At 49.9% G+C, this 135643-nt stretch overlaps 4 protein-coding genes across 5 annotated transcripts; 1 reads left to right on the forward strand and 3 right to left on the reverse strand.

Annotated features, from left to right (window-relative positions):
* Positions 1–5359: 5359 nt before the first annotated feature.
* SMIM35 (small integral membrane protein 35) lies at positions 5360–31665 on the reverse strand (the record flags this gene model as incomplete). The annotated part of the gene is made up of 4 exons (XM_084249836.1): positions 5360–5459; positions 6180–6213; positions 7250–7366; positions 31581–31665. The coding sequence occupies 4 exons, from the start codon at positions 31663–31665 to the stop codon at positions 5360–5362; spliced, it is 336 nt and encodes a 111-aa protein (XP_084105962.1).
* Positions 31666–32037: 372 nt separating this feature from the next.
* On the forward strand, positions 32038–80570 carry TMPRSS4 (transmembrane serine protease 4; the record flags this gene model as incomplete). The annotated part of the gene is made up of 12 exons (XM_084249838.1): positions 32038–32046; positions 63303–63336; positions 65093–65206; positions 69120–69272; positions 70607–70736; positions 73187–73288; positions 74247–74287; positions 76473–76632; positions 77705–77871; positions 78654–78752; positions 78938–79080; positions 80340–80570. 12 exons carry the CDS (start codon positions 32038–32040, stop codon positions 80568–80570), a joined length of 1383 nt encoding a protein of 460 aa, XP_084105964.1.
* An 11550-nt stretch (positions 80571–92120) lies between these two features.
* SCN4B (sodium voltage-gated channel beta subunit 4) lies at positions 92121–107309 on the reverse strand (the record flags this gene model as incomplete). Of its 2 annotated transcripts, XM_084249258.1 has the most annotated exons (5): positions 92121–92214; positions 95301–95430; positions 97800–98028; positions 98893–99065; positions 107249–107309. In XM_084249258.1, 5 exons carry the CDS (start codon positions 107307–107309, stop codon positions 92121–92123), a joined length of 687 nt encoding a protein of 228 aa, XP_084105384.1. The 2 variants fall into 2 exon arrangements, with proteins under 2 accessions (XP_084105384.1, XP_084105385.1); XM_084249259.1 differs by lacking the exons at positions 97800–98028; positions 98893–99065.
* A 13014-nt stretch (positions 107310–120323) lies between these two features.
* SCN2B (sodium voltage-gated channel beta subunit 2) lies at positions 120324–129179 on the reverse strand (the record flags this gene model as incomplete). Its single annotated transcript, XM_084248838.1, has 4 exons — positions 128982–129179; positions 121902–122068; positions 121396–121606; positions 120324–120523 (listed from the first exon to the last, which is right to left on the reverse strand). The coding sequence occupies exons 1-4, from the start codon at positions 129049–129051 to the stop codon at positions 120324–120326; spliced, it is 648 nt and encodes a 215-aa protein (XP_084104964.1). The 5' UTR covers positions 129052–129179.
* Positions 129180–135643: the final 6464 nt, after the last annotated feature.

Raw genomic sequence — 135643 nt, forward strand, 5'->3', positions numbered from 1 at the left:
CTTCACAGCTGGAAGGAACCTCACAGACTTCAAGTCCAATGGCAACCTTATTATACAAACCAGACACCTGGGCTCACCAGCTACGAGGAGGAACTGGGACTAGAATGGAAGATGAGTCTTCTTATATTCTCTCACCCGTTTCCATCCCACTGGCCCTTTGCTTGTATATAAGAAACCTCATCCTAGGTTTTGGGGATGGGATGAGAACTACCATGCCTCTGCAGGTAAAAGTCCAGGAGACAGGAAGTCCACCATGACTTGGCCTCTGGCCCCTGTTGTTTTGCTGGCCTGTTGCTACTCTGGGCAGGCAGAACATTTTCACTTCTGGTCCCCCAGTGTGAGAATTTAGCAGGCCACTGACTTCCTGTTTTGTACTGCTCAAATATCTTTGCTTCTAAATGCTTTTTGATCACTAAGCAGTTTTTTTTTTTTTTAATATAATAATGATTCTCCCATCTGTTCCCACTTTGAGGTTCTCAGACCTCTGGGTCTGAGAGGGGCTTCATGGACACTGACCTCTCCATGGCCACTGGTCACAGCATAGGTCAATACAACTGAAAGAATGCCTACAGGAGAATAGAGCCCCCTCCACTCCTGCCTAGCCTCTTCCTGGTTTTGACCACCTTTGAGGTTATCACTTGAATAAAAAAAGTCACTGTCTTCACAACTGTATCTGATGATAAGCAAGTGTTGAACATGCTGAGGATGAGAAGAGAAAACCAAAAGCTTTGGTTTTCAGAGAACCAAGGATTGGACCAGGGATGAAACAAGGTTCAAGATTCCTTGAAGAGACTAAGGAATCCATCAACTCGATTTCCTGAGAAGTTCCTGGCTTTGACCAGAGCCATACAGAACTCAGACAAGGTAGAAGACTCAGAAAAATTTTAAGAATCTGCCACTTGAGGGTCCTTGACAGAAACATGCCTATTTTGTCTGCAAGTAACACCATTCAAGCAGGGCGGAGTTAGCTTAATCTCAAAAGAGATTGGAGCCCCCCGCCATGCCGGGCACATTTTAGAGGCTGCATTCATAAATGAATACAAGGAAATAATCAATAATTAAGTTATGGGAGGCAGAGAATATTTCCAATTAAAAGTCAGGAGACAAGATCTGTAGGTTTTCAAGAAAGTTTCCTGAGAAGTAAAATCTGTGTTGCATGAAAAAATGGACAGAATTTGATGATTTGACAATCAAAGGGGGTATAAAAATTAAGAGGAAGAAGGAGAAATGGGCCATTGAGAAACTCAGAGCAAAGGATGGGGTCTGAGGAGCCCAGGCTTCTTAGAAGTCTTTCTTACTGTCCAAGGATCCCAGAAAAAGAGATTAGAGACCAGAGGGAGAAACCTGCTTCCTTAGGGGGTCTAGGAGCTCAGGGAGATTGCTAGTGTGGACAGAGGCTAGGAGTGGATGCCAAAGAATGACAACGAAAATACATTCTTACCCAGCCTTAAGCAAACCATTTCACCAGACCCTGAGCCTTTGTCCCCTTACCTGTGAGTCTAGAGTGAGAAGGTGCCTGTGGGCTCCCTACTCTACACTAATATATGCTCAGCAAATGTTAGTTTTGCCTTCCTGATATAGAAGGGTTTGGTTGGGAATGATCCAGTCTTGGGTTCAGGGTAGCCAAATCCAAGGTCAAAGAAAGGTTGAGTAACACTCAGAATCCTAGACCATCAGGGTCTGAAGGAACTGCAGTGTTCACTTTTCAATTGCCCCCTTCCTAAGTTAGAAAGCTATAAGTACACTTTTATTTACAAGGTTTGTTTATTGGATGCCTACTATGTTTCAGGTTCTATACTAAACACTGAGAATACAGAGTTTGTGTGTTTTTTTTTAACAGATAAGTCCTTTTTTCTCCTATAGATAAGAACACCAAGGAACCCCAGAGAAATAGTTTAACCTCTTGATTTACAGATGTTGAAATTTAAGCCAAGAGTGGTGAAGTGAGTAGCCGTGGCCACAGAGCATGGCAGGGCAGGGTTAGCCAGCCTCTATTCATAGCCCTGAGCCTTGAGGTCAGGCTGCATCTGTGGGTACTGACTATTCAGTGGCTGTGCATTCTTGAGCAAAGCATGCCACCTCTCTGAATCTCAGTCTCCACATATGTAAAATGGGGCCAATAATAATCCCCATGTCACAGGTTTCCACAAGGTTCAGGATGCTGTGCTGTGCAGGAGATGCCTTGTATTCTGTGCCAGCAGGTTCTGCTCCTTCTCCAGTCACTTGAGCATCTTTCTCTAAGACAAAGCTGGCTTCTGTGGCCACACTGGGTGTTTCTACTCTGCTCAGCAGGCATTTAGCTAGCACTTCCTCTGTGCTTCACTTTTAGCAGTGGCTAAGAACTTATGGGACAGAATCCTACCTGTAAAAGTCTCAGCCTGGTTGGGGAATAGCAGTAATGGAGAGAACAAAACCATCAACAACTGGGATCAAGATGGTTAGCGTCCAGTCTGGAGTCCCATGGTAAGCCACAGGAAAGATGGACCTTGAGCCATTCATAAAGACTAAATGTGGCTAGAAGGGGCAGGGAGAAGGCTTTCCAGCTAGGAAAGAGGACAGCCCTGGCAAAGGCAGCAAAAAACAAAAGGTGGCCAGCTCCCAAAACTGCTGGACCTCCTGCTGCCTCCTGGCTTTGGGGGCCAGTGGCATACAGGATGGGTAAGTGAAAGAGAGGGAAGTCCTGGAGGGGCGCTGGAATAGCCATGGGTCTGGGTGCCTTGGGCACCCAGCTCAGCCAGCCCTGGAGCCAGATTTCTAGGCATTTGCTCCCTAATCTTTTCTGAGCAGGCTGGATTCTGCCACTTGAGGACCCTGGACAGAAACAGAGACCAAGGGTGGGGCCTGCAACCAAGGGTGAAGAAATTCACGTCATATTAGCCAGTGGGACTGCGGAAGTCAGTAAAGGGGGAGGAGGGGAGAGGAGCAGGGAGCACACCAGGGAGCTCTAAAAGAGGAAGTAGCCCAGTCTCAGTTCCTCTCCCAAGGATGGGAAATACCCTCCATTCTCCCTGCCTCAGCAGCTGTCCCTGTGTCCTTACCTGAAGCTACCAAACCTGGGGCCAGGACTACTTGGGCCCTTGGCCCCATCCTCTTTTAAGTTTTCCCAAAGCCACTGAGTGCTGAGCACTTCCAGAGGCCCCTCACCCCCTGGTCCCACCCCACTGACTGACGGGTTGCAGAACCAGAGCTGTGCTAAGCAAGATATACGGTTTTATTGAGTCTGGACACCCCAAGTTTAAGGAATGGGGCCCAGCCCTCAGAACTGAAATCCATAAAGGGATGCCAAAGGCAGCTCATCTCCCTGCTACAGCTTCCTCAAGAGGCCTTCAATGAAGCAAAGGATCCAGAGCTATTGGGGGCTCGCCCCCCCCCCATCTACTCAAGGCCAAAAGAATTGGGATCCAGACAAGGACCTCTAAATCCAGAAATTCAGTTTATTCATTTGAAAACTGGCCACACTGGGAGACTGGCCTCCAGATCCTCGCAGGAATCGAGGGAGTTAAGAGCTGGTAAGCCCCTCTCTTCCTTCCCTCCACTACAACCTGCTAGAACACCAGGTAAGGACACCAGGCCTCAGGGAAGAGTCAGTAGGAAGACAAATAATATGACTTCTCTCCTCCTCTGTCGCTGTTCTGGGCTCCTGCTGGCCTTGGTGCTGGGACATGGGCGGAGAGACCAGTGGCTGGTAGTTCTAACTGGCCCTCTCAGGTTCTGCTTTACCCAGGAACCCAGTCTCTCTGGATTGAACAACTCTACATTAAGTGCCCACTAAGTTGACATCCCAGGGCAGGTTCCACCTCAGGTCCACTAGGGCACAAACCAGAGGAAGATGTGATGACTCACAGGACAATTTGCTGTGCTGTCCACCAAGCTAGGCTGGATTCTTGATTTCCCTTGTGTGTTGTCTGTTTTTTTCAGCCTATCTGGGTTTCTCTCCCTATTCACACCATTTCTGGTCCACCTTCCCCATCACAGGCCAGGTCTTGCACTGAAAATGCAGAACACGGGGAGATAGAGCCCCCCGCCCCCCTGTTCCCACAAGCCCACTGCATCATAGGAGCTTAGGAAAAGAGAGTACTTTTCTCAGCACTGCCCTCAAAATTGTTTAGGAGCTAGTAAGGCTGGATAGAGCCAGGTGTGGATAAGAGTGTGGGTTAGGGAGCAGGATGGGTTCGAAGTGCTAGAACTAAGTACAAAGGAAGGCTGGACAGCGGAAAGGCCCACACTCAGTTTTTAGCACTTAGGGGAAGTCACTTTCCGATAGGAAGGTCAGAAAACAGTATCTGGAATCACCTCCATTCTACGTGACTTTGCCAATTTAAGAAATGACTGGTTTCCCGGGCCCTGGTGTCGGCGTTGCAAGGGGAAGGGACCAGAGACACCAAGTGAGGAGCTCCCTCTGAAGTGTCCAGTTCCTGCCCATACAGGTCTGAAACTGGGCGGGACCTTGCCCTCCAGGATGCCTAGAACACTTCCCACAGGCCCTGGGGCCTCCTGAGAATGACAACATTTTGTATTTCTGTGAGAAAGTCATAGCTGCCCCTGGCGATTCTCGTGCCACAGATAGGTGTTATACCCAGAAAAGATTCCTCATTGTCACAAACAGGCCAGGCAAGGTCTTGAAAACCCAGGGAGGGAAAGGCATTGCCAGGAACCTGGAAAGAGGCCAGTGCTGAGCCAGGAGCCTCCTCCTGCAGAAAAAGAGAAGGGAATGTGAGAAAGATGTGAGACTTGGGAAGGACTCCTCTGAACCATTGCATCTGGCAAGGCCAGTCCTAAGCAAGGGGAGGGCTTCAGAGAGAAGACACAAGGAGAAGCTGAGGGTGTTTAGAGGGGAGGAGATGAGAGAAACTGGGGGAGGAAATAACTTAGGTGAGAGAAACAATGATGTAGAGAAGCAACGGGCTTGCCACAGTGTGACAAAAGGACTGGCCGGCCACAAATGCTCTTGGGTTCAAAAAGCTGAAAGATGGAAGCTCTGGAACGATGCTTCTTGGAGAGAGTATTCATCTGGAACCTCCATCTCAGAGCAAATATGAGAGAGAAAGCTCTATTTTAGAAGCTTCCTTCTGATTAGAAATAGAAACTTCCCAGGAAAGAAAAGCAGGACATGGATTGGGCAGACAAATAGGAAAGAAGTGACTCAGCATTGGCAGCAGGTGGGAACAGCATGAGCCAGGCCTTCATTCTTGAGATCATCTCCTATGGAGCCCACTCTCCAGAGGCAGAGGATAGGCCTAATCATCTCTTTGGGTTCCAGGCAGTCCTTGGACATGTGGGCCACCTCAAGATCTTACTGGGACAGCAAACCTACTCAGGAACTCCCCAATATTTCCGCTACTCACCTCTCCGAGGCTCATCAGACTAGTCTGTCGGAGAATCTCATATAGCTGCCATCCGGACTGCTAATCTGGCCACTGATGGTGAAAGGTGGACCTGTCTCCACCTCCTTCAGGTTCCTGAGAAAGATGATCCCATCAAGCTACTGGCACTGAAACCTGGCCTGTCCCTGGCAGCCCAACTCCCTAGAACAGAGCTTGGGAAGAATTGCTGGTAGGGAGAATCTCTAGGACACCAACTCACTGACTTATTTCCAGTCCTGCCCCTAACAGAGAATACCCAAGAGGATATGCTGCTTCCTGAATCCCTGCTTGTCTTCATGTGCTCTTCCCTTTGACACTATGTCATGCTTGAGATTTTATCTATGTAAGCAGGCCTGTACCCATCATAGACAGTGAGAAGCTTAAAGACAGAAACTATGCTTAGTTATTTTGGTACCCTTAGGAACTAATACCACAAAACCTGCTACAATAGATCCTTACTAAGTAAATGATGAGAGAATAAATGAATGGGTGGGTGGATGGATGGATAGATAGATAGATAGAGGATGGGTGGATGGAGAATGGGTGGATGGATAGATGGATGGGAGGAAGACAGATGGGTGGATGGATGATAGATGGATGGCCCTAAATGAGGGTGACTGTTAAAAAGGTCACTGTCATCAGGGATTTAAAGTCCCTTCCATATTCAAGTTTTTATTCAAGGAACTTTCTAAATGGACACTGGCTCCTTCCTCTTGTTTGCTCATAGGCATAGAGAAGAGACAGGGAAGGGAAGCAAAAAGTTCTGCCTTCATCTTTAATCCCCATCCCCCCATTACACCCCCCAGATCTACTCACCGGATTTGGTACAAGTTGAAAACAAAACTGGGTCCTAGGGAGATAATCCAAAAACAAGAGTCAGTACCTCCAGAGGGCTGCCTGTTACTCCCTGGGAACATCTGGTATCCCCTCATCCCTATCTGGGAGGTGTGGGATGACTGGGCTAGGGCTCAGGACACTGTGAGAGTCCCAAGCACCTTCAGTGTCTGCTTCCTGCCCCATGCCCATGGGTGCACCCTGTCTTCCCAAATAGAATCCCCAGTTTTGTTGCTTTTTTTTTTTTCAGGGAAGTCCCTACTCTCAGGGATCCTCCATGAAGGGCCCTGATAACTCTAGAGGGAAGTAGGCCTAGCTTGGAGCCCAAAAGAAGCAGACTGGGCTTGAATGCAGACTCCATCACCTCCAACCCTATGTCTTTAGCCTCAGGTCCTCATCTATAAAAAATGGAAACTAAGAATTTCTTTTCCAAGTGGAATTTTAGAGAGAATCGTGGAGGGCAAAAGTGAATTGGCACACAGCTGGTGCTCCACAAACAGCTATGGAAGTTGTTGGAGTTCATTGCAGATCTAGAAAGTGTTCACCTCTCCATGTTCCCACATGCCTTTTTAGCTCTGCTTAGTCCCACAGGAAGTGCAAATGTGGGTCCAAGTTGGGAGTCCCACAGAAAATTCCAGAAGACCCCTGGAAGCATCAGCCAGATAAATAAAGGACCCCAAGACCCAAGGGCAGAGAAAGAGATATACGAGGAGCCAAAATAAGGAATTCCTACAATTTGGCCCATTTAACCCCTTACTATTGACCTTGAGCCCACATAAGCCTCTGGGATAGACTCTAATGGGCACTGAGGGAAAAGGAAACTGGCTGCTTGCTAGGATGGGAGGGCCCCCCACTCCCTCAATAAAGGTTCTACCACCCCACCCTACTACCTCAAGGGTTCAACCACCCACTCAAGTCTCTAACCACTGCAGCCACCACAGGAAATATATTTGCATGGCTCCACACTGAAGAGTTTGTAGCTCTGCCTGGACTTGCCAACTGCTGCAGGAGGGGCTGGCAAAGCAGAGGGACATGGTCTAATGCTCACTCACCGTCCCAGCAGTATCCGCGCTGGTACCACTTGGCCAGGCTGTAGCCCAGGATGGATACAAGCAGCAGTGAGAGCCCCACGCCAAGGATCAGGCCCAAGGTGCTAATGGAGTCCTCACCTGCAGAGAAACAAAGCTTCACTCACTTCCCAGAACCCTCTCATGACCCGCTACACCCTGTTCCAAATTTTCTCCCTCTTAACTATATCAAGGTGACTGTGTCCAAGGAGCTCTGGTCTGAGCTGGCTAATTCAGCTAAGACACACTAACAAGTGAATGCCTGAGACCTGCATTTTAATTAGCCCATTTGGGACTTCTTTGTCCAAAGTAATAGTCCCTTGACCATGGAAAGAGTGTGGAGCCAAGGAGGCCTTTCTGAAGTCATAGGGATTCTACTTGTGGGAAAGGCACTGCTGTGTGAGGCAGAGCCCAGGAGGCCTCTCCCCAGCATGAAGCTGCTGATCAGAAAGGGTCGCCTGGAAGACCCCGGAACAAGGACCTGAGGTCCTGTGTACCTAGGGGCAAGGGATTAACCCCTCATTTCTGTTTGCTACTTATTCTTATCACTTCCTCCCTTTTTGTGGTATGAGCTCTTAGTTATATTTATGCTTTATTTGTAAAGTCAAACTCAAAGAGAGAGAGACTGGACATGGGAAACCATGTTCATAGGAAGAGATCAAAGGTGGGAGCACCGTGGAGACCCCCCACCCTGGGAGGTCAGCCCCATTCCTGTCAGGTGAGGTGCCAGGAATGTGGAGGAAGAATATACATGACTCGGTATCCTGAGATCCCAGGGGGATGGCCAAGAGGTACCTGGTTAAGCACAGCCTTTGGCATAGCAGACTATGTCCAAAGCCTAGATCCAATCGATCTGGGGTTATAGCAGGGGAGGGAATGGAGAAGGGTCAAAACAGGGGAGGGAAGGGCACAAGGGACTACAGTGATGATGACGGCTCATGGGTGCTGTGATGGTGGGAGAACTACGGGACTACACCTGAGGGGAGAAATCAAACACTGCACAAAAATGAACAATTTTAATTATAAAATTTTTTTAAATAAAAAAAAAAAAGCCCAGGTCCATCATTTGCAAAATGACTTGCCCAAGCAAATCTCTTTACCTCAAATTCACGTGCTTTTACAGAAAATAAGACTCACAAATATGTGTAGAATTATTGTGATTGCTGAGATGCCATAGATGACGTGGTTAGGAGAGGACCTGGCATACACTGAGCACTCACAGCTGTTCATTACATCATAACCATCACCATTATTATCATCAGATGGTACAAACATATTTTTTAAATATCTTACAGTTCCTCCACCCATGCCTTGCCTTCCCCCATGTCCTCTCACCCCCTTCCCATTAAAGTAACCAGGTTACTCTCTGCTCAGTGAAGCGAATGTGACAGTCAAATCCAGAGAAAAGGGGTCTCTCCTCTTAGTTTTAGATTTTTGAACATTTTCTGTCATGTTGTCATTATTTGCTATATTTCTTTACTTTTTTAAAAAATTTATTTATTTATGCATACAAGAGCTGGGGTACAGGACAGAGATGTGGGGGGTGAGAGGAGTCACCAGAGACAGAGCGGGGAACAGAACAGGCAGACTGACTGAAATACACTGCTGAGGGGAGCAGTGGGCAAGACAGGAGAGGTCTACTATACCATATGGGCAGCTCCCTGGCTGACCAGGGATCGACCTTGACCTCTTGCGGCAGAGGCTGTGGATTGCTTCATAGTGCGGTGCTTAATCCCTTGCACCACCAGGGAGGCCCTACTTCTTTACTTTTTTTAAATGTTATTTTTATTTTTTTAAAGATTTTTTTCTTTATGCATACAAGAACTCGGGTGTAGGCCAGTGGTACAGTGGTGAGAGGATTCACCAGAGACAGAGTAGGGAGCAGAATAGGCAGATCTACTGAAATTCACTGCTGAGGGGAGCAGCAGAGGCCTGCTGTGCTGTGAGGGTTAGTTCCCTGGCCTGCGGGTTAACTCAGGCCACAGTGGCTGGCAATAGCTTGACAGCACAGAGACTTTAACCCCTGCACCACCAGGCAAGCCCTACTTCTTTAGTTTTTATTGGTTGCTATAGAGGAAAATTCTATCAGATTTGTCAAGGAGGCTGTCAGCTATGTGAATACAAAAAAAGTTTTGCTTGAATTTGTTGTTACTTTTTCAGGCTGCAAAATCATTGCCACCATTATACAATTAAGGAAACTGTAAATTGCAGGCATAGAAGTTAAATAATCACCCAAATCTATAGAGAGATACATGTTAGAGCCACAGCAAGAACCCAGTTCTTTCTAACTCCAAAGCCTATGCCCTTTGCATTATCCTTTAATTGCTTACAATGACTTATGCTATAAGGTTATTAGATATAAGCCAAATACATTTTAAATAACATCTCCCAAACTATGCTATCACTTTTAGATTAGTTTATATGAAACACATCAGTAGTTAGATAACAGTATTAACTGATTACTGAAGCAACCCATAATTCAATACACCCATGCCATCAGTTTGCAAAAGGATTCATACTCCCATTATCTAAAGCAGGGGGGAAAATAAATATATTAAATTAAAAAAAAGCAGGGGCACATATATCCATGTTGTCCAAAAGAAGTTTCAAATCACTAAAAAAAAATTTTGTTGCTTTGGAGATAACACTGGCTTACAAAATTGTATATGATGTAGAGATATAGGGTCACACCCTTCAGACGTATGTTACCACACCACACCCACCACCAAGGCATCCACAGTTCTTCACCAAAGCCCATTGTGGCCCCTTCCTACTTTGCTCTCTCCCTCTGGAAACTTCAATTCTACAGTCAGATTTCTAGGTTTTGTTACTGGTTTCATTTTATCTGAGCCTTAGTTTTGTTTCCCTATCGTCTACATGTAAATGAAACCATACGGTATTTGTCTTTCTCCTTCTGACTTATTTTACTTAGTGTCCTCCTCTCAAGTTTCGTCCGAAGTGTTGCACATGACAAGAGTTGATCTTTGTTTTTACAGCTGAGTAGTATTCCACTGTGTATATAGCCCTCATCTTCCTCATCTACAACTGTCCTGGGACACTTAGGCTGTTCCCATAACGATTATTGTAAGTAGTGCTGCCATGAACACAGCAGTACACAAATCCTTTCAAATTGCTGTTTTTGCATTCTTTGGGTAGCTACCTAAGAGTGGAAGTGCTGGACCATATGGTAGATCTATTTTAAAAATTTTGAGAAACCTTCATACTGTTTTCCATAAGGGCGGGAATAGTCTACATTGCCACAGGGTATGAGAGCTCCTTTTTCTCCACATCCTCTATCCTTCTGATATGGGCCATTCTCACAGGTGTGAGATGGTATCTCATGGTGTTTTTGATTTGCATTCCCCTGATCATAGTGATGATATTTTTTTCACGTGCCTGTTGGCCATCTGTACAGCTTTGGAGAAGTGTCTATTTAGCCACTAAGTTTTGTTAAATAAGATTACTCAAAATGGGAGTCCTGTTTCATGTCACCATAGTTGTCATTTGATCTAGGGGGACCTATTTCCACCCCCACTCTTAACCATTAAGATGAAGATTTTGTGTATGGATCAGTAGCCATATACTCAAGGACTAATGAAGAATCAGTGTAACTGTGACCTTTTTATTAGTCCTGACCCCACAAAAGACCATGGAGCTTTAGGGAAAGGGGTACATTTAAGATTCAAGATTTATATCCCCTTTCGCTCCCTGTTTTACTACCCAGCCCCCAACTCATGCTGAGTGAGTAGGGTCCGCATGTGTCAAAAGGTGGTAATCCTTAATTCTGGCCCTTCTGTCCCACTTCCTCCTTCCTACTGCCCGGCACCAGTGTAGCCATCATGTGCCCCTCATCTTTGTTCAGGAACTCTCACAAAGAGAGTCCCCTGCCCTTGCAGGGTAGAGTATATTAGGTTTCAGAACTTGAATGTGGGTTTAAGGAGGAGGAAAAAAATGCCCCAGGTCTTCAGCCTTAGTCATTGCTCCAGTCAAGCTCACAAGACAGGTATGGTATCACCACCTTTCTTTAACATTTATCTCCTTTCTTGATGTATATATCCCCCAAAGATACTGTGTAGTCTTTGGTAGGATTTCAGTATTCCTGGGCCTGGCCAAAACACCATCTCAAATCCATCAGAACCTGTGAATAAAAACTGTACAGGGCCGCCTCGGTGGCACAGTGGTTGAGCACTGGGCTGCGATGCTGCCCGCAGCCTCTGCAGCACCAGTTCAATCCCCGGCCACCAGCGAGGGTCCCACATGGCGCGCAGACCTCTCCTGCTGCCCGCTGCTCCCCTCAGCAGTGTACTTCGTTGGTCTGCCTGTTCTGTTCCCCGCTCTGGCTCTGGTGAGTTCTCTCACCCTCCTGTGCTTCTGACTGTACACAGTGCTTGTATAAATAAATAAATAAATAAATAAATCTTAAAAAAAAAAAAAAAAAACTGTACAAACTGATTTTCCAAACAAGCCTATCCTTGTCCTCTTGTAAAATACTGACCTAGAAGAGTCAGGTTTTCAGTTTGTAAGGAAGAAAACTGGCATAACATTTACTTACAATGATGAAGATGAAAGAGGAGAAGGCAGAAGAGGAAGAGTCTGAGAACAAATGGAGGTAAGTCAGGTTGGGGAAATTAAGGAAGGGAATTGAGAAGAGAAGAAATAAGCGGATAAGCAGTTTTTGGTGAAAATACTAGTTTCTCTTTTTGAAAACAGAATGGAGATGCAAAAGAATAGAATCAGTTGCAATAAGTCAGCAAAACTGAATGTCCGGACTTGGCCACCTAAAGTGCGACATAATTAAAAAAAAAACAAAACAAAAAAACAACCAAATGCAAGAGACAAAGACCCCAACCTGGAACAAAACATTACTCAAATACTAGATGGCAAGCCCTCAAAATTGCTTCTCCACTAGAACCACTAGCTAAAATCATGCACTACAAAAAAGGTAGGTTACCAGAAATGGAAGATTAAGGAAACAAATTGAGGCCAACATGGTATCACTATGGAAATTGTGCATTCAATAGAAACAGCAAGGAATAGCTATCATTAACAACTAAGTGACTGAAGTAGAGAAAAGGCCTGAGATAAAAGTGGGGTGGGGGGATACCAAGAGACTAAAGCAATCAGTGAAAACACTAACGTTATGGAAGACAAAGATATCTAACCTTAAGTCCAGACAGATATCATTAACTATTTAAATGTTTAGTGCATAATGGAGATATTTATATAATTTCAAAGTTACACTTCACAAAATGCTTATGCATTACAGAAAGAGCAGTTTTAAAGAGGGGAGGCCTGGAGGACACCACCAAAGTCAAGTGACCAAAGTGAGCTTTGTCAGTAAACACTGTAAGGCCATCGTGTGCACAGAGCTGGACTTTCCTGCCAAAGGCACAGGGTCTCATCAGGAAGAGAAGCAGACAAGCCCAATGGGGGGCATTTTATGAGAGCTTACCTATGACCTCAAGTGTAAAAGGTCATGAAAATCAAGAGCAGACTGATGAAATTTCCAAACTGCAGCAAACTAAAGACACCCACTAAAAGCAACCTGTGATTCAGAATTGGATCCTTTTGTTGTAAAAGTCATTACTGAGGCCATGAGCAAAACTTGAATAATCTGAGCATCAGATGGCAACGTATGAGATGTTAATTTCCTGATTTTGATGAGTGCATCGTGGTTCTGGAGGAAATGTTTTTGTAGGAGACACATTCTGGAGTAGGTAGGCTCGATGGGACATCGGCCAGGGACTTACTCTCCAGTCATTCAGGGAAAGACAGTCTTGATGTTTGTCTCTTTTAAAATGTAATTTCTAACTTCTCTGTAAGTTTGTCATGATTTCAAAATAAAATTTGATCATTTTAAAATTGGAACGCTACTGATTTACAAATTTCTCCCAAACAAGGGAAAGTTTAAGTGGATACAATATCTTTTTTGTATACATTTCCAGAGAATATATATACTTGTTACATATTTTTCATGCTAATATTTTATATTTTTATATTTATTATATATAATATATATATATATCATACACACACACACATACATACACACACCCCCACACACATTCAGGGACCAAAATTATATATATAACTTTTCTGGACAGATGCAGAAGAAAGACAATGTAGTAATTTAAGACTGGGTGGCTTTGGGAAGGAACTTTTATTTTTCATTTTATATAATCTTGCATGATTTAAATGTTATTATCAGGTACACATATTAACCCAATACTTTAAAAAATATTTATTTATTTATTTATTTATTTATTTATACAAGAACTGGGGTTCAGACCAGAGGTGCAGGAGGGTGAGAGAGTCCACCAGAGACAGAGCAGGCAGCAGAACAGGCAGAAGGACCAAAGGGGAGGGGAGCAGCTGAAGGGAGCAGTGGGCAAGACAGGAGAGGTCTGTCTTGCCATGTGGGAATCTCCCCAGCTGGGCGGGAATTGAACCGTCACCACAGAGGCTGCAGACAACTTCACAGCGCTGTGCTCAACCCCTGTGCCACTGGGGAAGCTCCCCAATATTTTTTTAAGTTTTTTTTTTTTAAAGATTTGTTTATTTATACAAGAACTGGGGTATAGGTAAGAGGCACGGGAGGGTGAGAGAATTCACCAGAGATAGAATGGGGAGCAGAACACGCAGACAGATCGAAGACACTGCTGAGGGGAGCAGTGGGTGAGACAGGAAAGGTCTGCCGCGCCATGTGGGAATCTCCCCAGCCGGCCAGGAATGGAACCCGCGCTGCAGAGGCTGCGGACAGCTTCACAGCGCAACACTCAACCCGCCGTGCCCCCGGAGAGGCCCCTAACATTTTCTTTAAAATAATTTTTTGGAAAGTGAAATTACGTATCATTTTTTATTTTCTCTATATTTTCATGCATTCAAAAAAAGCAAATAACTAATGACTAATGTTAAATGTTTACAGGCACACACATTAAAATTTTTTCTCTAGCATTAGGGTAAAGGTTCATGGGATTCAGATATCATCAATTAAGTGAAGCTTTGAACAACTCTGGTGGCAAAAAGTCTTCACTTGGTGTTTTACTTAATTTAGGCCTTTTAATTGAAAATTTAAATTCAATCTTAAATAATTAAATAATTAAATCTTAAATAATCTATTTACTTAAATTCAATTCAATTAAATCCAATGAAGGAATGTCCTTGAACACCGATTAATAAGGATTCTAGAACACACACAGGCTTCAGCGTGTGTTTCCTCAATCCCATGTTGCTGAGAAAAAGACATCCCTGGTTTATTCATTTAGCTTTGCGCCTCCACTGTTTCTCTCACCAAAGCCTCACCCTGCAGAATGTGTTTGAACATGTATCTTCCTGTTTGATTCTAAGTCCTTGGGCAAGCATTTTCCAAAATTAAGAATATGGGTGGCAATAAGTAAGTTAAATGGAATTTAGAATGTGCTGAACCCCTGTGCATTTTCTGCCATGTTTCTTTACCTGCTGCCTTGTGAGTGGTCAAGGGACTTTTCCTGTCATCATGGTTGTGCGTTGCCTTCCTGATAATGTCTGTGTGAAATCAAGAAAGTCTCGAGCAGATTCACCTTTACTCTAAGATGACATGGTTAAAACAGATTTTAGATTTCAATGATCTCTTGATAAGAGGTGAAAAGAGAAACCACCCTCTCTCAAGGCTCTTCAAGATGAAAGTTTCAAAAGGCACTTCACGTGAAAGTTTCAGAAGACTGTCAGACAGCAAGAAATCACCTTACAGAATTCTAGACAATAGAGGACAGAGGTTAAGAGTTTGGGTGCTGGTACAAAACAGCCTTGAGTTTGAGTCTTAGTTTTACCATTTACTTAGAATGTGTCCTAGAGCGAAGTGCTTGATCTCTACAAAACTCAGTGTATACCATACAATCCGGCAATTCCACTACTAGGCATCTACCCAAAGGACACAAAAACATCGACTCAAAAGAGCACCTGTACACCTATGTTTATTGCAGCACTCTTTACAATAGGTAAAACCTGGAAACAACCCAAATGCCCAAAACTAGATGACTGGATCAAGAAGGTGTGGAATATATACACAATGGAATATTATTCAGCAATCAAAAAAGATAAACTCATGCCATTTGCACCAACGTGGATGGAGCTAGAAGGAATTATGCTCAGTGAAATAAGCCAGAAGGAAATAGAAACATATTGGATGGTTTCACTTATAAGAGGCATATAGGGGAACCCAATAAGACATCAGTGCAAAAAAGTAATAACAACAGTACAAAACAAAACAAAGCCAAATCAGATCATTATAAACCAGAGACATACTGCAGGGAAGGAGGAGGGAGAGAGATGAGAGGGAGGGAGGGAGGAGCACAGGGGACTGTGGTGATGGTGCACGGGTGCCTTGGGGAAGGAAATTCTGTGGGGACTCAATCTGAGGGGGTGGGGGGAAGCAAATATTGTTTTAAAATTTTAAAAATTATAAATGTTAAAATAAAAAATTTTTTTTAAATTAAAAAAAAACTCAGTGTACTCATGTAAGAAATGGAAATAAAAGCCCTTGCCTGGAATTATTGTAGATTTATTCAAGATGACATACATATACCACAAAAAAGCACTTAAGAAATATTAAGAGTAATTATCAATGATGATAATAATGATGATGATAATTTTTTTTAAAGCACTGGCTTAATCTATATTATCAATTTCACAATTCCAAGCATGGGTTAAAACAAACTCAGGGGCCAAAATGTCAAGAGTGAAGAAAGAGGAAATAGCTACTTCCCACATGCACCAAGTTATTTACCACCAGAATCCTAGTTGGAGCCAACCACTATATCACAACACTAGCCCAAGGGTGGAGCTGTCAGTGAAACTCCCCTGGAATATGTATTAATGAGGCTGCCAGTCAGTAAGAAAAGCAGATGACCATCTCCCACAACATCATAATACAAGGCTAAGTGGTGGGTCTCTTTCTCTTTAAGTGATTCCACATCATCTGATAATGCTTGCAGTTTAGATAAGTTTGTGGTCTCCTTCTAAGCTCACAGGAAGATAAGCATCACCCATTATGCTGATGATAGGGTTTATGAAGAACCTGAAGACACCTCAATTAACACTATGTTCTGGCACCTGCCTGTGCAGAAATGCAACCTTAACCAGGACTGCCTGTGCAGTCCTGGGCCTCTGCTTTCCTCAGGGTATCACAGACCCGGCTTAAGCCCACTCCAAGTTCTCCCTACAATTTAGGCAATCGGGGCAGGTGTAGAGCAGAATGTCCTTAGGATCTTCCAGATCTGTCCATTCAAACTCCACAGATGGATAGCCCAGGAATCTGTGACTTACAGTAAGCTCTCCAGGGTACAGTCAGACTGACACCATTTGAGTCCGAAGGACAGAGGAATGGGTCCGCCAAAGTCTATTACATAAGAGTTAGTATAGGCGTTTCCCAGAGAAAATAGTTCCGGTTATCTCAGACTGAAGAGGAAGCGGAGAGTCATAGTGAATGTACTTCAGGCTTGACACAAAAAAGTTTAGATTTGAAACGTATTATTTTGAGTAAGAGTTTAAGATAAATAAACATTGTGGGTTTCTTAGTAGATGCCAGTAACAAGAATACTGTGTTTTAGTTCTTCCCTGAGCAAGATAAAGTTAATGAGAAAATCAGAAGTGAGCCTCATTCTGATAAGTGAGCCTTAGGAGTTAACTGACAGCTGAGAGTGAACTCTCACTCCTAATGTGGGGTTCTTGAGACAAGACTCACATGGGTGTCTGAGAACAGAGAGGAAGAAACAGAGACAGAACATATAAAGACTGAACCTTGGGTCAAGCTCCTAGAATAGGCATTCCAGGGGCTCCCTGACAGATGACACCGGAAGCTCAACTCCTAGCCCCTGGGTCTTCCTGTACAGTCTTGGTCTCAGTATAGCCAAGATGACACTCAGCTGAGAGAGCTACATAGCCAGCCCCAGACATTTTGGAGGACCTCAGACAAAAAACTCCCACCAAAGAGACCAAGGGTTGGAGAGATGGAGAAGATAACACCTCTGCTTGAAGAGTCTGGACCCCGTGGACAGGAGATGCAAATAAAATATTTCAGCTGCCACCAGTTTGGAGTATAAGCTGTGGCCACTCACCTTAGGGGAGTCATTCACCTGTCATCAGCTAAAGCCAGGGGCTGCTGTGGACTGAGGATCCCTGGGCCCCTCCACCCACTCCCCAGGGCTCTCGCTTAGTACCTAAGTTTTGCTGAGCAGGTGTAGGGGAAGGAAGGGATGCAGAAAGCATTCCTGTTACCAGTGGAGTGTCAAGTGGATTAGGAGGTGACCTTTCTGGCTCAGAGGGAACCTGGTCAAGGGCTCGCTCTCCATCCCTCCATCACTCCATGCCAGCACTCCCGAGTGTGGGCACAACCACTCGTGAAACAGGAGGGATTATGCAGTACCGGGCCACCCACAAATGTTTAACAGTTATGCATTTATTTTAATGTGTTTAAGAAGATTAATTAGTATATCAGAAATGGATTTTTGAACTTTATGGCCTCAGACAAGGTTAGAGGAGGGATTTGTTTCGAGTCAGTCTTAATAACAGATGGGTAGTTTGAGGGTGAGGCTAAGGTCATAAAGGGACTGAAAAAACACAGATCTGGATTAAATATATGAGTAGTAGCCAAACACCAGGCCACCTCCACAGCTTATACTCCAAACTGGTGGTAGCTGAAATATTTTATTTGCATCTCCTGTCCACGGGGTCCAGACTCTTCAAGCAGAGATGTTATCTTCTCCATCTCTCCAACCCTTGGTCTCTTTGGTGGGAGTTTTTTGTCTGAGGTCCTCCAAAATGTCTGGGGCTGGCTACGTAGCCCTCTCGGCTGAGTGTCATCTTGGCTGTACTGAGACCAAGACTGTACAGGAAGACCCAGGGGCTAAGAGTTGAGCTTCCGGTGTCATCTGTCAGGAAAAGCCTGTCTCCAAAGAACTGGAGACACCTTCTTGGAGGAATAGTTCCTAAATGGATAAAATGTGGCAGGCCCTGGGCCAGGACGGGGGAGGAGAAAACCTGCCCTTCATATTTTCCTCCCACCTACCTTCCACCTCTTGCCTGAAGAGCTACAAAAAAGAATAAAAAGCACAACAGTTTTGCCAATCATCATAATACACTACTTTTGTAACAACAACAAAAATTTTAGCAGTCCTGTTGTGCCAAACTGCCCATGGGGCATCACCCAGAAACCAGACTCATGGCAGCCGCAGGAGCCCCTGAGCTGGAATTAGCAGCACCAGGGTTTGATGCCACCATGAGCCAGAGAGGGGTCTGGCTCTGTAAAGGGGTGGCTGAGAGGGCTGGTCCTGAACATGAACCTGAAAGAAAGGAAGGAGCCTGTCTGGGGGGAATTTGAAGGGAAGCTGTAATTCTCATTCTGGCCTTCCCTTTTCAAATTTATATTTGTGGGTGTGTGTTTTCTAATGGCCATATATACTAGAATATATGTACAAACAGAATTTACAAATACATAATATCAAAAAAGTGCACACTCAAAGTTGATTACGGGTAGGAGGCACCGTCAAATAAGTTTGGTGACTGTAAATCTCCATCACATAACTACCTGCCCGGACTTCTGTCAACACTTTCTCCATGAAATAGCTCCACCACTAGCTGTGCCTCTGAGTTCATATCACCTCTGTATTGGGGTCTTTGAGGGTAAGAGGGTTCCCAGGAGTCCAGGAAGAAGGGGTATGGGCAGACTTTGTAAAGTCTATTTAGAGTCCTGGAATGAGCCCCACCCCTAGCACACAGCTGCTGTGCCTCTCGGGCCAGCCTGACCTTCAAGATCATCCCCGAGAGACAGAGAGCCAATGGTTGGTACATACCTCATGGCACTGTTGCAAGATCACATGAGGAACAGGAAAAGGGCTTTGGGAAATTACAAAGCATCTTTCTTTCCCAGGTCATGTCTCGGGCACGGAGTGGCCCCACAGGCCTCCCAAGCTCCAAAGCTTGCAAGGACAGGGTGCCACAAGGCTAACCTGGGGAACCCATGCTGAGGCCCTGCCCAGACAAAGCCAGGCATCCACGGAGGTGGGCAGAAGTCATGCACAGCCCAGGTAAGCTGGAGCTCTCACACCCAGATGTGCTCACCAACAGTAGCTGTCCCTGCCAGCTCCAGGCCCATGCAGCAACTGGGGAAGTTGAAGGCAAGGAGGCTGACTCTTCTTGTTGATTTCTGCCAGCCCTTTGAGCAGGGAGGGGAAGGAGCGGAAACAGCAGACACATGAACACCTCAGGGGTTCTCCAGCCTTGGACCAACCTTTTCTCACAAGCCTCCCCCTCTTGCTTCCTGGACACAAGGACAGGGAGATTCATGTGTTGCAGAAAACAGGATAAACCTGAGCTGCTTTGTGTGGTTGCAAGTTCAGGGGCTTTGGGATTTTCTGGATCTAGCCTTAAAGCATCTAGAAACATCTGAATGCTTAGGTGATTCCCCTCTTCATCATCCCTATTATCGCCTCAGTCACCTGATGTGTACTGAAGACCCCGCAGCATCGTGCATACTTCAGAGGAAAGGGTTGCACTAACCTCGCATCCACTGCCACCATCTCCTTCCCCTAAGTCCCTGCAACAGAACCTCTCCAGGACCAGTTTTGGCTCATCCCATTTTCCTATTCCTGATTCTTGTCGTTTGGGGGAACAGAAGAAAAGATTCTTCTCTGCACCTTCAGTGGGGTGTGAAGAGAGGGAGAAGCAGGCTCATCTTTGCCTGTGTGCAGGGCCATGAGTCAGTGACAGCAAAAGTATCACCTTTCAAGACAGCTGGTAACACAAAGCAGAGTAGCGTTGTCTATGTTGCTCAGGCTGTGCTATGCCTTTAACTGTTCTCTGCTGACCCTGACACAGACTGTGGGCCTCTTATGCACAAGCTTGCCCACCTCCTGGTCTCCCAGCCAGTCTAGGGCCCAGCACACTGGAGGCCTCTGTAGACACAGAAGTGTCATGAGGGCCAGGCCACAGCTGATGCTCAGTGCTGCTTATTTGATTCAAGTTCTGGAATTAGCCATCCACCCCTCTCCCCGTTCTGCCCTGACTGACCTCTCCCAAATGAGTACTGGCTTCCAACCACCCCAAAGATCTTGCAAATCAGTGCTGTGTCTGAAAGATCCATTACATAGGTGACAGCCTGAGCACCAGGTGTGAACTCTCCCAACAGCCCAAGCAGGGGGAAAAGGTGAGAACTTATCTCAACACAGTGCACACGAAGAGATGAAGCCTAAAAGGTCATAGGGTCATAGGCCTCACCCTACCTGTGCAGGCCCTTAACAGCAAAACACACAGCAGTGGGGGAGAATACCAAAGCCAGTCACATCATCTGTGGTTTCACTTCTATGGTGAACCATTTCCCTGTGCAGGTGCTGAAGTAGAGTATTATCAGGTTAAAATATTATTGGGCTGATATCCAAGTAACCAAGTAAGCAAGAGCACTGGAGTACGACAGGGACAGTACTCGATGTGATGCCCCACCTTCCATGGCTCCATGTGCCAGGTGTCCTTAGGAGCAGTTGACAGTTTTCTGCAGAGGGAACCACTGACCTGCCTCACTAGGATGTGGTAAAATTGACAGACAGATGTGAAGGCAGATTCTCCACAACTGTGACCCTTTAAAGTGGCAACAGCAGTTGCTTGTCAATTTCCAAGACTCCCCTTGGAACCAGTAGGGCCACAAGCCTGCACAGGCTCAATACAAAGAAGCATCCCCACCCCCAGCAAAGCAGCTCTGCCCCCCTTCCCTCAGACTCTGGATTCCTCAATCCAGTCTTGTGCCCCTGCTTGGGGCTCAGGGAGAGAGAGGAAGAAGAGAGCAGAAACAGTTTGCTGCCAGCGGGGAGCTGCTGATGGCAGGCCTGAGACCTAAAAGGAAGCAGGGAAGCTAAGAAAAAAATGTCTCCCACGCAAAGGGGGTTTTCCTTGAAGCTAATGTATTCTTATTCTAAGAAGCCTTCAAAACCTTAATCAGCTTCAGGTCCCACAAAACCTGGGTCTCCCCAGGCTCCCAGGTAGGACTTCTCTCCCCTCAAGAGATGAGCTCCTATCTGACTCAATAGCCTCCACCAACCAGCCTCCTCTCACTTGACATGTGTCTAGTTGACTCAGGCAGGCAAGTTCTGCGTCCGGGAACTTGTTCATGACATTCTCCTACCTGGACTACATTTCCCCTAACTTTTTGGCCTGTTGGACTCCTATTCACTTTTCAAGACCCACAAAAAATATAACTAAGTGTTAGAAGTCTTTCCTCCAGTCCCAGGTAAAATCAGTCTTCCCTCTTGGGCGCCCCCACCAGACTCAGCACCTCCCTCTGACACAGCAAAACTACCTGAGATGGAGACTTCCATTTTGAGGGTCCACCCCTGCCCAGGCTGTGCATCCTCCAGGTTCCAGATGGGTTTTTCTGATTCTGTATCTGAGAGCTTGACCAGCTCTGTGGTGGCCCCTCGAGGGTGCTGGGCAAATGCTCCTTGAATAAATGAATCAGTAAATGGCCCTACTGCTAGGGACAATGACAGAGTGATTTTGGAAGGTCAGAGTTCAGTCCTGGTGTCCCACCTGCTGTCACCACCTTCATGCTGTGGCCAAGCTTGAGAAACCATTTCTGCAGCCTGTGCGCCCTCTAGTGGTTCAAATGACCACTGACACCTTTCCCCAGAACTGGAGGCACTGGGGAAGATCCAGTGCCCATCCTGCATGGATTCCTGACCACCCCAGAGCAACGTGTCTGCAGTGTCTTACTCACTTGGAGGCTGAAGTCCTAGGATTTCTGTTATTCCTTAAACTGTACAGGGCTGTGAGAATTCATGTCCCAAAGAGTCTGCCCTAGACTCAATTCCCCTGACAGTGGGAGGTGTCTAGGAGACATCAGAGAAAAAAGGAACCCTGTCTCTGCTTCCTGAGTGCCTGGTCTGTCACTCTGCCCGTGGCATCCAAGCTTGGTCTGGCAGCCTCCAAGTGAGTACCTCAAATCCTAGGGCCTCCAAGACATCAGGGATTTGTGCTAGAGCCAAGACGAGCTAAGGCGACTCAGCCCCCCAGGCAGAGAGTATAGTATAGTCACACCTAACTCTGTGGCTTCCTAGGGAATCCACCAGCCAATCTATTTCAACAGCCTTCTTCATTGTGTGCCATATAGTGCCAGCCCCCACCCCACTCTCCTACCCCCCCCCCGCCCCAGCTTGTCCTGCCACCTGGAATTGGAGACAGCAAATCATAGTGCTTTTCTGACCTGTGCAATATTATAGTCACACTGAATGTGGTGCATTTCAGTGGGGCATACCTTGTGCTGGTGTCTCTTCACCCCCCCAACATTACATATATCTAGTCATTTCTCTGTTAAGCTGCTGAAGGAATCAGAGACCCCTGCTCTATCTGAAAGGGAAAAAAAAAAAAAAAAACAGAAAACCAGTGAATACAGTAAGCAAGTCTGTTTTCCCGTATCAGTGACAAAGGCTGCACTCCCAAAGGAGGGAGCAGGGTAGCAGGACCATCCAGCGCCTTCAGCCCTTCCCCCTTCCTTTGATGTTTAGCCTTGTTGCTCCTCCTCCAGCTGCATGACCTTGTAACTCAAGTTGTAGACTACCCATATAACTATGTGAAACTGAATAAGAGGAAGCTTTTTTGTATACCCAGGGCCCAGATTCTGGAGACCCCTCCAGTCTAGTGCCTGCCGATGTGATAATCAATAAACCTGTACCTGCTTGACCTTAGAGTGCTGATTGGTCCTTTCCAGCCTGGCAGACTTTTCCATAACATTCGGTGCATTGGCCAGGAAGGCCCAACTGCCCTGACCCTTTGTGCCACTGGCTTGGGAGGACTCTGGGAAGTCAACTGCGTGTGGGAGAAATCAAAGAGGGACAGGGCACCTTGCTGAGTCCTTTGGCAGTCTCCAACCTGGGTGCTCCCAGCTGCCTCCCCATCGTGGTCCCCCGAGGTGAGGAAAGGTCAGGATCTGGTGCCAGTGTCGGACAAGGTAAGGTCCCAGGACCCTTTCCCAGTCAGGCCTACCCCCATATGGATAGAAGGAGAGACTGATCACCTCTCAGGAGACCTCAGTGTCTCACAGGTAGGGAATCCCTAATGGGGGGAGGAAATTGTAACCTCTGGTGTGAGTGAGTGTGGATGCTGATCTGGTCCTCCTATCCAGGTGTGTTTTATATGGCCCCACAGCTGGGAAGAACTTACTGTCCCCGAATGGCTACGGGGTTCCAAGTGGGCCGGCCTGCAATACCATGGTGAACGCATATGGTCAAGGGCAACATAAAAATAGATTTCAGTTGCAAGTCACATTCAGCTGATCCACTAGGGCTAAGCATCACCTGACAACTCTCCTGGGGAGTGGGGGGTGGCCAGACCAGCATCTGTGCTAGGATGGGTTGGGGAGGGGGGAGCAAATTGACAGTCTTAGGTACTTCAAAAAGGGATTCTCAGGAGATTATGGCATTAAACTTAGTCCTGAAAAGCTGCATACTCTCTGTGAGCTCGAGTGGCATTTGCTGTCAGCTGGCCTGCAGAGGGCACTTTAGACATCCCAGCTATTCAACGAGTCTGGAAGATAGTTACCCACAAGGCAGGACACTCCAATCAGTTTCCATACATGGACTCCTGGCTAGAAATTGCCCAAACACTTCCTCCATGGGTGTGGTTCAGTCAAGGCAGGCAGGGTCAGGCAAAGATTCTCTTTGCGGCTGTGCATGGCTCAAAAAAGGCCTCCAGGGCCTCCCCTGGTGGCACAGCGGTTGAGCGCTGGGTTGCGAAGCTGCCTGCAGCCTCTGCAGTGCCGGTTCAATCCCCAGCTGCCAGCGAGGGTCCCACATGGCGCGCAGACCTCTCCTGCCGCCCGCTGCTCCCCTCAGCAGTGTACTTCGTCAGTCTGCCTGTTCTGTTCCCCGCTCTGGCTTTGGTGAATCCTCTCACCCTCCCGCACTTCTGACTGTACCCAGTGCTTGTATAAATAGATAAATAAATCTTTAAAAAAAAAAAAAAAAAGGCCTCCAAAGACAGTCCCACAAAGACCCGAATTCACATGAGGAAGCCAGAGGACCCAACATTATTTCCTCCACCGTATAAGCCTCGGCAGGTGAGGGTGAGCCATCTCCAGCAGCCCCGCTTCCTGATATAGAAACAATGCTCCCCTCTGTGTCACTGCTGGCTCCACCACAACTCCCTGACCCTGGGCCCTCAACCTGGCTCTGCAACAACCCTTCAAATGCCTGTCCGGGAAACCCGGGAACCAGCGCGACCAGGGGAGGATGGAACTGTCCGGCCTGGTCATACTACGTTGTACTATCAGCCTTTTCCCACCACTGACCTCCTTAACTGGAAGCATAACACCCTCTAATGAAGAGAAAATATATTATTGAGCAAATAAATATAAAAAAGATTCCAGCAGATTTTCCAGCCCAGGTGCAATGAACATTCCAATGCAGGCCTAATTAACAAGTTTGCTTACCTACAGCTCCTTCCCTTTCAAGATTCATGGCCAGGGCCTCAGCACTCTTATCTACAAGGTCTGGCAGCCAACCAGCTGGTCTCTCTCTCCAAGGCCATCCCCGAATGCCTGCATCTTTCCCCCCTTGCCTTGCTCCCCTTGTCTGGGGACTTTGCCACAAATGGTTGTGTCTGGCAGGGGTGGGGGGCAGTATCTTGAAGAGCATGTCCCGGTTGGCATGGCAAATCGGGGGGCATGGGTACATACAGCTGCGCCAGAGCACCGCCCTGAGTATGACTTCATGACAGAGGAGGGTCAGGAAAACACCTGACAATACCAAGAAGCACTCTTGCAACCCCCACTGCCCTACCCTTTGATAAAACTGCTAACATCCTCGGGGCTGCAGGAGAAAGGGCTGCTCAAAAGTCATTCTGTCAGACCCACCAATGTGAGATAGGCGGACACAGTCAGACACAGATTTCTTTATGTCCCAGAGTGCCCGATTCCTCTTCTTGGCAGAGACATTCTACCAAACTGGGAGCTCAGCTTACTTTTGAGACATCCGGAGAAGCCATCCTCCAACTTGAGACTTGACCGGATTCCCCGCAGGGAGTGTCACGGGGAATCCCTAATGCGACTGTAGTAACCCCAAGAGAAGAAGAGTGGAGATTGTATGACACAGAGATTATAATGCCAGCCTAGTTGATTTTTCAATGAATTTCCTCATGTATGAGCTGAAAACAAACCTCCTAGCCAGGCCCTCAATCGAGTCCCCATCATTGTGGATTTAATTCCCAGGACTGTGCCCCCAAAGGCAGCACCAGTACCTGCTTCCATCAGAAGCTCAGAAGGGTATCCAGGAACATTTAATGCACCTTAGGGAGGCCAGCATCTTGATAGAGTGTCAGTCACAGTGGAATACCCCTCTCTTCCTGTAACAGGGTGGTCCCCAGGAAAGGGGGAGGTTCCAGGTTCTCTGCCCCACCCCAGGGAGGGTGGAGCTGAGCAGGGAGAGAAGAAGCTGCAGAGGAGACTGAGGAAGGAAGGAAGCAGGATGGAGATCCAGGAGGAGACCTGGAGGAGGCACATGGAAAGGAGAGACATGTGAAGAAACTGTGCTTGCCTTTTGGTCATGGACGGGGTGACACAGATGTGGGTGAGACCCGTGGGGAGGTGACAATGGCAGCTTTTATCTTGATTTTGATTTTGCTCTTTTCTTTCCAGGCTTGTCTTGCTGTTTCTGACCCTTTTCTGTGGGTCCCCACTAGAAGATGCTTTAGACTTGTGGCAGGCTTTGGGGCCTTGCTCTGGGCCAATCCCATTTGGATGAAGTTTTACCCACGAGGGGACGGGTCACTTTGGGTGCTTGATTTAGAAACTAGATTCTTTGCCTTTCCCGTATTGTTTCCTAATTGTATTAAAGTTCCTTCCCATTAAAGTCTCATGTTTTGTGTTAATGCGGCAGATGGCAGAACCCTATATAGAATAGGCAGGTTTGCGGGGTTTGGGCTACCCCTCTCCCTGCCCTGTAACACTCCAAGTGGAGAAGCCTGGAGTGGTTACAGACCAGTCCAGGACTTCTGCGCAGTTAATAAAGTGACTGTCTCTCTCCACCTGGTAGTTCTATACCCGTGCACCCTGCTTGGGCAGATCGGCACCCAGGATAGGCCCAGTGGTTCACCTGCCTGGGTTTGAAAGATGTCTTCTTCGGCCTCCACCTGGCTCCCCAGAGCCAGCTGCTGTTCACTCATGAATGAACTGACCCACATACAGAAAGGCAGGTGAAAATGACCTGGACTATGCTCCCCCAAGGTCAGAGTCAGCTAACTTTGCCTTTCAAAGTCTGGAGGACACCCTGGGACAGGCCTGTGTTAGGATTACCAGATATGGACAAAATGTTTGATCTTTTTGCATGTGAAAAGAACAAAGTAGCCCCAGGAGTTTTAACAAAGACTGTGGGACTTGGCAAGCACCTCCCAAGTGCCTGGATCCTGCCTCAGGGCCCTAGCTGTGCCTTACTTCTCATAAAAGAAGCTGATAAATTCAGGTTGAGGCAGAATCTCAGTGTTAAAATCCACACGCGGTAATTTCCTTAATAAACGGGCGGAAACATTGGTTCCTCTCCAACTCCCACCTCCAATATCAAGGCTTACTCTGTGAAAACCCACAGGTGTCTTTTAAACTGCCCACACGACTTCCTCTGTGAAGTGTGGTGACCTCTCCAGGGGTGGGAAGCATTCCAGGAGACTTAAACCAGGTAGGTACTAAGGGCATTGTAGAACAACTTCAAGCTATAGACACCATTCTTAGTGAGCTTAAACAGTACTCCTTGGAAAGGAACTTATTCCTCTCAGGACTCCAGTGCACCCATTTCAGGAGGTGATATGGTCTGGGTAAAAGACTGGAAAAAGGAACCCCTCAAATCCACATAGGTTGGCCCTTCTACTGTAATTTTAACTACCCCACTGCTCTTAAAGTCTCAGGTTTTACCCCTTGGGTGCATCACTCCAAAGTTAAGTGGGCCTGCAGTCCTGAGAAGGATGCCTCAGTTGACAACTGATGGGTAGACAGCAGTCCCTGACCCAGATATTCCCCTCCACCTGATGCTGTGAAAGCATCAACCCAGCAAAGCAGCCCCAGACAGCAGCTCTGCTCCAACCACAATCGGGAAGCTGGTTGGTCAAAGCAATGCAGAAGCCTGAGGACCCTCTACACATGTGACTTCTGGTTTGTGGCTCCAATTGATCTCATGACAGCCCATTCCTTCTAGCCTTAGGCTACCTGACACTGTTTGGGAGTATAATTGTCTTTAAATGCTTTGTAAAATGAAGTTGCTTGTCAGTATCCTCTTAACCCTATTCTTCACCTTCCCTTCTGTATGAAGGGGCTTCTTCTCTGAACCCCAGGTGACTGTGGTCGGAAAGTGGGAGTTCTGGATCCTCCCACAAGAACCCCCTACAAACATCCCTATTGCTGCCTGCCACTCCTTGGGGGCAGGGATATTCTTGGGTCTGCCTTACTATAGATGGGTGCAAACTCCTTGATACACATCAGGAGGGGGCTCAGATATGTTCATATTATGGCAAACATTCAAATTTTCTGACAAGAGACGTATACATATGTGAGGGCCCCACACTAGAAAGACCTGGCATGTGCCAACACGTTTGTTCCCTGGGATGGGGATGTGAGTCCTGGGTCGCCCCGTCCACGTGAAGAAAGGGTAAATATGACTGGTCCCTAAAACCCCACCCAGATATTCCTATTGATGTGGCATTAGCATATCCTATCTGTGCCTGTCCTAATAACCAATATGTCCCCTTGACTATTACAGTCAAAAACCCGAGCTTCTCCATGTGGATAACCAGTTATCATTCTCCAACTGGGAACTTGCCAACTAGTGAACTTGCCAAGGCACCCGATGGTCAGCTTCATGATTAGGTCAGTATTCATACCTGACCTGACAGTAAGTCCAAAAACGACAAAGGAGACTCCTGGTCTTCCACCACTTTGGGCTTCCCCTGATCTTTCCCAACAAACATTTGTATCCCAGCTATAAGTCATGATTAAGGCATCGTACCTGGCTCTCAACCACTCCAATGCAGTGCTTGCTTCAGACTGCAGGATTTGCATGAAGTCAGGTCCTGTCCGTTATACCCGAGTCATATTAGACCCAGAAGTGTTCCCTCCAAAGACTTCACCTAACTCCCCTTCAAATCCCATTCTAGATCCGGTGCCCCTGCTGGGTAATGCCACAACCCCTTTAACACACACCTCTAAGATTTGTGCCTCAAACAGCACTTTTCTAGCCCACGCCCAGGGGTTATATCTGTGTGTTATCCCATACAATCAATCATGCTTCATTGTTAAACTGATGCCCGACCTGTCTGTCCTAATGGGGAGGGATGCACTCTCGGTATGGAAACCCCCTCACTGCACCAAGAGAGTCCCCATGGCCATCCCACTCATATTGGGCCTGCTATCCACCTCCAGAGCGGCCATGGGGGCAGCTGGATTAGGAGTGTCTCAAGTTCATTATACTGAACTAAATACCCAACTCACATCAGATTTTGACACTCTTACCCACTCAGTTCTGACCCTTCAGCACCAGCTTGACTCCCTGACAGCTGTGGTACTCCAAAACCAGCGGTGGTTAGATCACCTCATCGCTGCCCAAGGAGGTATCTGTCTATACTTACAAGAAGAATGTTGTTTTATGCAAAGGAGTCTGGTGTGGTTCAGGAATCTCTTCACCAGTTCCAGGATCGAATTAGTTGCAGGTGGGGAGCCCTACATCTGTCAACCTGGTGGGATTCTTTCTCCTGATGGCTCCCGTGGCTGACCCCATTCAGAGGGCGCTTGGTATTACTATTCCTAGGGCTAGCTTTTGGCCCCTGCTTACTTAATCTGCTTACAAGATTCATACCTGTTCAAATATCAAAAATTAAACTCCAATTACTTCTTACCCCATACCAGCCACTGGTCGATAGTCCTGAGTTAGATGAGGCCCTGTAAAGTCATGCAGCCAGCTTTAAGGGCCATCAAAAGAAAAGGGGGGAATGAAAGGGGAAAAAAAAAAAAGAAAACCAGTAAATACAGTAAGCAAGTCTGTTTTCCCTTATCAGTGACAAGGCTGCATTCCCAGAGGAGGGAGCAGGGTGGCAGGACCATCCACCACCTTCAGCCCTTCCTTTGATGTTTTCCCTTGTTGCTCATCCTCCAGCTGCATGACCTTGTAACTCAAGCTGTAGACTATCCAGGTAACTATGTGAAACTAACTGTGTATAAAAAGAAGCTTTCGTGCATACCCAGGGCCTCAGGTTCTGGAGACCCCTCCAGTCTAGGGCCTGCGGTGTGATAATCAATAAACCTGTGCCTACTTGACCTTAGAGTGCCAACTGGTCCTTTCCAGCCTGGCAGACTGTTTTCCATAATATATCTACTTCATTCACATCCTCCTCTTCATATCATGTTTGCCTACAAAATACCACTTCATAATTGCCTCTTCTAGGAAGTCCTCCATGATTATTTATTCAATAATCACATACTTTTTTTTTTTTTTAATAAACACACCAGGCATGGAAATAAGAGATACAGCCCCAGTTCTCTACTGGGGGAGGCAGAGTTGAGGTATAATGACAGTGATTACTACAGGGCAATAGGGGCTTTAAGGGGCAAGCATGGGGGCTTCAGGGGCACTGGGGTCAGCACAGAACTAGATTTAGGGATCTTGGATGAGTTGACCTTAGTGTTGCATTGTAAAAATGACTAAGTAGTTGTAAAGAATGACCTGCAGAGGAGGTAGTGAAGGAAGAAGACACTCTAAGCTGAAGGACGAAAGGCCAGAGGGACCACATGGCACTGAAGGTTCAGCATGGCCCGCCAGAGGTTTTGAGTGTTGAGGGGTAACTAGCAGCAGGTCATGGGGGTCTTGCTGCTCTATCAAGGAGAGGCATGATTATACTAGCTCCTTAGAAGGATCTCCCCAGTCTCGCTGTGGGCCTGTAGTGTGTGCGGATCCAGGCCAGGATAAGGGAACCCTTTAGGCGGCCATGAGTCACCCTGGAGAGAGACCATGGGGCCTGGTCCAGGGAAGGGGCACCGTGGAGAGGGAGGTGTGACATGAGGAGAATCAGCAGGATTTAGAGATCAAATGGATGCACTGAGTTAGGGAGAGGGGAGAGCCTGGTGGCTCCTAGGATGTGGGTGCAGTCAACAAAGCAGGAGGCCGTGCCACTGGTCAAGATGGGGACATAGGAGAAGGCAGTTCTGTGTTTCTCTATTGGGTTCAAGGTACCATCAGACTCTCAAGAGAGGTATCAACCAGGACAGAGATATAGGTTTGTGGATTAGAAGAGTTCTCTGGATTAGAAAGCTTGGAAGATCTAACAGCACCCAAGTGGAGAAGGGAAAATCCCCAGGAAGAGAATTCAAGCTAGAAAAAGAGAGGGATGGTGCAGCAGACCTCTCCTGCCTCACCCGCTGCTCCCCTCAGCAGTGTATTTCAGTCAATCTGCCTGTTCTGTTCCCCACTCTGTCTCTGGTGAATCCTCTCACCCCCAGCACCTCTTGGCCTGTACCCCAGTTCTTGTATGCATGAAAAAATAAATCTTTAAAAAAAAAAAAGAAAGAAAGAAAAAGAGGGGGAGGCTGAAGAAGCTAACCTCCAGGTGGAGGAGATAGAAAAGATCCAGGCAGAAGGAGGGGGGCAAGCATGGTGGAGAAAGGTTTCAGGAAGGCAGGCAGATCCTGCAGAGCAGTCCAGTGAGAGCAGGACACAGTCCACAGCAGGTCACAGCACCGAGCCAGCAGACGCAGTTCCCTGGAATAAATGGGCAGGGGCCGGGCCGTGTGGGCTGTGCGGTGAAAGCAGGTGGAAGCCGTGGCGCTGAACAGAGCAAAACAGAGGTCACGTGTTGCCGTTAAAGGTGGGCTGGCCACTCTGTCCCCAAGCCGAGCAGGGAAGGGAAGGAAAACAACGTGGCAGTGGAGCTAGAGCAGAATGCAGGGTCAAGAGGGAAGGGAGACGGGAGATGGCCGCACACCAACAGGACCCGCCTTAGAAAGCAGGTGCGAAGATGCCGAAGATGCCAGGGCTGCTAGCTCGTGCTTGCATTCTTAAGGCGGAGGGAATGGAGTGTGGAGCTTTGAGGGGATGAAGAACAAACCTTGCCTTGAAACCGAAGGGAAATGAGGGGCTTGGGCTGATGTGGCTGTGGCTGTGGACGGTGAGGTAAGGAGAAGGGAGAAATTGGAGGTGTTCCAGTCTGAGGGTCTCTACTTTCTCTGTGCTGTAGGGGGTCAGGACATTTGTTGAGAGTATTGGGGGAGCAGCATGATGGGGAAATTGAGGAGAGCCAGAAAACCGATCACTGTGGGGACCGAGCTGACCATGGACAGACAGCGAGATGGCTGGGGAGGAGGCAACGCCGTCGCTGCGGCCATATCGGCGAGGTGGACGGGTGTTTTTCAGCATCCTGGGACAGGAGTGGTGCAGGTGGGTGGTTGGCCTGCTCCAGGGTTGGAGTGGAAAGGCCAGAAGAGACTGAGTGTCGTGATGCCCGAGGACACAAAGCCGGGATAACCGTGCAGGGTAGGGGGAGATGAAGGCTGCTGACGGAACTGGGGGTTAAGGTATCGGCCAAAGACTCATCCACCCAAGTCGCCCAGGAGAGCGCTGTGTTGGGAGGGGAGAGGAAGATCAGGGGCCAAATGCCAGACTCGCCAATGAAAAGGAGAGTATTGGGGTTGGCACTAGGAGGCAGAATCTGGGGGCAAAGACAGGGCTTGAGTCCCAAAGATGGAAGGGTTTGAGTTTTTGTGGACTCGGAGCTGGGGAGGTTGGGCAATGGCAGAGGTGGGCTGAAAAACCACTTCCCTGGCTCCGAGCATGTGGGGTCTGGAAGACTGAGCCGCTTCTGACTGCAGAATGAAAGGAAGCAAGAGTCCTCTGCTAGTCTTTAGGAAAGGAGGTGAAGGGAGAAGGGGTTTTTCTTCCAGAATGGAAGGCCTGGAGAGCAGAAGGGAGGGGAGAGAAGCTGGCACAGTGTGGAGAGAAGGGCGCTGTGGGAGTCTGCCTGCTTTTAGCAGTTAAGCTTGGACGACAGAGATGGAAGGCTTTGGAGGCTGGGGAGAGAACTAGCCAGAACTCTGGTTAACCATTCCAGAACAGACTGAAGTCTGGGGACAAAGGCCGGGGATACCAGCCAGACCGTGCACGCTTTCCGTGGGGCTCTGAGCTGAATATGGGTGAGACATTACAATAGTGTTCCCGTCCCAAGAAATCCCAGCCACACGTAAAGGATCAATCAGGCTTCAGGAGCCCCATGCCTGGAGCTTCAAGAGCAGCCGTCCCAAGTGCCCGGTCTCTTGTGGAGAGCAACTGTAGCCCAGATGGATTGAGTCCGAATCACTCCAAAAACAACCTGACTTACATGGAATCTTGATTCTCTCCACCCTGCTGTTCCTTGCCACCCAACTCCCAGCTCGCCTCACCTCCTTCCCTCCCTGTGGTCTGTGGGGATGCTGTCATTAGGATGATTAGTAACAAGAGCAAAGATGTAATGATCACTTGCCATGGCTAAGCCCATGGTGAAGATCTCACACCTGATTCTAACTGCTCCAAGCACAGAGACCAGAAGCCTTACACCTTCAGGCACGCCCTACATGAGTGTGCAAGAGCTGAAACTGATGGTGCCTTGAAAGTCATGTTGACTGTGAATATGAAGTCACTTCTATTTTCCTTCCCCCAGTCAATCTCCATAATGTCTGCTTCATGGTGCAATTTTTTTGTGGAATTAAACATGAACAGCTTAAAAATAAATAATTACCCTCATCTTTCGTTGATCCAAGCCTTTAATCTGATACCCTGGCCACAGGGGCAGGATAACCACAGGCTGGGGATTAAAGTCTATTGGCCCTATGACCTGGCGGGGAGTTGGCCCTCCCTAATTAGAACAAGTTTTACAATTGTTCTTAAAAATATCTTGGGCACCCAAGCTCTTGGGCCTGCCACCCTTTATCGGGGGCTGCTATGTTGGAGGGCCAGAAGCAGAGGCGTCACTCCCTGGGCTCACTCTGGCTACCAGTCTCTCTCAGGGTGCTGAAGCTCCCAGGTGCTCCATTCCTGGGTCTGCCTCTTCTTCCACTGCAGTTTCTCTCCTGGACCAGGGTCAGGTCAATGCTCACCCCAGGGCTGGGCTTGTGGAGAAGGTACCAGAGGTGGAAATGGAGCCAAGGAGTGCAAGGTGAGCCTGAGCAGCTGGGGCAGCTGTGATCAGGGGCCCCCCAGGCACTCATGGCATGGGGGCAGGGGAAATGATGGCCCTTGGGACAGGGTGCCCAATGGGTGGGTAAGAGCAAGTGCCAGGGTCAGGGTGGGATGAACAGAGAATCCTGGAACAAGGACTTGGGAATCGGGACCGAACAGAAACCCATTTGCAAGAACATGAGAAAACTCAGAATTTGAGGAAGCTCGGAGGTGGGGGAGATGAGAGCAGGGGCCCCTGGCCAGAGTCTGGAGTATGTCCTAGGCTAGACTTCTCTGGGAGCCCAGCTGTGGAGACCTAGGGCAACAGTGGGTGAGAGAAGCCCTCTGACAGAAGAGAGAGGTTCTGCACTTCTCCCCCACCTTCCTACGCCGAAAACATCACTTTGCTTCTGAGGCTGTGCTGGCAACACTCGAAAAGTAGGAGAGAAATCAAAACAGGGCAGATGAGACAAGTTATACGTTGAACAGAAGTGTCACCAGAGCTCCTGGCCTTGTGAGTGAGGCCTCTCCCAGTCCAGGCCTCCGCCTGCGCCTTCCACCAGTCAGGGCTCCCGGGGAGGTGGGTCCCCCCAGCCCCTCCACACTAGTGTTTCTGTGCACAGCAGTCCCGTTCACCTCCAAGCACCTCTGAGCACCTACTGGGTTGGTGTTGGGATCTTCAGGGGTTCAGGGGAAAGGGCGGACTCTGGGAGTCCCTGGCTGTCCTGCAAACACACTCCAACCCTGGGGGGCCATGGAGCTTCCTCACCATCCATGTCACCCCACCCCACAAGAGAATGTGACAAGTGAGGATGTGAGTTAAGCATGTGAAGAGCCCTCTGAAGCCCTGGACACGTTAGGGGGCCCTTGGTGTGGGAAGGAGAGTGATGTTCTCTAGAAGTGTTAGGAACACACAGGGTAGGGAGCCCACAGAGCAGCTGGTCCCAGCCCCACCACTTACTGAGAGGTGACCTCCCTCCAGCGAACAAGGAGGAGCCTCTGAGGCCCTCCATGAAGCCTTTTCATATAGCTCAAATCAAAAAATAAAAGTGTGAAAGAACTTTACCAACTGCAAAGCACCACGTGCCATTGCAAAAGTTGTTTAAATGCAGAAACACATCTGTTGTTGGGGTGCCATTGTCAACACAATAATGGCCTTGGGGTACACTAAGGCCTTACACTCCCTCTATGTGGGTGAACCCCTGGGCGTGTCTGCTTCACCAGGAAAAGCTGATCTCCCCACACTCAGCCACACTTGGGGCCCACGTGGAACCTCGATGCATTGTTAGGAGCCCCCAGGTCAGGGGTATAGGGTAAGGTTCTCAAACTCTGTTGGGTAAACTGGTATAGAACCAGGGTATCACCCAAGGCAGCGGGGCCTGCTAAAGTTCAGGAGCCCCAACTCCCTCTGTGGCAGGGAAACTGGAAGAATTCCTGTAGCAAGCCCAGAACTGCCAGGCCAAGCAGAATTGGATTAACATTTTATCTCCTCACCCAGAGCTGGGATGCCGGAGGGAAGGGTGGAGGCTGCGTAGCTCTGGCAGACAAACTTGCAGACCCACCTGTGTGAGACCAGAGGAGGGGTTGGCAGGGACGCTAGGAGGCAGCCAGGGCCCTGAGCCACCAGCCCAATTCACACGCTCCTGGGCTCTCTCAGACCATGTCCATACTTCTTCCTCTCCCAGCAGGGTGCCTGGAGTTTCTACCCAGAGCGCAAGCAAATCCTTTCACTGCCTCCCAATTAGAAGGGATGCAGGGGGCGACAGGAGTTCCAGCCCCTTTCCACGCTCTGAGTGCGAAGACCCTCCCCCACCTCCCCTTGCTAGTCATTAACTCTTGGCGCTCATCAAAGAAGTGGGAGACATTAAAATAAGATCTATTGGCTTTGGAAGGCATGAGTCAGGTTTTGCTGCAATTCCGTTTTGCTGCAGCCAATGCCATAAGCAATTTGCTTTCCCTGGTAGTAGAGGGCAGGACGGGGCTGGGGAAAGGGGTGCAGGCAGCCTGGAAATCCAGAGGTAGCTGCCTTGCCCCCTAGAGATTGTCCTCAGCTTCCTTTCCCTTCAAAGCTTAGGATCCTGTGTGCCTTTGGGTTTTGCCATGGGCTGCCTGGAACCCCCTCAAGAGAGCTGGAATCTAGGGGGGAGGGTCCCTCTCTTTTATACCTGTAGCAATTCCCTTCTCCCCTCTCTTCCTCTAGCTACCTGCCAGCTCCAGTTTCCTGAATTCTGGTTCAAATCTCACTTCCAAATTTCTCATTAACCAGCCCTGAGAACAGACACAGGCCCTCGCATCAACCCCTCCTGCTTAACTGGCCTCATCCTTTGGATTCCAGACAGACACCCACACTGGCCTCTTTCAGTTTTCCCTCATTGGTTCTAGAGTAAGGGACAAAGAAAGCTCCTCCTTACTACTCCTCCAGTCTCGCGCCCTCCAATTACAGTGCTCCTGGTGGAAGATTTGGGGGACAATGACACCGAGGTGCCAGGGCCAGCAGAGCCTCCCAGGGGAACAACTTCTGCTGAGTCACCAGCTCGAGCATCCGGTTCTAGCTCTGCCTGACCAGAGATGGGGCTCCCTGCAGCAGCAGGGCTGGTGTGGCGGTCCCCACCTCAGGTTATCTTTTCCCCGCATCTGTGTCCCAGGGAAGCCCAACCCGTAACCAGGTCACCAGATAAACACAAGAGCAGGTCAAGGGAAGTGGGTGGGTATGGCGGCAATTTTCACAGGTCCTCTGGGAATGCCCCATAAATACCATTAGGCCTCAGAGATTGCTCTGTAAACAGAAACTGCTGGTACCCCCCACTCCCAACCCTGCCCCCCCTCCCCCGACGGGGGCTAGTTTGGGTCTCAACACCTTGGGATCCCGTTCCAAGCTCACTCTAGATGTGTTTCACCATGTCAGGTCTCTGTTCCCTGGGCCTCTGAGATGGTGTTTCTCTTCCCATTATGACTTGACTTCACAAAACCAACCCTCACTGCTCAGCAGCTTCCTGCATTTGCAGCCCACGGCCTGCCTGCTGGTATGCGAATAACAACCCCACTCACCACACACGGGGAGTGGGGTGGTGACAAAGTGCCTCACTTAAAGTTCAGGAGCCCCAACTACCTCTGTGGCAGGGAAACTTGAAGAATTCCTGCAGCAAGCCCAGAACTGCCAGGCCAAGCAGAACTGGATGCACATTTTATCTCCTCACCCAGAGCTGGGATCCTGGAGGGAAGGGTCAGGCCCTGCCTGACCCCTGCCTGCCGCCCCACCCCACCCCGTCCCCGGCCTCCATCTCTTCCCTGACTCTGATTTGCTGCCTCTTCCTGGACCTCCGTCTGTTTTCCCATCCATCTCCCTTGCTTTGTCTTTTCTCTGAATTGGAAGGTCTCAGCTACCCCACCGCATAACTTTGTTCCATCACAAAGAAAAGCAGGTCCAGAGGAGCACCCAGAGCATCTGCATCAAGTCAGGCTTGCCCTTCAGATCACAGGGCCAGACCACCTGTCAGCCTGGCTCCTCAGCAGATCTGCCTGAGGTCCCTCCCAGCAGAAGCAAAGCAGACAGATGCCCTTGGCCTCTCCTGCGGCCCAGCAGGGTGTCATGGATAGAGACAGCAGTTCACTGGGGCTCCTGCTCCTTTGCTTTTGTGATTAGAAACCAGGCACATGGGTGGGGAGAAAGGAAATCTGGGAGTGGGGCATCAACCCTGCTTCTCCCTGTGCGCCCCCTTGCCTGACCCCTGACCTCCATTTCCTCCCTGTCTCCGAGTTGCAGCCTTTTCCTGGACCTCCATCTATTTCTCCATCCATCTCCCTCACTAGGTCTTTTCTCCACCTTACTTCCACTCTTGGGTTTCTTCCAATTGCTCATTTTCCCTGTTTTTCTGTCTTTCTGTCTTTCCCTGTCTCCTCCCTGTTCACTGTCTCTCCTACTCTGCCTCTCATCTCCAGTTTTCTATCTTTATTTCTAAAACTATTTTATCCCCTTAATTGCTCAACCTTTTTGTCTATCTCTCTCTCTTTTCTTTTCCCTTCCAAAGGAAATTACTAAAATGAGAGCCGATAATCACCAAGTTTCTGTTGACTTCACACCCTACCCCAACCCCTACACACAGACTCCAAGATCCTGCCAGCATGATCCCTGTAAACTGTTAGCTCTCTAGATCAAGACCCAAATGAACTCTCAGTCAAGTACATCCAGAAATAGGGCAGCCCAGAGAGCCCAAGTCAGAAATGACCAGATTAGGTCAGAACAAAATATTTGGTCCTAAAGCATGAACACATGTTCCCCGCAGAGTCCTTCTCAGTGATCCAACACCTGTCCCTGCCTAGGCAAGGAACCATACCCCACCCATAGCACCCACACCCCACCCGCCTCACAGCCCTTCCCTGCCCATCACTTTGCTTATCTTAGCACCAGAAGATGACATCAAGCAGACACCCAGTCTCGTCTTTCCCAATAACTTTGACCTGAGGCATCTTGGGTGAGGAGCCTAGTCACAGAGGAGAAAGAAGACATGGGGGACACTTTGGGTACACCCCAGAGGTAACATATGAGGAGAGATCTGGGTCTGATCCCTGGGACATGGTGCCAGTGGCCTAGCTAGAATCAAAAAGACTGCACAAAAGACATCGCGACTGTCCAACTCCAAGGATTTCATTTCCTTCAATACTACCATCACCATCACTCACCTGGACTTTGCCTAGGGGAGGGGGACCCGCAGCCCCTGAAGGCACAGGACCTCCAGAGGGGGACAGCTCCATCTTGGGTTCTCACTGGCATCTCCAACTCAACCTGTTCAGCTTCAACTCTTCATCCTCCTCCCGCTCCCACCCACCTCGATTGGTCACCTTGATAAATGGTACCTGCACTTGCCCACTCACCCTTGAGAACTGGAAATCACCCCAGAGTCTCCTCCTCCCTGTTTGCCAAGTCTAATTAGTCATCAAATCCAACTCCTTTGTAAAATTTTTCTCTTCTCCTGGCTCCCCTGAATGAGTCACCTACTAGGTGACTAGTCCTGTTAAGGAACAAGTGCCTGGCAAGAGTCACCTGTTTGGGCATCTACCCCAGTCTCGCTCCACACTGTTGCCAGAGTCTTCCAAAATTCCTTAAACAGAAACAAGTCACCCTCCTACTGAAACAACTGCTACTGGCTGCTCCTTATTGCCTAGAGTCGAGGTCTCCAAACCTCTCAGTCCCAGTTGATAACCCCAAAAATGTGGCACCTTCGCTCCCACATACATATTTAATCACGCTGAACTTATGTTTGCATGCACCATCATCATCAGCCAATACCTGAAGACACAAAGACCTTTGAAGAAAGAGTCTTACTAACCTCAGGCAAATTCAAGCTACAGTTCAAATTATTTTGATAATTTTGCATATTTCTGGCCAGTTTTGACAGTGCTGATTAGATTGCCACAACTTTTAACTCAAGAGGGAAGGATGATGCAGAGCCCATTCTAGGGGTGTCAGCAGCAGCCTTGCTCTCCGCTTGTACTTGGCTCCTTTAACCCCACATCCCCAGACCCAGCCTTTTCTGGAAATGCACCATTGTGTGAGGGTCAATTTAGTCTAAATTTGGTAAGATCACCCATAAATCCATTCCACCGAGCTCAAGTAAATATGTCACAATGTGTTAACACTGAAGGAGGCTGCAAGGACCCCCCTGCTGGCTGTCATGGAGTTCCTCAACCTCCTCCCTCAGACCTCCTGTGATGCCCGGGGGTAGTGGCCAAATGCAGACAACCTACAGCAAATATTTGAGAGGCTCAAATTCTTTGTTTTTAGTTTAAAAATGCAGATAAATAGCAGGTTCAGTGTTTTTCTCCAAAGCCAGTGCATAATCCCTGGGTGCATGTCTGGACATAGGCCTGGATCCCATACCTCGTTTTGTGCACAAGCCCTTCCAAGAAGGTGTCTTGTGAGCCTGTCATCCTTGGGGCCTTTTTTTACCTTCCCAGCCCCAGCACAGGCTGCCCCAGAGAAGGAGCTCAATGAATATTTGTGGAATTAATAGCCGGTTCCCTGAACACACACAATCTCCTCTCTATGCTGTGAATATTCTTCTCCCCCTTTGACCTCCCACTTTTCACCTGACCAAGTCCTGCTCATCCTCATTAGCTCAGCTCAAATGCTACCTCCTCCTGCTGTTTGCACCTTCCTTTACTCAGTGCCTTCCCACAGGTCACAGCACAACATCTGGGCCAGGTTGTTAACGGGCTTCAGGGGAGGTACCCTCTTGTCTGTGTGTGCCCCGTCCCCCACACCGCAGGGCTGCAGTAAATGTGTGATGAATGAGAGACTCGCAGGGACAGGGAGGGAGTCAAAGTGCAGGATGGGCCAGAGACTTTCCAGTTCAAGAACTTTGGTCCTGGGTAATGGTGAGAGAATGAGGATCAAGGGAGGTGGTGTCTGCATGGTGAATGTCAAGAAGCAGTGCTGATCACTGATGCCCTTTCAGGCATAGGAGATGAGGTCTGTTCGGAGCCAAAGTGGGAACCCCAGGTGAGGAGGCGAGCTTCCACCCACTGGCGGCACAGTGTCGGCATCCTGGCAACCCCTCGCAGGCCAAATGGCCTGGAGGAGCCAAGCAGCCTCTCCCCAAAGCATCACTCCGCAGCTAAAAGCACTCAGTCAAGCCAGAGGCACCAGCATTATCAATAAATGATCGGCCCTGGAATCCAGCAGGGCCTTGGCAAAGCCCATCTAAAAGCATCCCCTCTTTCAGCGGGTCAGCCCAACAAGCTCATTTGTTAATGGCCAGCCATCAACTCCATCACCCACAGAGAAACCTCAGAGCTGTCCCCAGTTCCTCCCACAGTCAAGCCCCTGGTTTCTTCTGCATCAGCAATTTCGCTAACTCCAGCAGCCCGGTGTCCTGCCGAGCTTGTGCCCTGGGTCAGCCCGCCAAGCACAGATGGTGGCTTCCTGCCAGCCACCTCAGTTCCCTTACCCGTAAAATGGGAAGATGAAGACTGAGTTTGCAAGGTTCTTAGGCCAAAATTAGACATCTTACAAGAAATAGGGAGCATAGGGCACAACACAGAATGTCCATAAAGAAAATACCCCTTTTCTTCATCTTCCCCAACCCTGCAGACCATGCTCTAATTAAGACCCTCCCAGCTTTCACCTGATCTCCCGCAAGTTCTTCTTACCTGGCCTCCCTACCGCTCCTAACACCGTTGCCAGAATTATCTTCCTCCGTGGGAGGAGTTTTTACCTAAGTTTACTTAAGCAACATTTAAACACCACTTGTGTGCCAGGCACTGCCCTGGTGCTGCAGACATGGAGATAAATGAGCGCTCTCCCTGGCAGCCCAGCAGGGGGCGCCATAAGTACCTAAGATGATTTCGGCTAGCAGGTCTCAAAGCTGGGTCTGGAACAGAACCCCTGTTTTTTCCAATTTACCTCTTCATCTCCCTCCCCCACCCCCACCTACCCTCTTTCTGTTCCTCCCAGCCCACCTTCAGCACAACAAGCTGCAGGAAGTCCCAGCATAAAGTGGCTGCCCTGTGACAGTGACAGCAAACAGGCCAAGTTTATGACTCAAATATCTGCAAGCATCTGGCTCAACAGCTCAGGTGGGAGATGTGCTTGGGGAAGAGGGGGGTCACTTCCCTCCTCAGCATTTCCCTCTAGGTGGCAGCCTGAGCAAGTTCAAATCCTCACTCAGCCCCTCTGCCCTTGAAAAACAAGCCCATGGCTTCAGGTCTACCCTGCGCACCCTCAGGCAGCGCTGCTCCAGTCTGTACTTGAAGATCAAGAGCCAAGAGCCAGAATGACCTCTTGTTCCCATCCTGAGATCACCAATCCCAAGCAGATGCATTAGGGGTTCTCTGAGGGCCTGTAAGCCAAAGGTCACTTTCCAAGGTATGATGGCTTCAATGCCTCCTCCCATCCCTCATAGACACCATCGCCCCACACAGACAGGGCACACCTTTGATGTAGCTGAGAGGAGACATAAACTGAAGAAAAGCCAGAGCCAAATAGGATTAGACAGTGAATTTGCTGCAATAAATATAAGGTCAAGGATAGAAACCCTTTTCTATGTAGGTCACAAGCAGCAGGATTTAGCCCTTCTATGTGTACATCCACCAAGGAAGGGAAGGACGTGCAACTCTAGAGGAAACAGAAACACAAAGAAGAGCAAGACAACACTCCTGCCATTGGCTCTGTGTTCATTTCCTAGGCCTCTCATCACAAAGTACCACAAACTAGGTGACTTAACCAGCAGAAATTTATTGTCTCCCAGAAGTCTGAAATCAAGGTGTTGTCAGGCCATCCTGCCTCTGAAGCCTCTAAGGAAGAATCCTTATTTGCATCTTCCAAATTCTAGTAGCCACAGGCACTCCCTGGTTTGTGTCCACATCGCTCCCATTTCTGTCTCCATCTTCACCTGATTGTCCTCCCTCTGGGTCTTCACATGGTCTTCCCTCTGTCTGTCTTTGTCTCTGTGTCTCTTCTCACCCATCACATTGAATATAAGGGCCCATCCTACTCCACCATGACCTGATCTTAACTAATTACATCTATACCCATTTATAACTTATTTCCCAATAAGATCACATTTGGAGGATCCAGAGAGACATGGATTCTGGGGGGACAGTATTCTTCTACCTAGAACCACAATGGATCAACAATCTAACAGGAAGAAATACTGCCAAGTTGCCAAAAAGTAGAATAAAAGGCACATGAAGGAGTTTGGGACTGATCAGTTCCAAACCCCTTGGTAAACTGTGACCTCAGACAAGTCGTTCAACTTCTCTGAGCATTGGTTCTCCAGTAAACTGTACAGGGCTATTTTGAAGGTCAAATGAGAAAGTGCTTTGCTACTATAAAGCCCTGTACAAAGATACACATGATAGTTTTTCACCAATCATCAGTTCCTTCTCTCCCTCAACAATGCCAGATAAGATATATGGACACTCCCTGCCTGTTTTCTGGACCCACTGGTTCTGCTAAAACACCCAACTGTACCTGTGAGATCTGTCTCACTCTAGTTACATGTTGGCTTCCTGGATGAATTGGGAGCTACCCTGATCTTATCAGCAAGCATTTGCCAAGTTATCTCTGCAGAAAGCCAAGGCTGGATCATAGTATGATTCAGAACTTCTAGAAGGCATCCATAAGTAGCCCTTGAGTAGCCAAAGCAGAGGGAATAGGCATATTATTCTGCTAAGCCTCTGAATGGTTCACCTTCTCCTCCTGCTCAGGCCCCTTCTTGTACCCAGCTCTGCTTTTGCACCTCTCCAGGGAGGTTTGTGACTCAGTCCTGGAGAAGTAGGACAGTAGTGTGCAGGAAATGAAAACCTGGGGATACTAGTGTGCAGAATGAGGCAAGCACATGACAAAACAAAACACTGGCAGGACCAACAGAGACTGCAGAAGAGTGCAGCCCATCCCTGAGTAAGTGGGGGGACCTCTCTGGGGCCTTCTCAACTCTCATAAGACCTGGATTTGTGAGACCCTGGTCCCTGATATGGACACTGGACAAAGCCCTCACACAGCCTCACCCTGCATCCTCATGGCCATGCCGTGGACAGGCTGCACAGCTATTTTAACCCCACAGGTAACTGAGGTCAAAAAACAGTAAGGGTCCTGCCTTTACCCACACAATGGGTACAGCTAAAACAAAACATGCACTGTTGATTGCTGCAAAGAATGAATGACGTGGATAGAGGCCTGGCATGTGGTCACTGGAAAATACATTTTGAAGGGAATGATTCATTTAATCTGTGGCTGAAATAAGTATCATTTTCACTTTACTGACAGTGTTTATTCAGCATTTCCTATGTGCAGGGACCACTGAGCACTATGCAAATATTCAGTCACCTAATCCTTCCAACAGCTGTAGAAGGGGGGGTCTTCTGACTGTTGCCCATTTTAAAGATGAGGTAAGTAAGGTACAGAGAGGTTAAATAAAGCCCCTGAAGGAGACACAGGTGGGGGGGCATCACGGTTAAGAAATGAAGCTGTGCTCAGATTATCTTGATCCTGAGAAAAATTAAGGTTCCATCTATGCTAATTAATGGCTAGCCAGATTCTTCTTTTAAAACCCATCAAATACTGTATGTTCACCATCTCACATGTTAAGATAGAAAACAATGTATCTCTACCCTATGGCTCTCTGTTTCTTTAATCCATTGGACTACTCCAGGATACAGTTAAGAGTAATACCCTAGAAACAGATGAAAAGAAAAGCTAAATTCAGACATAACCTGAAATTCATTCTTCACCTAATTTGGGGGGAAAAGTGCTGATTGCTAGATTTTTTTTTTTCCTGAGACTGATTTTATATTATACTGGTAATGTGGAAAATGCCCTGCGGGAACCAGACAAGCCCACAAGATCGCTGGAGGGCTGCAGAGGCCACTGCAGATGCCCTCCACCATCCAGGCAGGGCCCACCATGTAGTGGGAAAAGACTGGGCCTCCTGGGTCACACAGACCTGGATCCCTACCCTGTCTGAGCCTCAGCTTCCTCCTTTGTCAAATGGAGGTATCAGTAACACCCACACGCTAGGGCAGCTGCAAGGGCTGAATGAGGGGCTGTGTTTTCTGGCAGACATAAAAGCCTGGCACACAGAAACACATTTTATATATTAGCTGTTTTTTTACTGGGGGCTTGTTGAAGAAAATCTGTCCTGTCATTCTGTCAGAGTTTACCCTACACTCCCAGCCTCGGTCCTCACACCTGTGAAAGTTCATGCTGAGGGGTGGCAGGGGGTACATGGAGTCAGCCAGGGCAGGCTTCTCAATTCTCTGCCTCTTCAGTGCAGACATCTCAGGCTTAGTTCTACAGCCACAGGGCCTAAACCATGCCTGGAAGAAAGACTGCCGGGTGGTGTAAATCAAGAGGGCCACACTGGCACCCAGCGTGCTGAGCTGAGGTGTCCCTGCTGTTCGCAATTGGACAAGCATCGCATTCCTATGCCTTGTTGCAGAGCCACCAGGCCTGGGTGCTGCAGGCTGCTGTCAGCACAAGTCCCCTGGCTGCACATTTTCCACTTAATTTCCTGGGAAAGAGTCAAACAAAAGCACCTGTCGCTGAAAATTATCTCAAATTACTTGGACTCAGAGGAAAAAACCCTAGACTCTGCTGGCTGGAAGGAACCCCAAGGGTTCGTGTATGTCAAGCTCCAGTCTCTGAATTCAACTTGCTCCAGAAATAACAGCCTCTACCCACTCCTGAGCGTGGGAAGAGATCTAGAACAGCATTTCTCAAACTGTAAGGTGCACACAAGTCACTCGGGGATCTTGTAATGCAGATTCTGATTCAGTAAGTCTGGGGGTGCTGGGATTCTGCATTTCAAACAAGCTCCCAGGTGACACTGATGCTGCCCTCGCACAGAACACCTTAAGCGGGAAGGTTCTAGAGGGTCTGCTGCCCTCAGAATTTCCTGCGTTAGTAAGGTTAGGAGAGCACGTGAGCAAATTGAGCTCTCCAAGGCAAAAGAGTTATTTATTTTCTCCAGGCATTGTGTCTAATCACAGGGCCTGATAACACCATAGGAAATATTTGTTGGATGGATGGACAGATGGATGGTTGCTGATATTGAGATCAAATGTGCAATCAGAAACAACTGGTAATTAATATACTGTCCTATAAATTATATAGCCGGTTAAAACGTCCTGGAGGGGAAAGGAAGGGGAAAGGAAGAAAGACAAGGATGGAGGGAGAGAGAAGAGATATCCTTGAAAAGGAATCTCTGCACCCCACAACGTTTTCTTTTCCCCTCACCAGAACATCTTTTTAATTTAGCTTGATTTATGGACATGTGGCGCCCCTCTAGTGGACTATGAGGCCAGGCCCACATCTTTTTCCTAATCCCCGTGCCTAGCACAAGCACTGGCTCTGGCAGAGCACCACAAATACATCCATTATGAAATAAACAGGGCTAACAGCTCCATTCCTGAAACCTCTTCTTAGGTGCCAGACACTTCACACGGATGATCTCACTTAATCCTCACAACAAATGCATAAGGTCAGTACTAGTAACCCTGCCAAACAGATGAGGAAGAGAAGCTCAGGAGGATTACAGAAAAAGCCCAGCGTCAAACAATTCGAGTTCGGACACACAGCTCCAGGCTGCCATGCTCGGGACCAGGAGACAGCCAAGTTTCACAAGGCCCAAAACTCACACATTTTGAGAGACCCTCTTGAAGGGAGACTATACCCAGAAAAAGTCCACTAGAGATTTATAAAAAACATATGCCATAGGGACACATGTCTGGGAGCCTCCCGGCAGGAGGGTCAGGGAGGGCTCTGCAGCTTGGGTTTCCATAGCTTCATGGCAAAACCACCTCTGATCTCAACACATGCAGGAAACACGGCAAAAAGGCAGAGGGGAGAGGGAAACAGGAAAGACAGGAAGGGATAAAAGGGGAGCAAAAGGAAGGGAAGGAGTGGGGATCTAGAGGGAATCTGAAGAGAAGGGTGGAAAGGACAAAGAGCTCAGAGGCGGGACAGGAAGGCGCAGAGGGGCCTGCTGAGACTACCTCTGGATGAATGGGGGGAAGGGAATAGAGCTGTCTTCTCTCTGCACTTCTGTGCTCCCACATTCTGTAGTGGGGAGAAATAGCAGGGTGAGGCCAGAGGCACAGGGGGTGAGAGAATTCACCAGAGACAGTGGAGAGCAGAAAAGGTGGAGTCACTGAAACACACTGCAAAGAGAAGCCGTGGGAGACACGGGAGAAGTCTGTGGGCAGAGGATTTGAGTCTCCTTTGTCCTCTGTTTTCGAGGGCTTTCTAAAGTGGGGTGCCATTTTGCACCAGTTATCTGCTGGGAAGTCTGGTCTCGGGGCACTGGCCTTTTACACAGTAACATGTCCTGGGCTGTGCTTCTGCACTCCTGAAGCCGGGCTGGTTATTCTGGCCATGGTGGTCAGTTTTATGGCCTTGAGCCCAAGGTAGCCTTATCAATTCCCTTATCTATTCAAGCCTCCCAAACCTACCTGCTGGGCAAGGAGTAGTTTTTTCTTTATTCAATGGTACCCATACACCTTCAACCTTGCAGCCACCTCCCCCAGGCCACATCCTGCTCCTGTGCCTCCTTCCTTCAGGTTCTGAGAACCAGCACTGGAGCAGAGAAGGCTGAGTAAGCCTCACTCCGCATGACACACCGGCAGCATTCTTGCCCAGGCAGCCACCTTTTTCCTGGTTCATTTCCTGAGTGCCCAGCAAAGGGATGCAAACCTAAGCCAGAGGTTCAGTCTGGGCATAGAGGAAGCAAGACCAGCGAAAGCCTGCTAGGTAGCTACTGGCATCTCACTGTCTGACTGCTGGGGTCCTTCTGCAAAAGAGGGTGTCTGCTTGGATCTTTGTAGTCTGCCCCCTGAAGTCACCTGTTCTGAGATCACAGGCACTGACTCTGCCCCAAATTTGCAATTCTCAAGACCACAGCCCCATACTGGGAGACCCTCCAGACAGCCTAATGACAGAAAAGTCCAAGGCAGAGAGATCAGTTACATCTACTTGCTTCTGCTCAGCCAATCCCTAGCTCTTCCACGGGCCTCTCCCCAGACCATGATCTGGGGGCTTTTGGTCACTCCACCTGCTCATGTGCTGGCAGTGGAAAAAGACACAGGTTCAAGTCCAGTTTTGCCCAAAACTCAGGGTGACTGGATGCCAATCACTCCATCTCCACGAGCTATGAGGAAATCTCCTCAGCTCGTGGAATTAAAGAGAGGGCTGGTAGAAACACGTTGTCCATGAAGGGCCGGTCTATACCTCTAACCTGCCCTGGTCTCCAGGAAGCGCCAAGGCTGAGGAATGGACATTAACTTCCTGTGTGCTCTTGGCTGCTTGGCTTTGCCTCTCTGGAACTTGGCTTCTTCACCCACAAAAGGGATGGGAGAAAACAGCTGCCCACATCTCTTCCAGCTCTCTGGTTCTGGGGCTCCCTGCACACCCCATGGCCAGGGGGCAGGTCGGGGCACAGGATGCGGCAGGATGAGACTCCAAAGTGACACTGTGAGGAGGGGAGATGGGGCCCAAGCCATTGCCGAAGTGTGGAAGCCCTGCCCTGGACAGCCTTGCTCCTGCTCCAGGGAAGGGGGCATCTCATCTTCTTAAGGGAAGAAACCTCTCCTCCGTGGGCTCCCCAATTCTGTAGCTACAATCCAGTTCTGGGGAGCAATAAATTCTATCACCCTCCCAAAAAAATTTCCCACAACCCCAGACAGAGGCACACACCCAGTGGGAAGTCATGGAACTGGGGGCCTGGGGGGTAGGGCTCTTGAGCCTTTGTACACACCATCAGCCAACACCCAGTTGGGTGGAAGTCATTCAGGCGGGAAGGCTTTTTCAACATCTAGGTGTGTCACCTGTTCTGAAGCCAAGGGGCCAGTGAATGACTCCAGGTGTTGTTCCAGCCCCTAAGACCGGTGTCGGGTTACCAGACACATAATCATTCCAGTTTGGCAACTTCACCTGTAGGGTTGTTTTAATCTACTCGCCCCACAGTCCCCAAGTCACTCCTGGAATACAGCGGTGAAGACGGCTCCCTAAGGGGAGAGGGATGTTGTCCATCAGGGACGAAGACCTGCCCTAAACCAGGGCCTCCTCCAGCCAGCGCTGCCCAGGATGCGCTAACCTGCTGGCCAGCCAGGCCACTCCAGGTAGACCACCCCCCCCTCTTTGGACGTGGGTTGCCAACCTCAGCTCCAGGCCTCAGAGTCATCGGGAAGATCCCAGAGCCAGCATGGTGAGTGTGGGGTCCTCTGCTCTGAAGATGGGGGGAGGACCGGTCTCCCTATACATGGCCTTCAGGCAAACCGAAGGATCACCAGCTGAGAATTTTGTAACACCTTCTGGGTTAAGAGAGAGGTAACACCCAACACCCCTACACGCCAGCCCTTTAGACGTCTTAGTGGCCACCTGTCTCCTCTCTCCCTCTGCTGCCGAAGCCCTTGAACCAGAACCTCAGAAGCCGAGATGCAGAGGCCCAGGCTGCCTCATTGACTCCCCTTCTTAAATCCCCCTGCTCTCTTGCCCGGTGTCTCCTCAGCTGTTGGCTAGAGGCTGGCACTGTTCTTCCAAGGGCAAGGGGCAGCTGTGATGCACAGTGGCCCTCCGCCACCTCCCTGGGGAAAGAGACTCCTCTTTTTAAAGAAAACAGTGGCGAATTGCCTCCACGCCGCATAGAATGTTTTCAGGGATCTATTTAGTCTCTTCTTAGGCCCCGTCCTATTTCCTCCTCTGCATATGGGGGCTGCTTCACTGTCATGGGGCAGAAATTCAATCCCAATTGTCAAGGAAGACAATGAGGTCAGGGAGAGGAGAGAGAATAGCCAGATCTGAGGTAGAAACCCAGGGAATCTTCTAATCCCTGGTTAAGATGCTGCAGTTGCTAAAGGAAAGGGGAGGGAAAGGAACTGAAGAAAAGGGGAACATTCCATTCAGGAGGGCAAAGTGACCTGCTGGGGCACCAGCCCAAGCATTTCCCACTCCTGCAACAGAAAAGTCTACCACCCCTCTAGCCCCAGTGCGGGCTTGCTGAGGGTCAGAAAAGGGCAGGGAGGGGTCTGCCTGCAGGCTGTGAGCTGCTTCTTGGTGGCCCTGGAGAAGCCGGGGCCTCTCTTGGGGGAGCCTCACAGAGGGTGAAGCAGGGCAGGTTACTGGAGCACTTGTAGAATCAAGTGGACACATGGCCAGCTCTCTAATTAGCAGTTACCACTCTTCCTGAGACTCATTTTCTCCCTCTGTGAGATGGAAATATTATCTATGCCATCCCCTACGCACACACCAGTTAGAGGAATGACTGATGGGATAATAACAGATGGGAACAGACTCTGTAAACCACAAAGCCCTGCAGAAATGTAAGGACTAATGACTAAAGAGGAATCCACGCCAGGCACGACAGGTGGGCTGCCTGACCAACCTGACCTTTCTGCTTCCAGGCAGAGAGCCGGGCCTTGCTGTGTGCTGAGGGAGCGCAGCGGGCACACTGAGAAAGAGGGGCCACACCTGGAGCCCAAGGCCAGGCAGCAGTGTGGCCAGGATCCAGGGTAGAACCAGGGAGCTTCTGGCCCCTGAGCAAGGCATGAAACCACCCGTGCCTAATAACCCTGTCATCTCCCTCTAATGAGGCCAAGACAACCATAGCTCCCAGCCCTGGGGAGAGACACAACTCCTGCCCTGGCCCAGCTCTGCCTTTCCCAGCCCCTCCCGGCCTTCTCCCTCACCCTAGGCCCCTCCCTAGGCAGAGGCAAACCCGTGCATGGTTGCTGCTCCTCAGCACAGTTCTCCCTCAAACCTACGCAACTGGATATGCCCAGTGAGAGCCAAGGGGGCGGGGGGGGGGGGGTGGTGTGAGTTCAACCTCTGTCCCCCAAGGGAATGTGTCCCTTGACGTGTAGGCTACAGCTGAGTCCTAAAGGGAAGCCTGGAACGTGGAATTGATCCCTCTGGCCCAGGAGACAGCAGACACACCAGAGAAGGTGTTGACCCCTGAGGTCTGTCTGAGCCCCTGACTGCTCAGAGGGAAGTGAATCCTCCCTACTGGCTCCTCCTTGCAGTGCCTGATGTGCAAGGGGGTTGCTGGGCTTGGACAGGACTCAGGAACGTGGCAGGTCTCATGCTGGCAGCAGGGGTCTGGGAATACAGGCAGGGTCCACCTCAGGCTGAGGCAGAGTCCAGGAACCCACTCACCCTGGTGGTCCATTTGGAGCTCTTTGACAACAGACCAAGGGCTGGGCAGTGGAAAGACTAGGGAGCAAGGTCGGCAAAGAAGGGCTGGGCCCCATCTGCTCTCAAACACCGTTACTACCTGGATGAGGGCCTCAATGTTCCTGTGACCCTAAAGCAGCTCTCTCCATCCAACCAACTGCATGAGTCCCTGCTATGGGCCAGCCTCCAGAAGCCAGGGAAGAGAGCATCAGGGTACAGGCCTAGGTTGTGCCCTAGAGGTGCTCAAAATCCAGAGGAAGGGCTGTTTAAGCAGGAGCCTCAGCAAGTGTGACAGGTCCAACACCAGGGCTGACTGCAAGATCCCATGGGGACAGAGGAGACAGAAAAGGCTCTCTGAAGTGATTGGGCAGTGACCCAGAAGAGAAAGTCTTTGCACTGGACTTGAAGGCAGGGCAAGCTCTCCCCAAGCAGAGAAGGTGGAAGGGTTTCCCAGGCAGAGAGAACCACATGAGAAAGGCAAGAAAGAGTGGAGAGGGGACAAGAGGGAGGTTGCTATAACTACAGCATCAAGGACAGGGAGCAGAGGGGGACATGGCTAAGAGTGGGCTTTATGGGTGTCAGTGCAGACCCCCCCCTACATCAAGTTCAGGTTCAGGGTCTCTACCATGAGCTAGTGGGGCTGGGCTAGTGGGCCCTGGCAGCTGCCAGGGGCTTTACTTTGGACTGAGTCACCTGCAGAATTGCACACAGGCCTCCCTTCCCCCACCAGGCAGATCGGCAGGTATCCAGCTACGTTGCTTCCTCCCAGCGTGCCTCTCTGTGCCTGCACAAGACTTGCTGGTAAGAGCAAGCCGACATGAGTCCTGCTGTCACGCAGCTTAGCGTCTAGAGCCTAGAGCAGTAGAGGGTGGGGAAGAATAGAAAGTTAGCACATCAATAAGCGCACAAACTCCCATCTTACTAATTCTGAGATGCGATCTGAGATGCTGTAATCCGGGAGCCAGATGAACCATATCCAGAGGCCAGGGGAGGCAGAGGGCTGCATGGGGGTTCACACCTCCCACTGGGCAGCTGAGGATGCCAGGGGAACATGGATGAAGAGAGATGAGGGACCGAAGCAGAGCTCAGAAACTGCACACACTTTCCCAGGACAGCAGGAGACACACGCACTCAGGCCTGTGGATCTTCCTGAGCCTCTCAGGTTTCCCAGTTGCTCCCCTCCCCTCTCCTGCATGCTCAGATAAAAACATCTGCCTCAATCAAGCATCTCAAGCCCCAAGCAATGGCTCCCCAACACCCCACAACCCGATATGTACCTGACCCCCTGCCACATTTTTTTATAAACATGTTGCCACCAGACAGGAGTTCGTTCAAGACAGGGCCTCAGTCTTTTCCATCTTTTAGTGCCAATCTTAGCACAGATCCTGAACTGTGAGTCAGCATCTGATCAATTCGGTGAATGAATAACAAATAGATGACAAAGGATTGACTCCCATATGAGCAGCCTTCGGGTTTATTTGGCACCGAAAACATTAGCCAAATCTGATTGGAAACCATGCCAGTTTCTACCAGAGGTGTTACATGGTGTTTTCATCCCAGATGGGACTAGACAGAGGGAGGGACAGGCCTCAGCCCGCCTGGAAACCCTAGAGATGGATGGGGGGAGAGTCTGAGCAGAGCCCATGGGACAACTCCCCTGGATGACGTGCGTAATTCCACCTCGCCATCTGCAGCCCTGACTAACTATCATGATTACAGTGAGAAATTTGTAAACAAGACTCAAAACCACAACACCCCTCCCTGGCCCTCCCTCCCAGCACCACTTCTGGCATCCTAGCATAATCCATATAATCCATATGCAACCGGGAACTCTCACAGGACAGTAGATGAAAGGGACACTGGCGACAGAAGGCAAGAGATTGCAATGACACCTGTCCAGGTGGGCCCCTGTCCAGGGGTGGCAGCAGTGTCCTCCATCATAAATGTCCTGCACGACGTCATAAATGCCTGCTGCTTTAGGCATTTCCTGCCACCTCGCTTGCGCCCCTATAATGGGCATTCACACATTTAGCATGTGTTGCCTGAGCAGACACTCTGCTAGGCGCTGGCAAGATGCTGGAAGATTCAGAGAAAACACCAAATCAAAGTCCTCTGTTCTCTATAACATGCCATAGATGGAAGAGAGGTGGGTAAACATCCTTCCCCCACCTCAGCACAGCAGGATGTTCATTCACCCATGGACGTCACCAAGAAGGGGGCAACGTAACTGATGTCACCCCCATCTCATCTTCATCCCATTCTCGCCCTGATGCATGGGGACTTCATGCATGATCCCATCTCTGATACCTGGGGAGGAAGGTCCCGCAGGCTGTTGTGGGGACTGATTCTGCTGAGGAGGAATCACTGTGTTCTACAGAAGACAAACACAACTGCAGCGACATCTTGTCTTTCCCAAAATCAGCATTTTGCAGCTTAATAAGCACAGTCACATCCAGAATCTCCTGAATTCCACTAACTCCCGGGCATGGTGGTCCTCATGCTACAGAAGAGGACATCAAGGCTCAAAGCAAATTAAAAGGGCCCCTTAGCTATGAAGAGCCTGGGCTGGGACTTGCAGAGCAAGTGCCCTGCTTTGTCATTTATGCCCTCCTTCTTCTCCAAGATGTGATCTGGATGTGACCATAAGACCTGAACTAGAAATGAAAATTTGAGGGCCTCCCTGGTGGTGCAAAATGTTAAGCACTGCACTATGAAGCAATTTGCAGCCACTGCAGCATGAGTTCGATGGCTGGCCGGCCAGAGAAACACACATGGTGAAGCAGACCTCTACTGTCTCACCCGCTGCTCCCCTCAGCAGTGTGTTTCAGTCGGTCTACATGCTCTGTTCCCCACTCTGTCTCTGGTGAATCCTCTTACCCCCCATCATCTCTGGCCTGTGCCCCAGCTCTTGCATGCATAAATAAATAATTCTTTAAAAAAAAAAAAGAGAAATGAGAATTTGAAACTGAACTGGAATCCACAGAACTGGGGAACACCCCGATTCTCTACCTAGAAGCAGACAGATTTTGTAATAAAGCGCTTTGAATGAAGATAGCATCAGCTGGCACAATCGTGAGGAGGGAGAACAATGTTTCTGCAAGACCACATCCCTCGCTAGAGGTCACTAAGAAGGAAATAAACACAAGGAGAAAAGAAACCAGTGGGCATAATTAACTGAAGACTTTCAAGGAGACTAAGAAAAGTTTCATTCTCCATGCTGCTTAGGAAAGGGGGGAAAAAAACCCCAAGATACCATGAGATCATTAAGGATAGAGAACTGATTATTAAAGAAAAAAATTATGAGTAAATCAGATCTAGGACTAGTCTTATCTATAGGAGGAGGCAACAGAAGTTCCAGGTGAATAGCAAGTTCTTAGAATCACAGGCCCCGAGGAAAGGACCTTAGAGGCTGTCTAGATAAGTGGTTCCCCCAAACTGGTTTAAGCCTTAGAGTCCTGTGACCCATTGAAATCTATTGCAGACCGCCCATGTGAAAACCAGAGCTGCAGCCTCTGAAAGCACTGTGACCCCTCATCCACTGCACACATCCCTGCCAGGCAGCAACCACTGGGGGCTCCAAAGAGTCTCCCAGGGGTGCCAAAGAGCCCTTACCAGGGCTTGCTCTATCCTCTGTGGAGCCTCCCCACCCATCCCCATCACGCTGTTCCTCATACATCCCTGCTGCATCCAACATTCTCCCTTCTGCTGGGTGGAAGCAGGCTCTCTGTAACTTCCTTGTTCTTCCTCAGCATGGTCTCTGCCTCTTCCTTGACATGGTCCTACACACACTAAAGCACCCCTGTAGGGGTCCTGCTACTGCAGGTGGTCTCCACCCTGCATCCTCCACTCTTTTTTCAGAGGGAGGCCACACAGTCACTTGACGTCACATCGGGTCCTCTAACTGCCCTGGTCACTCTCCCCTGGTGCACTCTGTTGAGTCCCCTCCAGAAGTCAGCCCCCTTGACCCTCATTAAACCATCAAAACCGCTACCATTTGTTCAGCTCCTGAACATCACAGACATCCCAGCCCTCTAATAGGACCTTTCCCATTGATAATGGTTTTTGAGTAGCTACTATGTCAGGTACTTGCTAGTTCTATATTAGTATTGTTATCAATTATTAACAGAATGGAATCTGTGTTCTATGAATATAAGGATTTTGCCTCCTTTGTTCACTACTATATATATCCAGCCCCCCAATACTGCCTGACTGAATGGATAAAGTATTAGTATTAGTGTGTTATTACTATACTACATTTACTGCACACTTACCACATAAAAGGCAATTATCACATGCTATGCATATTTTGGTGTCATAAACAGGAAGACTCATTTCCTTTCTCTCTCTCTAATACACACACACACACACACACACACACACACACACCCGCCCGCACATAGGACTGAGGCTCATAGTCACTAAACACCTTGCCTCACTTAGGCCTTGCTCCATTCCACTGTAAAGCTCCCTACCAGACATCAACCCATAAGGAAAAACTTCAGAGTTAGTGAGTGGGCAGGAAAGTGATAAAGGAGCTTTGGGTTATGCAACAGCAAAGTAATTTATGCAGAGGAGACGGGAACACACAGTTGATAGGATCACGCGTTCGGAGTTCACAGGAGAGGCTGGAGTCACCCAGCCCTTTGCTGCTGCAGCAGCCAAACCTGCCCACCAGGGCTGCTTCTTGGCAAGCATCTGGAACAAGTTAGGATGCTCAGTCTCGCCCTTACAGAACTGCCACGCAGATGCCCTTCAAAGACCTCCAGGACAACTGTCACTCAGGGGACTAATGTTCACATACTAAAATCCTCTCTAGTTCCAGCCCACACCAGGCTCCCGGCCTCACTTAATCCTAACCAACAACCCTGGGAAGCAGATTTCATCCTCCTCATTTTCAGATGAGGAAAGACTTCGAAAAACTGTGTCATTGATCCAAGTCCACGCGGCCAGGAATGGGCACAACTGGGGCAGGGCAGAGCTCCTGACTTGGCTGAGCAGGAGTGGGAACAAGGACAACCCCTCGGACCACAGCAGCTGAGACCCCTAAACCACAAAGACCACCAAGGGGAACCATGAGCAAGTCCGTAAAATTATGAGAGGACCGATGCAGTCCTGTGGGCTTGAAAGGGGGCTTCGGAACTTGCAGGGGCACTGACACAACCCTCCCCACTACCTAGCTGTGTCACGGCCAGTGTACTCAGATCGGGTGTTTGCTTGGGCAGCACCTATACTAGAAATGGAACAATACTCAGAGTGGGCTCCAGAGGAGGAAACAGTCCAAGAGATGTTCTGATTTGCCTGCGTTGTTAAGCAGGTAAATGGCAGAGTGGGACTTCCAAACACAAAGTCCCTCTTCCCTCCCTGCCACTTCCCTCCACGTGGAAATTTAAAGGACAATTCTGGACAAGCAAAGAGAGTGCATGACTTTTCAATGGCAGGAGACTTTTGTGGGATCCTTTCCTAAACATCAGCCTGCAGCAAAGATGGCAGCTCCTAAGTTCAGGGAATTTGCTGATGGAAGTGAAGGTCCACCAGCCCTTCTCACCCCAAATCCCTAAAGGCTCCTGCGTAGAGGACTTGATCGCTGATGACCTTCTGGTGTCCCTCGAGCCCTTGTCCTCAGTGTGTGGAAAGGGGAGGCAGCTTCCAGGCCATCAGACCAGGGAAGGGAGAGTAGGCCGAAGGGACCCAACACCCTGGGGCAGAAAGGACACGGAACAAAGCTGAATTGCTGAGAACTCAGAAAGCCCTTGGAGAACAGGCTGCTACCCAAGACAAAGGTTAGGTGGAGGATATTTGAAGAGCTACTGTTGACAGTCATGTCACCTGGAGGAAACTGGTCCTCCTTTAGTTTGACTTAGCGTACCTGGAAGCTACTAATACTTCCCTCCTGTCCTTCACACTCATGCCATGAGACCTGATAGCCTAACAACTATCAGGTTGTTAGGGACAGATAGCCTAACAACTCTGCGCCTCAGTGTCCCCATTTGTGAAAAGGAATAGCTACACCTCCGCCCTCTACCAGGGCCATAGCTCCAGCTAAGCGCTCTGCCAGAACACAAAGGTTGATTCTTAAATGACTGCAACTGAACAGGCTGGCAGCAGGACAATGGCAGGCCACCTGACACCTCCCGTCTGCCCCGGGCCCTGCCCTGGAGCCATTATGTGCTGACAGGGGGGCTGAGGTGTTCAGCTCAAATTGCCAACAGGTCAGCACCTATGTGGCTTAGAACAAGGCAAAATGGTTTCTAATGTAGCAGCCGAGGCTGAGGTTAGACCTAAAGGAAAAGGCACTGCTAACAAGGCGCAGGGAGTGGAAATGTTTCCTGAGGCTCCGTCATGTGAGATCTTGGGGTCCCACCTATGTGTGGGCCAGGCTGGGGGAAATCTATGTAGAGACAGAACAGTTCAGAGGATACTTGAAAACCAGCATGATTTCCATGGCTGAGAACCTGCCACGCACTCAGGGCTGCCGCACCACAGGCAGGCTCGTGTTTGGACACCCAATTCTCCTCCCCTCTCTCCTGACCACCAGCCCTCAGGTCCCCTCGCCTCACCTTACCTGTCATGGCTAAGACACCCAAGAGAGAGGGGACTCGCTCCACTTTGGCAAAAGCATCAAACTGTGCTCTCCCAGCTGCAGCTGCTAGCCATCGGGTTGAGAGTGGGATGCAGATTCAGGGGTCCAAGAGCAGTGCTGCCAGGCTGGAAACAACCCCCTGAGCACTTGAGCACCTGAGTACCGGCAACTGAGCCCCACACGGCACCCCACACAGCAAGGCGACTCAGAGTAGCATCTGGGTCTCCTGACTCACCTGAGAGCTCTCCCCACCCTCTCCTCTGGGTTCCCCGCACCCCTATCCATCTCGCTCATCTCAACAACCTAGCAGCCACCTGCCAGGGCCACAAAGGACCTGTTTATCCCATCACTTAGCAACAGCAGGATCCCTGGCTCTGGGTTTTCCCCAAGAGACCTTAGGAAGTCAGGGCTTTAGTCCCTGTGGGAGCCTGAAGCTGCTACAGACTGGAGTAGAGCCAGAAGCCCCTTCTCGTGTACCCCAGATTGTCCCTCTTCTATACCTAAGCATCTCCACTCTGGTCCTATACTGACTTCTCTCCAAAACAAGGAAATGCAGAGTCAGCAGTGCAGAGGGGAGGAGAGAAATAGGCCCCGGGGGCAGGCTGCCTGGCACAGAGAACAGACAGAGAGGTTGGCCAGACTTTCTGTTCCTTTGGCCTCTATAAGCAGCTGCTTCTTTCTTGGTCTCATTATTAGCCTGGTGGAACACTAATGCCCACTTCATTGTGTGGTTATTAACCCTTTTATCTGCTTCACCATCTCTGAAAGAAAGTTTCCAATTATCCAAAGGGATCTTGAGAGTCAGAGAGGTTGAAGGGCGTGCCCAAGGTACATAGTAAATCAAAGACAAGGCAAGATGAGAACTCACTCCCCAGAGTGGGTCTCATGGCTTCTCTGCAGCACACTTAATCCTCACCCCCATTTAAGAACAAGAGCCACCTGTGTCTGAGTTCTTTCTCTAAGCTGGAATGGAAAAAGGTCCCTGAGATGTTCACTTGTGATTTGGAGCTGAGCTAAGCCCAAGCAGAAGTTTGTATGGGTTCTAAAGCAGCAAGGACTGAGAGCACACAGTAAAGAAAGGAATGAGAAGCCCATGAAAAGGTGCAAATTTAACAGAGGGGCGGGGAGAGGTGCCAACCACAGCAGTAGGGCTTACCCCTATTCTTGGCTGACTAGAACGAGCCAAGAACCAAGCAGAGGTAGGTTTGTCCTCAGACCAGGAAGAGCTGGGGAGAGGTGGAGGAATTTCTGCAGGTTGATGGAACGCCAACTCTATGCAACTACACTCACAGCAGGGGAGCACAGAAGCAAAAGGACCCTGCCCCCGCTGGTGACACTTACCCAAATGGGTCCTAAAACGACACACTAGTCCAAAAGCCTCCCCCAAGAGCTGGTCTGTTACTCCCTTGCTCTGAGGCCAAAGTGGCAACTTCATCCACATGAGCTTTGGTTTTCTCTTCTGTACAAAGAGAACGATGTCTCAGGACTGTTCTGAGGATTAAGTGGGGGAACATTTGTGAACGGTACTGTAAGCTATAGATGACAAGACCAAGCTGCAAAAGTCAACTGTTCGGCCTCCACCTCTGGGACTTGAGTGAACGTCTTTCTGCCACCAGTGACCAGCTGAGCAATCAGGCAATGGACAGGTGTTTTCCATCATCTCACACCACCACCTCCTCGGGCCCTCTGGGCTCTGGCTACTGGCATTCCCACCCTTCCATTGTGCTCCAGAGAGCAGAGGCCCCATTCCCAGATGATTCTTAGGTCAGACACCTGCTGGGCTAGACCCATGAGTCAAGGCTCTGCCCCAGGCTGAATCAACAGAGCACATGGACTGACCTAGCCAGTGGCCCCAACCAAAAGGGAAAGGCCATTGTGTTCACTTGGTCTGGGCTGGGCCTGGGCTGTGGCAGCTGTAGCCTGAGACTGAGTCCAATTTGAGGATAAACAGAAACGCCTCCAGCAAAGCCGGTACAGAGGCTCTTTCAGATGAGGAAAACAGTATGGACATGGGCATGAAATTGATAGAAGGAAGGGGTCCTCATCTGAAATTTGAAGGCGTCTCCTGGGATAGTCCCCACAGGCCCTTCTGCTTTGCACCCTGTATCCATGACAGGGACCTATCACAGTAAATCTTTTTGGTGCCCACATCTGTCAGACCCACTCTCTCCCTTCCCCAGCTCAGGACTGATGCTGGCCTCGGAGGAGGTGCAGCTGCTCCGAGTCCCCATCTCTAACCTTCCCCCTGATAGTCATGGTCAGTGGTGGTCTCCAGTTGCCACACATAGACCTAAAAAGCAGCCACCTCCCTGCCCATTATCCCCGACACATGCGACCTTCACCAGCTCCCCTTCCCAGAAGTTTAGCGCCCCGACATCTCTGATCTCCCTATGTCAGTCATGTTTGCCAGAGAGGCTTCGCCAAAAGTCCAAGAACGGGTCACTAACAGGGGTGGCACAGGCATTGGAGCAGAGCACAGGAAGGACAGCAGTTAGATGCCTCAAAGCCCTCAGATGGTTTTAACAATGAAGAAGCCACCATAAACACGCCACCCAAACAGCAGTGACCCATAACCTACAACTAATCATGAAATTGCCCGGCCCGCACAAGCATCATGCCCCTGCCAGGCAGGGGGCAAGTCTCTTCTGTTTATTTACTCAACAAATCTTGACTGCAGGACTTGGACAGACCAGGTACTATGTGCGGAAGCCTCCCCACCGGAGGAACCATCCTCCCGAACCCTGTGTTCACCCTGCCCTTGCCTCCTGATGGAGAAGATGCTGTGTTCTATGTGATATCACAGGACTGACTTTTTCCTTTAATATTTTTTAATCTCCTTTTTTTTAAAGATTTATTTATTTATACAAGCACTGGGGTACGAGCCAGAGGCACGGGAGGGTGAGAGAATTCACCAGAGACAGAGCGGGGAGCAGAACAGGCAGAAGGACTGAAATACACTCTGAGGGGAGCAGCGGGTGAGACAGGAGAGGTCTGCTGCGCCATGTGGGATTCTCCCTGGCTGGGAATTGAACCAGCACTGCAGAGGCTGCAGACAGCTTCACAGCACTGCGTTCAACCCGCTGCCCCACGAGGGAGGCCCCCTTTAATATTAAATGGCTGGTGCACATTAAATGGTACTTCGTGGCACCAGAGCTCATTTGTCTTGACCACAAAATAATAGATCATAGGGTGAATATACCATGATCAGCATCTTCAAGGCTGGCCCCCAAACTGAGACTTTCCTTAGTTCTTTCATCCAACAAATTATTTTTCAATACACACTACATGCCAGGCATTGCAGGAGACATCAGAAATAGTCACAGTCCCTTTAATTGTAGCTTTCAGTTTTGATTTTGCTTATTTTTTTCCTCATTTGTTTTCCAGAAGGAACACAGCTTTTCTGTATAACCACTACTCAGGGAATAGCCATTGTGACCTAAGGGGTTCTGAAGTCCCTCTAGTTCAGAGGCGGGGAATCCAAAGCCCCAGAAACTGCAGATTGTAAGGCTCTTTTGTTCCCTCTGTGTCTCAGTTTCTAGCACATTCCAGGCCCATCAAAGGTATACAGTCAATATTTGTTGAATTAATAATAAACAAAAGAGACTTGTCCTACCTGCCTCTACTAATGCAGACATGTAGACGCAGGTAGACTCAGTAAAAAAAGAATGAATTGACAGGGGATGGACCACAAATGGCTGTTCTTGAAACCTTCCCACACCCCTCTGGGAGTCTTCCTCAACTGAGCAAATACCCTCTTTCCTCTCACTAAAAACCCAAGAGTATCCATTGTCAAGGTCTATTGCCTTCAACTACACATCGAATCCTCTACCACCACCTCTTTCTCCCTCCTCTTGTCCTCACTTTGCTCAGTCATGACAATCTCCATTAGGTTCCTCCCACACCAAGCTTGCACCTGCCTGCTTGGCGCTTGCCTGTCATTCAAGTCTATGCAGCAGACTCACTCTGACCACCCTGACCCCTACACCTCCCATGTGACCAATCCTTCCAGGCACTGTCTCCAAACACCTGCTTTCCTCTCTGCCAAGCACCCAGCACACTCAGATCTTTTCTGGTTTATCTGTTCATGGCCTGTTCTCCCTCCACATCCCCCACACACCACTGTCCTTGCCTCACCTTTCTTCTTAGTGCATTTCTCCCACCCTGCTGTAATTATTTCTTATTTGTCTTTGAATCCACAGCTCCTAGAGGAGTGCCCAGTGCAACCAAGACATCCAACAAATATTTGTTTAATTTAACACTTAATTATTTAATACTACCCACACTGGTCATGTAACACTGGTAGCAATCCTCTTCGTCCTTGAATTTGACAAGTTGGACAAAGGACTTTGTAAAGTGTTACGTGCCAATTGTTCATAGATTACTGTTAGTATTATTAGTACCTGACTCTGCAGCCAGAGTAACACAGCATAGCCCAATTCACCCTCATCTTTATCCTGGAAATGGTCCCCCATCTAGGCCCTGGTGATGGTGGAAGAAAAACAGCCTGGATTGAATACAGAGAAGAGTCCAGTTTGTCATTCACCAGGTCTTTACAGGTACAAGCCTGATGCAAAGCAACGAGGGCACAAAGTCCTGGGTGCACTGAAAGCACGGGGTGGCAGGGCAGGAGGACGGAAGCACTTTCTACCAGATAGCTCATTTATTCCTCATAGTCACACTTTGAAGTAGGAATTTTTCTCCCCACTTTACAGAGCATAAATCTGAAGCTCAGAGAGGTAAAGTATCTTGCCCAAAGGCTCACAGTTACTGGCAGCAGCATCTGTATCTAACAGCATAGCCTGTCCCTGTTACATCCTCCTGGTGCCAAAGGCCTAGTTTCAGCCAAGGGCAACACCAGGTAGAAAAGTCCAGCAGACTAGAGTTTGGGAGGAAAGGAAGAATCTCCTCCCATTACCAAGTCTGCCATGTTCAACGATGGGAGCAGGGCCACACCCAGGGACCCCCCACATGTACATTTATTCTGAGCACCAATCCAGGGTTCAAAGAAACCCTCTCACTCCCAAATGGAGCAGAAAAATTCCCATTCACATATGTCCAGGGTCCAGCACTCGTCCAGCCACCACTGAAGCAACCATGACCTCAGCACCCCTGTAGGGGAGTGACTGGGTGGAGACCCAGAGCTGGGCAGGCCTGTGCTCACCCAGCCCAGGGATTCCAGGCCCTGTGCCAGACTGAGAAAGGGAAAAAAGGAGAGGGAGATTTCTGGGAGGCACAAGAGTAAGGGAAGGGTTTGGAAAGCATGGACCTCAGTGGCACCCGCCCTGAACCTTGGCCTTGCAGGAGAGGGGGTACATGCACTTTGCATGGAGACAATCATGTACGAGACTCTGTGTGTGACTCTAGGCTATGTGTGTGCAGAGTGTGCACCTGAAGTGGTGTAAGTGGAAGAACAGAGTCTCACGTGTAAATGTGTATGTGACCTAAGATTACACGTGCAGAAATACCATAGTGCTGTGGTGCTTCTTTGCTTCTGTGTGTTTTATTACATATAACATTCAGAGAAGTACTCAAACCTAAGAATACCACTCAATGAATTTTTGTGCATATATACCCCCAGTAACCCATACACAGATCAATATCTAGAAGTTTTCCAACATTCCAGAAGCTTCCATTGCACCTCTTCCAATAACCACCCACCTCCCCCATGGTAATCACTAGTCTGACTTCTATCACCACAGATTAACTTTACCTTTTAAACATCATATAAATTAAACCATAAAGAGTCTACTCTTGGGCCTTGTTTCTTCTGTTCATTATTCTGTCAATGAGATTCATCCATGTTTCTGTTGCATTCAGTACTAATTTATTCTTGTCTCTTGCTAAGTTCTATTTCCATTATATGAATACACCACAATTGATTTATCTACTCTACCAGCAATTATCATTTGGGTGTTTCTAATTATTAGCTATTATGAATGAAGCTACTATGAATAGTCATATAGGTTCTTGCTAGATATAGGCACTCATTTCTCTTGGCTATATTTGCTGGGTGATAGAATCATGAATAGTCAATTGCTTGCTCTAGTAGATTCAACCAAACCACTTTCCAAAGTATCTATACCAATTTACTCCCTCAATATATGAGAGCTCCAGTTACTCAACCTCCTCATCAACACTTAGTATTGTCAGTCTTTCATTTTAACCATTCTGGTGTCTTTGTAGAAATATCTCATTGTGGTTTGAATTTTCATTTACCTGATGAGTAATGATATCGAGCATCTTTAAGCAATTATTGCCCAGTGGGGTACCCCCTTTTGTGAAGAGTCTGTTCAAGTTTTTACAGAACTATAACATCTGTAAAAATGATTGACAAAAGCAGACAATACAGCAGAATCATCCAGAGGAGCTGCAGTACACACAACCCAGCGGCCAGTCCTTTCAACAAATGTTCTAGTTATTACAACTAGTACACTAGCTGTACCAGGTCTTATAGATACAAAACTGAATTTTATGTTTTGAACCAATTATTTGGATGTCACAGAGCTCCCCAATTTAAAGTCACAGGGGAAAAGGAAAAGCAGACAAGTCTCCCTTGGGCTCTTAGTCCCAGGCTGCAAGCATCCCTCACCAACTCATTGACTATTTTTTCTTCAATTACAGGATCCTGACAGTGATCAACCCCTGAATAGCCGTGGTAAGCTGTGGTCCAAATTTTCTTTGTCTGCATCAACCTCTGAGTTTCAATCAGTTACCAAGTAAACACTAAACCCCTTGCATGGCCCTCACCCCAAACACCAAGAGCTAAATGCTGTAGGAGTCATCCATCCATCAATCAACAAACATTTATTGAGCAACTGCATGTTCCAATATAAAAGCAGCAGACATGGTCTTTGGGGGAGAATAACCAACAGACCAGTACCCCCAAGAGCAGTGATTTTCCAATTCAGTCAGCCAGTGACTTATTCTCTCACTCACTCAACAACCCTCAACAACAACACTGAGAGCTGGCCATTGTCAGCCTCTGGGCTGGATGATGGCTGACAGCAGTAAAACAGACAGCCAACATCCTTATCCTCACAGCATCTGACCATGCTGCAGAGGAACAAGCTGGACCAAGGCATTTTCACTAGTAGAATAAAAATGACAGTGTTTGCCTGATTTGCAGGAGATAAATTAATAGCATGTTCCTAAACTACAGGGTTGTTTTTTTTTTTCCTCCTACTCCATTTTCTTAAACCATTGATACTCCTGATAGTCTGCTGAATGAGCAACACAAGGAACAAAGAACAATTAGGTTCTTTATGTTAATAAGGAAACGGCCAATCTCACTTACTTTGACAGCTTATGTGTTTTAGGGTTACAAGTTAATAATGATCACAAATGATGTAATCTTCAGCAAGGAAAATGATGCCTAGTTTATACTTTGATTTAATAGCCTAGTAGACCACAGTGTCCCCAAAGAACACCAGGCTTCCAAGCGCTCCACCACCTGAGTAATCCTGAGCACTGACAAACCAGACAACACAGGTTAAATTTGCTGCCAGTGCCCTGCATGAAGGGAGCTTGGGAGGGAAAGGGCAGGACCAAGCGGTCAGGGAGTACGTCATGAGTTAGGCAAACTTTGACCAGGGTCATGCAGGTGTAAATGATCACAAAACAGAAGAGAGTAATGAAGGGCTCAGTGGTGGAGGAAGAGCAGGAGCAAGGACTCAGGTAAGAATAAATGAGGGTTGTGTGAGGGTGAGGGACTGGGGGTCAGTGAGAACTGAAACCGGAGGCACCCATCGGGCTAGGAATGTGAGGTCTGATTACACCTTCTTTTCCTTCTTGCCTCCATCCTTCTTGCCTCCATCTTCTTCATGTTTCCCAAAATAGAACTCATACAAGATATTCCAGATAAATGAGATTTAACTCATCTTCCGCCTCTTCTTCTTGCTGGTTCATTTGGAAGTAATACAATTCGTACCTCTCTTTATTGTTAGCAAAGACACAAAACCAAGCACATAAATTATTCTTCATCTGTTTTGGGAGGAGATAGTTCAAATACCTTTTGAGAAAAGACATCTCAGAATTTAGTATGATCTTGCTCTTGCTCCTTTCAATGGCCACAACCTTTCCACTCAGATTCCCAGAGGCAGGTCAACCCAGACAGGGTGGAACATTCGAGAAGAGGCCAAGTCAATACAAAGGGAAGGTGCCTGGACTGGAGGCTCCTTTGAGGGGTGTTTGTGAAAGACAATAAGCCGAGGAAGTGAAAGAGGTAGAGTGACCACGAGCTGAGGAAGCTCAGCTCAGGTTATAAACCTCATAACCCACAGGGCTAGCAAAAACTGTCCCCAAAGCATTCCTGCAACTCAGCACAGGGGACCGGCAGGTGGAAAGGCTTTAAGCCCTGGCAGGGAAAGGTGGTTTTCAAGTGCTGACTGTGGGTTCCTCCCTCCACCTCACAGATGTCACCCCCCTGCGCAAAGCACGCACTCCCCTGGAGAACTTCAAAAAGGTGGGCGTCCCCATCATCGCAGCACTGCTGAGCCTGGCGACCATCATCATCGTGGCTGTCCTCAGTAAGTGGCAGCCCCCAATCCTGTCCCCACCCTCACCCCCACAGTAAGTGGCAGCTCCCACCCACCCTCTCACCTCAGAGCACACCCCACCTGTCACCCTCCCACCCCAGCAATGTCAAGAGCAGGTGATCGCATAAACCTTTGAATCCACCCCTGCTTTGAAGGGAACCTTCTTCTGAGAGTGATAGATGCAGATGAACTCAGCCCCCACCCAGCCCAGATAGCTGCTATCCTAGATGATTTGTTCTGCAGGGAGAGCACAGTTGCACATGTCACTAGCCCACGCAGGCAATCTGCACAGGCGGCCACACCCCCTGCCTCCTGCTTCCCAAGCCTGCAGACTGAGCCCAGTGGTCCTGAGAAGCCCTACCATCTAGAAGAGCAGGGAGCATGTCTGCTGCTTGCAAGGAGGGGATAAAGAGAGGCGACATCAGCAAAGAACACCAAAGCAGGAGGCACACCTCCCACCTGTAGCTTTGTCTTCATCGTGACCTGAGTCTCTGTGTGATCCTGGGCACCAAGATTAAACGAATGAGTAGCAATTCCCACTGAGGATTCTCACTGAGCCACATCCTATGGCTAAGTCCTTGCCTTGCCCCCCACCCCTACCCCCCAGTCATAGTAGGTTACTGACCACACCTTCACAGGGGCATAAGAGACCAAACTAGGAATCAGGAACCTGAGATGAGAACCCTGGCATTGCCTCTTACTACAGTGTGACTTTAAGTTCCTCAACATCTCCTAATCTTAGTCTCCTCATCTGTGAACCATTCTTGCTCCCTCAGAGGAATATTTGAGAACCAGTGAAATAACAAGTGTGAAGCACCTCCATAAGGACCAGATTGTGCAAAAGCATGCAGAGGTGGGACCAGGCCATGCATGTGCTAACAGCCCAGGACGGGCCTTTCAGGCCCAGCACTTGTGAGGATGGTGCACCTCCACTGGCAGCAGCCACCACCAGTGAGGACACGCAAGATCATCTGGTCCGCCCTCTCACTCTCCTTTTAAGCACTGAGATTCAGAGAGGAGGAAGGGCAGCTGGGGACAGAGCAGGGACAAGCCCTCAGGCAGGTCCATTTCTATCTTGTGGAGGCAGAAATGCTGATCCATGACACAAACATCACTCAGGTCCCTGAGAGCCCCATGTGAGGTTCAGATAACCCCACATCATTTCTTCCTGATCTTCACTGGCCCAAAGTGGCAGCAGATTTTGCAGCAGATTTATCATCCAAACCCTGTCTTGTTCAGACTAATATTAAAATGAGTTTGCTTCCTCTAAGCATATGCCCAGCCATAGTAGAAAGAGAAGGGGCCAAATCCATCCAGCAATTTGGGGAGCCAAGACAGACACTAGTACTCAATTTAGAATTGAGCGTCCCCTGTCCTATATGGCCTCCATGCCCTGGGTCCCTTGGCTTCTACAACCAGGAGAAAACCGGGGCCTCCAGCCTGGATTTGGTCCCCTCAACCTTTTGGCTTCTGGGATTTAAACTGGTGCCACTGTGTCCTGCGTTAGTCCCAGGAGGCTGGTGTGACCCTGTCATTCCCTAACTCTTGACCATGAACCAAACTCTGCAGATCTAGGAAATACCTGACCTGCTCCTCCTCCCTTGTTTCACTAAAACCAGGAGCACTGGGCCAGCAAGCACATCTTCAGCCTCCTCGGGGAAAGCATGGAGAGGCAGCAAGGGGCTTTGGAGACTGACAGGCCCTGCACAAAATCCTCAATCTATCACTTTAGTGCTGTGTGGCCTTGGGAAAGAAACCCTGGCTCTCTGAACTTCGGTGCCCTTATCTGTAATATGAGCTAATACAGGTACCAAAATCCACCAAAGTTGTAGGATTACAGAGGCCATGCACAGCAAGGCTTCGCTCATGGGCTTATAAGCACCCCTCATTGGGCCTGCCGGGAGCCATGAGGACCATAAAGGGGAGCTATAGGCCAAGGGGGCGCTCATTGGGGCAGGAGAACCTCTTCCTGCCAGAGTTCAGAAAGTGTTAAAACTGCTGCTGTCTGTGGGGTGACGAACGCTAGACTCCGTCAGATCCGGTCAGCCCACGACAGCAGAGGAACAACAGAATTGAAAGCAGCAAGCGGAAAACAAAACAAAACACCCACCTCTTAGCAGTCCTTTCCTCTCCAGAGAAATGACTGTTCTAGGTATTTTCGCAGGAAGTTCTGGGCCGCAAATATTTTCCGTATAAGTAGCCTGCCATAAGGCAATTTTGTCGCAAAAAAGTGTCGTAAAACAATAGCGGGACAGTCATTTAAAGGGACTTCATGAAATACTTTTTCTTGTTCGCTAAAATCTCTCTCTTCATGAAGAGAGGTGTCAGGTTCCGAGAACTGGGACGCGTGTTTGTAACTGAGCTTCTCTCGCCTGTGAAGGCCTCCACGCGGGCCAGGCCGGCGCTGCCCTTCCCGAACCTTGACTGTGATGCGTGTGACCAGTAGCTGGTCTGCATTTGAATGTTTCATCCCACGCCTGGTCCTTTTGTCTCACCTAGTCATTTGAGCCAGAGACTGTGTAAATGTCAGATTCCGTCTACATCATGTTTACTGACGAAGAGCAAAAATTGTTCACCCTTTATTAGAAACTTCCACTCATCAGAGTGGAAGAAATCACGACGTATTCAGTTCTTTCAGGTATGGAGAGCTTGATTCCTCTTTTGCCTCCAGCTTCTAATATGGTGGGATAAATTTGGTGAAGAGGATATAAAAAGCAAGCTGTCATCTCTAAGATAGCTAAAAAATCCATAGTTGATGCTCTTGATGAGTAATGAGATGATTTGCTAGCCTTCTCTTTTACACGTGCTTGGTCAACTTTTGGTTTTGAGGACAGAGGAATGACCATACTCCCAAAGGATTTGCAAACTGATATGTTATTTTCTTTTCTTTAAAAAAAAAAAATTATTTATTTATTTATGCATACAGACCTGGGGTGCAGGCCAGAGGTGCCAGAAGGGTGAGAGGATTCACCAGAGACAGAGTAGGGAGCAGACCAGGCAGATCCACTGAAATACAGGAGAGGTCTGCTGCACCATTTGGGTCACATCCCTGGCCAGGGATGGAACTCATGCTGTGGTGGCTGCAGATAGCTTCATGGTGCTGACTTAACCCCTTAGCTACCAGGGAGGCCCTGATATGTTATTTTCCCTCTAAGTTTTATCACTGAATTTTCCATCAAGTCAATATATGAAGTTGTTATCACCACTGTTTTAAGATTGCCATACTTAGTGGTCCCTTTACAGACCAAGCTCAAAACTAAACTGTCAACCAGTTTTTTTTTTATCTTTTGTGGCAAATTTGCCTTATGGCCAACTAGTTATGTGGCAAAAATGCTCGTGGCAATAACTTAGGACGAATCTACCCAAAACCAATGAAAAAACCTAATTCTAGAACTGTGTTTGATGGTTAAAGACTGTCAGGACTACCATCCACCTACTGGCCTCACAGCCCTGTGAGGTCAGCACATTCACCTCCACACATAAATGAGGAAACCAAGACCTAGAAAGGGGCAGGGGCTGGCTCTCGGTCACACCTTGGGGGCAGCACCAGGGCTCAGGTCTTCAGACTCTAGGCCAGTGTAGTCTACTCTGTTTCTAGAGGCTCTGTGCTAGCACTTGAGTCTAAGAAGCTGGTGGGGGCTGTGTCTAAGTTTCTCCCACAAAAAAAATATCACGCTTGACTCCTCAATCATCTTTAGGTATGAGGCAGGGTATTATTATAGATATTATCTTTATATCTCTTTTGCAGATTAGGAAACTGAGGCTCAGGACCAAGAACTGAGTGGTAGAACTGGGCTAGAATCTGTATCTGTCTGTCTCCAAGCCCAGCGTATTTTTAGGGAAACACAAACTCTCCCTGCTGACCCTCATTCCTCTCTGTCCCCTTCCCGTGCTTACCTCTTAGTCAAGGTGATCCTGGACAAATACTACTTCCTCTGCGGGCAGCCCCTCCACTTCATCCCCAGGAGGCAGGTATGTGATGGACAGCAGGACTGTGCTTCCGGGGAGGATGAGCAGCACTGTGTCAAGAATTTCCCCGATGGACCTCCAGTGACAGGTGCATTCAGGGGCTGTGTGACCTGGGGAGTGGGCACGGCAGGAAGCCAGCACAGGTGCCCATGGTCCATGGTGTAGCATCTGCCAACCGACTTGGTAGAGTCATCCTTACCCTACAGTAAAGTTCTCATCTACTTGACCCCCAGCCCTCATAACAAACAGCCATATTTAATGAATAAAGAGGAGACAGGAAATTATAAGTGAGCCTGCCCGTTCCTGCTGCACCAGAGGGCTGGATTGGATAGCCTTGGGACATTCCCTCCTTTCTATGACATCTGTTACTTCAAAAGGATTAGTAGAAAGATTTCAAGGCCATTAATAAGTTACTAATGAGGTCACTGATGCTTGTATTCATTAGGTAAGTGTTTGGAGTTTTTTTTAAAAGATTTATTTATTTATGCATATAAGAACTGGGGTACATGCCAGAGATGTGGGGGGGGGGGTGAGAGGACTCACCAGAGACAGAGCAGGGAACAGAACAGGCAGATTGACTGAAATACAACTGCTTAGGGGAGCAGCGGGCGAGACAGGAGAGGTCTACTGCGCCATGGGGTAGCTCCCTGGCAGGCCGGGGATCGAACTTGTGCTGCAAAGGCTGCAGATAGCTTCATAGCGCTGTGCTTAACCCCTTGCACCACCAGGGAGGCCCCTAGATATGTGTTTTTGATGTGACTTGCTATGTAACAAAATTGAGTTAGATCCTGCAAAGAAGTGTGAGGATTTGAGGGGGAAACTCATGTTCTTTCTTGGAGTGGGCTAGGACAGTTTGATCCACGTAGACCTTGGGCTCTGAAGAGAAATAATAGCTCAGGAGGTGGGTAATCAGTGCTCCCAAGTAGCTGGGCTGAGTGGCTGTCAGTGTATTTGTTCTCTTTTTTTTTTTTTTACCAGAAGTCAAATGCCCCTGGGCATCTGCCATGCTACTACCCTACTGCCAATAGAACTTCTCACTCAACCTCCTTCTCCCTAGAGAAGCACCTAGGTCCCTTGTTGAGAAGTTTCCTCGGGCTGGGCAAGCTGTGTGGACTGTGGGTAGAGAGACCACATAATCTATCAAAACTGCCACCTATGAATTAAAGGGAAGCTGTGAAAAATTGTGCCAGGGCAACAGAGATTGTCCCCTAGACATTTGCTCACCCTAGCTTCCATCAAAACAAGGCTCCATCAGGCAAAGCCAAATGGAAGAACTTTTCTTGAGGTCGAAAAGACTAGTGTTTAAAGGGTATCGGCCCACTTCTGAGTGGGGGTAGCTTGGGCTCATCATATGACGAATCCTGAGGGAGAGGGGTCTGATGGGTCCCTGCCCTGAGCTGATGCAATTTCCTCCCCTCCCAGTCCGCCTCTCCAAGGACCGATCCACCCTGCAAGTGCTGGACCCAAGCACGAGGACCTGGGCCTCCGCCTGTTTCGACAACTTCACAGAAGCCCTGGCCAAGACAGCCTGTGGGCAGATGGGCTATGACAGGTACCCAGCCCAGGCTCCCCAGGTTGTCATCTCACCCTATGGCCCTACTCCTCTTTCTTTCTTCCTCTCCCTCCCCTCTTCCACCCTTCCTCCTGATCGCCTAAATATACAGACATGGTAGTCAGACACAAATGCTTTTGATTGTCTGCACTTTCATTGACAAATAACATGAAGTTCAATCTCCTGAGCCTCAGTTTCCTCAAGAGTTAATTGGGTAAAATAATGCCAACCTGATGGGATGGTTAAGGAATGGTTAAGCCCCCCTATACACTCAGGCACAGGTTTAACTCCTTCATAACCCTCTCCTTTCCTTTACTCTTCAATCCTCACTCCTTTTTGGTTTTGCAAGAAGCTGTTCCTGTTCCAGAATACAAGTCTTATTATTTAAAGTCCCGTTAGTTAGAATTTAAACATACCTGATTTCACTGGGGCCCCATCAGCAATCCCAGCTGTTTCAGCAAATTTCAAAAGCAGTTCCAAATCTTCAGTGGATAAAAAAGTATATAATTATAACGGGTAATTAGCCTTGCATATTCATAGTCATTTGATTTTGGTAAAATCTAAAAAGGTAGTTATTATTACATCTATTTTTTGAATAGGTTCAGAGAAGGTAACTCAGGTAGTAACTGGGAGAGAGAGGGCTAGAATTTGAATCCAAGACCCCTAATTCCACCTCCATTTCTAATCTGGTTCGTTCTTTCTTTTCCTGAGGCTTCTATTAAGGATCAGGAGGCGACTACTCAGGTTGCCTAACAGGGGAGGCTGGAAAAGAACCCATGTATTCAATTCAGGGTGGAATAACTTCTCCCTGGCAGAACCCAAACTTCTTCAGGATTGTGAGAAACTGGACCCAGAGACAAGGAAGAAATTATAGTACTAGGCAGACATTATCAATCACAGACCTCTCTCCCATCCCTCCTTAGAGCAGCTTCAAGGTCCTTTTTCAATAAATGCTCCAGACAGCCATTACTGATCCATCAGACCTATCAGCCCCCTCTGCTCCCCGGTTATCAGGCTTCTATTGCTCTCTACCCTTCATGATGTGAAATTCCCAGCACCATCTGCAGAGGACAACCTGCTACCCACGTTTTGAAGGAGAGCTGGGAAGGCATGCCCTGCCCCTCTATTCTCAGCCTGCCCCACCCCCACCTCCCAGCAGCCAACCCAGCCCAGCTTCCTCACTGCAGCAAGCCCCTCCCCTCCCCTGCAGTCCAGCCAACTGCAGTGTCAGCTGTACCCAGCACAGCAGGCTGCAGCTTGATTATGAAACCAGGGAGCCTCCTGGGGTTCTTAAGGTAATAGGCTGCTGGAACTTCTGTCCTTCCAGAGCTCACTCAGGCCACCAAACCACCCTGTTCTTGTGTTTTACAAATTCAAATTTGGTCAGAATTATTCATCAGGATGCAATTGGTGAACAGAAGTTAAATTTCGCAGGACGGTCCATTTCCACCATTGTTGCTCATTCAGGGTCTCAAATTTTGCCATTTCCTTCCTCCACATGGATTGGAGGCCCTCTTGTCCCACAGAATCATGGTGGGAGGGAGTCTAGAGGTCATCGTGTCCCCCCATCACTTTATAGAGAAGGAAACTGAAATGGAAGGTGCCCCATCACAGTTATACATCAAGCTAGTGTCAGAGCCAGGACAAGAAATAGCCTCAGTCTTGAGGGCTCTTAACACAAAACCCAGCACTGCCAGAGTCCGGACCCCGGTGCAGCTCCTGGTGCAGCTCCTGGCACACGGCCACCAGGGAACATGAGAACGTGCCAGCCAGTGCCACCGCTAGACCTGAGCCCTGCACTCAGAGCTTGCACTGGCATGACTCGATGGGAAAGGGTGGACACATGGGAGAGGTGAGGCAAATTTGATCAAGAAAAAGAGAGAGGAAGTTTATCAGGGAAGCCTCTGGAGGAGGGAAGACATAACCCAAGATTTGAAAGGAGACAAACAGATTAGCAGAGATGAAGAAGGAGAGGGTCCAAAGTGAGAGAAATGTTTATCTGGACTCATGGGAAGACTGGTCTCATCTTGTCCTGTCTCCACACGGGCCAGGAATGTACCCTCACTTTCAAATTCAGACCAGATGTTGAATTCAGACCAGAACCCAATATCCACATTCCAGTTCCCTCCAAGGTGGAGGGGGAGCTAGCTCAGCCCCTTTGCCTCCTTGTTCACCTCTCCGTAAGCCAGAAGAGACTGCTGAGACATTCAGAATAGGACAGGACTAAGATTAGAGGAAAGAGGATCCTTAACATTTCTTCACAACTCTGGGTTCTGGACCATCTTCCCTGTATAAAAAAGCAAGACTACGTCAGCATTGGTCCAGGGCTGAGTCCTGGGATACCAAGGGAACTTCCCTCTTGTACCCCATCTCCTGGCTGCGGGGACACACCCACCATCCAGCTCCCACCTCCTGCGCAGCTCATAGCTCTCTCCTTCCTGACATGTCAGCAAACCCACCTTCAGAGCCGTGGAGATTGGACCAGCCCAGGATCTGGATGTTGTTGAAATTACAGAGAACAACCTGGAGCTTCAGGTGCAAGGCTCAAGTGGGTAAGTGAGAGCGCCCCTGTGGACTATGAAAGGCCCTTTGGGGATGAACTACCCCCTCCCCCACACAGAGGGGGCCTGAAATGAGGCCCGAGAGGAGTCTAAGCCAAACAACAGGAAGGACCACCAGGGAGCAGATCACTAGATACCAAGAGCTAGAGAATCACATATCCAAAAGGTTTTCTACGTTGACTCTAATTTTTTTTACTATATACAACAGTCGGACAAAGTGTTCTGTCCACACATTGTTGGTCTTTTTGTCAGTTGAATAGTAAAACCAAATATCTTTTCCTACTGCCTTATGTTTCCTATTAAGTCCTATAAGCAAGATTCCAAAGGCCACTTCATCCTCCCCCACCACTCACAGAGGCCAGAGAGAGACCTCTGACCAGCCCCGGCTCTCCAGGGAGGAGGCTGCATGGCCTCTGTCGTGCCTATTCCTGCATGAGAGCTCAGTGTCTACATGAAGACTGTCACACTGCAAAAGAGTGGCTCAGAAAGGATGCTGGCTTCTTAGCATTCAGGGATGATGCTGAGGCTGCTCATTCATCAAAGAGTAAATCTTGAAAAGGACAGGGATAGTAGCAGAATGATTGTTTGCCCAGGATTCCATCGAAATCCCATTCTGCTTCCCTTTGGAAAACCTGCAATGCAGCAGACTCTGTTCCAGGCTCTGCTCTGTTCCATCTGCATCTCTTGCCAAGAGCCTGAGTTGGACTCTGACACAGTCAAGGCCCAGCACATAGTAGGTGCTTAACAGTGGGGGTATCCAATCCAACTGAACTGAATGGAACTAAACTGAGTGATTGTGCAGTTTCTATACAGTCCCCATGATACAGGTTCCAGATTTCCCAGGTATTGGGAGGGGACTTGAATCAACAGGGCCTGAAGATGGCCTGAGTCCCTGCCTCTGAATCGAGGGAGAAGCAGAAACCACAGGGCCCCTGTGTCTCCCTTCCAGACCCTGTCTCTCAGGTTCCCTGGTTTCCCTGCACTGTCTTGGTGAGTACCCCCAATCTCTGAGGGCTTGGGTCCTGGGCCAGCACACCCTGAGCATGGAGGGCAACTTTCACCCTCATTCCTAAGTCTCTTAGACTCCAAATTTTGCTCTGTTTGGGCCCAATCTTACTTCTTTAGGCCTTTGGCTTCTAAGTCAATGCTCCTTCCAGTGGCTGATGTTTATAATTCCCTCCAACCATCCACACACAGCCTCACAACCTAAGCAGAGACCTGGATGAGAGTGTAAGAGAACTGGAGGGGCCTCCACCCCTGGTCAGAGCCCACATAACCCCCTTTGTCACAATCAGCTCAGTTAGCCAAGATGGGATTATCCACATTCCAATTAGCAAATACTCACTGAACACTTAGAATGTGTCTAGCATTGTCAGGTGCAGATTGGATGTAGAAAATACCAGACAAGTAAAAGAATTGGCCATTATTCTCAGGAGCTTATGACTGGGCTGAGAGAGAGAAGGAAGGCAACATGTGGGGAGTGCCACACTGAGTAGTCACAGTTCCCTGCTGCAGAGAGAGCTGCACAGGGGTCAGAACACCTGGGCCCAGCCCCACAGACTTTCAATAGGACCTTGAGTAATTCTCCTGACCTCTCTGAGGTTCTCTTCCCAAGAAACCCTTCAGTCCAACTGCCCAATGAAGCTCTCTGAACACCCTCTAGATCTAATAGGAATAGGTCAGAAGAGAAACCAGTGCTGAGACCCAACCCCTCCTACCAGCCTCACAGGGGAGGAAGCCAGGCAGATCCTGAAGGATGGCCAGACACTAGAAAGACTAAGAGGAAGGAAGTCATCCTCACTGCCTTTGCAGTTTAACAGTATACATTCTTCCCTGTTGGATGGATGTTAAGACTTTTATTCATTATTGTATGACCCCACACACAATAGTGGGGGCAGGGGACAGACCCACAGTGCCTGGTCAGTGAATGAATGAATAGCTGCTTCATCTGATGAGCTGTACTGAAAGTATTGAAGTCACGGATGCTATCTTGAGGAGACTTGAGTCTCACTAAACAGGAAAAGGATGAAGCATGAAAATAAAAGGCTGATCAGCAGGCTATGGAAATTCCAAGAAAGGAAAACCCCCAGGGATTGGGTAGCCTGGAGGTGGTACCCAGGGTAAACAGTGAAGAATGAACTAGAGGATCCAGGAGGGAAGGGACATTTCTGTCTTTCTGTCTTGTCTACCACTCTCTTCCCAGCATCCCTGACACGCAATAGGCACTCAAAACAAATCTGCTTAATAAATCAATGATTCAGATAAACAGGAGAAGAGACAGCATCTGGGTGGAGCAGGCACCGGAAGGTTTCTTAAGCAAAAGCAAAATGACTTTTTAGGGAACTATAAGCAGATCGATTTGGCTAGACAGAAACTTTATTTAAGAACAGCAGGAGACTGACAGAGGAGGAGTTTAAACTCTACCCTACAACAGAAGGGGAGGCTGGGAGATTTTGAGTGAGAGAGGTTATATGTAGAAAGCGGTGTTTGGGATTAGATGGTGTTTGCAAAGCCCCACTGCCTAGCCTAGACCCAGAAAGGGTGGATCCTTTCTCCCCCAGAACCATCACAGTGCTGTTAACTGCGAGAAGGATTGGGGAGGCAGGGAGATAGAACTGAAGATTCCTATAAGAGTTATAGGGTCAGATGTAAAAGTCAGAACAGTGAGTTGTGAGAGAGAGAATAGGATGTCAAATTGGGAGACTCACTCCGGAGAGGGAGAAAGGACTTGGAGAAAGGTAAGTTTTGAATTGGGAAGTGCCAGCTTCTAGAACTTTCTTTCCACTTCCCAGTCCCAAAGCAGCTTGTGGGCGGCTGTTGACTGTTATTCAGCAGGAACAGCTGGGGACACTCCACCTGGGAAGGACTTTGATATTTCTACATCACTGTTTGGTTTAGAGCGTGTGAATTCCCAGCCCAAAGGACACACCCATTTCACAATATCAACTCCCTAACACATCCTAAAACGAAAAGGGGAGGGAGGTTGGGGAAAGCCTGTGGTCTAGGACACTCAGTATCTCCCCATGAGTCATTTGAATGTGGCCTGGTGCTCCCTACCCTTCCAGATCCCGATCATAAGGGCCCTACCTGCAATAGATTTCAGACTCCAAGGAGAGGTGACCCTGTCCCCACAAAAGTTTGACTCCCGCTTTCTCCCTCCTTCCTACTGACTCAGCCTGTGGGGAGAGCCTGAAGGCCCCACGGGTGGTGGGCGGGGAGAAGGCCTCTGTGGATTCTTGGCCTTGGCAGGTCAGCATCCAGTACAACAAGCTACACATTTGTGGAGGGAGCATCCTGGACTCCCACTGGATCCTCACAGCTGCCCACTGCTTCAGGTAAGGCCCATGCTACAAGGAGGCCTTGTGGGGTCAAAGCCAGAGGGGCTGGAGGCCTGCATTATACTTGGGTGCCCTCATTCCCCATGACTCTCCCCCTAAATGTGCCCAGGTGTGGCCACCCCATTGATATCAACAGGCATCATGTCCCTTGTTAGGCCCTTGGGGTCTGAGCTGAGGGTGCTGGTCACCAAGCTTGACCTTTTTTCTTCTGGTTGGGAAACCATCAGATCCCCAAGTGTCTTTAGGCCACTCCCATATCATTCACGCCTGAGAAGCTCTTCCCATCTGCCTGGAGTTCTGAGAATGCTCTCCTTCTTTGCCTGCCTCCTAGGACGTGGTTCCAGTCTTAAATCACTGCCATTCCCTCATTATTTCCAGAAAGTTTTTTGAAAGTAGAGATTCAGTTTCATGCCAGCAGAGAGAAATCTGCCATGTATCTGGGGAAGAACTATTACCAGGCCCTCTTCACTTTCATTCATCCATTATTCAACATCTGAAGAGGGTCTCCTGGCCACCAGACCCCATATTATGCCCACTTGCATGAGGTCCCATCTGTGCCTTAGAGGAACTCAGATGAGGCCAGTGATTCTTGACCTTTTTGAGAATCTGACAAAAGCTATAAATCCTTTCCTGGAACTCCCAGCCCTCTATACTAAGCTCTGTTTGTTGGTGGTTGGGAAAGAATGTCAAGTACTTAATGTAACTGAGCACAATACAAATCTCACATGAAGAGCACTGAAAATGAAAAGCATCGGTTGGGAGAGTGCCAAGCCCAGAGCTCAGGTACTGGGAACAGCCTCTTCCTGAGTCCTCCAGTTAGTTTTCTTAAGTAGATTTCACATGGGCAAAAAGATCTAATTGTCTTAAACTTTACTTGTGGTAGGTGATTCTGCAGACCATCCCTTCTCTGCCATCCCTGCCCCTACCTTCATTATTACCTCTTAAGGCAGGGACATCCAGCCCCCCAAGACCAGGGTCTTTGGCAAAGACCCTGTCTTTGGCAACACCAGCCTTTGGCAAAGGCTCCTCGTGCTGGCTTAGGCCTGAGCCCAGTTTTCTCTGTCTACAGGAAGCACCATGATCTGTCCAACTGGAGGGTGAGGGTCGGCTCGGACAAACTGGGCAGCTTTCCATCCCTGCCTGTGGCCAAGATCTTCGTTATTGAGCTCAACACCACATACCCCAAAGAAAAAGACATCGCCCTCGTGAAGCTGCAGTTCCCCCTCACATTTTCAGGTGAGAGGCAGCCCTGGGAACTGAGCCCCAGAGCATGATCTGAGCCTCCAGGGCCAGCTTGCCCTCCCACTCTTGCCAGTGACCTGGGCACAGCCCCTCTCTCAAGCCTTCAGTCACCCATGTGTTTCCAGCAAATATGTCAGACTAACATCATGGATGCCACTAGACCGCCCTGAGTTGTCAGCTGACCCCACACTCCCTCCCCTCCCCAACCTCTTCTGAGCTTGTTCTCAACACTTGGAGTACCTCAAGTGTGAATCATAGATGCTTCCAATGTTGAAGCTTTGAGGGACCTGGAAGATCATCTAGTCTGTGCTCTCTCCCAACCAATGCCAGGAGCACCCACAATATCCCTGCCAACAGGTCATTGTGCCCCTATTTGCTTTCCTCCAAGAGCAGGCAACTCGTTACTTCTCAGGAGCCCATAGGACCCATCAGAGGGCTCATGCTTATATGGGGTAGGATTTAGTTCAGCCTTTCCATCCATTAGTTCCACAGGGACACTGCCTCCTTGGGGACAAGAGGGTTCCATTCTCAAATCAGTTTGGGAGATATTTTTATACTATAGCTCTCTTGAAGTAAATTAATATATTAAATATGAGAGGTTTATGTTTTAAAAAATTATGTTTAGCCCACATTTTCTAAACCCATTCTACCACAAGGTAGTTCTACAACACCCCATGGAACCTATGTGACAGAAACTCTGGTGTCAACCCTCTCAGAGGGCTTAGCTGCAGGATTCTCCTGAACTTTGGGTCCCCCCTCCTCTCTGTTCCTGACAGGCACAGTCAGGCCCATCTGCTTGCCCTACTCTGACAATGAACTCACTCCGGGCACGCCACTCTGGGTCATCGGATGGGGCTTTACACAGCAGGATGGAGGTAAGTCCTGGGCTCAGAACCACAGGGCTGAAGGAGCAGCTCTAGGAGGTGATGAAAATAGGACCATCCTTCAGAAAACCCTACCCCAGAGGTCGAAGACTGTGGTGCTGGGCATCCAAGAGAATTACTCTGGGCTGAGGGTAGAAGGCAAGAATGGGAATATGAATGGATTTTCAACCTCCCAGGGAAGATGTCTGATGCGCTGCTACAGGCATCAGTCCAGGTGATTGACAGCACACGGTGCAATGCAGAGGATGCGTACCAGGGGGAAGTTACGGAGAAGATGCTGTGTGCAGGCATCCTGGAGGGCGGCGTGGACACCTGCCAGGTGGGACCTCCAAAGATTGTGGGGAATTGTATGGATAGGGATGTAGGTACCAGAGAGACAAGAAAGTTCAGAGGCTGAATGTCCCACACAAAGTCTTGAATTCATGTGGGCACCCATTTTGTGCTGAAGGAAGGGAGGGAGGAAGAGGAAAAGAAGGAAGGACTGTAGCCAGATAAAGATGCACGAATGGATGGGTGCATGCCTGTGTTGGTGCATAAATGAATGCAGGTGTATTTGGGCACCTGCATGGGTGCATGCACAGGTGCATGTTTGGAGACAGGCAGAAAGATTTTAACTGTGTATTTCACATACAAAGATGATGTTGCCCTCCCATCCACACATACTTCCCATCATCTTCAAAATTGTGAGCCCCTAGAATGTCTCTTTTCTCTGTAACTGTCCTCAAGTAGCTAAAAATTCAGCTCATGCTGGATAAGCTCATGTAGTGTCCCCTCACCACATCCCCACGGGCTGACCCCTGAATTCATTCTCACTCCCCCACCCTCAGAGGATCTCTGAGTCATTTTTAATCAAAACATTTAAGTCTAGTCAAGCCCTCATTCTGTCATTAAACTCCTTTACCCAAGAGGCATCTCTTGAATGCTGGATAGATGCTGGATTTGGGACAGTGTCTTCCCTCAGGGGACTCGCCTGGAGAGGGGATGCAAAACCAGCAATTGGGCTATTTGGGTTCTGGGGAGAAAGCCCAAGGGGTTATAGAGCTGATAAGAAGGATACCCAATCAAGTGCACTTGCAATTGTCTTGTCTGTCTTGCTGTTTGCTTATTAATTGTCTCTCTCTCTCTCTTCCCCATTTGATTCTAAGCTCCCTGAGGGCAAGGATCTTTGTTCTTTTCATTGATTGAATCCCAGATGTCTTGAACAGTGACTGGCATGCTATAAGTCATTAAACCAATTTGGGAAATACTAAGTTAAGCAAAGATAACCAGGCTTCCTACTGCAGGACCCTTCAGCCTTAAATTTCCTGGTGTGAGTTGCAAACCCCTGAGAGAGGAATAACAGCACACCCGCAACTAACTTGATCCCGGACAGAACCCTTTTGCACCAAAAGGGAAGGACATCCGAGGCTGGAGCAACAGCATGAGCAGAGGGGGTGAGGGTAAACCAGCAGAGAGCCCTGGGGAGTGCAGATGAACAGATGAGCCAAGGCAAAGGGGTGGAGGCCCTTTTGGGTGGGAGAGACCCACCCCTCCACCCCACCCAGTCACCCCAGTAGTGCCTGTTCTGGCCTCTCACAGGGTGACAGCGGTGGGCCCCTGATGTATTACTCTAACCACTGGCAAGTGGTGGGCATCGTGAGCTGGGGCCACGGCTGTGGAGGACCAAGTACCCCTGGAGTGTACACCAAGGTCACAGCCTATCTCAACTGGATCTACAATGTCCGGAAGGTGAGCATGTTTGCATTACCTGTTGTGCCCTCCTCCCCTTTCTCTTCTGAGGGTACCAAACCATCCTTAGGTTTGATTTGAATGGCTCTGAGATAACTCTTTACATTCCAAATAATTTCCCTCCCAGTGACAGCCAGCAAGTCAACCATTAAGAGCTGAAATTCCTATTGAATGTAAATACTTTTGGATATGGAACACACCCAACTTCATTATTTTCTATGCTCTGGCAGAATGAGGTTATCAGATCATTTCCAGAGAACAAATTCTGAAAAGGAGGGTAGACAGACTTCTGAGGTTCCCTGGCTCCTGGAGGACGGAGAGAAAAGATTTTAAAACAAGGAAGATTAACTTTACACATCACCACTTTGTCCAGTTACAATCCATCTGACTTTCTCTTCATTGGTCTTTTTTGTTCTAGTCTGAGTCGTGATGTTGCTGCCCCAGCTTGAGGACAGAAACTCCTCCCCAAGCCCACCTACCTGGGGGTCCCCCAAAACAAGAACCCCCTTGGACACACCTCTCTGCCCATGGCCTCAATATTTCTTGGCACAGCAAAAACCTCCATTCCTGTAAGAGATTCCTTGGTCCACTGGCACCCAGGAAGAAGTCAGCAGTCCCAGCTCAGCCACTCCCATACTCCCAGCATCCCAGAGAGAAAAACACAGCCCACTGAACAGTCCAGACTTCTAGCTGGGGTCTCAGAAGTCAAGAAGCCAAGAAGGAATTTTACTACTTAACTGAACAGAAGTAGAACCTCTTGTGAGAGCCCAGATAACCAAAGTCTGGAGTGGAGGGAAGAAAGGGTCTAAACCAGACCTCCCTGTCTCCACCCATCTCCAAACATACAAGAAGAAACCAGCTGGTATATATTAAAAATGTGCTGCTGCTGTTGACCCAAGTACTGTTACTTAGCTATGATTACTTAATACTGTAATTTACTGATGATACTATTGTTACTTCTATGGTCATTGTTATTAAAAAGGTACAGATGTCTGACACAAGCTTGACTGGTCACTTGATAAAAACCGAGCCAGGGCTGTTGAGCCATGGTCTTTATTCTTTGACCTGAAAAGAAAAGGAAAGACCATTCATGACCATATGTGATGTAAAGATAGAGGAAAGAGGAGACATGGAGACCAGAACTGCTACAGGAGAAGCCAGGGGATGCAAATCTTCTTTCCCCAAAGGGCCCTCTCCCATTGCCCTCCTGCCATCCTCCCTGCCTGTGGTATCAGCCATGGACCAAGATAATGGATGGCTTGGGAGGGAGATGACTGGCGGGATGGGCATTCAAAACTGACATTAAATCACAGTTCCCCGAATGGTTGGAAATAGATATTGCACCACTCAGTTCTGCCTAGAGAGGCTTGGGTGTGGTTCTTCATTCTTTGGAAAGAAAATGTATTTATCACCTGCCAAGTATGAGGTAGTCCCCAAGCTAGATTCTGGGGCCAGGTGTATGAATAGGTTCCTGTATTCAAAATGTTCAGAGAGATGTAAGCCCCATAGACTTCTCTGGCTGCTATACGGAGGCCCAGATATTCTGAGGACAACTTTGCTCTATTTGAGTCAGATCCTTTATAAAAATATACTTGTAATGGCTTATAAGTTTCTTAGGAGACAATGAAAATATTCAAAGCCAAAAAAAGAAGGTAAAATAAAACAAAACCATCAGCATCATGAGCTAGAACTAAGGTGAAGTTCTGAAAGCAACAGCTAACTAAAATTTTGGGTTGCCCTAAGGACAAAGATCTATATGAAGGGGTCTCCCTGGTGGCCTAGAGATTGTCTCAGTGTTATCACCATACAATCAGAGTTCAATCCCCAGCCAGGGAGCTAACCCACATATGGTGCAGCAGACCCCTCCTGTCTTGCCTGCTGCTCCCCTTAGCAGTGTATTTCAGTAAATCTGCCTTTTCTGCTCCCCACTCTGTCTCTGGTAAATCTTCTCACCCTCCACACCTCTGGCCTACACCACAGTTCTTCTATGCAAAAATTAAAAAAGATAAAACAGTAAAATCTTTTAAAAATATATGTATATGAAGGCTGTGATCAGAACTAACATTATACCCCCACAGGTAGGGAAGCTGGACCTGGACCCCCACATGAAGCACAGACAACTGAAGAGGACAAATGTGATCCCCGGAAGCAGCTCTACTGACAGAAAAAAAAAATCCCCAAATATAAAGCCTTAGGATTCCCAGATAAAGCAGCTACAAAAATGAACTCACAATCAAAGATCAGCCAAGACTTTTAAAGAGAAAACCCCATCAAAATTAGCAAATTTAGAACCCCCAGGACATCAGGTGTTAGAATTACCAGATAATTATAATAATAACGGATACTGTAGAGGATTTCTATGTGCCCAACAATATTATAAGTGCTTCATCATATGCTGATTCATTTAATAGTCACACAAACCTATGATATAGATACTGTTCTTATCCCTGTTTTATGGGTAAGAAAACTAAGCCACAATTAGGCCAAGTACCTTGCCTGTGGTTATATGCTGGTAAGTCGAAGGTGAGCATTCTCTGCAAGTTCAAGCTGTGATCTTCCATTGTAAGGCTTCCATTAGGATAATAATTCATGAAATCTTTAAATAAATTAAAAATGGATACATTTTTGAAGTTAATATTATACATTTTGAGGTTATGCTTAATTGGTGTAAAATATACATGACATACCATCTTAACCATTTTCAGGTGTATGGTTTGGTTGTGTTGAGTACCTTCACATCGTACAGCCATCACCAGCATGCATCTTCAGAACAACACTGAAACTCAATACCCTTTAATTAATAACTTCCACTGCTTCCTCCCTCCAGCCTCTGGCAGCCACCATTCTTTTTTCTGTCTCTGAATTTGATGCAGCACCTAAATAAGTGGAATCAGATACTATTTGCCTTTTCGTGCCTGGATAATATCACTTAGCACAGTGTTTTCAAGGTTCATCCCCATAATAGCATGTGTCAGAATTTCCTTCTTTTATAGGCTAAATAAATTATACTATTTATACCACTTTTTTAATCTAATCTAATGAATATTAGTGTGGCTTCCACCTTTTGATTATTGTGAATAATGCCACTGTGAACATGAGTATGCAATTATCTCTTTAAGAGCCTGATTTTAATTCTCTGGGGTATAGATCCAGAAGTAGAATTGTTGGATCATATGATAATTCCATTTTAAATGTTTTATTATTTTTCATTATGACCGCCCCATTTTATATTCCCACCAACAGTGCACAAGGGTCCAATTTCTCAACATCCTCATCAACACTTCTTATTTTCTGTTTAAAAAAAAAAGCTATCTTAATAATCAAATAGGCAAATTTGAAGAACCAAATAACAGTCTTAAAAATGAAAACGAATTATTAAAATGAAAAACTGGATCCTGGTTAGATAGCATTGCAGACATAGATTAAGAGAGAAGTAATGAACTAGAAGATAAATTAAAGAAGTTATTAACTAAAAAAATATGAAAATGAGACTATGAACAATGGAGGCTAAAATGATAAGGTCTGACATATCCAGTTAGACCCCTGTGGGAGAAAGAAAGACAAATATCCAAAAAGATAACAGCTGAGACTGTCCAGAATTGATGACAAGCACAGCACCACACACAGAACAAGCCACCGAGGTGCAAAGCCCTATTTTGGGGAAGGGAATCCAGAAAAAAAAAATGTGTTGGCCTGTTGACCTGCCTGTATCAGGCAGGTGCAGGCACCTTCCTTCCCCCCCATTCTTGGAATGTACCTCCTGCTCACCTTCCCAGCTCTGAGAAGTTGACTGAGGACACAATCATGAGATAGTCTTGTAGGTGATGCCATCCAAATGGTACATGTGATGAAACCTAGCAAAGGCGTCCATAATTGGCAGGCAGGTGTGGAAAACTACTCATCAAATCCTCTTAGGTAATTTCCCTTGGTTATTAAAATTTCCACCTACCGGTATAGAGAAGTCTTCCTTTTTCTCCTGTCTCTCCCTGCCTGCTGCCTGCATACGGGGGCTGGCTTCAGATCCCACCGAGAAAGCTCTGAGGTTGTGGACTGTGACCTAATGCCATTCCACCCAGGTGGAAACATTAAAATAAATCTTCACCTAGAAAACCATCGCATCCTATGTTTCCAATGCCTTCATTGTTCGAAGTATGAGAGTAAACGGTCCCTGTGACTCCATCTTGACTCGAAGCCAAGATTTGCTGATAAAAAGGATTCAGGTGCAAAAGAAAATAACAGAAGGACTCGTGTAGACTCTTCCATTGGAGCCCAAACAACAGAGTGAATGGGAAAGACTAGGGAAGAGCAGGTTTTGGGTTAGAATGAGTAGAAATTATGAGTTTGGTTTTAGACAGTTGACATAATCATGTCTGCCAGGAAGTCATTTCTCAAGATGCACCACATCCCTCCCAGCCCTGCCCACTCAGTTTATGGTCTCTCCTAACCTGGGCCATAAGGGGTGTGGCCAGTGAGGGCCCCACCAGTGAGGGCAATGCCTCAATGGGGGCTGGCCTTGGGCAGCTCTTTCTAAGTACTAAAATGCTGTTGGAAGCTGTCGCCAGGCTTAGAAATGCCTTACATTTATATGGCCAGCACTTTGTAGTTTTAATTTAAAAGTATTTCTACCTACTGTCTCATTTAATCCTCCCAAGAGCACCACTCCCAGGTATGACCATCCCCACCTGCAGGTTAGGAAGCTGGGGCTCAGAGAGGTGAGGTGGCAAGCCCAAGGCCATTTCACTGATAAATAAGAGTGAGAAGTTGAGCCCAGATCCTGATTTTAAGTCCAGGATTGTTCTTTTCCATCCAGTGCTTGGGTGGCGGAAGGGACTCTAATTCCCACCTGTGAGTGTGTAGGGTAAGGTAAAAAGTATCAGGCTTTTCTGCCCTCCCGCCATTAGGATAGATGATGAAACACTACGGTCCTGAATGCATGCCTGATGACGGGCACCTGGAATAGGGTGTGGGCGTAGGTAGATGGGATTCACCTGGGCTGAGACTGGGCTTTTAAAGGCGGTGTCACGGGGATGCCAGCAGAAGCCAAGAACGAACGAAAGCAGAGAAAGAAGCAAGAGAAGCATAAGCTGAGAGAAGGCCGGAGAGCCCAGAGTGAAGACCTGCTGGGGGCTGGGAGGCTGGCAGGCCTGCACTCCTGCCTGCCATATGCCTGTTGAACCCCAATAAAAGACCTGCAAAAACCCTACTGAGGACTCTGACTCCTCCTTTACCCGGTCTGCATGGGATCAGAAAACCTGCACTGTGGCCAGTCCGGCCTCTTACAACTTCTGACTCCTCCTTTACCCGGTCTGCTGGATTTTAGAAAACCTGCACTGTGTCCTGCCCTGCCTCTACAGAGTGCCTCCAAGACTTTAAGCCATGACCTTTTGAGGAGGCCTTCTTCCTGCTATGAGCTGTTCCTGCTATGGTTTTGGAGGTTGTAGGTGCAGGAATGGGCACAGTGCAGGTTTTCTATGATTCCAGCAGACAGGTGAAGGAGGAGAGAGTCCTGGAGCCCTTGGTGGCTTTTGCAGGCTTTTATTGGGATTTACCAGGGGAGGCTGGCAGGCCTCCCAGACCCCAGCAAGTCTTCACTCTTTCTGGGCTCTCCAGCATCTCTCATGTTCTCTCTGCTTCTCTTGTGGTTCTTCTCTTCTCGTGGTACTCTGCTCTTGGTTCTGCTGGCATCCCTGTGATGCCGCCATTATAAGCTCCGTTTCTCAGCCCAGGTGAACCCACTTATGCAGGCCCACACCCTACTCCAGGTGCCTGCCATCAGGCATGCATTCAGGACCGCAGGGATCTATCATCAATCCTAATGGCAGGAAGGCAGAAAAGCCTGATGCTTTTTACCTTACCCTACACAGGTGTAAGTAGAATTCTGGGGAGGGGGGGCCTGAATGGGGAAGGAAGACCGGGAGCTTTTTCCTCTTCCATTTTAAGCCTGTTCAGCAAACAGATAACATAGTAGGAACTAAAGACCACAAGGCAAAATCTCTCGACTTCTTGCCTCACCTTCTCTGCAAATCTACCTGCTTTCACTTCCCCTTGACCTCCTTTCCCTGCCACAGTAGCACTGGTGTGACCCCACGTGACTAAGGACAGCCATTCCCCTTGGCCTCTGGTTCGAATTCCCTCAGGTCTACCCAAAGGACTCGTTCCTTACTTTCAGCTACTACAGCTTTTTCCCTCTCCGCTGCTTCTCCCTTAGCTACATTTAATCCTGCTTTCATTTCTTCTATCTTAAAAAAGAAAAACATCCAGGTTTCACTTATATTCAGAATATAGAGAAACCCCAAGCAAGGGGTTAGGAAGAAGACAAAACTTGCAAGCTGACCATAGATCTGAGGTCTACAGCAGGGGCGGATGGGGAAATCAGGGGTGGGAAGAACACAGGGGTCTGTGGTGATGGGTCACGGGTGCTGTGGTGATGGGAGAACTATGGTGACTACACCTGATGGGAAAAGCCAATAACTGTACAAAAATGAACAATGATATAAGAAAATAAATTAATTAAAAGGAAAAAAAGAAAGAAAGAAAACCATTCATCCTCCTTCCTACCTGGGCCAATGCTTTTTCAACCCTTCACAGCGGACCCTAATACACTGGTGCCACTCCCTGGGCTCCTGCTGACTCTTCTCACCCTAGGGTCAAGTCACGGCCACCCCCCATCCCAACTGGCCACCCCATTCCACTTTGCTGGTTCATTGGATCAGCGCTGGCCACCTGTTCTTAGCACTCCAAGTGACCTTGACCTCAGAGACATCACTCTGCCTTGTCTTTGAACCCTTCTTTGTCAGCCTTTGAAGGTCAGAGCCCAGCATTCCCTAGAAGAAACCACCCTCCCCGTGGTCTGACCTGCTTGCTTACTCCTAAAATTCCAGCTATTTGCAAATGTCTGTCATTTTAGTATCCTTTGGACAAACAACATTTCCATCAATAAACCTACTCTCTTCTCTCCATTCTCAGTAGACTGCGCTTCCTTAGATCCCTTTCGGGACAAACCTACCCCTAAATGCAGAGTCATCTCAGGACGAATTCAGAAATTAGCTATGGCACCTGCTTCTAGACCCCCAAACAGACCTCTGTATATTCGGTGCTCTAAGTGATCTCAACCCACACATATCACCTTCCTCTTGCTGCTTTCAGTTCATGTCTGGGCAACCATATGGACCCAAGAACACTCACTGTCCCCTGCCTTGCCCTCTGAAACTCAGTCCTCTCTCTCCCCTGCTAAAATCTTCTAATCGCTCCCTACTGCCTACAAAATATATGCGAACCTTCTGACCTAGCCTGCAAGCCCTGCATGATTGGGCCCTGCCAACCCTGCCTGCTGCACACCTCCTCGACTCCACCACACCTCCTTGTCTCCACCACGACTGTTCCAGCCCAGTCCCCAGGGTATGGCCCATATCTAGCCCATTTTGCAATACCAAGGTCTAATGGAGCATCTAGTTCTGAATAGGTGTTCAATAAATGTTTCTTGGATGAATCAACACTAGCCAATGCTATTACCTATAAACGACTATTACATGGTACCTACAGTTGCCCTTTTTCATTTGAAGTTTTCACCTAGATTTGAATTTAACAAGGAGTGGGGTGGACTGGCAAAGGGAAGTTAATGACATTTAGCAATACCAGATCATTCATTACCAAGGTCAAATACGAGGAGAACCCTGGCAATTATCGCAATATTAAAGAACAGCTTTCCAACTTCTCCAGCGAAGGTATTGGCACTAGGAGGACCCAAATGCCTGTGAATAGGCCAGACATTCTTAGATATTTCATATGGGTGATCTCACTTAAACAGGTCATGTTTAAGCCCCAAGGAGACTGAGGCCCAAAACATAAAGCAATTACAACTGGCAAATCATCAAACTGAAACCCAACTCCCCATTACTCAAAAACTGAAACCCCAAACCGTTTCTATTAAACATAATTTTTATTCCATCCAAGGCAAAGCTAAATAAAATTCTACAATGCAAAACACATTATAAAGGCCAGACAGTCTGATCACATCCCTTCTGTGCTTGAATACAAGTCAGTGTTGGGTGTGTGCACATCTGTACCTCCCAGAGGCACCTGCCGACCCGAGACCCCCCCCCCAAGGCCCTTTGCTGCATCAAGTTAATCTAAAGTTATATAGGAAAATTGACTATGGATATTGCTGTCATCCAAGCCAGAGGAATAAACCATGCATAAGATAGTCAAAAGCGCTGCATATCAGGTGGGAGGTGGGAGGGTAGGGACTCCAACCTGGGACAAAGTAAAGTGAAGCAAGCCATAGGATTTTCCCGAGTGGTCCCCCCTCTTCCTGGCACTCCCTCCCCCCAGCACTCTGATGGCAGCTGGCTGTAAGAGTGAGATGGAGTCATGGAGTTATGAAGCCGAGGAACATGGGGAGCTTTACCCAAAAAGTAAAGCTCAGGCTTAGAAAGATGGTTCCTGAGATGTGCGGAGTCTCCCCTGTTAAAGCACACTCAGCCTCGCACACAACTCCATACTCCGCACTCCACGTACAGCCCACCCACCCCACACCCGTGCACTTCCACAAGCACACACTGCGCTCACTCCACACATGGGCACCCTCACCTGCCACCTTCTCCAGAGCATTAGCTCACCCCTTCGCTTCACCTTGAGCTTGCTCAAGCAGCCAGGTAGATGTGAGAAGGCTGAACTCCATTGGGCCCTCCCCCACACCTCTCCAGGATCACACACTCATTCTGGCTGCCTTCTGTTCAACTTCTGCTGAGGAGACACCAAAGGCTGGAGTGCTAATGTCCTAGTCTGAGGTCAAGGAGAGGAAGCTAAGAAAGGCTGTTTTTGGCCTTAATGACTCTACTGTCAGCACAGCTGCAGATGCCCAGGGCTCTGAAAACCAGCTTTGTAAGTGGCTGTCTACAAGCACAAGCCTGGGATTACTTTCACCAGCCCCTGGAGAGTGTCCTTGGAGACATGCATGCACTGGGGGTCTGCTTGGGAGATGGCTGCACACGCCACTGCAGATCCATCCATACCAGTGTCCCTCTGTGGGTGTGATCCCAACACCAGGGCAGGTGTTTCTTTGTTGTGGAAACTAACTTTAGCATTTGTAGTCCCCACTCACTAAATGCCAGTAGTGCCTCCATTTTGCTCCATCAGCGCAACCATAAGTGTCCCACCCATGGGTCCAATCACCTCTGTTGAAAACCACCAAACAAAAGCTGTGGACAAGAAGCTTTGAGCATTAGAGTCAAAGTGTCTAGCATTAAAGAGACTCTAATAATTTCAAGGGGGACTGTAAAGAGAGAGATGATATGAACAGATGAATGATAGGAAAGATGCATAGATGATATAGGTGGATGGATGGATGGATGGATGGATGGATGGATGGATGGATGGATGGATGGATGGATGCATGGATGGAGGGAGGGAGAGAGGGAAGGAAGGAGGAAATGGATGGGTGAGTGGGCAGAGAGAGAGAGAGAGAGAGCAAAAGCGAGTTAGAGTGAGAGAGTGAGTTATAGAGAGGGGCTTGGAGATGAAGACCAGACAAACTTGGAACAATTCCTCCAATTATAATATCTGGCCTTCTAGACCCTTTCCAAGTCAAAAAGATTTGTTAAACGAAAGCTCACCAAGCCTCACAACAGCCCTGCGAGGTAGGTAAGTGGTATCACACCATTCATAGATGGGAAAAGCTGAGCCCAGAGAAGATGCGCAAGTGCCCATTAGCCAGCAGCAGGCCCAGGGGTGGAGGGGACACAGCCTGTGCCTTGCCCCATTCTGTGCCCCTGGGTTTTCTCTCGAAAGTAGAGAGGAGCCAAGACAGTCTGCCCATCTGCCCATTCAAATATTGAAGCTGGGAAGGGAGAAGAAAGTAGTTTTGCAAGATGGCAGCTAAAGGGCTCTGGTCTGTCTACTCCCTAAGCCAGGAAAATCTGAATGGGCTTTGGGTGGAGGGCTGGAGAGACAGAGGCAGATCAGAGTGGGGACTTGTGAGCCCATCAGGTTGGCAAGGGCCACAGGCTACAGCCAAGGGCTCCCTGCTGAGGCTGCTGTCCCTCCATCTCCCCCACCTGCACCCTTGGGGAAGCCTGCTCCTGCTGTTGGCAGGGAGAATCCTGAGGCAGTCCCCATACACCCTGGAAAAGGGGGTTACAGCCATCCCCCCTAGGGGTGCAGAGAACGGAGTGTCAGAAATTCTGTTCTGCTCCCCAGGGGAGCAGTTCAGATGTTTCCAAGACTCAGTCACTGGCCGTGAGGCTGCTGGGAACACAACCCCAGTTCCCTGGGACCTGGCATGACCCTGCAGGGGGCAGCTGGGGAACCCTCACAGGTGCCACACCAGAGTTGGCTGGAGAGGTGGGGAGAAATGAGCTAGGACTCAGGAACTAAGGCACAGACCAGCCCCACACATAAGGGGTGTGCAAACCAGTTCTTGAAAAAGCAAAAGAAAACTGTGGGCATGTTCTCCCTGCCCGTCCCCAGCCCAGGGTGTCAGAAGGGGTGGCACAGCTGAGCAGGAAGCAGCCAGAAAACCCAAGGGCTCTCTCATCCAAAGGAAGAGGATCCCTGAGGTAAAGGCAAGCCCTTGACCTTGGAGGGTGGAGATGGGCAACCCTAGGCCAGGGGAGAAACTATAATGGGGGAGGGGTGCACAGGAGGCAAGCCAACAGGAGGAGCAGGTTTGAGGATGCAACACCTCAAGCAAGATGGGTGGCCTGCCGGCCTGCCGCTTCAAGGAAGGAGGAGGAGGGAAGAGCCAGGCTCAGAGGTCCCGGGAGTGGCTATGGTCCTGCCATGCCAAGGAAAGGGGGTGCCAGCCTTGGCAGGGCTGGGGTGGCCAAGAGGCCCAGAGTGCTGGCTTGTCCACCTCTGCAACCCTGACTCCCCAAGGAGAAATGCTAGGAAAGGCATAGGTAGCACCCCAGTGCTCTAGGAAGGCCTGAGGGGTTCCTTCATGAGCCCCTCAGGATCCCCAAGATCAGAGGAACAAGCTAGGTGGGTCTAGACCCCCCCAAGGTGGCCAGCCCTTGTTGAGAGGGTTCAGACACTCCAAGCTTTGGGGGTTAGGATTGGGCGGTACGAAGAAGCATAGGACCAAGGGCGGCACCCTGGTGAAGGGAAAAGGAAAGTTCCCCAGTAGAGGAACATGGGGGACATGGTGTACATCAAGGCCTCTGAACATAGGCACCTCCCCAGCATCTTCCCACCCCCAGGTCCAGTACATAGTCCTCTAGGCCATTCCCACCACCAGCTATTAGGGCAACCCTCACAGATCCCCCAAAACTCTCCTGAAGAGAAATCTGGAAGAAAGCCAAGGCATTGTTCCTGGAGGGTGGGGGAGACGGAAGAAGATCCCATCTACCCAGGTGTCGGGGGACCAGCCCTCCACACCACCCCAGTCCCTTCTTTCCTCTCCTGGACCTTCCACAGGCCCCCTCCCCGGCCAGCCCTTGTCCCTGGGGAACCCTGGCTGGGGAGGGGAAGAGGCAGGCTGGGCAGGACCCCAGTTTCTCCCCACCCAGAAAGACTACAGTTTGAGCCAAGCAGCAGATGTGTCAGGCACATGGGTTCACAGACACGGCTCAAGCGTCAGTTTCCTCATCAGAAAGTGGGGTTCCTGGAGGCTGCTTGGCCCCAAGCAGGGGTTCACACTTTTGTTGGTGGTTTCTCTTCTGCCTTGGAGCCAGGCAACCCATTCTCTGTGTTGTCATTCCCTGAGGAACTCACGAGGCACTCCTTCCTGCAGAGAGAAAGGGGGCACATGAGGAGAAGAGCCAGCAGCCAAGAATAACGAGCAAATTACAGAGGGGATCATGGCCCCCTATACCTCTCCCTGGCCTTCTGTATCAAGTTGCCTTCCTCTCTGGACCTCAGCTTCCTCATCTTTAAAATGGAAGTCATACGGTGTTGCTGTGAGGAGTCACAGGACATACTCAGGAAGGAGGCCAGCCACAGCTAATGGCCTCGGCATGGAGGTGGCCCTATTCCAAGGGTCAGCGTTAAGGGGAAGCCATACCACGGTTATCCCCAAGCTGTGCCAGCCCACAGGGAAGGTTCCACACCAGCAAGGTGTGTGCCCAGGGCAGAGGGCATACTCCCCAGGGCCCCAACAGGCCCTTCCTCCCTCTGCTCCCTGTGAACATAGGGGGAAGAACACGCATGGACAGGGCAGAGCAGGCTGAGGTTTGGGCATCGAGCATGGCAGTTACGGGCAGAGGGTGGAGGGACTGAAGCAGGAAGTTTCCCAAGTCTGCTGCTTGGGTGAGTCTGCTCCTTAGATTCTGCCGCCTGCTGGAGCGGAGAAGTTACTGGGTACACTGCACTGCTTGTTCACAGTGGTAGCCATGGCTACCTTGACCCCCTTCCCGAACAATACAGAATGCTTATGCTGTGATGGATGGGATAGCAAGTTTCCTCACACAAGCTGCATAAAACCCTGCCATTTTTACTCTTGGGCGCTCAGCCTTTTGGGAGCTATCCCACTGAGCCCACCGGTGTGACAAGTAAATCTCTCCACCTCTCTGAGGTGGATTTCTGATTTCTCTGGAAAATTGCCATAACAGGACGAGGCAGAAGCAGCAGGAAGGAGAGATGGTTAGATGAGCACACACACCCCGGGCCATCACCACCCAGACTGCACTGCTCTGGATACCCTCCAGTCTGCATCTTCCCGCCTCCGGGGCAGTGCCCAGATGCGCGGAGTCCTCCAGGGCAGACGTGACTGCTGCTCACTGCCAGCTCCTGCTCATGAAAACACCCCAGTGTTTCTCACAGCTGCTGCCACTTAACCACAGCTTAACTTCACCCAGGACTCATGTTGCCTGGTTTGTCACCTTTGGGAAAGACTTAATATTTGTCCTCATCAGTTTTTCTTGCAGGATTCAGTGTATAGCTCCAGCCCGTCAAGATCCTCCTGGAGCTCAATTTTATTCTCCAGCATAGTCACTAGACTCTTAGAAACTGAATGAGTTTGTCATTCATCATGTCACTCAAATCTTAACATTAACAAAGGACAAGCAGAGTCTGTGGCATTCCACTGGAGACTTGTTCAATGGGTCTGTCCAGCTATGTAGCTAGCTAGCTAGCTACCTATTATTTATTATCTGTTTGTCATCTATCACCTATCTATCTACCTATCTCTAGTTCTGCCTGTATCCCAGGTACAGTCAACCCAGTCAATTCCTATCCACCTAACTGGACTCTCAAGTAGTCCATATTTCTTTTCTGCGAACCTGCCAGGTACCAAAACAGTGCCAAGTTAGAGAGAGGTGCACAATGTAATGCATGCTTGCTCTCAGAAAACTTGCAGTCTTTCAAAGAATGTGACATTGAACAAATGATGTCAGCACAATGTGGTAAATGGTAGCAGGGGAATGGATGAAGGAGGGACCCAACCTAGGAAGCCTCCGTCTAGGGGTCAGGGAAGGCTCTTTGGAAGGGCAATTTAAGCTGAGACCACCAGAGATGGTCAGGAAAAGAGAGAGGACATTTCAGGCAGAGGGAACCACACCGGAAGTGAAAGCTCAGAACTGACCCCAAGACGCATCCACCATCCAATACCACCCACCCTCTCTGGCTTCTACACGGCCTGTCTCTACCTCCATCCTTCCCTGTCCAGTCCCTGTGCCCACAGAGACCAGGCCCTTTCTTCCAAAGTCCCCTGAGCATGCCAGCTGTGAGGCCAGCAGCTCCCCACAGCCAGAAGGAGAGCCTCACTCAGCCTGGACTCCCCGGACCCAAGCATCTCTCCCTAGGCCCCTTGGCAGGTATGTTCTTCCCTTCCTCCCTACCATGCCTCCACCCTGTCAACCAACAAAACAGCTTGTTCTCCAGACACATACCCAGGACACTCTCTGCCTTTGTTCTGGATGGTTCCCCATCTGGAACACCCTTCTCACCACTATCCCCAAAGTTTAAATTATATCCATCTTGCAAGGCCTACCAAAATATGCCAGAAGTCCCTCCTGAGCGCTCCACCATCTTCTGAAGCCCTCAGCAGTCTACCAGAGCTCTCTGCAGGTCCCTCTACCTTGGATTCCATGTCCTTGTGTCCAGGTCCTGGCTTCTTTATTTAAGGGCAGAATCTCATTTCTTTCAGAGTCTCCTACAGCACTGCACAGAGCCCTCACCCAGGACCTCCGAAGCAGCCACAGAATGGAACAATGACTGAGTGAACTCTACATGTGCCCAGTGAGTCTGTGGGGTAGGGTGGCGATGGTTTAAGCTTTGAAACAACAGCAGATCTCTGTTTTTATGCCTGAACTTATCCCAGAACTTTCTAAAAGGACATATCAACCTTTTTAGATTTTTTCTCCCCTATTTGAATTTTCAAAATTTCACAATAAAAGGCTCCCTCACACCGGGGTCTTCTCATTTTAGAGTTTATGTGTATGTTTATGTATAGAGCTTATGTATATGGAATTTTATATCTTCTCTGATTGATTGAAAAAATGGGGGGCTTCCTAAATGCTTTGATAGTAATTTAGATTGGGGTGATACTAACAGAAAGACAGGGGGTTATAGGGTGGGCAGGAAGACAGTGAGAGGAGAAGAGTAAGTGGATTGTATTTATATATTCAATGAATTCAATAAATGCCCACTGGGAGGCTGGGAAAGAGACAAGGAGCTGGGAGATGGGGAGAAGACTTGCAGGAAATGGAAAGAGAGTGGTCGGATTAGGAAGAGAGGGTGAGAGGAGACCTATGGAAGGATGAAGGCAGATGGGGGCAGATGACAGTGGAACACAAGGATTCTGGGAAGACCCTTGAGATGGGACTGGGTGGTGGGCTAGTGGGAGGGCAGAAACATGCCATGGCGTCAACTCACTTCTTCTCCTGAGTCTTCTTGATAATGAAGGTGATGAACTTCTTGACCAGCAGGAGGAAGATGAGAAGTCCAATGACGCCACCCACGATGGACAGGATGAGGAGCGTCAGCGTGTTGTCCACTTCTTCCACTGTGTGCAGGAAGAAAAGAGGTGGGGAGACAAGGGGAGCAGAAGTCACCAGGAGTTGAGCACCATGGAATCTCAGGGCTACACAGCCTACAAGCCCGGCCTCCAGGACATAACCTTCCCCAGGTCTTGCGGTGGAAAAGAAGGACAGTTGGAATGCGGCTCCCAACATGCTAAGGCACACATGAAGGGGGCCCTCCCACCCCCTTCCCACTCCTAACCTCCCACAGACACAAGCTCTGGAATCATTCAGACTCAACACCCACAACACCCATGGTTTGAGTCATGACGAGGTCCCCACATCGTCACTTGAGAATTTCAGTTCCTCTCTCTAGATCTCCTTTGTCCATGCCAGAAAAAAATCACAGGATCTCAAGGTTATGCGCTATTTGGTAAACTTGACCTGGCCATTTAGCCCTCTAGCCTCAGTTTCCTCATCTCAAAACTGAACCCCTGACTTCACAAGCCTGCTCCACCCAGTCTACCCCATCTCTATCATCCATCCTTCCAGTTACTCTGGCCAAAATCCTGGGAGCCATCCTTAACTTCTTTCTTTGCCTTAAATCCCATATCTGAGGTACCTGAAAACTCTGATGGCCCTAACTTTAAACATTCCAGACCCTAACTTCTCACTACCACCTTGCCTCAAGACATCTGTTGCCTGGATGTTTGTAATAACCTCCTATGGTCTCCTCGCTTTATCATCTATTCTTAGCACAGTAGCCAGAGCAAGCCTATTCCAGCATTAACTCTTCGGCTCAGAGCCTTCGGTGGCTCCCATCTCACTCACGCGAACGGGACCCTACATACCTAGGCTCATTGTGGCTCACCTCTTACTACTCACCATGCTCCCGCCACACTGGCCACTTTATTGTTCTTCATGCATCTGCCACAGGGTCTTTGCACTTGCTATTCCCTCTGACTTGGACTGTCCTCCCAAAGATACCCTCACTGCGTCCTCTCTGCCTCCTTTGAATGTGCTCTCTGTTGCCTTTTCCAGAGAGGCCCTCCAAAGTGACTCTGCTTGAATCCTAACCTTCCTCTCCCATTTTACATTTTTTCCATAACACTAGCCATGTTCTCCCATACAATATTTTCTTCTTTGTTTTGTTTACTGTGTATCCTGTTCCTTAACTAGAAGAAACTCTCCATAAGGGCAGAAATCTATTTTGTTCATGTTGTATCCTCAGCACCTAAAGCAATCTGTTATATGGTAGGTGCTCAATAAATATTTGTTGACTAGATGGATAGATGAGCCTACAAAAATGGAGAGAAGATCCACCTCAAAGCAGTGTGTGAGAAGCAAAGGAACCCAGAAGTGCTCCAGTAAGATTAATCCCCCGCCCCTTCTCCTCGCTCCTAAAAAGGCTGAGCACAAAGTGGGGTGACTTCCAGAGAGACTTCCATAAGAGGTGACCTTATCAGCATACTTGGCTCAGTGGACTCCAGGCTAGAACAAGCTACCTGATGAATTCCAGCTCTGCCCTTGACATGGCCAACACTGAACCCACAGGCAGCCCCTCTCCAACCCTCCAGGAGGGCAGGGAAGCCTCAGGTACAATCAGGACCCTGAAGCCAGTTCCCTTTCCTTCTTCACTGCGCTGCACCTCCCTATCTTTCTGGGATCCTTCCTCCAAGAAAGCCCAGCCTAATTCCTCAATCCCCTATCCTACCACCCCCTTCTCTCACCACCTTCAATGTCTGGGGACATGTGAGCACCTGACCCCTCATGGCAAGTTCCCTCCTGGTCTAACTGGTCCATTTGCATCAGTCTGGCAACCCCGAGGCGGACTTATGCTCCAGAAGGAGACCCCACTCTTATCAGTATCTGTTGACTGCGCCTGACCATGCTGGTCCCCAATGTCAGTCATCTGTTTACCAGGCTTCTGTCCTACTCTGAACTGTAAATGCTCAAGGAAGAACACTGTGTTCATACGCAGCACTTTTTGGTATGAGATCTGACATTCCATCAACTTTTGCCATCAGAACACAAAGCAGCCAGGACTCGGGGGATATAAGAGTAGTAATAGCAAGTACAGAAAGTGTTGTACCTGTCTCAAACACTCGAGGAACTTCCCTCTCACTACAACCCTAGGAAAATGCAGCCATATTCCCATTTTATAGACGAGGAAAATGAGGCTCAGAGGAGCTAAGGGTAACTCACAAGCTATTCAGTGGCTCAATAAGGATTCAAGCAAAATCATTCAAGTTCCCGGATGTAACTCGAAAGGATCAAGTGAAAGAAAACACCAATGTGATCCATTTTACTCTTTCACAATAACTCTGAGCTGGGTACCCTCCTCCACCCCTTGTCCCTCTTACTAGCCACCGCTGTCTCCCAACCCCCAGAGCCCCTCCTCAGCCGCACATACATTTATCAACAACTTGGAGGAAGATGGTGGCCTGGTGCTCAAGGTAATTCTCCTTGGGGTTCTTTGCATGGCAGGTGTATTTGCCGGTGTCGCTGAACTCCAGGTCCCGCAGCAGAATAGAAATGTTGTTCACTTTCTCCTTAGTGGAGCCCTCCAGAGTGATGCGGTCATCGTCTTTCAACTTCACCTTGGGGTTAGACTTCTCATTCTTCACAGTCCCATCTATGAGCTAGAGGAGGGGAGAGAAGGGAGGTGGCCAAGGAAGAATCAGAGTCCTCAAGGTCATGACATGACCCCATCCCACTCCTGCGGTCAGAGATGCCCCCTCCCCCTTGGTCTTTTGTCTAACCCGCCCATCTAACCTGAATTCTGCTTGCTTCAGACCAAGCCATGTTCTTTTACTAAGGTCACCCTGGAATGGAGGCCCTCTCTTACTGCCTCCTTCATAAAAACTTTTTCATAAGGCCTCCTGCAGATGCCACACTCAGCCAACTGCTGCCAAACCTTGATGACTGACCCCCACCCCCAATCCTCTGCTCAGCTGAATTCCCACCCTGCATCAGGAGCTGGGTCAATCCCACAGCATCATCCATCAGCCCCCTCTGAGTTCAGTGTTTTCCTCTGTCCCGAGTAGGTCCCTGTGGTGGCCCTGAGACCCCATGAGACTGCAGAGTGAGTACTCAGTGAACATCCACGCATTGGTCCTCCCTACCCCCGGACCCTGGCCCTGCCCAGATCCTTCTCTCCTCCAGCTTCCTCTCCCTTTCTCCAAGTCCAATTCTCTAGGTCTTTCTCTCTCCTGTTTTTTGAAATCAAATTATTAATGTTTACATACGCAGTCAAGTCCCAGGTATTTCTTCAGACCAGACAAAGGACTCTAACCTACAATCCCAACAGATCCCAAATTAAGCAGCCCTCCCATTAGATCCTTCCAGACAGACTCTGAAAAGCCTCAGGGGAGAGAGGGTGGCTCTGGGCACCATGGGAAGTGGGCGCGTGGCGATGAGAATGCTACCTCGGATGGGAGTCAGAAGTGAGGGGCCAAGTCGGGGAGGGACATCTGGGCTGTCCTGTCCCTTCCCCTCCTACTTACAATCCTGTACGTATCACTGCTGTTGTAGGACCACCAGAAGCGGAGGTTCTCGAAGCCAAAGCAGCTGGAGAAGGTGCAGGGCAGTAGAATCTCCGTGCCGTTGACCGCGTAGATGGTGGTGGCCTTTCCCACAGACACCTCCAGCGACAGCGACACCGGGAGTAGGAGGAGACCTGTTGGAGGTGCCACCTCCTTTAATGAAAGCTGCAGCGGGCCGCTCTGGAAGGGGACTCTACAGCAGGACGGGGAGGTCTCTGTCACCCTCAGAGCCTCTTTACTACAGTAACACCGACTGGCCACCAGCCATAATTCTCCCTTTCCTCACCATGGCCTGGCAGGATTGAATTCGCATGCTAAGCATGCCAAAGCGGAATGCCCTTGCCTCAAACCTCAGAAATAATGCCCCATGGTCCAGTCAGGATCCTGTCACTGTCCATAAAAGCTGGTATTTACTGAGCACTTACCAGTTACCAGCATGCTGAGCGCTCTGAATGACCGCCAGGGGTCACCCCAACACCAGAAAATGAGGCCCTCATGGACGCGCCGCGTCTGCACCCCGGCTGCGCCCCCTAACCTGCAGAAGCAGTCTCGGGAAGCGCGGTCCCCACAGCCCCTCCAAGTGCAGGGTGGCTCCTTCTGTTTGCACAGGGAATTCCCCTTAGGAGGGTGCGGGGCCTCCCCCTTGTGCTCTCGGTTTCCGGGCGCTTGGGGTGGGGGTGAAGGAGGTGGAGTAGGGTGTCTTAGGGTGAACAAGAGAAAAGCAGCAGCCACAGTCCCGGACACTGTCCAGGGCGCCTCTCATCACCGAGCCCTGGGGGCTCCTGCCGACCACTCGGGGCTCAGAGGCAGAGGGACACTCCGGGGTACTGTGCTCACCCCTCTAGTGCAACGCCCTCCGGCCACTGAACGCGACCCTGAGAACTAGAAGGAGACTAACGGTCAGGATGAAATAACGTGGGGATGGGGCGGAGACCGGGCGCATCTTGGCCAGCGGCAGCAGCGAGGGCGGAGCGAGTGAACAGTAATGGGAGGGAAAGAAGAAGGTGGAGACACAGCAGCGCGGCAGAGCTGAACGCCAGGAAGGCGGAATGTGTGCAAGGGTGGCCAGGACAGAGCTCCGGACCTCTGTCCCTTCCCAACTCGGAGGAGGAGCTGTCCTGGAGGCATCTGGCAACCCAACAGGGCTCCTAGACCTGGGAAGGCCCTGCAAATGCCCATCCCCCGTCTTGTCCCCTTCTTGCCCTCTGCGCCCCCAGTACATTAATATACTTCTGCTGTTTGGGCAGGTGGAAGCCAGTTTCCACGCCTGGCCTCTGGGGCCACCTCATAAGTCCCTGCAAGGAGGCCCAGGCTCGCCTCTCCACCTGCAAGGTCCTTAAGGAAACCCCACTGTACTTCAAGGTCACCGGCAGAATCCATGCCTACCTCTCCTTGTCCCTAGATGATGTCCCTAGGTGGCCCCAGGTGAGGACTCAGGGGGGCCTTGTTCTGGTTTCCAGTGATGCCAAGAGTAGGGACCCTGGGCGATATCTTCTGGACAGGGCGCCTGGCTCAGTGGTCCAGGTGAATAATCTCATTTCATCCTCACCTCAATCCTGGAAGGTGGCCGTTGTTAATCACATTGTACAAGTGGGAAAAGTGAGGCCCTGAAGAGCAAAGTACGCAGTGTGGTACAACTTCTAGGGGTAGTTGAAATCTCAACTGGGGTCTGACTCAAGGGCAGTGGCAAGCAGCCAAGGTTTCCTGTGCTCCCCACCCAGACTGCAGCTTCTTGAGCCTCCAGCCTGGTGTACCCAGAATGTCAGAGCTAAAGGACCCAGCCTGATCCATTAATCCCACTGCCTCATTTAGAGACAGGCCACCCACAGCCCCAAAAGGGAAAAGTCTTGGCTGAGGGCCTCCCTGGTGGCGCAGCAGTTGAGCACTGGGCTGCGAAGCTGCCCGCAGCCTCTGCAGTGCCAGTTCGATCTCCAGCCACCAGCGAGGGTCCCGCATGGCGCGCAGACCTACCCTGCTGCCCGCTGCTCACCTCAGCAGTGTATTTCGTCAGTCTGACTGTTCTGTTCCCCTCTCTGGCTCTGGTGAATTCTCTCACCCTCCCGTACTTCTGACTGTACCCAGTGCTTGTATAAATAAAATAAATAAACCTTTTTTTAAAAAAAAAAGTCTTGGCTGAGCTGCCTGGGTTTAGTGCCCAACCTGGGTGAGAATCCCTCAGCCCAGGTCAGCTTCAGTTCTGCAGGCAATTTCCAGAATGGTTCTTGTTTCCCAGACAGCCAGAGACAGTCTTTGTTTTAAAGGTCACCAGCCCATCCTCACTCTCCAGGACAAGCCTCTTTTGTCTAACTTAATCATCACGGGGTACATCATAAACCAGCCTCCTCTTGTTGTGTCCAGTGGAGATGGTGATGCATGTGCCATCTGAGTGATGCTTTTTAAATGACAGGGAAGGAGTTGCAAGGAGAGACCCGCTCCTGCTCTTGGGCTCCCCTCGGCTTCTTCTCGGTCCCTTAGCTGCTGATGGCAAAGTGGAATGCCCTTGCTTCAAAGCTCAGAAATAATGCCCCATGGTCCAATCAGGATCCTGCCATTGTCAATAAAAGCTGGTATTTACTGAGCACTTACCATGTGTCAGGCACACTTAATCCTCAAACGCATCCTACAAGTGATACACTATCACCACACCAAGTAATAGGCAAGACAACCAAGCACAAGGAGGTTAGGAGATGTGCCTAAAGTCAACAGGAGACATTTCCAGCATCCCCAAGCCCCAAAGCAAGAAAACCCTCCCTTCCTTTCTAACATAACAGGATTTGCCCAGCAGGGCTACAATTAGAGCTGAGATATTCTTTTAATTAGCCCTCACTCTTTGATCAGCTCCTGTGCACTAGGAATTGTTCTAGAGCCATGGCTTTTAAACTTGAGCATATCAGAGGCACCTGGAAAGAGGTCCCACCCCTTTAGTTTCTGTTTCAGAAATTCTAGAGTGGAGCCTGAGAATTTGCATTTCTAAAAAGTTCCCAGAGATTGCTGTAGTCAGGGACCGCACTTTGAGAATCACCGTGCTAGAGATTTTATACATAGTAACGTCAGCTTTTTACTAGAATGCCAAAGGTAGGTCTAGTTTTTGTTTGTTTTGTTTATGAATGAAATTGAGGCTCAGAGAGGTTGACCAATTTCCCCAGGACCACAGAATAAATGGATCTGGGACTGAGCACTTGTATAGGATGGACAGACGTTTTAGATATACTGTCTCGTAACATCTTCATCATAATCCTATGAGGTCGCTATTATTTTTATCCTCACTATACAAAATAGAGACACGAGCTCAGAATGATTAACTAGCTCAAGGCCACACATCCTGAAAACAGAGCAAGCAGTATTCAGACGTAGGTCTGCTGTTCACCTCTCCATGCTTATGATTCTGCAAGAGAACAGTGCAGTCAGGGCCAGGTTTCTTGGTTTTTTCACTTCTGTCCCCTCTCCACCCCACCCCCAACAACACCTCCCCCAGAGGTCAGGGAACAGATCTCCACCCTCCAGCCTAGACCCCCAGCTCTGCCCTTACCCTTACTACCCCCTCAAACCAAAGAACAAATTGCAGCGTGTCAACAGGGAAACTCTCAGGAGAAAGCAGCCTCCTGCTAGCTACAGCCTCCCTTAGGGCCCAAGCTTGTGCCCTTAGAAGGTGCCCACCAGGGCTCCATTGGTGCAAGCTTCACCCCTTCCCTGACGGGAACAGAGGATCCTGGGGATCATGGGCCAATTCCCCCTCCCAACCCTAGTCAGAGCAAAACACCCAAGAACACCAAAGATATACATCAAAAGTACAATCTTTGGGGATGCTTTAAATAGATAGAAGCAGGGAAAAAAATCCAGACAGAGGAGAAAACTATTTCTTTAAGTTCTGGTGCATGACAGTGCACATTTCTGCCTGATTAGTGTGCGCCTATGTGGATGACTTAACTCTAATACACTCAGGACTCCCAGCCTCCCAGGGTGAAGCATCGCTATTGCCACGGTAGCATGGAGGGGATGTTTCTAGGGAATCCAGGGCCCTGCCCGAGTGAAGGCATCAAGAGGCTTGGGCCAGTCTGGCTCCCTCCAGTGCTCACCCTCCCAGCCAGATGTTGCAAGTCCTACCACCTAGGTCTGGGAGAACTGAAGCCCAGGTCCTGCCTTGCACCCAGGCTTTCTGGCCTATGAGGCCAGGGGCAGGGGTTGATCTGCTAGAGAGGAGGAGCAGGGGCAGGGGTTGATCTGCTAGAGATCCCCCAGCAAGCTGGCCAGGCAAGAAGCAGAGAAGTCAGCAGACACAAAGCAGACCCCACTGTGCCGTTGACCTTGAGAAAGCTAGAGGTGCCATATCTAGTGTGCACTGCCCCAAAGCAGGGATGGCTATTTCCCTGTCTCTGATCCTAAGGGAGAGAGGGATATTTTTTAAAAGGAGGGAGGGGAACAGGGCTGGCCTCCATCACAGCCTGGCTGGAACCAGGGCAACCCTAACTTAGTGACCATGAATGTCTCCAGGTGATTCACGTTGTTTTATACTGTACCACCCTTGAGGTCATTATTTCCATGCAACTATATCCCTGGAGTAAAGAAGGACTTTGCTCTGCCCAACACTTAACTCTTTAGAACCTCCAGGTGCACACATAGTGGCTGTGTTTGGGGGTGCGAGGGGAGGAGATTGGGAGCCTCTTTCTGGAATTATGGAGTTGTTGAGTAAATCCACTTCTTCATAATCCTTGGAAATCAATCCTAAACCCATAGCCTTGCATTTGCTCACTAAAAATCTCTAACCTTTTGGCCACCCTCAGAGCCATCATTTTCTTTGCCATTATCTGAACTCCCCCCAACCTCCATCCACATCCGGGTGCTAAGGCTTGACTTAGCACCTAGGAGGATTAACTGAGGACCCCCATGTTTTAGTCAAGTAAAAAAATATTCCCTATCTGCCAAGGTTACTATTAAATACTCACAGGAGCAGGAATCTCATGGCTACTATCAGATACTCCAAGGTAAATGCCGAGGTAGGAGACTTTCTACCACCTTTTCCCACATCCAAGGATCAGTCACCCCCACCCCAAGTGCAGGAAGGAAGAGGAGCAGGGGTGTGTGTGCCTACTCTAAATTTAGCTCCCAGGGCTTGCCTGGCACGGCAGGTGGAAACACGGCTTACTTAAATAGGGAAGCTGATACACTCTGGTCCCAGGGAAGGCAGACAGTCTCCAAGTTCAAGCTGGAGGCAGAAAGTGGGCCAAGGCCAGCAGGACAAGCCCCCTCCTGGGGTGCAAGCCCTGGGGGTTGTGGGAAGTAGGGCTGAGCTAGGCAAGGCCCCTGGGCCCAGAGGCAAAGGAAAGATTTCACCTCCCTCTCTCTAGGCAACGTGCCCACCCTCAGGAGCTTTGCAGGGATCAAAACATACCCCTGAGAGGGAACGGGATGCGCAACAAATCCAGCTTTGCAAACAAGTTCATGCAGCATGCCATGTCCCTCCTCTCACACACCACAGAATGGGCATGGAGGCATGGCCAGCCCGTGGTTTGAGAGATGCCAATGCCCACGGCAACACAACAAGGTGGGAGAATCTGTGTCTAGTGTGTCTACCCATCAGGCTGATCCACCAGGAGGTGGGGTGTCATAAGGGTTTAAGGAGACCCCCCGCCCAGTACCTGCATCTCCAGAAAAAGATCAGATCTCCAGTTCCAGATTCAAACCTGAGTCTCCCTCACTCCTTCTCCTTCCTGTCTTGTCCTCTTGCCCATGAACTCTGTTCTTACCAGTTCTTCTTCCTTCCTCTGAGCAGGCCCTGAGCATCCTTTCTTTAATTGCATTCTCATTAAACAAGCCCTTAATAAATACATACCAAGGGAAAGAAGGTTGTGCAACATAGCACTCTCACAAGTGATAATTAACACAGATCATAGCAATTAAGCAAATCAGGGAACAAGGAAAGGGTGGGCAGGACAGATATATTACTGGTTGCATGTTTAGGAAGGGGCTGGCAGCCACATAAATCTCCACTCTAACACGACAGCCTTGGGGACAGCTTCGCAATTTAAGAAAAGGGTATATTGTCAGGTTATCAAGAATCATTTTAGTCTCAGTCTGTGAGCCTGAGTTTGATATGGGGTGGGGGGAGCAGAGAGGTAGAGGGCTGCTGGATTCAGCCTCCACAGTTGTAAGAACAACAGCTCTAGGCCCCCTATTCTGCCCCCTGCCATGTCCAGGCCCCCCCAACCTCACTCATCCTTCAGCCCCTCAGCACAATCCCTGCTACCCTCCCCTTTCACCAGACTTTGCTTAACTGGGAGGCAACTTGATATAAAGAGCCCAAAAGACCAGGATTCTCAACTACTTGACCACCAATTGGCCATGAACCCTTGGATAAATCATCATCTTTTCGGGACCATGGTTCCTGGGTCTTAGGAAAGCACTGTACTACGGTGTCCAGCTCTGGCGCTGCCAGGAGCCTCTCCAGCTGACTGTCTAGCCATCTCTGCATCTCCCCTCCTAGTGCTGCTCCGAGGATTCAACTGGGGCTGCCTGGAGAAGGTCATGGGGAGGACCCAGGTTGCATTCACTCTGCAGACCAGAGGGGCAGGGGGCATAGCAGGTGAGGCCTGCTGGTCTCCTACTTGCAAACCAGTCCACTATCCCTAGAGTTCCCAGAGGGTAACTCAGGGATTCATCTTAACCTGCTCAAGGGGCCCCTCCCCTACCTGTTCTGTCCAGATGAACAGTCCTTGGAGGAGGTAGGGGCTTCCACCTGGAAAAAATACCAAGATTCTGCCCGCAGGACATATACACACGTGCACATATACATATGAGTGTGTGTGTGTGTGTGTGTGTGTGTGTGTGTAGTGTGATTTCTCACAGACGACTGGTTCTATGAATATTTTAACAGTCTAGTTGCTGGCATCCACCATCCATCCAGGCAGCAAGAAGATGGTAAGCCAGAGGTGTAGCTAGGTGGGTCAGTTTAATGACTGGAGGAGTTTGAATTCCCTGTTCGCCCCTGACCTCTGCCATGGCCACAGAGGGAATTTGGCTGATCAGGGACGGGATGGAGGTGGGGGATAGGAAAGTAAGGTGCAGGGCACTGTGCTCACCCCATGAAGGGGAGCTGCAGGTCTCAGGCCCTCTTCATCAGGATTGCTGTGAAACCAGGATACATCTGTGCCAAAGGTACAAGAGCAAACTGCAGAATATTCTATTCTACCCAGCCGAAGGGATGTCATTAAATGCATGGCTCCAGAGTAAAAGAAATACTCTGTCCCCCTCCATCACCAGGTGCCAACATGACAGGTCTGCACAGTGTGTACCTTTTGCAGAAACAGCGCCCTTAAAGGCTGCTATCTCCCCGTTTTCAGTGCAAATGTTTACTTTGTATGCCTAACCCAATGGGGGAGGGGGCTGCCTAAAGCCAAATCTGACAAATATAAACAGGAAGAGGTGCAGGTGCCAGAGATGGAGTCAGTTTACATAGAAATCCCGCCATGATTTAGGAGGCGATTGCATTCTGGACTAATAAATATCATCCCCTAATCTCTTAGTGTTTGATGCTCAAATCTATCAGGTACATATTAATGGATATTAAAACCCTGTTCCCTGTGTCTCTGAATGTGTGTCCTCAGTCTTCATATTTATCCCCAAATTGCAGAGCTGGAGCAGGTTAGACCAGCCCGCCCTGTGGAATCTCTGTGCAGGAGACAAGAGCCTTCCTAAACGGGCACTTGAACGGATCTTCTAAGTCCCTCCAACACCCTCCAGTCCTTAGTGTGGGCTGCTGGAAAGGCAGTGGGCAGTGGAGGAGGTTGAGGGCAGAGCAGCCAAAAATAAAAAGGACCAGAAGGCGGGCGTTCACTCCCCCTCCCAGTGGGTGCACGTCTGATATCTGGGTAACAAGCATCCAAGTTGCAAACAGCTCTGGGCAGTGGGGAGAAAGCACCATCCCTACCATCACACGTGCAACCCACCTGGCATCTCCTACACCCAAGGCATGGACACCCTCCCGCAGCACACCTAGACCGCTGAAACCGAAGACCCGCGCTGCGCTGCCACCCCACTACCCTGCTCCAGAAGCCTGGAGTAAAGGAACCAGAGACAGTAAAAAAAAAACTCATCCCGAGGCTGGCTGACCGCTGGAGCAGGGATGCATGCCCACAGTGCCCGGGAACCGCAGCGGTTCGAGCCAGGCGTCCAGCAAGAAGCCGGCAGCAGCGGTGTCCAATGCGTGCCGCACTCCAAAGCCCACCCCATCCAAGGAAGGCACTCCTCGTTTAAGTGCCCCTTCCTCCGGACAGAGGTGGGTGCAGAAGCAGGAGAAGAGACCGAGCTAGGGCTGCCTTACCCAAAAGCCCAGCGCCCAGCCATCTCGCCCGCGCCTCGCCTCGGTCCCCAGCCCCGGACATCGCTGTGTTCGCTCCGGAGCGCGCCAGGGGCGCGAGAATTGGATACAGGGCACCGCTGCGTTCGCAGCCCTCGGTCTGCAGTGGGCCGCGAAGCTGCCCGAGAGCTCTGCGCCGCCGGCCGGGCTCGGGAAAGTTAGCGGGAGAGCGCCAGAGGGGAGCTGGGGGGGAGGGAGAGGAGGAGCCGGCTGCGGGAGCGGCTGCTGAGGGCACGCGGAGGAGAGGGAGGAGCAGGAGGAGGAGCAGGAGGAGCAGGAGGAGGAGCAGGAGGAGCAGGAGGACCGCCGAGCGACGCTGCGCCTCTGCTCTGGAAGCGCTCCAGCCGCAGGAGGGGCGGTGGCCGCCGCGGAGCTCAGGGCGCCCCCGCCCGCAGCGCGCCCCGCTAGGCACGCCCCGCCCCGTGGTCCCGGAACCCCGGGGACAGGCCAGGATCCCCCGGTGCCTCTCCAGCTCCGGCTGGGCTGCTGCGGCTTGGCACTGCAGAGCCCGCCCGCAGGCGCCCTCACCATCCCGAGCGCAGAACTGCCAATTAAGAGGACAGTTTGGGGTGGGGGTGGGGGGCGGGGAGTAGAGACGGAGCTTTTCGGGTGTTGGGAGGCTGTTGTTTTGCTTTGGGGAGCACCCAGAGGGTGGCCGCTCCCTCTCGTCGGGCCGCGAAGGGACCGCTCGAGTGTCCGCAGCGGGCGCTGCCGCAGCCGGGGAGCGCGCGTGGCCTCGCGTCCCGCTGCCCCGGGCCCCGCGCGCGCCGCCTGCGGCCACCCCTGCGCAGGGCTCCCGGGGGAGGGCTTCCAAGTGCAGCCCGCCCGCGCCCGCCGCCCACCTGCCTCGCATTCTTCACAGACTCCTCGGCAATCACGATGTTCCTGGTTAGGGAAGCAGGCCAGACCTACCAATCTGCATCTGGTCCTTGGCCCTGCGCCCCGCTTCACCCTCCAGCGGCACCTCCAATTTCTCATTTCACTTCCTCATCATCTCCCTCAAACTCCACCTTTTCGCCTTCTTCCAAGAGTTTGAACCCAGTAGGCTCCCGGGGTCTCCCTCTGGGGGTGGAAGTGGAAGAAGGGCCTCCTGGCATCAGGAGGGGTCACAGCCACCGCCAAGAGCTGAGCTGGGCCTGAGCAGCAAGCCTTTTCCAGACAGTCTTGAGTTAACTGTGAGTAGTGCTCTTGGGGGTGGTTTGGTAACTCATGACTGATATGCCCCCTCAGCACCCCTTTCCCAACCAGCCAAGCCCCTCCTGCAACCATGGCCCCTTGTGTGCTCCTGAACCTCCATTCTCTGCATGTCTGGGGACTGGCGCAGACCTGGAAACCCAAGTCCACTCCATGGCCTCACACACTCCCACCTTTCAGGATCTTAACTTGAGGTCCACGGGTGCGCTTCAAAGTAATCATGGCCCCTGGAGATTGTACAGGAAATGCTCAAGATGGTTTGAGCCCCACCCCACCCCCAGGGGGGCTCGCTGAAGTTTAGTTGATGCCACAGGTAGTGACTCTCGGAAGTCAGATGCCCAGAGTCAAAGCCCAGGCCCAGCATTTATTGAGGAATGACCTTGAGCAAGTTACACAATCTTCAACCGAAGCCGCCTTTGTAAAATGGTGAAAGGAATAATATTGACCTTGTGGGGTTGTTAAGGGCAATGCCAACCTTAGGCCTGGGCAACGGGGGTGCCAACTTCCTGCATTGAGAGGTTCTCATACTGGCCCATCTCTGGCCATACCCATCCTCATTGGAAAAGGGTTCAGGGCACAGGAGGGGGATGAGGCTTGCACCTCTTCTTCTAGACCATGTTCCAGGTAGAGCTCTGGACTTATTTTCCAGGCCCATCCTCTCCAGAGCTGACTGTGCTAGACGTGCACCCATAGGCCCAGGGAGTGGGCAAGGCACAGCTGTGTGCAGGCCACCACAGGGCGTGCAGGTAGAGCATTCCCAGGCATGCAGGAGAGCCAGGTCCCTACAGGGCCAGAGAAGAGCAGACTAGGGAATGGTCTTGAGGCCTGGTCTTAAGATTAAGACCATGGCAAATGAATCACAATCAGAGGATGTTAGGTAAATTCTGACACTTTATTATCTTGATTTATAACTTATATTTAGACACATATGTTATTTCCATTTGTACACTTGCCACGGGCCTCACAAACACCAGAAGTGGCCGGGGCTGTGAAGGCTGAATAAGCATTGCTTGCCCATTTGAGGTCTCTGTAGAGGGTAGGCTGGATAAGCGTGCAGGACATTTCAGTTCTTATTATTCTCAAAGAGGTCTGTGGCCCCAAAAGGAGAAAGTTCTCCTCCCCCAGGAGTTCCCCACACAGATCAACAGGGCCAGGCATCTACACTGCTGGGCGCTTTATTTTTACAGCAGGGGTCATATTTCCCAGAGCAGGAGGCTTAAACGAGAGCAGAGGTGAGCCAACAGGAAGGAAAGTGACCCCTGCCCAGAGGAGGGGGAGGGGAGGGGCACAGGCCCTGGATATTTTTAGATCTGGATGACAAGAGGAGGTGCCAGTTTCCTCCCAAAGGCCTTCACCTCTGTGCCACCGCTGCCCAGCTACTCACCAATTCTTAGCACCGGGAGGGTCCTAAGGAAACCCACACGCCTCACAGATTCAAAAGAAAACACAACACGGGTCCTAAGAGGCAGGACTGGGGTAGCCCAAGGTCACAGAGAAAGTGACTGTTGCAGCCAAGATGAGAACCTCCCCCATTATTTGATTCCCTCTCTCCACACCCCCAGCTTTCCTCTAAAGAACATCAGGAGGGCTCCACAGTTGGGCAGAAAAAGTGCTTCAGAAATGCATTAGCGGCTAGAGGAGTTTTACATTTATAGAGCACTCACTTCCCTGAAAAATCCTCAAAACCCTACCATTGATCAGGCAGGAGGCTCCTCCCCAGGGAGCCAGGGAGAGGGCACCAACAGGTCAGCGTGCCTTCTCTCCCACCTCTGCAAAACTCTCTCTTGGAAGAGGCACACCACCCACTACCCACTCAGGCCCCCATCACCCCGTCTTTGGGTGGGGGTGAGAAGGTGCCGCTCCCTTCTTGAGGGCGGTGCTGTCTTAGGCTCCGGCTGCACTTGACTCCGGGGATGGGTTATTCACACTCTGGTCCTGGGTGGCCTGGCTCAGAAATACCTTGAAGAGCAAGTTTTCAGGGATGCAGAGAAGGATTGGGCCCAGTGCCAAGTTGCTGTCAGGAACTTTTCATTCCCAAGCTGGAGGAGACAGGACCTAGATTTAAGGGAAAAGAGACTGTTTTCTGGGCGGGGAGGGAGGGTTCATGCAGGGTCCTTTGAAGCAGTTAGTCCAACAGTTTTCTCTAAGACCAGGTGAACCCCTCGGTTCCTTCCCAGGGGCTCCCCCCTTATCCAATCAGGGAGCTGGACTCGGGGGAGGAGAACGAGGGGTATGGAGGCCAGAGCTGGGGGGTGGGGATGAGAAATCCTAAGGGCAGATGCCAGCTTCTAGCCTCTGGCAGAGGCTCTTACTCTGATAGGCGCTCTAGGGGGAGGGAGGGGGGGCGGAGGGGGGGCAGGGCAGTGCCGGGTTCTCACCTTCTACCAGGCTGCTGCATGGGTGTCTCCATCACGGCCAGTTTTCAGAAAGCCGGTCAAGACCCCCGGCTCGGCTGGAAGGGGTAGGGAGAGCTCTGATGAGGTCTCCGGAGCTATTTTGAGAGGCGTTCCTCCTAAGTAACAAGAGCCTGGCAGGGATCCTGCTACCCCTCCCGCACCCCTATTGCCCTTGCCTGCCTGCCTCCCTCCTCCCTCCCCATCAGCCCTCGCTGCGGCTCGAGTCGGGGCATTGCAGGTAACTGCTTTGCCAGTGGAGCGCTGACTCGGCTCTTAGAGGCTCTTAGAGCCTGAGAACTCGGGGATCTGCAGGGAGCCCCCCCCCCCCACTTCACAGCCCCTCCCATCACCCAGAGCTGCGACTGGCCTTGCCTTTCCTGAGCTACCCTCTGGTTATAAAGAGGACCCCAACCTCAGGACAGTGGCTTCTCTGCAGGCATTGACTTAAAAGCCCCTAAATCCTTCTGCCTCTCAGGTCGAGGGCTAGTGGACGCTACAAACTTTGGGAGCCTCCTTCTAGTGCACCCAGGTCTGCTCCCTGCCCGTCCCTCCTCCCCATTCCTTCCCACCAGCTCAGGGTACCAGCTTGGCCCCAGCCGCAGTGTCAGCATCCGCTGGACTTTGGCAGGAGCTGAGGGGGTTAACCGGGCAGCATGCACCAAGCCCGTCTGCAGGCACGTGGCTTAGCAGTCCGGCAAGGAACTGGCACCTGGCGCCTCAGCACCTTTGCTCCCAGCCCACCTCCCGCCAGGCCAGCGAGCTGGAGTAAACTCTTGCTGAACCTCCTCCCCGGGGAGTCCGGGGTTCCCTCTTGCCCATCTCCACTTTCTAAGGGCTCTGGGCACAGGCAGGTAGGCAGCCACATTTCCTACCCCTCCCTTCCTCTTTTTTTCCGTTTTCTCCCAGGTTCTATCCAAACATCCTTTCAGGCAAGTGGGGGGCGGGGAGCCCCAGACAGATGAGCTCATTGGGAGGAGGAGAACAGAGGGAGGAGGGAGCTGAAATGTCCTGCCCAGGAAGATGCTCTCCGGACAGTCCCGAGCTAGAGAGGGGCGTGTGCCCATGGAGCAGGTGTCTGCCCCCCTCACGGCAGCTCAGAGATGGGGTGAGTCCTGGCCACCTCTTTATTTGGGGCTACATTTGGGATGGGTTATGAAGTCCCAGGGCAAGGTCTCAGCCACCTTACCTAGCCCCTCAGAGCTGTGTCGGCGCTCTGCTTTGTGGGTAACCATGCCGCTGTGCCCTCCCATCAAGAGAGGCTGGGGGCTCAGGGGGGCTGCGGTGGGAGGCATCGGGAAGGCTTGTCATTCACTGCAACCTGGCTGCCCCAGGACCGCCTTGTTACCTGAACAGCCAGATGTCTGCCTGCCCTGGACCTGCTCCTGCCCATGAGCTGGGCACTGATCGATCCAACCAGCAGCATAAAATGGTCCGGGGCGCCAGGCAGGACTCCTCAGATGTTCCAGTCCTGTCCTCTATGAACACTTTAGTGTGGAAGCAGTGGCTCTTAAAAAGTGGGGGAGCAGGGTGTGTTGGACTAGGAGAGGAAGGGTCGGGGTGAGGGAGGAGAAGGAGGAGAAATGTCAAGGCCAAGGGTGGGGGTGGGACAGAGGAAAGTCTTCCTGGAGTGAAGGGAACTTGGAGAAGTTGCAGACTAAGGCCGAGGAGGCAGGGTAGGGTGAGAGAGGCACCTGGCTAGAAGGTGAAGAAGCAGCTTTATAGGGTTTTGAAAGCCAAGAGAAGAGGAGTTGACCAAAGTTGTCTGCCTAGAGCTGTGGGGTCAAGGCCAGGCCATGCAGGGGTCAGGGTGTTAAGGGGTCTGCTGAGAAGGCTTTGCCTCTGCTTCCATCACTTTGACCCTTACTTGTGGTCCTTGGTCATTTGAGATTGGTGCTGAGACCCCGTCCCCCATCTACAGTCCCCTGCCTTTTCTCAGCACGATGAGATAGATGACTTTGGCATGACACTGCCCTGAGTTTGAATTCTCGTCTGTTTTCTAGCTGTGTGACCTTGTGTGTGCTTATACCCAATACAGCAGAATCGTGGTCTCCTCATTTGTAGACGCGAGGGAAGGATGCACATTAGGAGAGTTGTCCTGAGAATTAAGCCAGGTGATAGACATGAAGGCCTAGCTAATACCAGGCACGGACCAAGTACTCAAAAAATGATGCTGTCTTGTGAGCCCAGCCAGTTCTCATGCATCCCACCCCCTCACCCCCCAAGACTTTTCAGTCTGGCTAGGAACCCATCCTACCATGGCACCAGTGGCAAGCCCACAGGGTGTGAATGTGCCCTGGGGCAGAGGCCGGAGACTGGAGACTAACAGAGCTGGGAGGGCTCAGGGAGAAGTCCGAGAGCACTGTCATCTTGATCTGTAGTTCTCACTGTAGCACAGGGGGGCTTTGCTCAGACTGGAGGACACAGCTTAGACTTGGGCGGATCTTTGGAAAGAAGTTCCCTGAGCATGCCTAGCTCCAGATCCCCACCCCTCCCAGCCTGTTTCTCACTGTGCAAGGGGCTCACTACCTCCCCTTCCCCCACCCTTAATAAATCAGGTAAAGAAGAATCAGATAAAGGGGTACAAGGCATAGAGGTATCCCGGGGAAGAGCGTGACTGGGTAAAACAGCAGGAAGACAGGCATTTGCCTATGTCTGTGTCTGATTTCTCTTCAGGCAAGCAAGAGTTAATCCTACTTCTATACTTTGGTTTTTTTTTGTTTTTTTTTTTAAAGATTTATTTATTTATACAAGCACTGGGGATAGTCAGAAGCGCGGGAGGGTTAGACTTTGAATCCTCACATGAAGACAGCAGAAGCCCATTGTCAGTAACTCAGAAGGCTTCTGAAAGTAGGCCCTGATATATGAATCTTCTCAACACCCCCCCACCCCCAAGTTAGGCTTGAATACCTTCCGGGATGGGGATCTCATTACTTCAGAGAAATTCAACCCTCTGCACAGCTCTGACTTACATTAGATCAATATCTGTCTCTGGCCACCAGCCATAATATTTTGTCTTGGGGCAGAATGGGACAAGTCTAATCCCTCTTCCTCGAGGCCACAGCCAGGGCAGCTGTATTGGCCAGCAGCTGTACTATGCACTTCCCCTCCAGGCGGAATACCCCTCTTCATCTCTCTGTGTCTCCTAGGAGAGGCTACTGAGGTACACAGTTCCTAGACCTTCTGCCACCTGTTTCCGGGGAACTTATCCCAGTTGTATAGGCAGCTGGGATTAAGGAAAAGGTGACTTTGCCAGGACTGTAAGGGAAAGCCCTCCTGTGGAATCCCAAGCAGCCAAGGTGAGAGTGCAGTGTCCATGTGACCCCCTTCCCCATCACCTCCTGGGCTTTCAAGGTCTTGATTGCTAGAAAAAAGAAAAGCTGCCTTACCAGGCTGCCCACCCCCGACTCACCTGGTCCCATCACTTCTGCCCCCAGAGTTTTTCTCCCTTCTAGCCAGAGGCCTCCTCAACCTCAGGGAAGAGGTTAGGCTAATTTATTTTAGAGCCAAACTTCAAGATACTAGATTAGCGTTCCCTGCTGGGCTTCCTTTCCCAAGGCCCTCTGGAGTGCTCACCCACCAGGTGGCTAGAGCCTGTCCCAAGAAGTGGCTGGCACCCTGGACATCAGCATGATAGGAGGCTGCCAGGGTGACTAGAATCTGGGGGCTTCAGGTGAGAGGTCTGTCAGGGCAATGCCACCAGGGCCATCTGTGAAGAGATCCTGCAGACCCCTTCAGCAAAGGCCATCTGAGCCCCCAAAATGCCAGTGGGGGAGATCAGCAGACCTAGCAGGAGCTCACCCTCCTCCTGTACTGGACCCAGCTACCTAGCCCACATGCCCCCATCACAGCCCAGCCTCCCCCACCTAAAGTGTTTGGGGTACTACCCCCACCCTTGCAAGATGAGAGGGAGTCCTATACAAAACCAATGAAGGTACATCACACTACTGAGGTATGGGAACAAGACTCTGGAAATTGGAGCTAGAGGACATGAGTCTTCTTGCCCACGGGGAAGAGAAACTTGGGTTCCAGCCCAGGCCCTGTCAGTCCCTCTCTGAACCTCAGCTTTAAAACCCGAGTCCTTACGGGAAGAGCGTGAGCCTTTTCCAACCTGGGCCCACTGGGGCAGAGCAGGCAGGAGCCTGGGCTGGTGAGTGCTGCTGTGCTGAGCTGTGCTGGCCTGTACTGAGTGCTAGGCCCAGACTGAGTGTGGAGTAGTAAGAAGAACAATCAAGCTGGGGCCTGTTGCAAGATCTTGTCTTTATCTTTGATGGACACATAGCCTTAAGCAACTTAATTCCCCGTGACTGGTCCTCAGTTTCCCCTTCTGGATAATCAGGTGTGACCAGGTAGTCCCTGGGACCCCTTTCGTCTCTGATATTATAAAGGTCTACTCTCCTTTTGCCCCCCCAACATCTGTTCTATGGACTGAAAGCTGCCGCTGGGGAGAGTAGGCAGGCCTAGGGCTGTGTCTGCACCCTGCAGGTGCGAAATGAAGGAGCAGTGAGGATAGAGAGACTCTCAAAAGAGGTGTGCAGTCACCTCCACCTCAATCGAGGGGCGCAGAAAGTGGGAGACCAATTCCAAGCACCAGGATGAGGAGCCGGCCCTCCCCCCAGCCTTCAACCCTCCTCCTACCTCACCACCCCCACACCCACCCTAGGCAACTCACTCTGCAACCAAAACTACCCCAGCAGGCCCCAGCATCTGGGCCAAAGAACATTAATTTAGGGGAGCTGCCTGAGCCAAATCCAGCTCTCCCAGGAGCCAGGTCCAGCTTGTGTCCTCCAAACTGTGCAAGGAGAAAAGAATGTGGAAGATACTGGTGGCCTGGCTGAGTATCAGGGGCTGTTTTCCACCCCATAAAGTAGTAGCTGGGATCCCAGTGCCTTCTGAGGCTCAGTCTACCTCCCTTGCCTCACTTTCCCTATCTGTTAGGTAGAGAAGCAGCATCCCTAACACCCCATCCTTGGAAGGATGGGGAGGGAGGCTCTGCAGGGCAGATATCCCTTTAAACCAAGGTACCGTTTGTTCTATTAAATACCATCCACCTCTGATTAATGCTGCCACCTCCCTCTGGCTTCTCTCTTAGGTAGCAGCTGTAATTCTTATAGGCATTAGGACTACCAATGTCAGGATTTTTCTGGAATGTTCTCAAATGTACTGGTGATGGTCTCTGATTCACCAGGGAACAGACAGAAGTGACAAAGAAATCAGGAGAAAAGAAGGAATCAAACACTTCAATATTTCCTTACCATTTAGGAAGTTGAGATTTTTCAAGAGAGAAGGACAGAGTGTGTCTGGGATAAGCGAGCTCCTAGGCCAGGCAGTGGCCTTTGATCCTGAACTCAGGCTGATGGCACAGCTTGGAACTCGGTGATGCAAATAGGATGTTAGCACCCTAACTCTTTCCCCCAGTCACCCCATCTGTGAAGTTGTTCCAGGACAGACTCTGGCCTGCTGTCATGCATTTTCCCCAAGTCCAGAGAAGGCAAAAGAGATGTCCGCCTAGTCAGACACAGCTGAGAAGCAGGTGCCAGGAAGGATGCCCCGTCCATCCACAGAAGAACAGGTAACATCAGCGTAACATTTAGCCTTGAGAGATTAAAAGGGTGTCCTCCAAGAAGAGGGTGTTGAGCCACTCTGTGGTGCTGCTTCTGAGTAGGGTAGAGTCCCCCAGGATTCTGGGAAGGCAAAGGCAGGGAAGAAATAAAACCTCTGTCACCAGATCGGGGCAGTCCTACCTCATCCTTGACCGGGGTCTGGCAGTGTCAATGGGCTTACCAGGAAAGGATCCTCCGGGTCCGTCAGAATCCTGGAAAGTCTCAGTGTACCCCACTCTGCACCCCTGAAAAAAGCCACACTCAAGGGATGTTCAGGGGAGACGATCTGTTTATTGTAGCCAATAAATCTAAGTGATAAGACAAACTGCAAAAACCTCAGTCCGCTCCAAAAAGCAGACACAGCACAGCCATGGGGTCGCAGAGGACCATTTAAGTTTCTCTCTCCACCACGTCTCCCATCCACCATGTAGCACGTAAAACCAAGAAAGTGCATGAAAGTAGTTGGGTCTCCCCCTTCATGTGCACAAAGAGCAATGAGAACATTCCAACATTTGCCTTTGGTGAATCAACTCAGAACATTGAGAAATGATTGTCCCCCTCTCCCCGCCATAATGTAACTTTTGGGGTGGGTGTAGTGAGATGTTTTTTTATTTATATATATAATATATCTATACCTATATATAGACTATGTACAAATGCATCAGCAAGCTTCAGCAAAGGAAGACACAGCAAGAGGCACAGCGAGAGACAAAAGCTGTCTATCCTTAAGACATTAGTAGGAAGGAAATTTCTTGATTCATCACCCATTCCAACTGCACCAAGTCATTCCTGTTTTCTGGGGCTGTCCGTTTGGACCTAGTCAGTCCTTTCCATCATCCATCTGCTTAACCTGACTTTGTAGATATTTACTAGCCCACCTCCCCAAGGAAACTCGCTGGGAGAAATACGGCTCCAATCAGCTTTTCCTTTTTATAATAAATCGGATATAACTGTGATGAGCCCATAGGTAGGAGGGCAGACAGCTATTTCCAAAGCCAGTTCCAAGGCACCTCACGGCGTTTCAGTCCTGAAAATGTGTGCTTTGCTCTTATAAGCTAAATCTCATGGGTCAGCCAGCCCTTCTCTCTTTACAACGGCCCTGAATTAGGAGGAAGAGACAGATAGGGTGTTCAGGGAGAGCAGGAGGGCCAAGGGCAGTTGAGAAAACCAGCAGACTCAACTCAGCAGAGCGCAGTGACAGGGACATGCAGCCAGAAGTGGGACTGACAACCCACCGAGCGGAAGAGGAGCAGCTTGCTGGTACAGAGAGCAGGCTAGAGAAATGGCTGCTGCGGAAACATCTCACCGGCTTCCCACCTCTACTCACAGAAGCCCCACCTTGTTCCCAACCTCCTTGCCCCGGGGGAGCAGCTCTGAGGCCTCTGGAGGAGAGTCTAAGAGGCTAGAGAAGAAAGTGCTTATGAAGGTGGGCACCTGCGCAAAGGTGGGTCCCGCTTGTCCCTATCTGCTGGTGGAGAGGCACTGCTCTCCGAGACCCCAGTGGGTCGGGGCAGAGCAGGGAAGGAACCCAGAAGGAGAGTTAGGAATTGTTAGGATAAGCCCAGGGAATCTTGCAAATGAGTCCCCTACATGTTACAAGTCCTGGAAAAAGACAAGTTCCCCGCATCAGCATAGATTCTCCCTCACTCCTCCGGGAGAGGAGAGCCCAGAAGAGGCGAGAGCTGCATGTGGCCGAAGTGTCTGACAACCACCCTTGGTCTCGGCTGGAGTGAGGTGCCCGCCACCCACCTCTCCCTGTGTCAGCTGCTCGGCCTGCAGGTTGGGCAGTGTCTGCAGGCTCCAGGCATCCTGGTGGCTTCGCCCATCCCCATTGGCAGTGTGTTGATTGGCAGTTAGGTACTGAGCCGTTGAGTTAGAATTTCCGGATGAGCTGGCCCCACCCCATCCAGAAGCTATCTGGCTGGTTGCTCACCCCCACCCTGTGTCCACTCTGCCCTCTCTCCCTCTTCCCTGTTATATCTTCCCTGGTTTCTTCCTTTCCTCCCTCCCCAGGGCCCACAATCTGGAATCCCTTCCTGCTTCCTCAGCTCCAGCCCCAGAAGCATGGCTGCAGAGATGGAATTAGATGCACCCAAAATTTTAACCATGGTCCCCACAGTGCTGTCCTGGCAGTTCCCAACTCTGTTATGGCTTTGTGTGCGTCCCTGGCACCTGCACGGCGCCTGGCACATGGCAGATGCTCAATAAATGGATGTTGAATTGACGTGAATTGAACTGAAGCTCCCATTTGCTATTGCTCTCTCCCCAGATTGGCCGTCTGATGGGCAGAGGCAGAGAATGGTCCCTGAGACTGTCAGTCCTGTCTGTACCTCCTTTCCCCAGACTCATCCCTGCCCTGGGCACTGACTCCCTGAGCCAGGGCAGGCTGAGCGCCCGGGAAGGCCGGGAAGTGCTGCAGGGGTCAGCCAGCGGGGAAAGAGGACACTGCCCACAGCTCTGCCCTCAGCCCTTCGCTCCGTCCCTGCCCAGCACAGCCTGGAGGGGCCTGGGAGATGAGCCCAGCTCCTTTGCTTGTCCACGCAACCCCCCCCCCCCATCTCCCAGGCCCCTCCTGCCAGGAAAACTATGGCTCTTGATTTAAACTGGAGACTGAGGCGCCAGAGGAGCTGCAGGACCCTCAGTTCCTGTCTGTGTGTTTGAACTTGTTCCCTCATCTGTAGCCTGAGTGACTTGGTGAGTTGGTTTCTGAGGGTCTCCCAAAGGAATGTTCTCCAAGTCAGCAGTTTCTCTGTCTCTCTCCCTGTCTAGAGGCTTAAGCGATTTCTTTAATGTGATTATAAATGGCAGTGAAAGTTGGCTCCCCACAAATCCTACTTTCTTCCCCACGGAGGGAGTTCAGGGTGGGGGCGGCGTGGCTCCAGAAGGGACCTGGCTCCTGATCTTAGAGGCCCCAAGACCTCCCCTCACATTTCCCACTTGCCTTGAGGCTTTCCCTGCCCAGTTGTCTGTAGGCAAAATCCAAATGACACCCCCAGTGAGGGTAAGAGGCGGGAGGGATGTCCAGACAGGCCCTGAATGGAGCTGTCCAGCTCTGCAGGTCAGCTCGTCTGGCCGTGGCTGCCCTGGTGGAAGGACAGGATGCCTGCTGCCAGCTCTGCTTTCCCAGGGAGGCCCCGACCCCTCACTCCCTCAGCCGACTTTGAAATTCATTTCCTGTCAGTGGGTAATTATGGAGGGAAATGACCAGCACCTGGAACAACACAACCCACCCAGCTGCCTTTCCACTATGACCCTCACCCCAAATCCCAAGGAATTAGCAGCCCACAGAAAACCCCCAGGTATCTGTGGCAGCAGCTAGAGAGGGACAAGAGAGTGAGAGCGGAGCTGCCTGGGCCAGGGCTTTCCTTCAATGCCCAGGAAATGCACAGTTGTCCCTTTAACCTATGCCCCCAGCACCACCCCCAGCCTGACAGGGATGCCCAGGGCTGGGAGCAGCGGGGTAGCTGGGAAGGCCTCTCCCCAACCACAGGTCCTCTCTGAAGTCCCTGACACCAGCCAAGTCCCAGGGCTGGGCAGACCGGGCACCGAGCTCCCCCTCCACACTGCCCACCCTCCCCTCTTCTCTCTGGAACCCCCCTCCTCTCAGGCAGGTTTGAGCCCACTTCTCCCTCCCCAGGGCCCACACATCCCAGATGCCATGACACTTTTCCCAAATGAAAGAGAGGTGGGTCACTCTTGGTGCAGGGTGGGGGACACAGTGAGGGGTTCAGGAGGCCCCAGGTGGGCGCTGGGATCCCTGTTCAAGAGAAGCACACTGAGAGAGGGCAGGCAGGGGCACACTGTGCGGGGCGGAGTGGAGGGAGCGGGACACCAGGGGCCGGGCGCCCGTTACTTGGTGCCCTCGTCTGCGTTACCCTCTCCATCTGTCTTGCCCTCCTCCTCTGTCTTCAAGTCATCCGTGCTCAGTTTCTGCTCTTTTTTCCTCCTCACACACTTCACCACCATCAGCACCAAGATGACCACAGCCAGGAAGCCCCCCACAGAGGCACCCACGATCACCGCCACTGTGGAATCCCGCTCAGGGGGCTCTGCAGAAGGAAAAGACATAGAACTGCTGAGCACAGGGGCCACAAAGGGGGGCCTCCTCCTCTGCCCTCTGATCTTAGCACTGTGTGGGGTGGTCCTGACTACTCTCCTCCAAGGAAAGACTTGAGTCAGAGAGAAAAATCAACCCTCCCATTGACTGGAGTGCTCCACCCACACCCCCAGGGGAGGGTGGATACTGCAGAGCGTGGACTTCGAACCCCACAGACCCAGATTAGAGTTGCAATTACTAATCCTCAGTTTCTTCATTTGTAAAGTGGGAATAAGTGGGAATAAAATAATACCCTCCCAGGAGGGCTTGATGAGGATGAAGTGTCATAACCAAGTCTAGTCCTATAACTGAGACACAGTAAGTGCTGGGGAGGTGAAGGTGCTATTACCACAAACAAGATCACGACCTTGACCACTGTCCTGAGGACTCTGCCCAGTTCTGCAAGAACTGGAGGGAATGAAGGGATGCCTGGGCCTTCCTGGTGGTGCGAGGGGTTGAGCGCAGCGCTGTGAGGCTGTCTGTAGCCTTTGTGGCTTGAATTCGCTCCCTGGCTGGCTGGGGAGCACCCCACATGGTGCAGCAGACCTCTCCTGTCTCGCCCGCTGCTCCCCTCAGCAGTGCATTTTGGTACATCTGACTGTTCTGCTCCCCACTCTCTGTAGTGAATCTTCTCACCTCCCACAACTCTGGCCTGTACCCCATTTCTAAAAAAAAAAAAAAAAATTGGGATGCCTGACCCCAGTCCAAGCTGCTGCTCTCAGGGCACAGCCTCTCCAAAGTTGCCCCAAGCTGATACAGCCCAGAGTAGTTGGGCAGGAAAGGTCAGATGGGGCCAGTTCTGGGGGGCCCCCACCCCGCCCTCACCTTCCAGGAGGACCCTCAGGTTGATCTTGCCGTGGCCGCGGTTGCGGTCAGGCGGGTTCATGATGTAGCAGTTGTAGATGCCCTCGTCCTCCAGCTGCACATTCTTCAGCATTACTGACACATCGTACTTGCTGGGGTTCCCCGAGAACTCCACTCGGTCTCGGAAGCGCTCCAGCTTCAGGTTAATGATCTTCAGGCGAAACTGGAAGAACTGGGGGTAGGACAGGGACAGGACGGGGTGCTAGAGGGGCAGCAAGCAGGATGCTCCCCCTCCTGGGAACCCTCTTTCCTGCAAGCAAGACTGCCACACCCCAAAAGGGCCCACCTCCTCCACCCTCCCCAGGCCACCCAGGGGTGACATCAAGGTATCCTCTGCCAAAGCCTTCCACAGAAAGCCCACCAGGGTCCAGAGGAGGGCCAGTGGGTGGGAGACGTGGGCTTCCGACTGAGAAAGGGCCCCTCACACTACTGCCCCCGCCCCCTGTCCTGCCCATCCCAGGCTTCACCATCTCCTCGGTGCAGTTACTGCACTCCTGGTACGTCCAGTTCATGGAGAACTGCTTGTGGTTCACCGTGTAGCAGGAGTTGAAGGTGCAGGACAGGCGGGCGTCGGAGCCATTGAGGACGTTGAGGTTGGTAGGTACTGTGACTTCCATGCTCCGCCCCGGTGGCACTACAGACAAAGTCACAAGCTGATGAGGATTCAGGCTGACAGGGAGGGCGCAAGGTGGGGAGTGGAGCTGTGGCAGAAGCTTGGGTCTCTGATGTTTGAAATTAGTTGGGGGGTACGGGGGAAGTGAAGCTTATAAAGACTCCTGGGGTTAAGCTGGCTGAGCAAAGCTGGGATGGAGAAAGATTGTATTGTCTGCCAAGCCAGAGACCCCTGAGAACCTTCTCCAGGACCCCTGTGGGGCAGCCTCCCCATCTGGCCATCTGACCCCACTCCTGCTGCTGCCACCTGCTTGATGAAGACCTTGGACAAGGGGCTTCACTGTGCTGGCGTCGGTTCCCCCTTCTTCCTTCTACCTCATCCAATCATCTTTGATGAGTCAAAGCCCTCCCAGCTAATGCTGGGAGCTCATGGGGGTGGGCAGTCTTGAGGACAGATGGAGATTCCAAAACCCCAGGGCCTGAGTCAAGCAAGGTGCCTAGTGCAGCCCAGTGCCCTTCTTTTTCCTCAGCCTTCTGGCAGGCCAGGAAAAGGTCCCCAGAAGAAAAGATGTCATTGCAGGGAGCACTTGATGGGTCCACAGGCACAGGAGTCCCTTTGGGATAGTCAGGCCTGGAAAGACACAGCTAGGACTGATGCAGGCTGAAGGGAGGCCGGTGGGAGCCTCAGGCTTCTGTGGATCCTATGAGCAGCACCAGTGTTTGCTCAGGAGAGCTGTGGGCTGGGGCTGAGAAATACCCCCAACTCTGACACCTAAGCAGGGCAGAGTCTAGGGTACAGGCAGTCTTGGGAGAAAAATTGAAGCCCCCCCCCACCTCACTCTCAGAGTTACACACCTCCTTAAATTTTATATCCTAGGCACCCCTCTCTCTGCCTCACCCTTGTCCTGGCCTTCATTCTAAGATTCTCTGCCAATACTTAGAACCTCCTCCCAACAGATGAACTTTCTTTACAGAGGGTAAGCAGCAATGCTCCACATCAATCATTCACTCATTTACCAAATATTTATAAATCTCCCACAATGGCCTAGACACTTAGACTAAGCCCTGGGGGATTGTTGCTGTGAACCAGACAGGCAGGCTCACTGCAACATGGAGCTTGTATTTTAGGGAGGGGGAGACACTAAAGGGAAAAAAGAATAATGTGACTTTCAGTAGTGACCCATCACAAGAGCTGTAAAAAACAAAGCAAGATAAAGGGGTGCTATTTTAGGTGGGTGGTCAGGGAAGTCTGCTCTAAGGAGGTGGCATTTAGGCGACCCTAAAGAAGTGAGGCCATGAGCCAGTAGAAGTTTTGAGGGGCTCAAGTTCCCAGGCAGTGGGACATCAAGGTCAAGGTCCCAATGACTGCAGGAACACAGCAGCGCCCTCGCAAAGGCCAACGGTGAGGCCTCAGGGCCAGGAGTCAGGCAGGGAGCAGGCCACAGAGCATGGGAGTCAGAACACAGAGCTGGGATTGTCGTCTTCTGAAATGAGATAAGTAGTCACTCGGGAGCTGTCCAGGCAAGAGCTATGGCTGTCAATATAGGAAGAACACAGACCAGGAGACCCTTAGATGTGGGTTCAATCCCAGTGCCACCTCCATCAGCTGGGAGGACGTGGGCAAACTCCTTCACCTTCTAAGCCTCAGTCTCCTCTGGAAGGCACAAGTGATAACGCCTACCTACCTTCCAGGGTTGTTCCCATAATTAAATAAGGTAAAATACACAAGCACAGTGCTCAGCAAGCTCTGATTATCCAAAATCCTCCCCAAATTCTGCCCCCTAAAAGAAAGGCCTTCTGGGAGAGTCTCCCAGGACAAAGTACCTTGGGGCCTGACCCCTCAGGCCAGCCCCTGGGAATTCCCTCAGACCTGACACACAGCCCACGCCCAGCTGCTGGTAGGCAGAGGAGCCCCCGAAGGTCTCTTACTTTTTGAATTGTTTTGATTCAAACAGCTGCTTGGCCCCACCCCAGAAGCAGAGATACTGCAGCCTGGAATCTGGGAGAACAAAGTTGGCCCCAACAGCCTTGACACAGTCCATCCCCCAGGATGAGGGGGCAGGGAGAGCAGTGGGGCAGAGGAGATACTCTGAACTGTTGGCCCTGGAGGTCATGACCCCTGAGCCCTGGATGGAGGGAGAGGTAGGGGACCCACCTGCAAAACCAAGGACCCCAGGTGTGTGCAATAGTGCTCATTAGGGGAGTTGATGTGGGGAGGCTAAGGGTGACCCTGCAGGAAGAACAAAGCCCAATTCCCATGTCCCCACTTTTATGGCCATTATGAAATCACAGCGCCAGGCAAGGAGAAGGTGTACAGAAAATTCCAGCGCCACCCCCACTCTGCAGAGGCAGAGAAATCTGCAGGGAAGGAGCCTGGCAGGGCCTTGTCCTGAGCTCGCCTTGTATTGCAGTAAGTCCCTGCCACCTTCCCAGGCCTGTCCCCTTCCCCACCAGAAGCACCTCCACCAGAAGTGACATCAGGAAGTAGCTGCTACAGTATGAGTGACCCATCCCTGGCCTCTCCCCTGCCCAGGCCCACAACATCACACCTATTAGAACTTGAACCCCAGTGGACAGCTCCAACCATCCTGAAGAGCCAGAATCCTGGTGTGTGGGAGGGCAGAGCTGTGGGGAGTGAGGGGCTTTGGATGGCAGGACGGGGACAGACCGAGAGGTGCAAGGCGGTGCCCCTCTGCGGCATCCCTACTTTGCAGACCCGCAGGAGGAACGCATGTGCCCTCTAGTGGCCAGAGAGGTCAAAGACAAGTCCCAACTGCAGGGAGAAGGCGGGAGACACCACCAAACTAGAAAGTCAGAGGGGAGAGCCTCAAGAGCTGCAACTCCAGCCCTAGAGTTTTACCAGCTTGGAAAATGAGGGCCTGAGGGAGATGCTCACAGGCGAGAGAAAGCAGGGGCCAGAATCATGGTTCCTGACTTCTAGTCCTGAGCCCCCCACTTCAACCTGAGACCTCTCCAGGCTACAGGCTCCCTGTCTCAAGGCAAGGGCTTTGGGCTTGCACCAGCCCAGGCCCTCATTAAAGATGAGGCACATATAACACAATGAGGTCAGAGCTGTGAGCAAAATCCTGCTGTCTTGACCTCTGTCACTTTGGGAAAGTAGCCAAATCCACACCAAGGCCCAAAGAAGGACTTCGTAACCACAACAAAGAGCAGGGTTATGCTCTCCACAGACACAACAATCTTATTATCGTCCTTACTTTCTAGATAATGAAATGAAGCACAAAGAAATTAAATAAATAACCTAAGTTCACAGCTCTAATGACAAGGCTAGATTTGAACCCAGGGTCCAGGTTCCAAACAGGTAAAGGTATGATTGTCGTTCAAGGTATCCCAGGGATGGAGCCAGCCCCATCTGTGCCATCCCCCAACTCTGGGCAGGCTGGCCACAGGGGACTGGATCTTATGATTTCTAATAACAGAAAGGAAGTGATGATCAACAGGGGTTAGGAGTTAGGTCCAAAACATTCCCTGTGCTCCCCCACCCCCGCCTCTGCCTTTCTCCATGTCAGGCCCACATCATCCACTGTTTTAACTGGCCCACCTTGCAGAGATCACAAAGATTTGCTTATTTTCTGCCAACCACCATCTCCTGCAGAGACTGGGATTTAATTCTTTTTATTCTTCATTCCAACCCTACAGCAACTATCAAGGTGGACTTATCTTATTCTTGATTTTAACAGGGTAGAGAGACTGTCTACGCACAGAAATTGTCTCCTCAGCTTTCTGGGGCACATTGTCTCCTGGGGCAAACACTGCCTCCCAGGTGAGTGTGACATGCATCCCCCATCTCCTGCATGCTTACATATGAAACTTCCTGCACCCCAAGATCTCTCCTTCCAGACCAGTCCATCCCATGCAGCCTTGATTTCAACCTTCTTCATCACTCCTCACCGCAAAACCTGCGCTGGCTCCCTGTTGCCTTCAAGACCAAGTCCAGGCTCCGGGGCACAACTTCTGAGGCTTTTATCCTCTGGGACCTAGCTCATGAGCCTAGCTCATGTCCTCAACCCGCCCTCCTCTCCAGCCACCTCCCACTCCTCCATCAGCCTCCATTCCAGTAACCCCAGAGTTCCTTCTTTTCCAGAAAACACCCCCTTCTTTCACTCCTTGCACCTCTTTGCCTCAGATTGGAAGCTCTTTCACCCTTCAGCCCCTAAAGCCCTCCTACTTTTCCTGCAGATCCCAGCTAATAAGGCTTCAGCTCAGGGACAGCTTCCCAGCGCCTGTGCCCTCTCCCCAGCCCTGTGCCCGTGGCAGCCACGTGACTCGGAGGCAGAATGGCAGTGACAAGGACCAGACAATGTAACCTCCCTGCACCTCAGTTTCCTCATCTCTAGAGTGGGAGATAATGGCAGGGCTGCTGTGGGATTAAAAGCCTTGCTAGCATATGTCTCACAGCAGTGTGTGGCGCCTGTCAGCTCCACAGGGCTTAGCTGCCATTATTACCACCACGCTTCCTGTTATTGTTACCACCGCACCTAGGACACGGCATTGTTCTTACTTGTCGATGTGTCTCTGTCCCTCAGGTGGCTCTGGGGAACTGATTCTTATTCATCTTGGTATCCCTGGGCCCAAAGCTGTGTGTGACACACAGTGGACATGGAACAAAAGTCCACAGAAGGCAGGGTAGGCCTCTGCCCTCTGTCTACCCCCAGCAGCAGATCCATGCAGCAGGCCTGGCCAAGGACCAGACTCCACTTTCTAGGCCTCTGTCTGCAAAACCCAGACATTAGGCCAGGCCGGAGCTAGCAGTCTTGAGAAAAATTCTAGGCAACCCAATCATTTGGATTGTTCCTGACTAAAACTGGTCTCCTATGCTCCTGTTGTGTATCCAGAGGTTGCCTAGTTTGCCCCCACCCCTTGGCCAGCTCTATACTCTTCCTCACAAACCCAGCCCCTGGCCAATCCCCTCCTTGTCACTCATAGAATCTCTCCATCTTGGGACTGATGCTATTACAGCCACCAAAGTTCCACTGTCCATGCCAGCCCTCTGCCCTGGAATGCCCAGGGCATGTTTACCCACACACCAATCAAATTCAAGTCCAAATTCCCACTCCTGCGTCCTTCCTGAGCCTTCCCACAATCCCCACCCCTCCTACCCCTGCCCTCCCCCGTCCCACCCAGGTTTGGAAAGGCTTTAGCTTTTTCCCACCACCTCACAGCTGCTATGCCCTGACCTCTTCATCCCAGACTGTTTTCCCCTAAGCCACACCCTGGTCCTGGTCACAGAGGCCCTTTCCTCTCCTCACGCAGGTCAGGCTCTCACAAGTCTGCCTCCCTCCCCCAGTGGTTCTCCTCATCTCCCAAAGGAGCTCCACCCCCAGCTGCATACACAGAGGCCATTCACCCAACTCCCCCTTTTTACTGGCACTTGTGATTCTATCATCAACTATTGTTAATAAGCAGCACTGTATCTTCAACACTGAGAAACCAGCAAAGTATCTAAGTTAAACAGCTAAGAAACCATGACAAACAGGGGTTCAAATCTCAGCTCTCCTCAAACTAGTCATGTGATCTTATAAGGAAAGTTACCTGACTTCTCTGTGCCTGTCTCTTCCTCTATAACATGAGAATGCCAGCATCTACCTCCCACAAGGACTAAGCAAGACACACAGCACACGCGAGCATGCTCGTAAAGGCCAGCTCTGATGGAGCACCCGCGGCGTGCCAGACCCACAAACAACCCAGGCAACAGGTAGGTATTCCCCGGTTCACCCGTGGAAGAACTGAAGCTTGGAGGGGGTCTAGTAGCTCTATGGTCACGAAGTAAATGACAAATGTGGCTTTACACCCAGACCCGATTTCAAGACTCACGGTCTTTCTACTCCCAAGTTTCAATAACATTTCTGCTGGGTTGTTGATATATCCAATAACTCAGCAGATCTGGTAGGCCTTGCCATGCAGGCTGCCAGGGATGCTGTGCTGTTCTGCCTAGCTCTTCTACCTAATACCCAGCGTGGTATGCCAGAGACCGAGAGACAGACTTTGTCCTAGGGAATATTCCCGCAGTCAATTCTTGGACTTGAACCTCAATTACTACACCAGCAATTACTAGGTTTAGGAATGAGAATGAAACTACTCTAAATCACACTTGCAAATAACTGTCTAGCCCACCGACCCACCAGGAAAGTGGTCAAAATGAAATTAATATCCAGACAATTTGACAAGACAGTCTGCGTGGCCGGAATGAGCGGTTCTGGAACATGGTCTTAATGGGCCAGAGCCTTGCCCAAACTAGGGGCTCCTTTTTATTCTGTTTTTCCTGATCCTATCACCTGGCCCCTCCTCCACTCCAGCTGGCTCAAGCCAGAGGTAACTTCTCTATCAGCCTGCTTCACCAGGTCCCCTCCCAATCCAGAAATCGCTGCTCGAGCCTGATTCCCACCTACTTCCCCCACACATTTCAACAAATCAGGGGTACAGATTTCCAGGGAACCAGACCAAGACTCAACTTTCTGCCCTCCCCAACTCCCCCATATACTCTCCTAATATCCTAAATCTACCAGATCCCAAGGAACAGGGTTTATGGAAGAAGCCCTTTAGGGGAGCATTAAGTCCCAGAACCCCACAGATTTCAGATTAAAGAAAATCCATAAAGAGTCTGTAGATCTAGCTACCCTCTGCCCCCACCCCCATGTAGGTCAACTTCAGGGAAATCCAAAGAAAATCACCTCCCTAGATAACTGTCAGCCCCAAGAAACTCAGATCCCCTGACCCAACATTTCTGTGGCAACTATTCCCAGCGTGATGCAGCCCCCAGCAATGTCTCCCCCAGACCCGGCAGGCACCTCCCTTCCCAAGGACATCAAAGGGAAGCTTAGCTATGTCTCCCTCCTGCCCCCTTCCCCCATCCACTTCCAGGCGCCTCTGTACTCGGGACCCTCGGGAGCATGCAGAGGTACAGTCTAACTTACCCAAAGAGAAAAAGAGACTGAGCCCCGTGAGACTGAAGGCAGGGCGAGGTAGCCAGGCATCTTTGTGCATTTTCAGACTGAGATGTTAGTCGGGTGGGGTGTGGGAGAGGGTGATTTGAGGGGCGGAGGGCTACAAGGGAGAAATGGTTAAATGCTAAAAAGAAATGCACAGATGTACTTCAAAGACACATACAACATTAAGGAAGCTTTATTTCCATCTCTCTAATATGGCCGGCTTGTATGTTGCTGCTTAAAAGAGAGAGGGAGTGTGTAAAGGAGAGAGAGAAAAGGGGGATGGAGTAAATTTTGTGGTTGGTGGATTTCAAAAAGCAGGTGGAAGGGCATGAAAAAGTCTTTCTGCAAAGAACAAAATTCCTCAAATTTTTACCCTCCAGAGCAAGCACGAAAGCAAATCCTGACTCTCCTCTTTACTGGGATGCTTGCTGGGTTTTGAAAGTTGCCAGAGGCACACATTTATCTCAAAGCTGTCATCAGGGAGAAACTCTTTTGTCATTTAAAACTCCCCCAAAAAGGAAATGCTTGTTTTTTTTGCATTATGGAGAAATGGTTCAGGAAAATGAATTGAGGAAACTTTTAGGAAGTAATGACTTCTTCGTTTTTTTGTGAGTTTTTTTTTCCCCCCTAGCATTTCCATTGAAAACAGAACACATCAAAGCAAACTGGTGTAAAAACACCTAAGAGATTTTGCAATCCAGTGTGAGGTGAACCTATGGGGAATTCTGATTCCATCAACTCAACAGTAAAAAGACATTTTAAGACAACGGGGGAAAAAAATAAATATGGACTGGGCACTATATCATATTAATGAATTCTTAATTGTTTGGGAGGGTGATAAAAATATAATTATCAGTGTAATTATTTATTACACTGAAGTGTCTATAGGTGAAATGATAATACTGGAATTTGCTTTAAAATAGTCCCTGGGGGCAGGAATGGTAGGGGGGGTTGTCAAGAGAGGTAGGTAACAGCTGGCTATTGTAGCTAAATGTTGAAACCCCTAGCCAGGGCTTCCAAGGGGGCCTGGTACAGTTCTCTCTTCTGTTGTGTCTCTTTGAATTATCCTTCTTTTGAAATAGGAAGACAAATAGGCTAATGTCACAAGGAAAATTTGGGATGGAGACTCAAAGTGACTCCAAACATAGAAGGTGACACCCCCCCCCCTTCTAGGGAGCCACTGAATAAGAGCACATGCCCTCAGGCAGCTGTCACAGGAACTGTGATGGGCCATTGATGCACCAAAGAGAGAGCAACTAGTATTTCTGTGCATTAGCTCTGTGCCACGTGACAGTTCAACTTAACAGTAACCTGGGATAGTTCATTTCCTTCTTTTTTAAAATGAAAGCAAGAAAACACAGATTCTGGAGACAGGATTCAAACTGAGGCGTGTGTGTGAAACACTGGGGATTCCTGGGATACCATACTATCTACCACCTAGGAGGCTATTTAAAAAAGCCCAAGGAAGGGGTCTCCAGGGATGATAAAAAGGAAGGGGCCAAGAAGAGAGCATGGAGGAACTAATGAAGCCAGCTCTGTGCTTGGCGCAGAGCACTCAATATGCAGGGGCTGCTTAATGCCAGGGGCATGCCTGAAAGAATGAATGAATGAATGAACGAATGAATGAACGAATGACCTGGGAGAGGGAACAGGGAGAAGTGGACATTTGTCATGAAGGCAGTGAAATCTAACAATTGCTGCTAAAGCTCTTCTAGCTGGGAGAGAAGTGGGTCAGAGCTTAAAGGTAGTGGCTGAAGGCAAGAAGGTGGAGTGGAGGCTCTGTGGTTCTCCCACACCAGAGGAGGTTGTCCAGGCTCCAATCTTACAGATTCTGTCCTCAAAGTGCTCTGTCACTTCTCTAGGGTCTGGCTGCGGCTGGTTTATCCACAGAGCACACAGCCCATATGAAGGAAAATCAAGGGAGGAGAGGAAGGGGCTGCCAGAGAGGAAGAATCCTCTGGTGACAGCGGCCAGGCTGCCTCTCACTGTGCTCAGGCTCCAGGCCCCCTCACCATTGGCAGGTGTACCCAGGGGGTAGATGGCACCAGTTTGGGGCCTCAGCTCCCGCCCATGCCATCCCAGACTGCAGCACAGCCTCCCATGCTGCCGCAGGCACATGTCAGCCAGAGAGATTTGGTTTGATGTAGCCGGCCTCCTCTTTTTTAAAAAATGCAGCTAAAGGTGCCTGTGAGGCCCAGAAACCAAAGGAAGCTGCTTACCCATCTCCCTTGGTTTCAAGCTGGGTCCAGAAGCTTCTTTTTGAAGGCATCTGAGACATGAAATGGATACAGAAATGGTTCCTCTGTTTCTATCCAGAATTTTGCTGAGAGAAACAGGATATAACATATAACAGAATAACCCTGTCCACCTCCACCTTCTAGGACCAAGTGTCAGAAGGTGCCAGATCATGAGTAAGGGACTCTGGCAGGGGGAGAGTGTAGGGGTGGGAAGGCACAGTGCAGGTTTTCTATGACCCGAGCAGACGGGGTAAAGGAGGAGAGTCTTTGAGACCTCGGTGACTTTTTCAAGGTTTTATTGAGTTTACCAGGTACATGGCAGGCAGGGGTGCGGGGCGAGGGTTGGGGGGGCAGGAGGCTGGCAGCCTTCCTAGCCCCCAGCAAATCTCCACTCTTTACTGGGCTCTCTCCAACATTCTCTTCCCCTCTCTTACTCATTCTCCTTCCTGTGTTTCCGTTCCATGACGCTGCCCTTATAAGCCCGTCTCAGCCCAGGTGAATCCGACCTACATATGCCCTCACCCCACTCCAGGTGCCCGCCATTAGGCATGCATTCAGGACCACAGAGATCCATCATCAATCCTAATGGCAGGGGGCAGAAGCCTGACAATCATTTACCATACAGAGGGCTACCCCAAAACCCCCACAGCTCAGTTGGACCTCCAGATGCCCATTTGCTCCAAAAGAGTATGCCTTGCCTGGAGCCAGTAGAAGCCTGGAAGCAGAAACTCAAGAAGGTCTTTGCAGAATGAAGACACCTATGTCAAAGATAGGCTCTTTGGGGGTGAAGCCCTGATTTGGTATTTCTACCCAGTGCCATTTATCAATGAAGATTTTATCAGACAACACTCCCCTATCCACACTGCTGGAAAAAATTTTACAAATAATTAGAAGGAAGGCAGTTTCATTTTAGCTTTAGAAGCCTAGAAGAGACAAGAGAGAATCTTCCCACTTACCTTAGGGCCTCACTTCTCAGAATGTGGTCCCCAGACCAGCCTCACCAACATCACCTGGGAGCGCTTAGAAATGCAGAGCCACAGATCCTGTCTCAAACCCAACATTTTTCATAAGATCTCCAGCTCCTTCTTGAACATATGAAAGTTTGAGAATTGCCTTCAACTAATATTAAGAGGTTTGCCTCCTGTTAGCAAGGCACTGTGAGAAGCCAGGTGTGGGGAGTTGGGGAGAAGGAATAGCTACGCAGGAGCAAATTTAGGATTCAAATGATGACCTCAGGTGATCTGCAGAGCACAGGGCTGCCTATTCATGGACAGCAAGATGCATTGCACCCTCTTCTCTGCCCCAGGCCCTTTGTAAGCCCCATGCCAGGAGGGGTTTCTCTTAACCCACATAGGGCTTTACATTTGTAGTGTATACGAATTAAAAATCAGGTTTTTATAACCTCTACCACTTGTGTAGAGGGTGCACAACCGAGGGGCCCCAACCAACGGGCATGGGTGCAGGGCACCCGTGCCTGTAATCTAGGCCCAGAAAACAAGGGGCGTGTGCACGTGTAATTGGGGACACCCGTGCCCAGGAGCCAGTTTAAAGGGCCATGCCACTCTGAGGGGGTTCAAGCGGCTGTCTCCCCACCAGTTCTGTCTCCTTGGTTCAGCATTAAGGGCCTGCAAAAATCTGCTGAAGTCTCCGAAATTATCTTCTCGTCTGCGAGAACCGATGATGAACCTACCCAGCCAGGGATGGTTGCAAAACAAGAAACGTGCCAGTTTCTTCTTCTAGGAATACCTTTCCTCTCTTGCCTGCTCAGCTAGCATCTAGTCTTTCATCAAAAATCTGCTCCAAAGTCTACTTCTTGTCTTCTACATACCTCCTCTCTCTGTGTTCTTGTGATGCTGAGTACTTTTATTTATCAAATCCTTCTTGCAACAAACTCAAATATCTATGTAATGTCCCCTGTGTGCCAGACACTACCTAGAAACTACAGACCCAGAAGTGAAGAGCTACAGCTCACATTAAGAGCTCCCATTCCAGAAAGGAGGCTATTGTCCAACATCCCAGGCCAGGTAGGTTCACCATCAGTTCTAAGAGTTTAAGAGAGAACTTTGAGCCCTTGGCATCATCTTCACATGTTTTAATAGTAAGCAGGGGAGGAGACATGCCAGCAGGGAGACAGCAACTTGAATCCCCCTCCCCCAGGATGACATCACCTTTTTATCCCCTCCCTCCTAGGCACAGGTGTGCACACTTGCACATGCACACGCACCTGTGCTCCAGGTGTCCACAATTAGGCACTCGTGCCCCACACCCACACACCTTCTGTGTTAACACGACCAAGGCCACAGGTGATGGTCAGAGGCTAGTGGCATGAAAAGCCTGATTAACTCATTTACCCAACAGAGACAAATGCATCAACTCCCAACACAGCACGATGAGGATAACCCCATCTACAGGAGCAGTGGAACAAAGATCCCTGGGATTGCTTGGGTCTCCATGTCAATTGGAGTCAGACAGTATTGTTGGGTTTGTTTTGTTTTTTTTTTTTTTAATAGAGGCATGTTTTATTTGTTTGTTTGTTTGTTTGTTTATACAAGCACTGGGTACAGTCAGAAGCGCGGGAGGGTGAGAGAATTCACCAGAGCCAGAGCGGGGAGCAGAGCAGGCAGAAGGACCGAAGTACACTGCTGAGGGGAGCAGCGGGCGGCAGGAGAGGTCTGTGCGCCATGCGGGACCCTCCTCCGGTGGCCGGGGAGCAGCCGGGGATCGAACCGGCGCTGCAGAAGCCGCGGGCAGTTTCGCAACCCAGCGCTCAACCGCTGCGCCACCTGGGAGGCCCTGTTGGGTTTGTTTTTTATTTTTAAGTTATTGTACCCTTGGGGGCCTTCCCGGTGGCGCAGCGGTTGAGCGCTGGGTTGCGAAGCTGCCCACAGCCTCTGCAGTGCCAGTTCGATCCCCGGCTGCTCCCCGGCCACCGGAGGAGGGTCCCACATGGCGCGCAGACCTCTCCTGCCGCCCGCTGCTCCCCTCAGCAGTGTACTTCGGTCCTTCTGCCTGCTCTGCTCCCCACTCTGGCTCTGGTGAATTCTCTCACCCTCCCGCGCTTCTGACTGTACCCCGTGCTTGTATAAATAATAAATAAATAAATCTTTAAAAAAAAAAAGTTGTTGCACCCCAACTAAACTGTAGCTCTTTAACAACAGGAATTGTGTCTTACTCTTCTAAGTTTGCACTGAGCCTCTACTGGTCCCAGGACAATGTGAGGAATAAAAGGTCACCCAAGCAGGACTCAAGCAGGACCTTGAAGGAATGTTGATTTGGACAGGTAAAGAAGGGAAGAGAATGCCAGACAGGGGAACACCAGGAGCTAAGGCTCAGAAGCAGGAAAGACAAAGGCACATGGAGCAGGGGGTTCCTGTCATAAAATAAAAGGGTGTGTGTGTGTGTGTGTGTGTGTGTGTGTGTGTGAATGGGTAGACAAGATAGCACCAGAACACAGAAGGCCATGAACATCCAATGTGGTGTTCAGAGACGTGCTTTTAAAAGTTCTAGAACAGCTAACTCACTGTTACTCTCACCATCTGGGAAATAAGGAAGGTCTTAGCTTTCTGAAAAGACTCCGAGTTCCCTTATTTTACGATAAAGAAGAGATGTTTTGAGAGTTGGGTTTACAGAAGTAATGGGTTGCCTGATCTCCGTGAGGAAGATCAGACCACATTTGCAAAGCAGCTGGCCAGGACAGGTCAAGGGTCCTAAGAAATTTTACTTATTCTTAGCAGGAGAATAACTGGTCTGTGTCAGATAAAATTTGCAACCTAAGTCTCTTTGGCTCTAAGTAGCTAAACTCACTGAATGGCCACATGATCCCTTCCAACTACACACAAAAAAACTAGTGTTTTATAAAATTGTCGATGTAGACATGCAAGCCTACTGACTAGCCAAAAGGAGGGAAAGGATGGGGCTGGCAACTAGGAACAAAAGCTTAACTGAAGGGCTGGCAGAAGGCTGCAGTCTTTTAAAGAAGGCCCATCTTCTACAGGTTCCCAGTGGGCAGGCTGGGCTCTTTCCAAGCCCACTAGCCAGACTCTGATGCTGCTGGATAAATGCTCCATTATTCATGGGTCGCCTCACCACCTCCACCCGTGAGCTGCTTTATATTGGCACAGGCCTGCGTGCTTCTGGAAGCCTTTGAATAGTGGAGCATCTGGTGTTCTAGGAACTTAAAATACTGCAAATTCAAATAACCAAACTGCTTGTTAAAGGATCTACTGTAAGGAGATCCAACTTGCTCAGTCTCCAGCACCATCCTGGCCCTCAGAATGTCATCCCTCAGAGTTCTCCTAAGCCCTTTCCCAAGCTCAGCCTCCTAACACTCTCTTTTAGGTATTTTGAGTTAAATGACTTCTTCCCACTAACAAGAATTCACAAGAGTTGGGAAGTGATTCACCAGAAGAT

This window comes from Talpa europaea (assembly GCF_964194135.1).
Source record: "Talpa europaea genome assembly, chromosome: 12".
Classification (NCBI taxonomy): domain Eukaryota; kingdom Metazoa; phylum Chordata; class Mammalia; order Eulipotyphla; family Talpidae; genus Talpa; species Talpa europaea.